At 37.1% G+C, this 111,340-nt stretch overlaps 1 protein-coding gene across 3 annotated transcripts; it reads left to right on the top strand.

The window, feature by feature from the left end:
• The first annotated feature begins 31,218 nt into the window (after window positions 1-31,218).
• CHD1 (chromodomain helicase DNA binding protein 1) lies at window positions 31,219-110,853 on the top strand. Of its 3 annotated transcripts, XM_047778360.1 has the most exons (37): window positions 31,219-31,353; window positions 33,416-33,615; window positions 58,427-58,628; window positions 59,602-59,706; window positions 60,949-61,013; window positions 64,419-64,562; window positions 64,687-64,958; window positions 66,603-66,828; window positions 67,890-67,990; window positions 68,200-68,378; window positions 69,228-69,355; window positions 70,047-70,263; window positions 70,938-71,027; window positions 71,913-72,103; window positions 72,642-72,830; window positions 74,527-74,689; window positions 75,537-75,689; window positions 78,439-78,510; window positions 78,964-79,113; window positions 81,931-82,079; window positions 82,454-82,550; window positions 82,675-82,770; window positions 87,906-88,082; window positions 91,982-92,142; window positions 93,669-93,710; window positions 94,414-94,544; window positions 95,347-95,485; window positions 95,684-95,834; window positions 96,979-97,101; window positions 98,134-98,262; window positions 98,715-98,978; window positions 99,332-99,472; window positions 103,617-103,795; window positions 106,241-106,337; window positions 107,185-107,236; window positions 107,964-108,174; window positions 109,326-110,853. In XM_047778360.1, the coding sequence occupies exons 2-37, from the start codon at window positions 33,563-33,565 to the stop codon at window positions 109,669-109,671; spliced, it is 5,385 nt and encodes a 1,794-aa protein (XP_047634316.1). In that variant the 5' UTR covers window positions 31,219-31,353; window positions 33,416-33,562; the 3' UTR covers window positions 109,672-110,853. The 3 variants fall into 3 exon arrangements, with proteins under 3 accessions (XP_047634316.1, XP_047634317.1, XP_047634318.1); XM_047778361.1 differs by lacking the exon at window positions 87,906-88,082; XM_047778362.1 differs by lacking the exon at window positions 98,715-98,978.
• Window positions 110,854-111,340: the final 487 nt, after the last annotated feature.

The following is a 111,340-nucleotide window of genomic DNA, read 5'->3' as shown; positions in this document are numbered from 1 at the left end:
TCAGAAAACAGATTGAGATTTTAAGATCTCTATGTAGGAGGCCTGTTACGGGGTGGGGAATACTCTTGGGAATAAGATTTGTGAGAGGAAATTAAGTAAGATTGGACAGAGGGAGCACTTGAACTGTGATAACAGAGGCAACAATAACAGCGGCCTCAGCTGACCCATGAGAGCTCTGAAGCACCTTCAGAGGAGTTCTGAATTAAGGCAAGAGGCCAAGCTTTTACACCCCCTCCTTGACAGAGGAGGTATAAATTTGAATGTAGCAGCTTCTTTAGGCCAAGGTCAGCTGCCAGAGAAGAATGTAGCTAACTGACTGGCTATACCTGCTGCTGCTGCCAAGGCTACTAGTAAGAACAATCTTCCAACTCATCCCAGAGGCAGGGGAACCATAAAGCTGGGTAGGAAAACCAAGGCTGAGGGAGAGCATCTATTTCCTGAGAGAAGCAGTCATACTATAGTGCAAAGCAAACCTAAGAGTTTTATGCTTTTTAAAAATATGTCTCCAGGTTTTCTCAAATCCTCTTTGTAAAGAATTCAAATGTTATAAATATTAACATATTTACATTTATAGTTAATGGAAAACTAAGTAATAGGATCAGTAAAAGGCATCAAATTCATTTGTGAATTCTGATAAGGTAAATTAATGGTTTTTAATTTTTTTAATTAAGTAATTCTGAGGGAGTAAACCTGATCATATTTAAGCATAAATTTATTCAGATCTCTTCTAAATCCAGTACAAAGTTCTTAGCTAGTTTCCAATTCAGGGACACAAATTAATGGGACAGGTAGGTGATGGAGGTAGTATTAATGACAAAATTAAACAAACTCTTGCCATCAAACGTCTAGGTAATCTTGTATACATCACATAAGCTATTTAGGTTTTTATTTTCTTACCTATAAAATGAGGGGGTTAAAATAAAAAATTGGCAGAAGATCTGAATAAACATTTCTTCAAAGAAGACATACTCATAGTTATCAGGGACCCTGGCCTTACTTAGTGAGTTAAGGGTCCAGCATTGCCATGAGCTGTGGTGTAGGTCACAGATGCAGCTCGGATCTGGCATTGCTGTGGCTGTGGTGTAGGCCGACAGCTATAGCTCCAATTCAGCCCTAGCCTGGGAACCTCCATATGCCATGGGTGTGGCCCTAAAACGACAAAAAAAAAAAAAAAGTCTACAAAGAATAAATTGTGGAGAATGTGTGCGGAAAAGGGAGCCCTACTAAACTGTTTGTGGGAATGTAAATTGGGACAGCCAATATGGAAAACAGTACAAAGTTTCCTTAAAAAACTAAACATAGAACTGCCATATGATCCAGCAATTCCACTCCTCAGCATATATCCAGAAAAGAAGAAAATTCTAATTTTTTTATATATAATGATTTTTTTAGATGATTGGATTAGTAAGATGTGGTATATATGTATGTGCGTGCGTGTGTGTGTGTGTGTGTGTGTGTGTGTGTATCGGAATACTACTCAACCATAAAAAAGAAAATTCTAATTTGAAAAGATGCGTATGCACCCCAATTTTCACAGCAGCATTATTCACAACAGCCCAAACATGGAAGCAGCCTAAACGTCCATCAACAGATGAATGGATAAAGAATATGTGGAACATATTTACAATGGAATATTACTTAGCCATAAAAAAGGAAATATTGCCAACTGTAGCAATACAGATGGACCTGGAGATTATCATACCGAGTGAGGTAAATCAAAAAGAGAAAGACAGATACTGCTGTGTGTCATCACTTATAAGTGTAATCTAAAAAATAATACAAAAAACTATTTACAAAACAGCAACAGACTCACAGGCATAGAAAACAAACTTATGGCTACAAAAGGGGGAAGTAGGGAGGAAGGAAAAATTATGAGTATAGGATTAATATATATATGCATATATTAGATAAATAAAAAGGATTTACTGTATAGCACAGGGAACTATATTCAGTGTCTTATAACTTGTAATAGAAAAGGATCTGAAAAAATATATATGATTGTGTATTTCTGAATTTCTTTGCCTACACTTGAAACTAACACAATATTATAAATCAACCATAATTTTTAAAAAATGAAGGGGTTAGAAAATTACTACGGAACTTTCATGCTCTAAGAAATACATTAGAAGTATCAATGATTCATCAGCAATGAGTTTAGATAGCATGGAGTACATGTAACTGAAAGAAGTATTTTTAAAGTAGAATTACAGAATTTTTGCTTCTAAAATATGTAAGCTATAGAATCTTTGAAAGTAGTCTATGACTGCCCTCTTCTGTTAATTATATGGTAAAGATAAGAAATAAACCAGATACACAGTGTTTTTATTTTAAACTACCTTATAAGATTCCTACCACCCCCCCACACACATATTAATTTACTTAGAAAGGAGGAAATACGTTAAAATACTACATTCATGTGGGTTTCATTGTAATATTTTACAGCAAATGAGCAAGCCTATGGCTATCACTGCATTAAGAAATTTCCCAAGAAGATAATATGCAACACATTAAGCATCAAGATTTTTTGTCATTAAATGTAAGTATAATATTACAAAGCATAAAAATATTTTTATGCTATAAAGGGAGGAGAGTTGATCTAGTCAAAATTTTGTCTTTGAAGAATTGGCGAAGTACTTTCTATAATAATATACATGCTTGGAGTTCCCATCGTGGCGCAGTGGTTAACAAATCCAACTAGGAACCATGAGGTTGCGGGTTCGGTCCCTGCCCTTGCTCAGTGGGTTAACGATCCGGCGTTGCCGTGAGCTGTGGTGTAGGTCTCAGACGCGGCTCAGATCCCGCGTTGCTATGGCTCTGGCGTAGGCTGGCAGCTACAGCTCCGATTAGACCCCTAGCCTGGGAACCTCCATATGCCGCAGGAGCGGCCCAAGAAATGGCAAAAAGACAAAATAATAATAAAAATAATAATAATAATAATATACACGCTTGCCAAAATCTCAAAGTTCAAGGATGTATCCCAAGTATCTTTAATGTTTCCTGACAACTATTTGTGCTATTTAGATGTTTAAGTTTCCTTTGCTTTTATCTTATTTTGTTTTGTTTGCTGCTGTTTCATCCCAAACATCAGAAATCAGCATTTTAAAATCACAACATGAATTCCCTTACTTCTACATTCAAAATACAGCTATTTTATTCATTTAACAACTTTTTAAAAATTGAGGTATACTCACATACCATAAAAACTTCATTCTTTAAAAGTGTACAATTCAGTGGTTTTTAGCCACAAGACACAGCAACTACATATTGAAAGCCCACTATGTACCAGGTTTTTGATTTGGTATCAATTTGACATTCATGTACTTATAGTCAGTTTTAAAATTACAACATGAACATTTCATAGCTCTGCCAGATAAAACAGGCCATGTTGGAATAATTATTGATTCCCGACCAGAGATAAATTTAACCAATGTGGAAAATGGAATGCTTCTAAAGTTAAAAACTGCAATATGCAGAGTTCAAAGGGTTTCCCCTTTGTATAGCTTGGCCTGCTCATGAACACAGATGAAGTCTTTGGTATTGGCTCAACAGATGAGGAATGATTTGTCTCCAGGTAGAACTGGAGATCATAGAATTTTAGAACTGGGAGTTCCAGCTGTGGCACCATGGGCTAAGAATCTGATTGCAGCAGCTCTAGTCTCTGCAGAGGCACAGGTTCAAACCCTGGCCCAATGCAGTGGGCATGGGTTGCTGCTGCAGCTCAGATTCAGTCCTTGTCCTGGGAACTTCCATATGCTATGGGTGCAGCCAAAAAATTTAAAAAAGAAAAAAAATAAAATAAAGAATTTGCAAACTGGGAGGTGCTTTAGAGATCATTTATAGCTTGTATATCCACTGTACATGTCAGGGAAGCAAAGACCAGAGTTAATGGACAGCTCAAAGTTACAAACGTAGAGCAAAGCTTTCAGATTTTTATCTAGTGTTTGTTCCTCAATAACAGTTTGCAAACTGTATTTCTTGAGGATGATGGAGGGGGTGACTGAGTAGAAGAGCCTCTGCATCTCTCCCTAACATCAACTTTAACATCTTGACTTCATAAAGTTCTGAGCACTTTTGTTTTTAAAATAACTTCACTGCTAAAAATTTAATACATTTAAAAATGTTGGAAACTGCAAAACTGCTCCACAGTGTCCAGAGGAGGTATGTGCATAGTACTGCACACAGTTTAAATATCCCATCTATAAAACTGCTCAATACCACCTAAACACTTAAATGGTCTCTTAGTATATGGTATATGTTTCTAGGAATTGCTCCTTTTTCTAGCTAGTAGAATTTTTTTTTAAATATTGTGCATGTTTGAAAGTCCCAAAAGAAAGCATTTTTCATTTACTGACCTCAAATTTAGGTATTAAAATTACAGCAAAACAACAACAAAAAACCCATTCACAGGGAGATGGCTATATTTACTGAGTACAAATCAATCTATACTCAAAAATATATTTTTGACTGTAGTTTCTGTAATATTAATATGAATGGAAAATAGCACCTTCCCTAGAATACTTAATTTTAAAAAATAAAGTACTCATAAAGGGTTTGAAGTCAAATTATGCCTAAAGGAGTGATAAAGATGCTTTGCCATAGAGTCTATTCAAATACATATTGTAGTTCTAATACAGTACTACTACTACTATAGCAAGTATTTATCTCCTAAGGGGACTGGCCTTCAAGGAGTATGAGTGGCTGACTTGGCATCTGGAGTGTCCAACAGGTTTTCTAAGTGTCACCAAAATGTGTTGGAATAAAAAGAGCAGGGTGTAGACACTTACTAAATGAAAGTACTTTGGAAGTCATTTCAATAAGTTTACTTCTCTCGGATCCTGCATTGCTGTGGCTGTGGTGTAGGCCAAGAGCTGTAGCTCCAATTCGACCCCTAGCCTAGGAATTTACATATGCCATGAGTGTGACCCTAAAAAGACAAATAAAAAAAAATTTACTTCTGAAGGAATTTTGATGCTTTCTTGGGTCACTTACTACATTCTAGGGCTGCCACTACAAAGTGCCACAGACTGGGTGGCTTAGACAAAAGAAATTTATTTTCTTAGAGTCTTATGATGATGGAAGCCTAAGATCCAGGTGTCAACAGGGTTGATTTGTTCCAAAGCCTTCCTCCTAGTATCGTTGATGACCATATTCTCCCTAAGTCTTCACATGCTCTTCTTTCTGTACCTGTTTCCAAATTTCTTCTCATAAGGACACCAGCTATGTTGGAGTAGGAAGCATCCTAATGATTTCATTTTAACTGAATTACCTCTTTAAAGATCTTATCTCAGAGTTCTTCTGAGGCACAGTGGGTTAAGGATCTATCTGGTATTGTCATTGCAACAGCTTGTGTTGCTACTGTGGCACAGTTTGATCCCTGGCCAAGGAACTTCTGTATGCCACAGTCAGAGCCAAAACAAAACAAAACAAAACAAAAAAACCCTTTATATCCAAATGCAGCCATATTCTGAATCCCTGGGGGTTACAACTTCAGTATATGAATTTCGGGAGGACACAATTCAGTCCACAGAGTTCACCAGGCAGTAATAAACACTGTTAGTAAGTGTTTAACAAGCACGTCTCCAAATGGAAAACGCCCTGAATTGTAACATTTACTTCTTTCTGTGGTAAAAAGTCTCCAGTCTCAACCAATGTTAAGCTACCAATGTGACTCCTCTGAACGCAGAGTTGAGATGAGATACGAAGCAGCACACCCTTTTATAGTATTTCTACCAAAGAAATACATGTATGTAAATAAACTTGAGAACAGAGGTCAGGAGTCAGCAAACTTTTCTGTATATGGCCAAGTAATAAATATTTTCGATTTGCTCCACTCTGTGTCACAGCAAGAAAGCAGCCATAAACAATATGTAAACAGATGGGTGTGGCTGTGTTCCAACAAAACTTCAGTTTGCAGTTGGCCTTTGCCTAGCGATAAGGAGTCTGGGAAAATAGTGTTCTAATTGCTTCTTCAGCAGCTTTCAACCAGCCCTTCATATTTCAGCATACTTCCCCAGACCCCCTGATGGAGTTCTGCTAGAGTTTCTGGCATCCCCAGCCTTCTCAGGCTAGATCAGTAGGGCAGCCATGAAAGTGCACTACGTAGATTTCCCTTCAAGATATAACTTGCCATTCAGCTTCAATGAATGCTAATAAGCTAACTGCCTCCCTCTGTAGCATGTTTAAGATCTGCTACAGATGGAGTTCCTATCATGGCACACTGGAAATAAATCCAACTAGGAACCATGGGTTTGTGGGTTCGATCCCTGGCCTTGCTCAGTGGGTTGAGGATCCAGCGTTGCTGTGAGCTGTGATGTAGGCCAGCAGCTACAGCTCCAGTTAGACCCCTAGCCTGGGAACCTCCATATGCCACGGGTATAGCTCTAAAAAAAAAAAAAGACAAAAGAGAAAAATAAAACATAAAAATGATCTGCTACAGCCTTCTAAGTTGAGGCAACCTCTTCCCTGGCAGCCTTCAGTTAACAACTTGAGCATGATGATGGTACTAGGGTCAAGCTACTTCTGCCCAGTGTAGATTTTCAGGACAGGCAATATTCACTCCAGAGCTCCACATTATTGTGTTAACTCTCAACTTTTTTCATATCTTTACCACAATCTGAAGCTTTTTTCCCCCACATTCTTGCTCCCCGCCCCCCTTTTTCTATTTTCCAGTAGACTTCTTGTAGTTCTGACTTCGTATCATCTACTGTCTCTCGGAACGCTCAAAGTGACACAGTGGGTAAAAGGAGTAGTCTGAGAAAGCAGGCAGAAAGGTGGGAGTTGGGCTAAGTCAGAACTATCCCACTATCAATGACCCTCATCCCATAGGTATTTGGGGTACAGGTGGTCCCTGGCAAAATGTGGTGGCCTGATTACTAAAACTCTCATCAGATATGACTTGGGAGATCATTCTGATACAGAGGAGTGCTTTGGCTGGGGAAAAACGCAGAAGTTTGTGTCTGTGTATAGAACAATGGATTCAAGCTATTACTCACTGGCCATTGTTGGCCTGCAGAAAGTTAATAGAAACCTCACAGCAGTTATCAAACAAGTGAAAACTCTCTGCTTCAGGAGGAGGGAAACTACTAGAGAAGGCCAGACAGCTTCTTTAGTCACTTCCAAAGAAGTCCTTATTTCCTTATCTCTGGGAAAACAGAAACAGCTTGAATATCAAATGCAGAATTTAATCATCAAGAAGCTTCAAAAAATTGAAGCCGGAGTTCCCGTCGTGGTGCAGTGGTTAATGAATCCGACTAGGAACCATGAGGTTGCGGGTTCGGTCCCTGCCCTTGCTCAGTGGGTTAACGATCCGGCGTTGCCGTGAGCTGTGGTGTAGGTTGCAGACGCGGCTCGGATCCTGCGTTGCTGTGGCTCTGGCGTAGGCCGGTGGCTACAGCTCCAATTAGAACCCTAGCCTGGGAACCTCCATATGCCGTGGGAGCAGCCCAAAGAAATAGCAAAAAAAAAAAAAAAAATTGAAGCCAAGGACAGATAAATTGTTGGAAAACTGACACATGGAATAAGGACAGCTGGGTGGATGCCCCTAAAGATTCTGGCTCCTGACACTTCTCTGAACACTCTGAGCCTGCAGAGGTTGCCCACCTTCCCTAGTAAAAGCTAGTACTCCCCCTAAGCAAAAAGCTACTGTAGTGAATGCTTCTGAGTAAAACAACAAAGGGCCCCTCAGAAACCTATCCAACCCTCTCTCAGGACTGCCTCTATTAGGGGCAAGTCACAGCATAATCCAGAAGGGAATGTGCTAGGCTTGATCTATACCCCTAAGAAGCTAGCTGCAAGAATTAGTTTTCATATGCAAGCAGGAAACAGGGGAACATTTGGGATTGGAGTTTGAGGGTGCTTGATGAAGAGAGCTAGAAGGTGAGATTGGATAAGGGTGAGTTTATTGGCATGGAGCCATTACTGGGATATAGGATATGGTGCCAACTCCCTTTAGGATGGTTTCTAGAAATCTGGAGAAAGTAATAGTCTGTGCTGAGGTGCTGAAATGCCTGAATTGCAGACAGTGGAGGGTAGGATTAAAAAGCTCAGGGAAGTGGGCAGGCAGGGCACACCATTCACTAAGGCCATCAGGAGTGTCCTCCAAGAGAGATACCACCCTCATGAAGAAGTTCAGAAGGCCAAGCCTCGCAGAAGGAGGTGCTATCACAGACTTGGGTTATTAAATTGCAATGGGAATGATGATGCCTAGAAGCACAATAGATCCAGGAGGCAGAACTTAATGCCAAAAATCAGGGTAGTCACACTTATCATAATGACTGGCAAAACCGGAGTAACAGCCAAGGGAGCTTGAGCTGGAAATAGTTGTGGAGATGTTTTATAGAACCCAGGGTCCCTAGGAGAAAAACAGATAGGCAGGCAACAAGGGTACTGCCTATCACACGTAACAAAGGAAGCAAGAGTGGATGAGGAGACTGAGGTGGTCATTATAACAAAAAGTCATGATCTCTTGCCCAGTTCCCAGATCTGAGCCAATTTTCAGACGCAGAACCTGTTGACTGTAGAGGTGGCCAGGGCCTGGAGGAAAGTACCCTACAACACCATGGCAACTACAGAATGTAATGATTCTTCTAGTCCTTCCCTAAAGGGACCTAGGCCATTTTCTCAGGTATCTGAACACTGAGAAAAGGGGAATATACAAATATTTCAGGGAAAAATCAATCACAGGATCTGAGCTGACTCAGATCAGGAGTGTCATCTTGGTCTCCCTATTAAGAATAGAAACATCTAGAGACCAGGTAGTAAATGTAGTTCTGGCCAAATTCTGGCTCACAGTGGGTACACTGGGTCCATGGAAACAGCTGGTGGTCATTTCCTCAGTCTCCGAAGATTACAATTCTGACTGACATACCTGGCAGTTGCGGTAATCACCACATTGGGTTTTATCCCCTGAAGTAAGAGTTAGTATAGAGGGAAAGGCCAAGGAGCAGTCTGGGAAACTTCACCCAACCCACTTCCAACAATAAACTGAAAGCAACATATTCTGAGTGAGGGTGACGGAGACTAGTGCCACTCTTAGGGATCACAAGGATTCTGGGTGGTGGTCTGTGATGATTAATTTTATGTGTCAACTTGACTGGGTGACAACAAGCCCAAACAGTTGGTTAAACATTCTGGGTGTGTCTGTGAGGATGTTTCTGGATGAGATTAACATTTCAGCTGTAGACTGAGCAAATGACTCTCCCCATTGTGGGTGAGCCTCACCTAATCTGTTGAAGAACTGAATAGAACACAAAGGCTGAGGAAGGGAGAATTTGTTTTCTCTGTTGGAACTGTCTTTGAGCTGGGACATCAGTTTTCTCCTGCCTTCACACTCAGACTTGACCTGGAACTTACACTAGCAGCCCTCCTGGTTTTCAGATCTTGGGACTTGGACTGGAACTATACCGTACTTGGCTCTTCTGGGTCTCCAGTTTGCCAAGTGCAGGTTGTGGGACTCCTCAGTCTCTGCAATTGCATGAGCCAATTCCTTATAATGAATCTCTGTTTATATATATCTTGATGGTTCTCTTTCCTCTGAAGAACTCTAATACATGGTCCCTATTACATCTCTATTTAATTCATGTGTCTACCTCCTGCAAAAACCGGATGAATCCTAGAGAATGACCATAGACTACCACAAGCCCAACGAAGCAGTAGCCCTAACTGCAGGTGCCAGACTCTAACTATCTCTTTACTAGAGCATATTAACATGGATTCTGGTACTTAGTATGTGATAAAACAAATTGAGCTCAGAACCTTCTGAACATCTATGCTATTTTCCTTTCACAGTTGTTTCATCCACAACTCACTTATTTGAATATTTTTGGTCAGTTGTCTTCAGTTTTTAAAAGCATTCCACAAAAATTTCATAGAAACAACTGTTTCCTTTCTTAGTTCATCATGAGTTTACATAATTTTTCCAATTACATAACTGCAATAGCAAGCATAGTTAGCATTAATAGACTTAAGAACAAACTCATAATCTCTTAAAATACACAATTCAACTTATATGAACAGAAATGTATACTGTACTAGAGTAGCTTACCACCTGTAAGCATTTAGGGATTCAGTATACCAATAAACAGCACTGTGTTTTACAGCTGGAATGGAGAAGGTTTAACTCCCAAGGACTTAAGAGTGGATTTAAAGATTAAGTGGAGCTCAGTTATGAGTGTGTTTACACTCAGAAAGGACATGATTCTCATCTCCTTCTCCCCTGCCCACTGTGTGGAAAGGGGCATAAAGGACAGTGGTAGGAAAATGTACTTTTGCTCTTTTTCAACACTAAACAGATCTGACCTTAACATCTGCCTGCCCCCAAACCACCCTCAGTCCCTACTGCCTTCAAAACAAATAATCTTCTTAAAAGTAGTGTATAAGGCCTATCACCAGCGCACACTGCCCATCATTTGCCATATTTCTACTTCATACCATTTCCCCCCACCAATCCCCTTGTCATGCCAAACCAGAGAAGGGCATGCTTTTTAACTTACTCATGACTTTGCCACTCAAGTCTAAAATGACTTTCTTTCATCTTTTTAGGGTGACTACAAAAGTTACTCTCCAAACTGGTACACATTCAGGAGTGAAAGGTGACATTAACCAAATGCGACAATGGGAAAACACATATGAACTGGGATAAACCTGCACAGACAGGTCTACGGTCTCCTTAACTCATTATGGATCTACTGGTTGCCTCATCACTGTGCTCTCAGCGTCAAACACTCAGTGGGTGTTCCAGAAAGCTTAGCTGAAATGGATTATAAGTTCTATGACCTTCTCCCATTGCTGTTTTTATTTCTGTCTCCAACTTTGGTCACCACTGACACATAAAGAAACTTCTGTGAGTGATAAAATGTGCCCTTTCTTCCTGGAAGCAAATTCCACACTACACAGTGAGTAGACACAAGCTGGATTTCAGCCACTGTTTTCCCCTCATGCAGACATTTCTACGTTACGAAAAAATTACTCAATGTGTCTTCAACTATTTAGTCTACATAAAAATTAAGTGGTTATGGGAGATAATGACACACTCCACTAAAATGCATGTAATATGATACTTTAAATTTGGATGAGAAAAGATGCAAAGTGAATTTGTAGTAAGAGGAGGAAAGTATCAAACATGATCTGAAATTTTATGCAGAGTTAACATGAGAACACTGTGAACATCTACTGAGAAGCAATAAATTGGCTTAACATACAAATAGAAAAGTATTTTACAAGGGAAACATGGCCCATAACATTATTTAGAGAAAGTGTATTATCAATATCACCCGAAGGAAGAGAAAGGTTGATATTCTAAACAATCAGAAACAGGCTGTGATAACCATATATATAAAATGCCCATTTCATTTTAAGAAATGTTTAATAAACAAACATTCAGTACTTTTTTGGTTGTTTAATACTCTCAAAGCATAGTGCATACATTTAAGAACGTGAAAAAAAACCTTCAAACTTCTTAGCCTTTCTACACCTAGAATACCGAATACTTTAAAATTTTAAGTTGCCTATATTAAAATAGTAACTACAGAAATGATTTTTTTTAAATGGATTCAATTTAAAGGTCTAAACTTCATGGGGTGTTTTTTTTTTTAAAAAAATCTAAACAAAGTGCATGTTTACAAAAACGAAGTTTTGAAAGACAAACAATGGGGAAAAAAAATAGCCTGCACCTCATCTCTTTTCCTTCCATCTCTAGTCCCTGTTTCCCAGAAGTAAACGCTTCAACTATTAAAGCTGTTTCTTACATTAGCAAGCTCCACCTGTCTAAATAATACATATTAACATATATATATATACACACACACATATCATTTACATTTTTTTAGATAATATCTCCTGAGTTGTTAAGCGAGTCAGTTAGGAGCCTCAACTTCTAGTCATCCCAATCCCACCTGGTTTAAAAAAACAAAAAATACATTGATTTGCACAACTGGAAGCCCAGAGTTTTGTAATGAGCCTGAGTTGGCTTCATTTAGTGGCTCTAGTTCCACTCCTCCGTGCTTCTCTCAATTCTCTTCTCCTCTGGCTGATGTCCCCATTCTTAGACTACTCTTCCTACAGGAAGACCTATAACAAACAGTTCCTGGATTCACACTGACCCTCCCAAAATCCAGAAGAAAAAAGAGATTCATTCTCTGATCTTCCGCATTGGAATAAGGAACTCTTTTTTTTTTTTTTTTTCCTTATAAGGGCCACACTTGTGGCATATGGAAGTTCCCAAGCTAGGGGTTGAATTGGAGCTACATCTGCTAGCCTATACCACAGCCACAGCAACTCCAGATCCAAACCGCATCTGCAAACTACCAGAGCTCACAGCAATGCCGGATCCTTAACCCACTGAGGGAGGCCAGGGATTGAATTTACATCCTCATGGATACTAGTCAAGTTCGTTAACCCACTGAGCCACAATGGGAACTCGCAGGAAATTTTTGTTTCCCTCAGTTCCTAGACAGCTTTATACTACAAACTGGGTCACAGCTTATTCCTGAACCATCCCCTACCTAGGGAATGTCATGAATTTATTGGCTTAGACTTGCCCTCCTATAAATTTATGAGAGAGGCAGAGGGAATCGGATTACACGAATCAATTAAGATTAACCAGGCCCATTTATGAAGCTGAAATACAAGGGCACTCTGCAATGGGGGAAAGGGGGAATGTATGTTGAATGACAATGCTGACTCCCCCTGTGGATGTTTAGCATTCACACATCACTTCCACCCCAGGCAGGGCAACAGAATGACCTCATCATATTTATTTAAAACAGTAACAGTGTTAACTTTATGATGACCATGGAAAAAATGACAATAGGGTACTAGGATTTTATTTCCTTTCTGTAGAACTTTTATGCTTTACCTGTAAATTTTTAGTTGCTTTAAAAAAATTCATAAAAAACTTATTTTCCACATACCCTTAACTTTTCCAAATGTCTCATCATAGCAGTTTTCCAGGGGGCATACCTTCTAGTAGGAGAGAAAGCAACAGACAAGTAAGACAAGTGACAAAGTAATTTTTTTTTTGAAGTGATTTTGAATCACATCATTACTAGGAAAAAATAAACAAAGTAACTAGCAAAATCACTAAGGAAGCCCTCTTTAGAGAATGCTGTTTAGAAGGCCTCTCTAAGGAAGTGACATCTGGCCTGGGACCTAATGGATGACGAATAGCCTGCATGAGAAGAGCTGAAAGAAGCATTCCAGGCCTAGAAACAGCCAGACCAAAAGCCTGTGAGCAGAAAAGAATTTGGCAGGCACAAGGATAGAAAAGGAGGCCAAGTGGCTGGAACATAATGAGTAGAGGGGAGAATGATGGGGATAAGACTTTGGAGAGCTAGCTTCAAGTGAGATCATGCAGGCTCTTGGAGGACCTGCATGATGGAAAGGAGACTGGCTTTTTCTGAAAGAATGTTCCAACAGTAGAGCAGTATGACCTGTTTTATGTTTTTAAAGACCCCTCTTGGTTTCTATGTTGAGAGTGGATGGAGGATGGGGGAAGGGGGGTGGTAAGGAAGAAGTGGAAGTATAAAAAACAGGCAGGTTCTTATTGCCACTTTCCTTCTCACAGCAATTCTACTGGATTGTACTTTTTGTCCCCTAAAGGTAGTTTTTAAAAAAGAGGTTTGAGGAGTTCCCCCTGTGGCTTAGTGGGTTAAGAACCCAACATAGTGTCCATGAGGATGAGGGTTTGAGCCCAGGCCTCACTCAGTGGGTTAAAGATCCAGCATTGATGTAAGCTGCGGGATAGGTCACAGATGTGGCTCAGATCCAGCATTGCTGTGGCTGTGGCAGAGGCCAGCAACTGTGGCTCTGATTTGCCCCCTAGCCTGGGAATTTCTACATGCCACAGGTGCAGCGTAAAAAGGAAAAGGAAAAAAAATGTTTGAACAGCTTGAAAGTGTCTAATCAGATTTATTAATTTATTGTCATTTAAAATCAGATGTTAATTTTAACTATTAAGACCTATAGGAAAACAAAGTACTTGCACTTATTTTTCCTTCCCCTCAAATATGCTTATTTCTCAGAGCCTCCTGGCTCAGCGGTTAAGGAACCTGACTAGGATCCATAAGGATGTGGGTTTGATCCCTGGCCTCACTCAGTGGGTTAAGGATCCGGCGTTGCTGTGAGCTGTGGTGTAGGTCGCAGACACGGCTCAGATCCCTGATTGCTGTGGCTGTGGCATAGGCCGGCAATTGCAGTTCTGATTTGATCCCTAGCCTGGGAACCTCCACATGCTGCGGTTGCGGCCCTGGAAAAAAAAAAATATATATATATATATATATATGTGTGTGTGTGTGTGTATATATACACACACACACACACACACGCTTATTTCTTTTGGGTAATTCTTTCAGATGAATCATATAGGCTCACTTCCTCTGGAAGTTTTGCTAGTGATACCTGTAAATAAAGAGTTTCATGTAATTTCTATTTACATTGCTCTAAGTGATATTAACTGGGCAGATGAAAAAACAGGTCACCCAAAGTAATAAATAATACTAAGAAACCATAAAATCAAATTGTTTTCTTCTTTCTCTTTCTTTTTCTTTCCTTCTTTCTTTCTTTCTTTCTTTTGTCTTTTGCCATTTCTTGGGGTGCTCCTGCGGCATATGGAGCTTCCCAGGTTAGGGGTCCAATCGGAGCTGTAGCTGCTGGCCTACACCACAGCCACAGCAACACAGGATCTGAGCCCTGTCTGCAACCTACACCACAGCTCACGGGAACGCTGGATTCTTAACCCACTGAGCAAGGCCAGGGATCGAACCTGCAACCTCATGGCTCCCAGTCGGATTTGTTAACCCCTGAGCCACGATGGGAACTCCTCAAATTGTTTTCTTTAAATAAAGCATTTTTGGAGTTCCCATCATGGCGAAGTGGAAACGAGTCTGACCAAGAACCACGAGGTTTCAGGTTCTATCCTTGGCCTCGATCAGTGTGTTGAGGATCCAGCATTGCCATGAGCTGCGGTGTAGATTGCTCGGATCCTGCGTTGCTCTGGCTCTGGTGTAGGCCAGCAGCTGTAGCTCCCATTTGACTCCTAGCCTGGGAATCTCCATATGCCACGGGTGTGGCCCTAAAAAGCAAAAACTAATAATAAATAAATAAATAAATAAATAAATAAATACAGCATTTATGTCTTATTATAACTGTAACACCAAGTCCCCAAATATCTCAAATTTTAGGTTGAAAACCTATGGAGAATTTAAAATATGAAAAGAGAGAAGCTTCTAGTAAATGAGCATCCTTACTTCCTCAAATGAGTGTTAACACGAAAATTAGTATAAGTGAACAATTTTTAAAAATTAATATGTGAGTACTCACTCTGCTGAAATCACACTACTCTTCCACGAACATCATAAGCACACTCTGGCCTTATGATTTTTCCCTCTCTCATTCCATGTGGTGGAGTGCCCCTACCCCTGCCTCTGAAATATACATTCAAGTCTCTCTTTTTCACTTTATTCAGGTGTTAGCTCACATGTTTATTACCTTATCAGAGAAGCTCTCTGTGACCCTGCTTAAAATACCATCCCCATCACCCTCTAACAACCCTCCCGCCCCCCCGCACTCGGCCCCATGTCTGTGTGTGTGTGTGTGTGTGTGTGTGTGCGCGCGCGCACACAGTATTATCTGGCTCCTCTCACAAGAATGTAAGCTACAAAAAATGTAAGGACTTTTCATTATTATTGTTGGTTGCTGTATCTCAAAAATGTAAAACAGATGGCACAATACACAGATGTTAGACATAAAGTTGTTAAATAATAGTGTCCATTTTGAATTAAGACCTATATTCTTAACATTAACTGAGTCTACTGTCTCAAACTCATAATGATGCAACTATATCTTATTCAAGTGAAGACGTTCCTTGCTTCTCTATTACGAATCTCAGGGTTCGGATCTGGGACCAGTGACCTCCTTGCCTCCAAGAATATAAAAGCTCCTGGAGTTCCCGTCGTGGCACAGTGGTTAACGAATCCGATTAGGAACCATGAGGTTGCGGGTTCGGTCCCTGCCCTTGCTCAGTGGGTTGACGATCCGGCGTTGCCGTGAGCTGTGGTGTAGGTTGCAGACGCGGCTCGGATCCCGCGTTGCTGTGGCTCTGGCGTAGGCCGGTGGCTACAGCTCCGATTCAACCCCTAGCCTGGGAACCTCCATATGCCGCGGGAGCGGCCCAAGAAATAGCAACAACAACAACAACAACAACAAAAAAAAAGAATATAAAAGCTCCTTAAGAGCTAATGTTATCAGCTTTACCACTGGTCAGGCCTCTATGGCCATCCACTTCTAGTTATTCTCTTATTACCATCCTTAGTTCCTGGTTTACTATCATATTTTCCCTTTCCAAGACTATATACAGTCATTCTCAGTGACTTGCAAAAATATATGTAGACAGCCCACCCAACAGCATAGTCTCTTCTATTTTGGTCAGGTTTTTCTGTTTATCTCTAGCACTTCTTTTTGTTTATTTCTTAGGATTCCCATCTTTCTGCTTACATTACCCATCTGTTGTTCCATAATGTCTACTTTATCCATTAGAGCCTTTTGTATACTAATCATAGTTGTTTTAAATTCCCAATCTGATAATTCCAACCTTCCTGCCATGTCTGGTTCTGATGCTTACGCTTTCTCTTCAAATTGTTTTTTGCTTCTTGATATAATGGGTAATTTTGTTACTGATTGCTGGATACACTGTACTGGGTAAGAGAAATTGGTGTAAATAGGTCTTTAGTAATGTGGTAGGGATGTGCTGGGGGAAGGGAAGCATTGTATGGTCTGATAGGTCTCAGGCTTTTAGTGGGCCTATGCCTCTGGACAGTGCACATCACAAGAGTTTCTCAGTTTTTCCGGCCCCCTTATGTGGAACAGGATGGCTAGAGTGGGCTGGAGTTGGGTATTTCCCTTCCCCCAGGTCAGTTAGGCTCTAAAAATACCCAGGCAAGTTAGGCCCCGGTTAACTAGTTTCCCATTACATTAGGCTCTTTCTTTAGAAAAACATAGTACTCTGAGATATTTCAAAATGGTTCTTCTTTGCTTCCTGCTGGAAAGAAGATTTTTGTCAAATATTTACTGTGGGAACCTAGTTGAATTCCTGGAGGTAAATCTTATAATATCGTGGGGTTCTCCCTTTATAACTGAGTCTCCTGAAGTTTTCAATTTTTTAACTCTTAGAGTTGTTTGCACTGAGCCTCCAGCAATTTACAATTATAGTTCAGATTTTCTTATCCTAGACTTGTTTCCACAGTGATTTCTGCTCACCTCTGCTTAGTAAACTGTGACATTTATTTTCCTGTCTCTCCAGTCTTGAGGAAAGAGGTTTGTCCTGTGTCCTCCCCTCTCTTATGGTTCCAAGAAAAGTTGTTTTCACTCTTTTGGGATGGAATGGAAACTTGCAAGCTCCTTATATGCAGAACTAGAAAAAAACTTAGTTCTTTAATTTAATTTCCAAAGACAATTACTCAACCTCAATTCACATCCTAGACTAACCCTGGACCATGTAAGCCCTGATAATTGTACTACCTGTGAAACATCAGTTTTGGACATTTTATTCAGTCCACTACCTCACTTTAGTTTGGCAGTAAGTCTTTTTTTTTTTTTTTTGTCTTTTTGCCATTTCTTGGGCTGCTCCCATGGCATATGGAGTTTCCCAGGCTAGGGGTTGATTCAGAGCTGCAGCTTCCGGTCTATGCCAGAGCCATGGCAACACGGGATCTGAGCTGCATCTGAAACCTACACCACAGCTCACGGCAAAGCCAGATCCTTAACCCACTGAGCAAGGCCAGGGATCAAACCCACCACCTCATGGTTCCTAGTCGGATTCATTAACCACTGAGCCACAACGGGAACTCTTGGCAATAAGTCTTTGGCCTCTTAAAGATGTCAGTCCATTGATCCTCCACCCTTCCACCCCCTAACACACATTACTTTTTACTTAGCTACATTCGGTCCCATGTTTAACCAGCTTGGATTTCATGGTTCATCATTATATTCATTCCTTTTCAAGCACAATTAGCTGCCTTGGCTCCCATCTCTCTCGGTTGAATTCACTTAACAAAATCCCAAACCTGCTTAAACTCAATTATTTGAGTCTTTGGTACAGAGAATCAAGTCATTTAATAAAGAAACAATACAAATAGCTGACTGATTTCTCTTTAAATTCATGACCACAGACCGCAAATGAGTGCTCAATCCAACCTGACAATCCTAAATGTTTCCCTGTTCATGTTCATATTCTCAGAGGTAAAAGTCCTATTTTTTCCTGTTATCTCAAACTCCTCCACTCTACCCATTTTTATTTTCTCTACCCATGATCTTATATCATAAGTCATTGTGAATACAGAAACCATCAGAGGGGATTTATTTTGTTTTCATTCCAACAAATATTCATACCTCTGAATCTATACTCACCTCAGCCTTCTTTTCTGTAAAAATTGAAAAGGTATCATTTTTCCTCTCACAGGCAATTCTAACTCTTTAACACCTATTGTTTCTCAATATTTTGCTTCTTCAGTTATTCCATTTGTCTACTGTGCATCATCAAATTTTCATTCTCTGCATACCAGTCTACCAACATACATTAGTATTTTCTACTTTAAAAAAAAATACTATGACTTCCTCTATCACCCCACCTCTGATCTTTTCATAGCAATTATGCATATACACATTAACACAGATACATAACTGTTTTTTATAAGAAAATGATATTGAATATTTACAATAAAAAAGCATTCCACTCCCCCACCCTCTCCATCCCAACTATCTTCAACATTTCTAGCTTTTTGATGTCTGTCTCCACATTTCTGAATAATATGTTTGTATTGCTACTTTCAAGTAACATGCTTAGATACTAATGAATGGTAAATGAGATCCTCTACTCATATGTTGTTACTTAACATTCCCAGTTCATCTTGATTTCATCTTATCTCCATCTCCAAAGCTACTCCTCTAATCCTAATGGCCATTATCTACTAAAATATCTAAGTGGATATAGTTAAGAGAGTAAAGGGCCACTCTTGCTACTACAACTATCCATGTTCAACATAGCAACTAGAACAACCTTGTAAAAAGCAAATCAGATTGTATTATTCTTTGGTATAAAAACTTCTAATGGTATCCTGCTTGGAATTAAACCCATATACTCTGTGTAGCCCACAAGGCTCTAGACTGAAAGATGTTCCTTGGCTGTCTTTTTAATCTAATATCAACCCAGCCTCTCACTATAATTCAGCTACAACTAAATTCAAATTTAGTACTTTACTAGTAACAAAACCTGTTTCACCTTAGGGCCTTTACACTCGTTCTCCTTCCTATTCTTCTCAAGTTCTTGCCACAGCAGACTCCCCTTCACTCTTCCAGTTGTAGCTCAAAGCCTTCTCTGACCACCCCACCGCCCTTTCCATCTAAGTATGTCTCTCTTATACTCTCTCTGACATTACCCTATCTTTCTTTTATAGAAACCATCCCAATTTATAAGTTTATTTCCTTATTCATCTGTCTCTTCTTCCCCTCCCACAAATAAGAATGTCAATTTCAAGTAAGAAAAACCTTTGTCCATGTTAACACTACTTTCCATGAATCTAGCCCTAGGCCTACAAGAAATACTTGAATTCTACAATCTGGGAACTAAATATAAATTTAACTAGCACACTAAAGTATATACACTATGCAGCAGGAGGGGGACAGTAAATAATAGTCCTTTGAAATCTCCTAAGGCATGTGTTAATTGACCCACTTTCTAGTCAGTGATCAGAAAATTTGGTTGTGACCAATTTGGATTCTCTTGTTCCGAATCCTCCAGAGCCACTCCCAACAAGGGACACCTAAAGTTCTTCATTAGGGCAAGGTGCAGATTCTTTTGTATTGGAAAACAGGAGGTGTGTGAGAGATTGATAGTCTGTGGTCTGAATCTATCTTGGAGTTTTTACGGCATGCAATTGCTCTACTGTGGAGGATTGCCTGCTAATTTTCTTTTAGGGAGATTCCTTTTGTATTTAGCTAATGCTGAAGACTTTAGTGGGTCTGGTTTTTCTGTAAGTTGTCAATTCCTCTGGACTTCTGTTTCTTAGCAACAGTTGGGACTCTATCCATGCCCATTGTTCTCTACTTTAGCCACAAAGAGAAAAAGTAGGCATCGCAGCTTGCAGTCTGCCATTTAGTAATATTCCCAGATACATAGTACATTGATAGTGTGAAGGATCATCACACTTTTGTGAAGCATGAGAGGGGATGGGCAAAGGAAAATGTTTTGGGGGGAGCTGAGGAATTGAAGTTCTCTGAAAACCATTTTTTCCTTGTATAAAATCCTATTCCAGTCATTAAAATTTCACTTTTTGTTATTCAATGTCAAAACTTTAGTGTAAGAAACTGGTGGAAAAAGATTATGTTGCAATTCAATGAACCCCTTGAGTAACTTCTTGATCTGATGGTACATTCTCAGACTGAAGGCAAACTGACTTGCAGTAATTGTTAAATTTGCCAAATTTGTCACAATTCACCCCAATCTACCATCATCTAGGAACTTTGTTTAGAATTCCTCTCTTTTCTAATGTTCTTTTCAAAACTCCACACACAGAATGCACTCAATACTTTTAATACCTGATTACCAGGAACTCTAGGTCCCACCTCAGTGACTACATTAGTCTGAATTCTAAGACAATGGTGGAGAAAACCTGAGTAAAAGATTCACTACTGCTAACGGGTTCCCATCTTAGGGCAGGAAAGTCTTTATTGCTTGCTAACAAACCTCGATTTAGCCAGTTTCATTTTCTCTGAGCTTTGTTATTTGCATCCCTATTCATAATCAAACTAGAGCAGGACTTCTTAGTTACAATTGGCTGACCCATTTAAGCAAAGATGAGAAATTTTATTATAAGGATAAATTATGATAATTCAAAGACAGGGAGCAGATACAACCTCCTCAAGGAACTGAGATCAGGAACTAAAAAACTATCTGGAGCCAAGGCAGTTATTATATGTGTCTGATATGTTAGCACTGCTTCATGAAAACACAAACTGGAGTCAAACTGCCTAGGGTTTGTATTTTAGCTGAAAGAAAGAAAGAAAGAGAGAGAGAGAGAGAGAGAAAGAAAGAAAGAAGAAAGAAAGAAAGAAAGAAAGAAAGAAAGAAGAAAGAAGAAAGAAAGAAAGAAAGAAAGAAAAAGATATTTTAGCTTTAGCATTCATTTACTTTAGTAAAGCTTCTCAGTTTCCTTATCTGTAAAGTAGGGTTAATAGTACCAACCTCATAGAGTTATAACATTTAGAACAGAGTGACACAGCAAGTAATGTGAAATTACTCTTGCATTACAAGGTAACTCTGACTCTCCTCGTGCTGCTCCTAAACAACGTAGCCCTGGCTTAACTTCATGTTTCTCAGAAAAAGATCCACTCTTTGACAAATCTTCTCAATCTCAGAGTTCTGGTTGTGGCTCAGTGGATAAAGAACCTGACATAGTGTCTGTGAAGATGTGGGTTTGATCCCTGGCCTCATTCAGTGGGTTAAAGGATCTGGCGTTGCTGCAAGCTGTGGGGTAGGTTGCAGATGCAGCTTGGATTGGGCATTGCTGTGGCACAGGCCTGCAGCTGCAGCTCGAAATCCACTCCTACCTTGTAACTTCCATATGCCACAGGTGCAGCTGTGAAAAGAAAAAAAAACAAAAGAGCAAAAAAACTTTCTCATTCCCAATTTTAAATTCACAGAACAATCCGATGGCCCAGATAAGGTTCAGTTGTTCACCCTAACTAAAGCTAGAGTAGTGTTCCTATGAAACATTTTGGAAATATAAATGGTGTAAAGCAGAGAAGCAATTATGTTAGGACACATCTTGTTAATGGATGAGCAAAAAATATGGAGACAAAGCACAGATGCTCACAGACATAGTTCAAAGCATGATGTCTTGATGCTGAGATGTTTAGTTCCCAGGGAAGGAGCTTGGATGTACTATTCTTGATGCTCCAGGTTCATGCCACCTGTATATCAGCTCACTGCAAAACAAATAACTGAATGCTATTTTCACTTTTGTCTTTTTGTTTGGTTGCACCTGAGTCATGTGTAACTTTCTGGGCCAGGGTTTGAACCTTCGCCATAGCAGTTACCCAAGCAGCTGCAATGACAACTCGGGATCTTAACCTGCTGCACCACAGGAGAGCTCCATGTCGTTTTTTTGTACAAGCAAAAATCCTCCTTGGATTTACTTCACTTAGTGAAAACAGATACTAAGGCAGTATTTTCATAAATGCAAAGTGGTATAAAGAGAACTTTGGAAAAGCAGGGGATACCTGTACATATAGAGCTGCTGAGACCCATGCCAAATGTCTGTGGCTATTTTTCAGTGGTGGGGAATCAAGAATCAAGGCTAAATTTTTAAAAATATTAAAATATTTTTATACTTTTTCCAATTCTCTGATCTTCTGTTCTTCCACAGTCACAAAAAGTGCTAATATAAATAACTTGACCAAAGTCATATAGCTAATAAAGAATAAAACTGTGGTTCAAAACTAGGTCTGACTCCAAATCCAAAATTTACTTTCATTGACCAACACACTAGAGTTGTTGATTTCTATCGAGAATGTATTAGGCAGCCGATCTTGCATTTAGCCAAGTATTTAAGATACAAGACTTCAAATGGTTCAAAACTAGGTTTCCTGATTTTTTTTCATAATTTTCATTTTTTAAAAATTGAGGTACAGGAACTCGTGTTGTAGCGCAGAGAAAACGAATCTGACTAGGAAACATGAGGTTGCAGGCTCAATTCCTGGCCTCACTCAGTGGGTTAAGGATCCAGTGCTGCTGTGAGCTGTGGTGTAGGTCATGGATGAGGCCCGGATCTGGCATTGCTGTGGCTATGGGGTAGGCTGGCAGCTGTAGCTCTGATTAGACCCCTAGCCTGGGAACCTCCATATGCCACAGATTTGGCCCTAAAGAGCAAAAAAAAAAAAAAAAAAGAAAGAAAAAAAAAGAGGTACAGCATATGTAAAGCTTACAAAATTTAAATGTTCAGCTTGAACTTTTTCATATGTACACATTCATATAACCACCACCAAAATCAAGATATATTTCCATCATTTCAAAAGACTCCTCTGTGCCCCAAGTCAATACCCAGGTCCACAGAGGTAACTATTATCCTGACTTCCATCATCATAAATTAATTTTGTTTGTTCTTGAATTTCCTATAAAAGGAATTATACAATATGAAGTGGTCTTCCTTCCTTCCTTTTCTTTCTTCCTCTCTCTTTCTCTCTTTGCTGCACCTGGGGCATATGGAAGTTCCCAGGCCAGGGGTTGAATTGGAGCTGCAGCTGCTAGCCTATGTCACAGCTGAACCAATGCCAGATCCAAGCTACATCTGCAACCTATGCCGCAGCTGGTTGCAACGCAGAATACATAACTCATTGAGGGAGGCCAGGGATTGCACCTATATCTTCATGGATATAAGCAGGTTCTCCACCTGGTGAGCCACAATGGAAACTGCAGCATTTGTCTATTTTATTCAACAAAATGCCTATAAAATCCACCCGTTACTGTGTGTAGTAATTTATTCTTTTTTATTGCTGGATAGTATTCCACTTCTTCATTTTGTTCCAGTTTGAGGATACAATGAATACTACTATGGATACTTGCATTTGAAACTTTTGGTAGACATTTTCTTGGATACATACTTAGGAGAGACATTGCTAAATTATATGCCATAAATTCAGCTGTAATGGATACTATCAATTATCTCCCAAAGTGACTGCAACCAAATTATGACCCCATCTGCACAATTTTTTTTAAACAAGGAAAATAATCTAATCAGTCTACTGTGCTAGTCACACTAATGACACATTAGAACACTTTAAAAGGTGAGCTTTTAAGAATGCACATGCCCAGGACCTTCCTCGGAACAATGAAATGGAATCCCTTGATTAGGGCTTGAGCGTTTTTGTTTTGGGGGGTTGGGGGTGATGGCATGCAAAAAAGTTCTAGGCCAGAGATCCAACCCAAGCCACAACAGTGACAATGACAGATCCTTAACCACTAGGCCACCAGGGAATTCTCAGGGCTTGAGTATTTTTATAATGAAGCCCCTCAGGTAATAGCACAGTTGAGAACTACCTTTTTAACAGATTACTTTTCCCATGAATATATGCTTTAAAATAGATTTCTACCAATGGCTTTTCAAACATTAGTAGAGCATGAAGCAGCTATTTGGGGAGAAGGCTCACAGAAACTCTCAAATCATAACAATTAAGTGACCACCTATAGCCCATAAATATAAAGTGGTACCCACTGTTTAGCTCCTGATTGAAGAAGAAAAAATCTATTTTTTCCCAAAAACTTAAAAAAATGCACGCATTTTCTTTTTGAATGATTACCATGTGGTAATCTTTCCAGCTAATTTTTTTTGGGGGGTCTTTCTTTTTCTAGAGCTGCTCCCATGGCACATGGAGGTTCCCAGTCTAGGAGTCCAATCCGAGCTGTAGCCACCGGCCTACACCAGAGCCACAGCAACTCGGGATCCAAGCCGCGTCTGCGACCTACACCACAGCTCACGGCAACGCCAGATTCTTAACCCACTGAGCAAGGCCAGGGACCGAACCCGCAACCTCATGGTTCCTAGTCGGATTCATTAACCACCGAGCCACGACAGGAACTCCACGGCTAATACTTGTAGCTAACCCATATATTCAACCTCTCAAAAGGACATTTCTCATTGTCTTTGTAATACTTTTTCACTTAAACAAAAACTTGCAAAAAAATTTTTCCTATTTCTTTCCAAGTCAGAGTCAAATTGCCTGAAAGAGAAAATTAGACTCACTGATTCTATTTTTTCATTTAAAATACTCCACTCCAATCTGCTTCTAGGAGTTCCCGTCATGGCGCAGTGGTTAACGAATATGACTAGGAATCATGAGGTTCCAGGTTCGATCACTGGCCTTGCTCAGCGGGTTAAGCATCCGGCGTTGCCGTGAGCTGTGGTGTAGGTCGCAGACGTGGCTCAGATCCCGCGTTGCTGTGGCTCTGGCATAGGCCGGTGGCTACAGCTCGGATTGGACCCCTAGCCTGGGAACCTCCATATGCCGCGGGAGCGGCCCTAGAAAAGGCAAAAAGACAAAAACAAAAACAAAAAACAAAAAAAATCTGGCTTCTAGCCCTATTATTCCAACAAAACAGTTCTTGCCAAGGTAACCAATGACCACCAAGTTACTAAAGCCAGTGGATATTATTCAGGCCTATCTCACCTGACTTCCCAACAGCACTCACTGGACATTATTCCCACTCCTCCTCCGAGGCACTTAGGCCTTTGTCTTCCATTGTGCAACATCCTTTTGACAGCTGCAACTCCTTATCCAGCTCATCTTCATCTACCTAGCCAAAAAATCAACTGAAGTTCCTCAGTGCATACTCCTAGACTGTCTTCCAAGCCTATTTCATGTAAAGATTTTAATTTCTCCCTACGTATTTTATTTTCAGTCTAGGTCTCCCTTCTCAGGTCCAGGCTATCAAAAAGCCTCTTGGATGACTCAAAGGCATCAGAAAACCAATAAATTCTAAACCAAATCTAGGATCTCCACATTTCCCCATCTTCAAACATACTACTATTCAGTTCTATTCCTTTCCATTGTATGTGCAGCTTCCTTCCTCCTCCTCACCCTGAAGCCAACTGTTATCAATAAATCCTAAGGACATCTGCTTCCAAATCTACTCTACTTCCTTACATTACCCTGGTCATTATTTCTAATCTTTTAGTCTCCTAATTCAAGAATATTGCATCTACCTGCCTCTAATCCTTTTCTGGAATATAGAGTTAATTTTTTTCAACTTGTAAATCCCATCATTACCACCCAGTTTAAAATTCTTCAAAGGTTTTCCCTTTGTTTCAAGGAAGGAACTTCTTTACCTGGCCATAGGACCCTATATGGCCTGGTCCCCATGTAGCTTCATCTTCCTCAGTTGTCTATTCCAGCAGTACTGTACTTCTTGTAGTCACTCAAAGAGTGATAATGTAATTTATCATCCAAACCAGGACATTTCTGAAAGTAAAAACAACAAAAAAGCCTACCCTTGGCAAACTGGAATGTAAGGTGACATCACCTCCCTGGCTGGAGAATTTTTGTCTTGTTTCCTTTTACCTGTTAAGCTCTTCACTTCTCTTTTATTTATCTAATCCACACTAAACTCTCAAATCATGTCACTTCCTTTAGGGAGATTTTCCTGACCAGGGTTCTGCATTATGAATTTTCACAGCACTTTATACTTCTCCATACCATTTTTTTCAGTTATGATTTCAAAGCATGATTGTTCCTTGCACTAGACTTTTAAACTATTTAAAGTGTATGTTCTTGCTCTATTATAACCCTCCCTCCCTTACCTCCACAGGATGTCTGATATGTAGTTCATACTGAATGAATGTCACTTTAATGTTAACAGGGACACAGACTCGGTGCTCAAGGAGCTCACAATGTAGTATAGTAATAAATGCTTTAATACAATGACATGCTGCACTTAAAATAGAATACAAAATTTGATGTCCTAAAAGGGATGTAAGAGAGCTGCCAGACATGTCTCGTAGAGTGTTGGTATAACTGTTGTCAGGGTACTCAAGAACTCTTGATTTACTTACATCTAACAAAACCTGATTCATAAGACTGATGGACAATATTTATTTACAATGGGATAGGTACCTTCTCAATGACCTGAAAAAATATACGGCTAATGTGTCAAGTGTCTGCTAGGAATGATGGAAAGCAATGCTGGAATGAGCCTGCAAACAGACTAAGTAATTAAAATATTATTTATGCAAATATATGTGGTATACTAAAACATTTGTATTTAAAGCAGGGGGTGATTTCATTAGATTTCAAGTCTGAAGGAAGCCTACAGGGTGAGCTGGAAAGATGTAGGGAAAATAGAACTTAAAGAAGTGGGGATTAAGAAGAAAGGCTGAAAATAACATATATGAGGCAAAATGTACAGTAAGTAAAGGATTTGGGGAGAGGAAGAAATGATACAGCATCAAGGCACCAATATATTTTGAGGTTAGCTACTTTATCATTGTCTGCACATTCGATTTGTAAGCAGCATCTTTGTATCCACTTAAATGCCTATTAGATTTTATACACAGCTGCTTCTTAACTTTAAAGTCACATTTGAAATTTAACTGTGATTTAAGAATTTATCAGTAAAAATCTCCAAATATAGTGGCTCAAAGTGGCTCTCCAAATCTCTCTCTCAAGGTGGATGAGCTGTTGGTGGTTATCAGAACAATCTATTAAGTTTTTTCAAATACCACTTAAAACCGTGAAATTGTGCATTTCAGAAACAGAGTGTCAGGCATGTGCAGTTAGGAAAAAGTTTCTAAGGTGCTAACTCCTGTCCCTGCTCAACACTGGGCACTGCAGTTCTCTCCTATAATTTTTATGATTAAGCAAACAGAAAATGTACAGTAAATGTTCACTATAAGGTGACTTGGGATTTCATAGGTTCTGTTTACAGAGGCTTTGTAAATTTATTTATTTAGCATTTTTTTAGGGCCGCACCTGTGGGCACATGGAGGTTCCCAGGCTAGGGGTCTAATTGGAGCTGTTGCTGCTGGCCTACATCAGAGCCATAGCAATGCCAGATCTGAGCTGCATCTTCAACCTACACCACAGCTCATGGCAACACCAGATCCTTAACCCACTGAGCAAGGCAGGGATTGAACCGGCAACCGCATGGTTCCTAGTTGGATTCATTTCTGCTGCGGCTTTGTAAATTTAAGTATCATACTTGGAGAGCTCATTCACTCTTTGGTAAGAACCTGGAGAATCTAGGGTATTACTATTATTTTTTTCTTTTGCTTTTTTTGGGGGGATGCACCCACGCATGTGGAAGTTCCCAGGCTAGGGGTGGAATCAAAGCTACAACTGCTGGCCTACACTACGGCCACAGCAACTCAGGATCTGAGCCTCCTCTGCGACCTACACAACAGCTCGCAACACTGGATCCTTAACCCACTGAGCAAGGCCAGGGATCAAACCTGAATCTTCATGGATTCTAGTTGGATTCATCTCCATTGCACCACAAAGGGAACTCCCAAGAATCTAGGATATTTTTAAAGCTGATGGTTTTAGCAGTTTTTGTATGTAAATCTTCTAGGAAACAAGAACAGACTTATGGAATTAAAATCTTATCTTGGCATCCAAAACATTAACAGAAAAACAAGAGCTGTCACTGTCATCTCACAATTCTGGGTAAGTGATTTTTCAATCTATTCCCACCTAAAGATAATCATTGGTAACTAGTGCTACTAGAGCATATCAGAATTAAGAAACCTGTCCTAGATTTTGTAAAAGTAATGTTCTTTCCAAAGAACATTAAATTTCCCAAATGGAAAATTAGATTGTAATAAAAACTTCCTGATTGATATTAATTTTCAGGAATTTTTGCTAGTCATATGTTGAGATTACCTACTGTTTCTCTATTGTTTTTAGTACCAAAATGATAGAAACACAGAATTTACTTAACCAAAATGAAACTTAGAATTTAACTGTGCAGATAAAATATTTATCAACTGACTTTTAAAAAAAAAGTGAACTGGGAGTTCTGGTCGTGGCTCAGCAGAAACCAATCTGACTAGCATCCATGAAGTCGTGAGTTTGATATCTGGTCTTGCTCAGTGAGATTCGGCATTGCTGTGAGCTGTGGTGTAGGTTGCAGATGTGGCTCGGATCCCAAGTTGCTGTGGCTGTGGTGTAGGCCAGCAGATGCAGCTCCAATTTGACCCCTAACCTGGGAACTTCTATATGCTGCAGGTGCAGCATTAAAAAGCAAAAAAAATTTAAAAGTGAACTGACAAGATTGTTACAATTTTCCACTTACCCTAGTATTTCTCCATAGTCTCAAGTCATTCTAAGTTCTGTGGAGTCATAAAGTATATTATAATCTTATCAGAAATATAAATCTCCAAGGCCCAACATTTTATTACAAACTTTCCAAGATTTTTTTCTTTTTTTTTGCCAAGAAAAGGTCTCGATTGTATGCAGATATCACATCTAAATGACAACTAAGTAGTTTAAAAACACCTGACAGGTGCTTTCAGAAAACATAAAACAGATTAACCCCATATAGTAATCCTTTTTGGTACACAAAGATAAAATGTAGTAGAGTTATAATTGAAGACTTTATTACCTGAGTCAGACTTCCGATTAAAAAATTTTTGTCCGCCATGTTTTTTTGTGGCTTTTATTTTTTTACTTACCACTCTAGTAATCCAAGAAAAAAAAATCAGTCCAAGGAACAGGAAATTCCTATTATTAAGAGTTTGTTATCATATTTTTAAAGCACAATATTAGAAGTTAGCACTTAAGTTCCTATTTACAGGGACTCCAGAGATGAGAGATTTCTATGATCTTATTATCCTTCACAACCCAACATTATGGTTATTTAAATAACTAGAAAAAAAGGGGGAGGGAGAAGCTGAGTACAGATTTTTGCAAACTATGGTGATGTTTCATTTTGTTTCACTGCTCCCTGACAACAAATATTTTCTCTCTTTTTTTTTTTTTGAGTAAACTACCGTGTACCTGTTTCTTTCCCTACCCCCAAGTGTGGTATACCCTTCCACATAACGAATACATATTTTGGGTTATGTTTGGGGATTTTTTTTTTTTCTTTTGAAGGCTTTGAACCAAAATGCCTAAACAGACAGTAAGCTAAAACATGAATATTTCTCATAGGTGAAAATAATTATTTGGGGAATGCTGATAAGCATTCGAACTCATCTGACTTGGAAGGTGGACCTTTACATCAGATCAAGTAACTGAAAAATGGGATTAGAAAGTTTCAAAAATTATTAACTTGGGACGACTCAAGACTGATCTGAGGACGAGAAAAATAATGAAGTGCAAAGGAATTTTTATTTTGAAAAAAGTTTTCAGAAGAGCGAAGCAGGACACCACCGTGAAAGATGTGTTTCCTTCCACAGATCTAAAAAGGTTGTTAACTAAGACCCGCAGCTACAGTTATGAAAGAAACCGTCAACTATATTGCAGTACGTTAAACTGAGACAGTTATTAACGTCCTTCGTGTTGCACTTTTGTTGCGATTAGGCACGCACTCTCCACCCCGCCCTCCAGGCGGGAACCTAGAAAGGTTGTAAAAGTTTTTTCTTTTTTTTTACTGAACCGGGCGTGCGCTATCCAGAAACGAATCAAAAAGCGTCACAGCGTGCCAACAACCCGGTCAGTATTTTCTCTCCGCCTCCTCAGGTATCCGGCTCTTACCGGACTTCAGGTCTCCGAGGGAGGCTTTGTCTAAAGTCGCCTAAGCGTAGGAAGCGGCGGGAGGTGACCACAGTTGCCCAACAGTTGGGTTCCCCGACTGCCTGGTGTGACGCATCAGCCTCCCCCCCCCCTCCCCCCGAGACAAGCGTTCAGACCCGGCGGGGGGCCCATAGGAGCCGCAGGCCAAGGCCAGGGCAACTAGACCCCACGCACGACCCCACTCTTGCGGCTCATCCAGCACAGCCCTTCCGCAGCTCCCCGAACCCCATTATAGTCTTCAAAATTTCCCCACCCCCGTTTCCCTAGTTCCTTCTCAGCCTCTCGGTCGCGACGTCCTTACGCAACCGTCCCGAGTGACAGGAGCGTCCATACCCGCATGGAGCGAGCTTGCAGCTCCCGCTTCCTGGATATTCAACTTGGGCCACTAAGGTAGGGAGCTGGAGCAAGGATCACCGACCCACCGCCGTAACCAGAGTCCGACAGCCTCTGCGCGGCCTGCGTGCGCGTTCCACCAGTGCCCCCACCACCCGCCACCCCACCAATCACTTTATTCCTACGCCCCACGACTCCAAAACGTAGCCCCACCCACCCACCGCGCGCCAGCTGGTGGAGTTCGGCGTGCGCGCGCCCGCTCGTCCGCCTCGCGTCCAGTGGGGAAGGGGAGTGAGCAGAGCTTACGTCGCGCGGGAGGCGGAGACGTCGGCGACCTCGGTGGCGGCGGCGGCGGAGGCGGCTACGACGGAGACGGTTGCGCTCGCTCTCTCGGCGTCATGGCGGCTGCCGGGAGCCGATAAGCGGCGGGAGCGAGAGCGCGCGCGTGGCCGCGGCGACGACGAAGGCTTGTTAGTTCTCGCTTTTGCTGCCCTCGCCGTTGGTGCTTCAATAATGAATTGATTATTGGATCCGCTCCACAGGGGATCACGCGTTGGAGCCGCGGGCCAGGGCTTCCCCTTCTCCTCCGCGTCTTTCCCCTCCCCCTTTCCCCTCACGGACTCCTGCTTACCCCGAAACGCCCGGAGCCCGAGGACTCACTCCGCGACAGAGACCGCGGGCCCGGGCGCGGGGGAGGCCGCCGATCCAGTCGGCTCCCTCCGCCCCGCGAAGCCTGAACGCCTGCCGGTAAGAAAGGGGGCGGCGGGCGGGTCAGGATGTGGCGAGAAGGACGGGAGCTGGCCAGGCGGAGGGCGGGGGCGGCGCGGTGCCCGGGCGGTGGCCCAGGGGCCGAACGCCGGTCATAGGCCGGGGCAGTCTGCGAGGGCCGTCGGCGGCAGACGAGCTCGGCGCGCAGGGGGCGTGTGAGGGGTGAGCGCCGGCCAGCGCGGCGGAGCGCATCCTCTCCCCGTGTAGCTGTGGAGCTGGCGGTCGAGCCCGGGCCTCCTCCGCGTAAGGCCGGTCGGGCCGCGAGGGGAGAGCTGCGAGACGCTAGCAGTGCGCTTGGCCGGTGCGTGGGTCTCTCAGCGACCCAGGCTCCCAACACGTGGGGAGCGGCGGGGAGGGGGAGGGGGCAGCGGCCCGGGCGAGCCCGGGAGGGCGCGGAGTGGATCTTTGGGAAGTTTGAGGCGGGAAGGGAGACTCTTGAGACCGGAATGGAGGCCCTGGGAGGGATTTGGGGGGCGGGGTGCGTCCGGGTGGGAGGCTGATTGGAGCGAAGCTGCGATGGACGGATGAGGGAGGAGGAAGGTTTCCAATCTACTTTCGAGTACAGCTTTGAAAACTTAGCAGGAGCAAAACAACTGTTAAAAAGACGGGGCAAAGAAGAGGCGGATTAAAGAGGTTTAACGATTTAGGGAAGAGTCATTGTTAAGACGCCTGAAAGGCCGGAGGGAGCTGCGGGGTCTTCGAGCTTCAGAATTTACGGTGTTAAGAAGGGTCTCAGAAAGAGGACTTAACTCTGAGAAGGAAGATGATGAGGAAAAAGGAAGTTACAAAGTACAGAGAAAGCCATTTTGAGGGGCGAAAGGAAGATGAAAAGGAAAAAACTAAAAGGAGTGAACTTTCTCAATGCAGAAAGACTTTCGGAAAGGAGGCAATTTGTTAGAGCACCTAAATTTTCAAGATTTAATTAATAGTAAAGTTCTTTTGACTAGTTTGAATTAATATGTAACATCAGGAATAAATGTTGCGTGAAGTAATTTTTGGATAATACTTCTTGCAGAGTCCAGTGAACTGTAGTCCCTGGAGAATTAAAATCCCAATCTAGATGCAGAGTTTGCTATGATTGAATTGGCAGCAGCCCATTTCCCCCCTTCTTTGTAGAATGGAAATAATCGTAGGAGTAAATTCTCTTTGCCGAGGTCGAAGACAGCTCTGCTTTCAGTCGTCTGTCTCGGTACTTTCTGGCTGGGGAAGGATCTGACGTCTCCTTCCCCCGCTTCTTCCTCTCCCTCCCCTGCCAGAGATCTCCTTTGTTTATTCGTGGATGGCTTGTAGGTGACTCTCCAGTGTTGTGCTGAAATCTTGAAACGTGGAAATGTATCTTGGTCCAATGAATTCTGCCCCAAACCTCTTACTTTAAAAACCAGAGTGTATACATTACCTCCCCTCCCCCGCCATTGGAATCTCTGCCCTTCCAAACTGGATATTTATTATTTAAATCTTAAAATTTCCCTATCGGTTTACCTGTGAAAAGAACGCATTTGTTTTGACCTGTACTTTTTTTTTGGCTAAGATTATATTTATGATAAACGTGTACTCTCCTTTTTTCGTGTGAGCACTTTCAAAACTTTCCCTTTAGTATATGAAGTTCTTGGTGATAGGAATTAATGTTTGAGCAAAGGTAATCCCCCCCTTCATTTGCTTGACGAAGTGTAAGACTCCATGTTCTATTTTTGGAATATATGTATATGTTATAGAAAACTACTTTGCTTTAGTTGTCTATTATGTATGGTATATACACACTCACTTGCAATTAGTCTGAAAGTTTTATCACTCCAAATATTTTAATTTTTCTGTCAAAAATAAGCAATGGTGAATAAGCTGACTTCTAGTAAGTAGTAAAGAATGTATTAGTAGAATACTAGGTATTTTGAGAAAAAGACTCCTATCCCTTTCTTGGCACCTCTAATATAATTGGCGAGGGTAGAGTTGAACAAGTTCTCTATAGACTTTTTATCTCTACAGGAGATTTTATGTTCTTTATATATATATATATACATATATATATATATATTTCTTTTTTTAGGTGAGTCAGAAAGGGTCCCAGGAAACCTGTGAATGTTGAAGAAAATTCGTCTGTGAATTTGTGGTATTCAAACAGGAGTCAGTATTTATATTCATCTTTTAAACTGGGAAGATTTATATTTTATTTTAAACCTTCTTGATATTTACAATGAATGGACACAGTGATGAAGAAAGTGTTAGAAACAGTAGTGGAGAATCAAGGTAAGAACTTTACTATCAAGCATTTATTATGAAAAGAATTGAAAAGTTATGTGACTCTTTAGTTCTGTAGGTGGTAAAGTTTTCAGATTCAGAATCACTCTTAGCGCTCCAAACAGTAAAAAGTTTCTAATATATGAAGCTTTGTTGAAAATACAGATTTTAATTATTTTTTGCATTGAAAGACACAAAGAAAAATTTTAATATAGAAGGTTTGGGTTACTTGAATCTCTTTGAAGGTTTATATTATTTGGGTTAATTGAAGTTGGAGAAAGAGAAATTGATTTAAATTGATTTGACTGTTACTCTGTTTTTCAAATAAAAGTAATAAGAATTTCTTCACTCTATTTTTTCTGGTGTTTTGTCTTCTGTACTAGTGCTGTCCAATATAATAGTAGCCACATGTGACTATTTAAATTTAAATTAATTAAAATGACAAAATATTAAAAATTCAATACTTAGCCACATTAGACACGTTTCAGGTACCATATAGTCACATAATGGCTAGGGGCTACCATTATGGATAGCACAGAACAGAACTGCAAATGGTTCTTTTGGACACTGCTATCTGGACATTTGTTAAAGTATTGCTGCAACCCCTCCCCCCAGTTTCATTTTTCTTTGTCTTTTTTTTTTTTTTCCTAGAAGTTCCCAGGGTAGGGGTCCAGTCAGAGCTATAGCTGCTGGCCTACTCCAGAGCCACAGCAACTCGCAATATGAGCTGCATTTGTGACCCACACTACAGCTCACAGCAACACAGGATCCTTAACCCACTGAGCAAGGCCAAGGATTAAACCCACATCCTCATGGATACTAGGCAGGTTCTTCTGAGCCACAATAGGAACTCCCACCTTTTCTTTTTAAATTTGGGTTTTAATTATATATGAATGAATTAAGAGCTCTTATTGGGCCATGTCTTTGCAAGAAGATATGATTTATGGGAATAAGCTATATTAAGCTATTTTAATGTGTAAGAAACCTCTTCAAATACAAAGACTTTTAATATTCTTCTGTGGCCCCCAAAATTTGTTACAGGGCGCATTCATAATGCAATCCGTGTGCATCATAGAGATCAAGTACTTATAGAGATCAATAATATGGATGTTCGAGTCAGATTGCCCGATTATTTATTCAGTTGTATTTTTTATTAACTATGAATTAGGGCAAATTATTTAATCTCTGAGGCTTTGATTTTTGTAATTTTAAAATTGGGGGTTATGCTCTTTTTTAAAATACCATTTTCAGTTGAGGACAAAGTGAGATGCTAATGTTGAAGTCTTAAGATAGACCCTAATATAATGAACACTCTATATTATTATAATTAGGGTCACGTTTTATGTAACATAGAATACTGTATAACTGAAACATTAATTACAGGGAGGGAGAAATGTGAAGGACAAGGGACAGGAAAGTTTTGGCAGATAAAGAGGACTTCAGAAAAAAATGTATGGAAGATGAAGCACTGGTACATGTATTTGACCTGAGGCTTTGGATTATCTGGTTATGCTAGGTATAATTTAGATTATCAGTTTAATAGGCAGACTATTTGGACAACAAGAACATCATAGGGGAAAAGTGGGCAACGGGGGCAGTTATAGAAAGCAGAATGATGTAATTGAACAAGTATTGGTCTAGGACTTGGAAAAAACCTGACTTGACCCTGTCCCTGCCTTAACTAGTTCTCTGAATGATTTCTGAACTTTAAAATAAGGAGAGTTGAATTATTTTTGTGTTATCCTACTATGTAACTTTAAAAGTATACTAAGATTTCAGAGAACAGAGTTGTGAGGCTACATTAGAAGACTTTTGAATCTCAGCTTTAATTCAAATTTCCACAGGTATATTGACTATAGAAAGCAAAGAGGAGAGTCACATTGTCCATGTTCTCTTAATCACTAGTGAGCAGTGATAGGTAGAAATATCTAGAGGGAAACACAGGAACCTAACTACCCACAAAATAGGAAATAAGAGTCTTGAAAGTAAAGCTTCTAGTTGAGTTTGTAAGAGAGATCACTTGCTGTTAATATTTGGATCCCTTACATGTTTTAATTATGTATTTTACTGCTATATGTAAAGCAAAGGTAGATATAGATTAAAAAACAAGCTCTGTGAAATCAGATTTAGAGTAATCTTTTATAATACATACTCATCTTAAATAACTTCAAGGTATATTCTCAGTTTTTCTGAATCATTATTCCTACCACATAGGTTTTTGTACTTCTGAGAAGTGTATATAGCTGTCAAGTTATCTAGTTCTTCCAGCTGCCTTGGTGTTTATCAGAAGGAGGGAAACCTACTTCTGATTCCCTTTCACTTTCTTCCATAGTGCTGTTACCCTGTCCTTTTCCTTTGCTCTACTGTTGTTACCAGGCCTCAGTCCCTCCCCCCAACCAAAAGCTTTCATTACAAGGCAGTACAGAGAAGGGAGGTTGTGCCTAGTTAAATGAGGAGATGAACTTTATAGATTCAAGGATTTTCTTGCAAGAAACCAGTTACTATAACTATAAATATTAAATAGACTGATGGGAGGAGAAATATGGTTTGCTTTTAAAATTGATACATAGATATATTTTCAGTAGTTTTTAAAGTAAAGTTTGATTGTTATTGGATAGAAGTTTTCAGTGTGTTTTTGCTTCGAATTTTCTTTTTTTCCTTTGTGGAAATTTATGAAATTAAGTAGAATTAAGCAGCAGTTATTTGGCATTTTTTTAGTTGGCGTAATTAGCTTTCTACTCAAAATTTTTTTTGGTTCTTGTCATGTGAAAACCTTTCTATAACCATTGCCAGAAAGGAAGAAGAATACAGAGGAGAATGTGTCTTTGGCTATGCTATAACTCGCAATTTTGAAACTTATTTACTAAGAAATGTGGGTCACGATGCACCTGCACATCAGTTTCAACTCAGCATAAGTTTTATTATATAACTGAAGCTTTCTAAAAATACTATTGGAAGATTTTAGAGCATCAATTCCCAGCTATATGGATTTGTGTTGTTATTTGTGTTGAAGTTTTTCAAATGCCGATTAGATATTTTTAATTTTAAAGTTACCGTAAGTGATGGTTTGCTCCAGAAGTATATTTATTGTAAAGACCAGAAAAGCATGGTTACATGTTTCTAATTTTTGGATGATTGATAAATGCTTAATTCTCAGAAGAATTTCTCTACTTGCCTGTAGATTAAATTTTTAATAATGTAAATTTGTCCAAGTAAATTTGGGAATTCATTTTAACCACTTCAGTTAGTCTGTATATTATGCTCTTGAAAAATTCTTATAAAGTGAAAGAAATTGTTGGTGATATGTTATAATGGTCTTAACTATATAGAATTGATTTAGAACTGGCAGTTGAGCTTTGTTGACCTGATTCTAAAAATATTCTTTTCCTTGCTATATATTATAGCTTTTTATAGTGTTAACAGTGCTTGACTTAATATACTTATATGTGTTTTTTTATATATATAATTTTATATTTACTTAGAGAAAGTCTGCTACAATTAAATTTCTTTGGCTTATTGAAAATGTTTTGTTTTATGCTTGACAAATCTTTGGATGTCAACTTTTAAAATATTTCAGGTAGGCGGTGTGTAGGAAATAATGATAATGGAAATATTCCAAATGAAAATCACATTTTTAGAAATTCAGTCTCTAAAAGACTTTTTAAAGGTTTTGAGAAAAAAGTCAGATAATCTAAATGACCTGTTAAATTTAAGGAACACCAAGTCAAAGTTAATTTGAATGCAGGTCCACATATTTCACCATGTATGTTAGTTTTCTGTTAAAGACTACTATGGTATACCATTTTGAAAACATTATTGTTATATAGACACATGCCAGAAAGATTTCTTGCCATCAAATTCAGTTTCTTTCAATAAATGGCACAGTTTTTAAAGGCAATAACAGTTAAAGTGATATTTGTACAGCTTGTTCTAAAGTTATCAGAGTTTTTTGTTTTGTTTGGGTTTTTTTTGTTTGTTTGTTTTTTGCACTTTTTAGGGCCACACCTGAGGCATGTGGAAGTTCCCAGGATAGAGGTTCAGTCGGAGCTGCAGCTGCCAGCCCATGCCATAGCCACAGCAATGCAGGATCTGAGCTACATCTGCGACCTACACCACAGATCATGGCAAGGATCCACCAAGCAAGGCCAGGGATTGAACCCCCATCCTCATAGATGCTAGTCAGTTTTATTATCACTGAGCCATGACAGCCACAGCGGTGTTTGCTTTTTTTGAGTCATTTTATTAAGTTTCAGAAGTTGTGCTAAGAAGCATTTTAAGGAAGATAGGAAAATGTGAAATCACAAAGCCAGAATGGCTAGAAATCAGTTAAGGAAACTGGTCTTTAAAATTTCCCATGATGTCATTAATTGCAGCAAAACATGACTCTTGTACATCTCATTTTTGTGTTAATCCCTATTTCTTGATTCGGTATGTACTTTTTTCATCTTTTCCTGCTAGTTTTTTCTCATATATCTTGTATATGCTACTGAATCTAAGATCATTCCTTATGCTTTGAAACCTCAATAAACTGTTGGGGAGTTCCCATTGTGGCTCAGTGGTAACAACCTAACCAGTATCCATGAGGATGCTGGTTTGATCCCTGGTCTCACTCACTGGGTTAAGGATCCAGCGTTGCCATGAGCTGTGGTGTAGGTCGCAGATGCGGCTTGGATCCCGAGTTGCTGTGGCTGGTGTAGACCGGCAGCTGTAGCTCTCATTCTACCCCTAGCCTGGGAACCTCCATATGCTGTAGGTTCAGCCCTAAAAAGCAACCCCCCCCCCACCAAAAAAAAACCCCTGTTAATCAGGAGCTTTAGTAATAGGTTTCTCTGTCTCTCTCCCAACAATTCACTGAATTAGAATTTTCGTGAAACTTCTTAGGGTTGTGGTTAATTTAGATGACTGTCTTATATTTAGACTAGTTTTTAACTGTTAAACATAATTGTATGTCATTTGATTTTCAGACATGTTATTTTTATCTTCATAAACATGAGATAATATGGGCAGGGTAAATATTGTGTAGTTGCCCCCCTTTTTTTTTTTTTGTCTTTTGTTGTTGTTGTTGTTGCTATTTCTTGGGCCGCTCCCGTGGCATATGGAGGTTCCCAGGCTAGGGGTTGAATCGGAGCTGTAGCCACCGGCCTACGCCAGAGCCACAGCAACGCGGGATCCGAGCCGCGTCTGCAACCTTCACCACAGCTCACGGCAACGCCGGATCATTAACCCACTGAGCAAGGGCAGGGAGCGAACCCGCAACCTCATGGTTCCTAGTCGGATTCGTTAACCATTGCGCCACGACGGGAACTCCTAGTTGCCCCTTTTTTATACTACTTAAGTCATTGCTTATTTAAGATCTTGATGATTTGTGGGTTATATCTGGTATTGTTTAAAAATGAATATTTGTGGGTGTTCCTACTGTGGCTCAGCAATAACAAACCTGACTAGTATCCATGAGGATGTAGGTTTGATTCCTGATGTTGCTCTGTGGGTTAAGGATCCGGCATTGCTGTGAGCTGTGGTGTAGATCACAGACAAGGCTTGGATCCCACGGCTGTGGCTGTGGCCATGGCTGGCAGCTACAGCTCTGATTCAGCCCCTAGCCTGGGACCTTAAGATATGCCTCTGGTGCAGCCTTAAAAAGACAAAAAAAAAACAAAAAAAAGAGAGAGAGAGAAAAGTTCCAATTCCAGTTGTGGTCCTTGGGCCAGCAGCATTGACATCTCCCAGGAGCTCCTTCATAATGTTCAACCTTGGGCCCCACCCCAGACCTACTGAATCAGAATCTTCTTTTTAACAACATTCCCAAGTGATTTCTATTGACATATATACATATGAAGCTGTTTGCATGGGGTCATTCACTTTGCCATTTTTTTTTATTATACTTCCTTTTTTCTGTGAACCCCCAGGGAACAGTGCCATAGGCCATGCCAGCAAGAGGCTGGGTACATTTCATTTCTTTAGAGACAATATTGATGGAAACCAATTTTGAGCTCTTTTTCTGAGCCACCGTGTACATGGTGCGTTATATGAATTTATCATAGCTCATCCTTACTCATGTGATGTATGTAGCACTTCTCTATGATTCCCACTCTTCAGAAGGGGAAACCAGATTTCTAGCCATTTTAAATGTCTTAAAAAAAAGAAAGAACTCCAAAATATTAACTAAATTCCAGCCTTGGCTTGGATTTTGTTAGTTTTTCTTTTTAATGTCCTCTTTCTGTTCCAGGATTCAGTCCAGGTACCATGTTACATGTAGTTAACTCTCTCCACTGTTCTGATCTGTGAAAGTTTCTAAGTCTTTCCTTAATTTCCTTAGCAGTCTTTTTTTTTTTTTTTTGGTCTTTTGTTTTTATAGGGCTGCCTTCACGGCATATGGAGGTTCCCAGGCTAGGGGTCTAATCAGAGCTTTTGCTGCCAGCCTACACCACAGCCATAGCAACGCCAGACCCAAGCCGAGTCTGCAACATACACCAGAGCTCATGGCAACGCCGGATCCTTTAACCGACTGAGTGAGGCCAGGAATTGAATCCCCAACCTCATGGTTCCTAGTCGGATTTGCTTGAACTCCGCCACGACAGGAACTCCAGAAGTCTTGAACTACTGGCCAGGTATCCTGTACAATGTCCCTCAATTTGGATTTGCAGTATATGGAGGTTCCCAGGCTAGGGGTCCAGTCGGAGCTACAGCTGCTGGCCTAGCCATAGCCACAGCAACGCAGGATCCGAGCCACGTGTGCAAACTATACCACAGCTCACGGCAGTGACAGATCCTTAACCCACTGGAGAGGCCAGGGATTGAACCTGCAATCTCATGGTTCCTAGTCGGATTTGTTTCCGCTGTGCCACGATGGGAACTCCAGATTTGTATGATTTTTTTGCTAGAATAAACTAGGGTTATTGGTTACCAGTTTTTGGAAAGAATATCACAGAGATGAAGTGCTCTACTGATCACATCATATGGGGAGCATAATATCCATTTGATGTTACTGATGATGTTGACCTTGATTACTTGGCCAGGATAGTATTTGCCAGGTTTTTCCACTGTAAAGTTAGTGTTTTTCCCTTCCTATACTGTATACTTTGGAAGGAAATCACTATGTCTAGCCCACTCTCAAGGGACGTGGTGAGTAGTGGGGTGGGAATTAAGTTCTTTCTCCTGCTGGGAGGGACTATCTACATAATATTAAATGGAATTCTTCTGTAAAGAAATAATTTCTCCTTCATTAATTCAGTCATTCACAAATACCTATGTGTATTTTTATACTTTGAGTTATAATCCAGTAAGTTAATTTTGTTGCTCAGATTGTTTTAGCCTTGCTCTTTGGGAACTTTATCCAGTTGGCTTCTGTATTCTTACACATTTCCGTTCTTTTGCCCTAGAATCAACCATTTCTCCAAAGAGCCCTTATTCCTTGTATTGAGAAAAGGGTATTAAGAAACCAAGATTTGAGTGCAGGGTTGCAACTCAGGTGTCACTACTTCTAGGCCGTCTCAGTGGACAGAGCAAACAGAGCTAGGTTATATCTATATGTGTTTATATGTACTAAACCATATGTATCTGTAGTTGTTTCTATATTTGTGTGCATATGAAGGTAAACATGAGTTAGTACTGTTGTCTTTACCTCTAATGCTATACTACAGGATTCGTCCTAACTTTACTTTCTTGCTTCTCCGTAACTTCTCTAATAGAGAGGAGCCTGACTCTCACCATCTACCATCTACCATCCACCATGCATGCACTTGAACCTCAGTATACAAGTAAAGTAGTCTCAAAAATTTTATACTGTACTCCCAAAAGAAATAAATTTACCAACTTAAATACAGTGTTTATGTACAATGTACAGTCCTTTTGTATTTAACTTTACAGTTTCTAGTCAAGACACTATTTTTCTTTTTTGTTCTTTTTAAAAAATTTTGTTGGAGTACAGTTGACTTAGAAAGTTGTGTTAGTTTCAGGTATACAGTAAAGTAAATCAGTTTTACATATATATATATATATCCATTCCTTTTCAGATTCTTCCCAACTAAGTTACTACACAGTATTAAGTAGATTTCCCCATACAGTAGGGGAAGGTCCTTGTTACTTACCTATTTTATATATAGTAGTATGTATATGTTAATCCCAACCTCCTAATTTATCTCCCTCACCCTTAACCCCACTCCCAGCACGCATTTCCCCTTTGGTGACCATAAGTTTGATTTTGAAATCTTTGAGTCTTTTTCTATTTTCTAAGTTCTTTTGTATCCTTTTTTTTTTTTTTTTTTAAATTAGATTCCGTATATTAGTGATCTTACGATATTTGCCTTTCTCTGGTCAGACCTACTTCCTTTAGTATGATAATTTCTAGGTCCATCTGTGTTGCTGTAAATAGCATTGGTTTGTTCTTTTTTTGTGGCTGAGTAATATTCCATTGTATATTTGTACCGCGTCTTTATCCATTCTTCTGTTGATGGACATTTAGGTTGTTTGCATGTCTCGGCTATTAAGACACTGTTTTTCAAAGTTACTCAAGTTAGCTTTCTTTTCTCTTATCCCTTTCAGGGTGACTATGTCATATTTGTAATAAAGTTAGATTTATTTGTTGGAGTTTGCATTCCATCCTGGGATCCTCAGTCACATGGGTAGATGTTTTAAGCTTGAATATATTACATATATTCTCTGATAACACGGTTTTATGGGTTTTGACAAATTCATAGAATCATTTATCCTTCACCCCAGTACTGTACAATATGATTCTTTCACCCTAAATTTCCCGTTTCTTAGATCTCCTGAATCAAAATTTTCGTTTTAACAAGATTCCCAAGGAGACATGTAGGCATATTCAGTTTATATGCATGTATATGAAGCTCTTCACGTGGAATCATTCACTATCTTTCCCTGTTTTGAAATTATAAGTTAAGTTGAAAAAAGATGATTTTTATAATGGAATAGCCAAGTTTAAATGTATAATCAGGTAAGCGTATATACTCAAATTCATGGGTTTGTATACAGTGAGGGGAAAGAAAATGGAATTGGGCAGATTACTGGAGTGAAGTAATGGCCTATATGGGAAGTTTCATGGAGCTCTTAAACCTTTGTAATCTTAACACTGTTGAGAAATAATGTGATTTGGAAAGAAAAGAACAAATGGTTTATTCAGAAAGATGATGGAAAGGAAGATTCTTACAGAGATTATATAGTCCCCCAGTAAAGAAGTGCAAGTTCCCTATTACAAAGAATGTGTTGGACATCTTAGCTTTGTAGTTCTTTACGCTGAGGTTTATTTAGTGTAATACTGACGGTTTTGTATGGTTTAGTCCCAGATGGAGGAAAGAGGAAAAAAAAAAAAAAAGGAAACATAGCTTAATAAACATTACATGTATTAGATTCCCATGGGGGGGGGGCGTGTATTACCCATGTGAATGAACTGGTCAGAACGCTTACTGATTTCAGAGGGAGACTGTACAAATCTCTTGTACCAGCATGTTGACTGAGCTAATTGTTGTTTATAATTAGGAGTATATTATCTATCACTGTGATATGAAATGACTGCTTAGAAGTCAATTTTAAATAAATGTTAAACTGAATTAGCAAGTTTCTTTGGTATGGATATCTCAGTTACTGAGATTAAAATACAAACACCTGCAAAGTCCTGGCTAAATACTACTGGCTTCTGGGATCTACTGTCTATGGAGCTAAAGCATAAGGCAGAAAAATAGTGGGGAGCTCTTTTCTTAATGAAAACCATTCCCATTAGCTATGTCACATCTCTCCCGTTACTGCTTCTGTTTATTTTTTTGTTTAAACAATTTTTTTTGTCTTTTTTTTTTTGCTATTTCTTGGGCCGCACCCGCGGCATATGGAGGTTCCCAGGCTAGGGGTCCAATCGGAGCTGTAGCCACCAGCCTATGCCAGAGCCACAGCAACTCGGGATCCGAGCCGCGTCTGCAACCTACACCACAGCTCACGGCAACGCCGGATCGTTAACCCACTGAGCAAGGGCAGGGAGCGAACCCGCAACCTCATGGTTCCTAGTCGGATTCGTTAACCACTGCGCCATGACGGGAACTCCTGTTTAAACAATTTTTAAGGGAGTGGCATGTAGTGGTTTGGTGTGGGATCTCAGTTCCCAGGCTACGGATTGAACCCAGGCCGGAGTGGGGAAAGCACCAAGTCTTAACCACTGGACCACCAGGGAACTCTGTTCTGTTACTCGTTGTAGAAATATAATTCTTTGTCTTAAAAAAACTTAGATGATTGAGCAACTACAATGTGGTGGATATTATTAGACGCTAAAATTTTGAGATTCTTCTCTAAAGCTTATAAGCAAGAAAAAAATACTAATGGGTAAAAAAAACCATTATTTTGCCTATTATAATTATAAATTATAAATTAGAGGTTCTTTTATAAACTATATAAAATTGGTTATAATTATGAATTTTTTTCATTATAACGAATTTTATATACTTTCTGAAACTACTTTTTAGTGACCTTCAAATGTAAGTACGCATAGTCCTTATTTCTCATCTATTTCCTGAATGCTTACTAGAGAAACTTCTGAGTTTACTGTCTTTACCTCAGATTCAACATGACTAAACCCAGTCATCTGAAATTAGTTATGCTGAATGTTTCCTTTCTTAGCATCGGTTTTTGACAGTTTTATTCTCATTTATTCAGAGACTTTAAGGTGAGAAAATAATACTGTACTTTAAGAGTTTATTTTATGATAGACTCTTGTGTTGGATTGGTAATTTAGAATGCTAAAAGGTATTTTTGCTGTTTAGTTCCTAACAGTGGTACTGTCTAGTTTTTAGAATCAGGCAAGTGGATACTTTCCAGATTTTCTCAAATTTTTGATAGCTATTTTATAGCTTGCAGTAAAAGATAAGGTGCATGACATTTTAATACAATGTAATTTTATAAAATTTAAAGGTGATCTTAGCTGTCATCTAGCTGAACCTTATTTTCTAAGTGAGTTTTTATTACATAAGTCATGGTCCAAAAAGTTTGAAAGCCATTGCCCTTGGACACTAATTCGTTGTTGTTTTTATTGTAATTTCTCAGTACTTCCTTATTTCCACTTTGTTTCTCTAGACCTGTTGAATTGGATAGTGGTCTATAAAAATAACTGAAGGCCCGAACCTAATGAATTCCAGGATGTAGTTATACATGCATAAGCATAATTATAACATTGTGAAGAAATTATTAGTAACATGAGGAAAGTGTTGTGAATGAATGGGCTGGAAAGATAGGATATTTTTGAGTAATTTTAGAGTGAGAAATTTTATCATTTGCTTCAGAAATGAAGTGTTTTCTAGACGGAAAAGTGTAGGGAATACACCAGTACCCAGCTCTGAAATCACTTTCTCTGTAAAGCTTTGTTCCTAATTTCATTTGTCCCACTTCTAGTTCCTCAATCAGGAATCAGCCCATCCTTACATCTTTGATTCTCATGTAAGTTTTACTTTTCCTGTGGCATTTTGTCTCTGCTAGAAACTGTTGCTCAGTACTTGTTAGTTGAGCAGATGAGCAAATGAATTCAAATAATGTGTATGCAAAACATTTCAAAAATGCTTGTTGCAGAAATATTATATAGTGTATCGATTAGAGAACCAATTAAGGTGCTGTATCTTCTAGAATCCTCAAAATACAGGGTCTTAAAATAGTTACTTCTTTTTCATTATCAGGTAAGGAGCTCTACTCCTTGAGGTTATCCAGGTACTCTGGCTAGTGGGACAGCTTTTTTGTCTTTAACACATAGCTTCTATTGCCCTGGTGGTATTTTCAGCCACCGGGGTGGGGGGGGGGGGGGGGGGGGGAAATGGAGAGGATTTAAGGCAAGCCAGATATTGTTTAAGGCTAAGATGGAAATTTCACATCACTTCTAGCATGTCATATTCCATTGGCTAAAACTTGTTCACATGGCCACATCTAGCTGAAAGACATGTAAGAAATCTAATCTTTAGCTGGCTGGACATGTGACATTTCAAACTGGCGTGCCAGTTATGTAATACCAAAGTTCCAACAAAAAGGATACTGGGTGATTGGGGAGGGGCAAGTAGACAACATAAAGAGATTTTACTTTTTTGTCTTTTTAGGGCTGCGCCTGCGACATATGGAGGTTCCCAGGCTAGGGGGTCAAATCGGAGCTGTAGCCACTGGCCTATGCCATAGCCACAGCAGTGTCAGGTCCAAGCTGTGTCTGTGACCTACACCACAGCTCATGGCAATGTTGGATCCTCAACCCACTGAGTGGGGCCAGGGATCGTCCTCATGGATGCTAGTCAGATTTGTTTCCACTGATCCACGACGGGAACTCCAAGGGATATTATTTTAAAATAAATCACTAATATCATCCTAGGAAATTAGTGGCTTTGATTTTTATGAATTTTCTTTCAATTCTTTGTAATATTAGTATTTGTTTTTTTAGCTTTCTCTGAGCTTCAGTTTGTTTATTGCTTTATTATATGAAGATGGAAGAATTAAATGAGTACCCAGTGTTTGGCACATAGCACCAGTTAGTAATCCCCATGTCTTCCTTTTCTTATTAAACAGTTTGTATTGAAAATGTTAGTATTCCTACAAGTTTTGTTCGTACACATTTTATGTACTTATGACAGTCCCAAGAACACCTGAAGCAAACATTGGAGTAATGCTTCTTCTTTTTCCTGTCTTTTTAGGGCTGTACCCATGGCACATGGAGGTTCCCAGGCTAGGGGTCGAATCAGAGCTGTAGCTGCCGTCCTGCGCCATAGCCACAGCAACTCAAGATCTGAGCCGAGTCTGCAACGTACACCACAGCTCGCAACAACGCCAGATCCTTAACCCACTGAGCGAGGCCAGGGATTGAACTCACATCCTCATGGATTCTAGTCGGGTTTGTTAATCACTGAGCCACAACAGGAACTCCCTGAAGTAATGATTCTGATCTTAAACTTGGGGGGGGGGAAACAATCAATTTTTTTTATTCCAATAACAATTTATATTGAGTTTCTAGTATATGTTAGGTAATATGCTTTATGTCTTTTTAAATCTTCACAGTAATCCTTAAATGTGTTTATTATTTCCACGAGGTAGAAACCTGAGTCTTATTTAATGGGTGTACATGTATAAATATAATGGAATGAAAGGGCTAGGAGCAAATACGACAGGATTAATTTCAGAAACTCACAAATGTCTGTCAAAAATTCTTCCCAAAACTCCCTCAAAGAAGTCCTTTTGAGAGCATTGACAATTAAGCATTAGTTGATGGGGAAGGGAGCAAGGCATAAAGTGAGAATTTAGTGCAGTATGCTTGTTCTTTAGAATAGTAAATACAGGGAGTTCCCGTCGTGGCGCAGTGGTTAACGAATCCGACTAGGAACCATGAGGTTGCGGGTTCAGTCCCTGCCCTTGCTCAGTGGGTTAAAGATCCGGCGTTGCCGTGAGCTGTGGTGTAGGTTGCAGACGCGGCTTGGATCCCGAGTTGCTGTGGCTCCCCCCCCAAGTCTAATTCATCTAAATTCTACCAGTTTGGGGAGGAAAATAGAATAAAAGTAGGGAAATAGAATATATTAGAAAGAAAATCTTTATGTACTTGGAGGGAAAGAAGTAAGTAAATGGATATGTTATTTAATGGAATTAATATGAAATCCTTGATCTAAGCCTTTGATACAGGTAGTCTAATTTACATATGATGTTGAAGTACACATAGTCTTTATTTCCTCTTCCCTAGTGTTCCTGTTTTGAGATGTCCTTTTCATTTCTCCTCAGTACTTCTGCAGCCACTTAAATATTAACCTTTTTTTTTTTCCATTTCTGATTGTGCCTGTAGCATGGGGGAGTTCCTGAATCAGGGATGGAACCCGTGCCACAGCAGCAACCCGAGCAGCAGCAGTGATAATGCCAGATCCTCACCTGCTGTGCTGCAAGGGAACTCTGGTATTACTTTCTTAGACTTTTTTTTATCTATTCCAAGATTTATCAACAACAGAAGGCTGTTGGTCATGATTTTTAAAAAGTATGTTTTCCCCTGTAATAGAGAAGAATCTTTGTTTATTCACTTGAGAATACATCATTCTTATGTACCTGATATAGGCATTAGTGTTTTCTTTAGTTCGAAGGACTAGTTAAAGTGGAGAATTGAGTACAGAGAAAGGAGATGTTGCTGGGCTAAGGTAGCATAGACTCTCACTCGAAGCACTTCCTACCCCCACACATGAGAATGCTAGATAATATAGAGCAAAGGGAATAAAAGGTAGATGGACAGCTGAACTTTAGAGAAAACTTCCATGTGCCAGGAACAGAAGGGAACTTAAAGTCAGAGCAGTAATAAACAGTAAGCTCTGAGCAAACATGGTAATACAAAGGATGTTTGGAAGGCCCTCCCAACAGGCTGCTGGGGTTGGGATTGGAATTTATTATTTGACTACAGAATTAAGTCCCCTTAAAGCCGGAACCTTAGAAGGGTTGCCTTCTCATAAAATGGTCTGTAAAAACTTCCTGTGTGTGCTTTCAAGGATTTTGTTGTTGGTTGTTGTTAAGAGGGTAAAATGGAGTTTAGTATCAAAATATTTTGAAAGCTAAAAATTTTGTCTTAATTGGAGTATAAATGAAAAAGTGGCCATAGGGGCCAAACAGTTAACATAAATGAATGAAACTGTCTAAGTATAAGACTTATTTAGAGGAGGGAACTGATGAACTAGAGATCATATCCTTCACAAAAAGAAACTGGTGCTACTTAGATATGGACATTTGTGACTGTGTGGAAAATGGCCTAGTGTTTTTAAAATTATTCCTCCCAAAACAATTTTAAATTAGATGACTTGGAAGAAAAATCCAAAAGAAGTAGAGATAGTGCAGTTTCCGTTATGGCTCAGTGGTTAACAAATCCTACCGGTATCTGTGAGGACGAGGGTTCCATCCATGGCCTGCGCAGTAGGTTAAAGATCCAGCATTGCCACAGGATCACTGCTGTGGCACAGTTTTGATCCCTGGCTTAGAACTTTTGTGTGCCATGGCACAGCCAAAAAACCACAAACAAAAACAAACAAAATCACTCCAACGCTTATACTAGCTCATGTTAAGCATGCGCTAAGTGCCAGATACTGAGCTAGGTGTCTGTTGTAATCTGGGGGAGGAGGTCTAGAACTAGGGAAGAGGGTGGGATAATGATTAACATGTTTTCCAGGGAAGGCAAACTGCTTTATACCAAGGCTTTGAATAAGAAAACATGGCAAATTCAAGGGCTAAAGGAAGTCAGTGAGGCTAGGGTCAGAAGAGAGAGGAGGGTGGTTTTAAGATAAATTGGAGAGGTAGGCAGAGATCAGATTTTGGGTCATTTTATCCCAAGAAAAAAGGTAAGCCATTAAACTGCTCAAAGTGCCAGCTTTCCAGAATATAGCAGATGAGGGTGTATAGTTGAAAAGTTGGAGAGGGATGGTCATTTTGATGTAGGTTAGAGTTTGCAAAGCATTTCTTTATGCTAATCATAGATACAGAATCATAACATTTAAGTTATTTGGAATTCATGGGGAAATAAACCATTGACGATAGTTGCACTAAAGCTTCTAAAAAACTTAACTTGAAAAAAAGTTTAAAAATGGATTTAGGAGTTCCCGTCATGGCGCAGTGGTTAACAAATCCAACTAGGAACCGTGAGGTTGCGGGTTCGATCCCTGCCCTTGCTCAGTGGGTTAAGGATCCGGCGTTGCCGTGAGCTGTGGTGTAGGTTGCAGATGCGGCTTGGATCCCGACTTGGATCCCGCATTGCTGTGGCTCTGGTGTAGGCTGGTGGCTACAGTTCCGATTAGACCCATAGCCTGGGAATTTCCATATGCCACCGAAGTGGCCCTAGAAAAAGGCAAAAAGACCAAAAAAAATAGATTTAATGTCTTTAGTTAATTCAGTGAATTTTATTATATTTATAGTTGTACAGCCATTATCACACAGATATATTATGTAAATATATAAATAACACAAAATAATATGTAAATAATATACAATCATATAAAATATATACATGATATATAGCATGTACATAAATGTATATGTAGTACATATTTATTTTTCTTGAGTTATTTGAGAGTAGGTTGCAGAAATCATGCCTCTTTCAGCATTAATACTTCAGTATATATTTTCTAAGAACAAAGAAATTCCCTTACACAAGACTTACATAGTTACTAAATTCAGGAATATTTACATTAATATAATACTTTAGTCTGTATTCCAGTTTGATCAATCAAAGCAATGTTTCAGTTTAGAGTTCAGTCTAAAATTACATCTTAGGTTTAGTTGTCATATCTTTTCAATCTCCTTTAATCTGGAGCAGTTCGTCTTTGTCTTTCATGAGGTAAGCATTTTAAAGCTTATAGGCTAGTTATTTTATAGAATGTATTTTTCAGTTTATGTTTGTGCTGTGTTTATTTATAATTCAGTCCAGGGTATTCATCGCCCAGAGTCTACATCCTTTGGCTGGAGGACTATGTGAGGGATTCCTTTTACCAAGGCTTCAAATCTGGAGACTCATAATGTTTCTGTCCCTGTTGGTGGTTTTAGTTTTAATCACCATGAGAAGGTTTTACACTGTAGTTTCTAATTTATCTATTAGAGCTAATAAGCAGTTTATGAGAAGATACTTTGAGACTATACAAATACCTCACTTGTCAAACTCTCCCACTAGATTTAGCATCTTGTGATGATTTTTGCCAAACCAGTGCTTTCTTTGATGATCGCAAAATGGTAATTTTGTAGCACCACCATTCTGTCTACATTTACCATTTGGCATTCAGAATTCTATCACTCTTCCTCTGCCATCTGCCTTTCTGTCTATTTTTGTGCCTACCTATCATCAGCATGGATTTGAGGATTCCTTTTTTTTAAAACTAAGTAATAATCCTTTATTATCTGTTTTGGTGCTTAAATCAGATTTGGCCAATGGAAACCCCTTTAACTTGGCTCCTATAGCCTGTATTTTTTTTTTTTTTAAGTATTTTGCTTTTTGGCATAGCAAGCTTATTTAGGCTCATCTTATACTATACTTTCCCTGACTCAGCCTTATAACGTAAGTGTGGATTTGTATCTAGGAATCAAGATTGGGGTAATTGGTGATTATAAAATTCAGGTGTCAAGGGGGATATGTTTACATTGGTTGACAAATAGTGAACCAAAAGATACCCTACCATAAATACCAAAGGTTATATGCAGAGGGCCACTTTCTGTATCGTTGTTTGTGATATCAAAAAACTGTTTCATTGGAGTTCCCTAGTGGCTCAGTGGGTTAAGGATCTGGCATTGTCACTGCTATGGGTTCGAACCCTGGCCCTGCTGTGGACAGGGCCCAAAAAAAAAGATTGGTTCATCTCTAAGGGATAGGTTGAAATTATAGTGTACCTATAAAATGGAGTATATGCAGTTGCATAAAGGAATGAGGACTATATCTATCCTTACATTGCTGTGAAATGATCTCCAGGATCTTTTACATAAGATTGTAAATATGTTAATAGTCACTTTTGAAAGGGGAATATAAAATTATATACTCTAAAAATTTGCTTACATTGAAAAAGGAGAATAAATGAAAACCTTAAAAAATCCTCACTGTAGGGAGAGAGAGGTCACGGTATAGAGATGACAAGGGTGGAACTTGAATTTTGACTTTTAACTTTTGTAGCTCTCAAGTTGGATGCAAGTAAATAATAAAGCAACATTAAATCAAGGTGAATAAAAAGCAGTCCCTAAAAATGAAAAAAGCAGGGAATTGCCGTCGTGGCTCAGTGGAAACGAATCTGACTAGGAACCATGAGGTTGTGGGTTCGATCCCTGCCCTTGCTCAGTGGGTTGAGGATCCAGAGTTGCCATGAGCTGTGGTGTAGGTCACAGACATGGCTCCGATCTGGCATCGGATCTGGCGTGGCTGTGGCTGTGGTGTAGGCCAGCAGCAACAGCTCCGATTGGACCCCTAGCCTGGGAACCTCCATATGCCACAGGTGCGGCCCTGAAAAAAAACAAGACAAAAGACAGAAAGAAAAAAGCTAATGACACTAATTAAGGCCAAATTGGTATGCATCAGAAATAAACTACTTTACTTGGCTTCAAAGCAATAACTTGGGGGTAAGTATCCCTGAAGGCCAAAAAGAATTGTGAAGAAGTCTTAACATTTAGTCATTATATAATAATGGTATTGTTATTTTGAAACCTTTAGATACAGTCTAAGATAAAGCAAATAAATTATTAGTGTCATTTGGAACCAAGAAACTCAACCCAAGTGGTAGCAATATATAAAATCAAAGAAGTAAAAAATCTGCAAATTTGAATTAGAAATACGAATATAAATTCTTAATGCATTATCTCTAAAAATACACATATCCTAGTTCATTCCATTTTTTAAAAAAAAAATGTTAAAAACAGTGACCAATCCAGTAGTATTATGCTCACCTAGTACTCATATTGTAATTTGATTTCCAACTTGAACAGAAGCAAGGCTTTTTAATGAAATGACTGAGTTATAGTCTGAGGCAAGAAATGTATACAAGATGAATATATATACAAGATCTTGTTAGACCAGAAGTTGAGGAAGCTATCAAAGATGACTTGAGGTCTTGTCAGGATTCAGGAAGTAATAAAGGGCTTTCTCTTTGTTACACTGAAGATGGGACGATTTGGGCACTAACAATGATAGTGGATTGTTAAAACTCATCAAATAATTTCAAATCCATGAGTTCATAATGAAACTTAGAAAAAATTACTGGTCTCTGGAGTTCCCATTGTGGCTCAGCAGGTTAAGAACCCAACTGATATCCATGAGGATTTGGGTTCCATCCCTGGCCTTGCTCAGTGGGTTAAGGATCTGGCATTGCCGCAAATTGTGGCATGAGTCACAGATATGGCTTGGATCTGGCATTGCTGTGGTTGTGGCGTAGGCCAGCAGCTGCAGCTCTGATTCAACCCCTAACCAGGGAACTTCCCATGCTGCAGGTGCAACTCTTAAAAGAAAAAAAAAGAAAATTACTGGTCTGCTCTGAAAGGATGCTAGCAAGTTAACTCATTTTGAAAGCTGGAAAAGAAATGAAAATGTCTTTCCTGTGTGAACTGTATTCAAGGTTTACAAATATGATGAGAGGTTTCTCATTATAGAAATATTCCACCTATTATTGAAGAAATGATCCAATAGGAAAATAAAGAATGATACAGTATCACCATTTTACTGCCTCTAAATAACAGTGAATGGAACCATTTGATTAGTGACTGCTTAAAAACATTACATGTAAGGCTTATGAGCAACTGTATAATAGATAAGGTTGAAAATTATCTGAACACATTGATAAAACCTTAACCTCACGCAAAAAGAGACAACCATTGTTTATTCTAATAGAAGTCCATAAAAACTCTTAAAAATGCATTCTTACTGAGAACTGAACTTAAATCTGAGGCTCTAGAATCTAATAGTTTACAAGAAATACAAGGGACAGAAAAATATGTTAAATAATACCACTGAGGTGCAGTCAGCAAAATCTGTAAAGCAAGGAAAGTCGGCAGGAAAAACTACTGAACTTCTTTCATAAAATAAATAAGCGGGTGGGGGGGGGAGGGAAAGGCAACTGTCAGATTAATGAAAGAAACTTAAAAATACGTGATTCAATTGCAGTGTTTAAAACCTTGTTTGGATTTTCAGTTAGTCAATTAAGAAACAAAGTTAGGAGTTCCCATCGTGGCACAGTGGTTAACAATCCGACTAGGAACCATGAGGTTGCGGGTTCGGTCCCTGCCCTTGCTCAGTGGGTTAACGATCCGGCGTTGCCGTGAGCTGTGGTGTAGGCTGCAGACGCGGCTCGGATCCTGCGTTGCTGTGGCTCTGGCGTAGGCCGGGGGCTACAGCTCCGATTAGACCCCTAGCCTGGGAACCTCCATATGTGCGGGAGCGGCCCTAGAAATGGCAAAAAGACAAAAAAAAGAGAAAGAAACAAAGTTAACTAAAGATATAAACAACTGAATACTTAATATTATTTAATAAGTGATTTTTTTAAAACTAGATTTGTGGATTTTTAAAGATAGTGGGTTTTTTGTTTTTACATAATACTGGAGTATTTATGGATGAAATTATAATATGTTTGAGATTGTAGAAAGCTAAATTATTTAAAACAATTGTGAAACATTCATTATATTGCTCTCTTGTTTAATTTGAAATTGAACACAAACAAGCTTGAAAATAAACTTTAAGTGGAATTGCGACTATATTTCTTAAATGTTGTATTTCTACTTAATTTACCCTAAGAAAACTACAGTTTTATCAAAGTAGCTATAAACATGATAATGGGCTTTCTTTTGTAAATTAAGAAAGATGAGGAAAATAATATAGATACTTACATTAAAAAAAAACAAAAAACAGGAGTTCCCATCGAGGCTCAGCAAGTTAAGAACCCGAAAGTATCCATGAGGTTTCGGGTTTGATCCCTGGCTTTGCTCAGTGGGTTAAGGATCTGACGTTGCTGTGAGCTTGTGGTGTAGGTTGCATTTGAGGCTTGGATCCCACATTGCTGTGGCTGTGGTATAGAGTGGCATCTGCAGCTCAGATTTGACCCCTAGCCTGGGAACTTCCATATGCTGCAGGTGCAGCCTAAAAAGAAAAAGAGAAAAAAAAAAAGATATTGGTGACTACCTAAATAAATAAAATATTAGTTGCAGCTTAGTGATTTTTTTTTATAACCAAACTGTATTTGTGAATTTTTGTAAGACTCTGTACCCATATATATCTTTGATTTGTTTTCTTATGTATACATACATCTAAGCATACAGAGAACAGTAAGTTAAAAATCCCAGCACTCTAGGAACATGGTAGAACTCCAAAGATAGGACACCAAAAAACCAAAACAGAACTACAGCGATTATTACATAATATGCTTACAGCCAAAATAGTAATAGGTACAGGATGTTGTGGGAATGGTGAAGTAAGTATACCTGATTTAATGTTGGGTTGATTTAATGTTAGAGTCAGGAGAGATTTGTTGAAGAAGTACCCATAAAGTGAGATTCAAGTAGAAATTATATGGTGGAAAAAAGAGAAGTAATTGTGCAAAAAAAGCAGGAAGTGGAAAGAAACTCGCTCTCAGAGAATTACAGGTAGTTTGCCATCACTGAAACTAAGGAAGGGTTTAAGTGGGAAACTGGCTGGAAATAGGTTGGCAGAGACAAATTCCTGAAAGACTTCAGAGGTGTTTGACATTACAGAAATATTGAAGACTTATAAATTTAGGCCATTACATTTTTATTCTAGAAAGAGCATATGCAGCAGTGGGCTGAAATAGAATTACTTCATTAGGGAGAAGCTTTTCACCTATCTTTGTTAAGAATTTTATGTCTGAATATAGATACTCCCCCACCCCGAACCTGTATATTTTTTCTCCCAATTTTTAGAAATTACTGTTGAAATAAACGTGTAAAACATTTGCATGGTTCAGGAATTGATGACTAACTTTAATCCTAGTTCACTCTGCTATCTTCCCTCTCCTCCCTTTGGTAGTTAACCATTTTATTTCTTGTTGGTTTATGCTACCACTGTTGCTTTTTTTTTTTTTTTAAGTATAAGCAAGTGTGTATAAATATTTTCCCCTTGTACAAAGGAAGCATACTATGTTGTTCTGATCCATGCCTTTTTGGGAGGAGGGGGTCTTTTTATGGCCGCACCTGAGGCATGTGGAAGTTCCCAGGCTAGGGGTCAGGTTGGAGCTACAGCTGCAGATCTAAACTACAGCCACAGCAATATCAGATCCTTAACCCACTGAGCAAGGCCTGTATTGAACCTGCATCCTCACAGAGACTGACAGGTTTTTAACTTGCTTAGCTACAGTAGGAACTCTAGTGCTCTTTTTACTTAATAACTAAATCTTGTAGTTAATTTTATGGCAGTGTGTAAAATATTCCTTACTAGTTCTTTATTTTTAATCCTGTGAACAACTAAATAAAATAAACACTTGATACTTTCTTCTTTTTTTTTTTTTTTGTCTTTTTTGGGGCTGCACCCACGGACATATGGAGGTTCCCAGGCTAGGGGTCAAATCAAAGCTGAAGCTGCTAGCTTACACCACAGCCACAGCACTGCCAGATTACAGCCATGTCTGTGACTTAAATCACAGCTCATGACAACGCCGGATCCTTAATCCACTTAGCAAGGCCAGGGATCGAACCTGTGTCCTCGTGTCTGCTAGTCAGATTTGTTTCTGCTGAGCCATGATGGGAACTCCAACTCTATACTTTTAATATCTAAAGAAAGTAAAGACATTCTAATGATAATCCTGTGCCATGGGAGTAGCCTGCACTCAGGCTGTTTGTTTTTATCTCCAGCCAGAACTACATCCGCCTAAAAGTATGAAAGGAAAAATTTCTGCATGTGATTGTAGGAATTTTGTTTTATTAACAAGGAATTTTGACTAGCTATTTATCTGAAATGACTAATCAAGGTAAAATTAAGAATATAGTTGTGGCTCAGTGGGTTACAGACTCAGCTAGTATCCCATTTGAACCCTGGCCTAACTCAATGGGTTAAGGATCCAGCATTGCTGTGAGCTGTGGTGTATGTATAGGTTGAAAATGTGGCTCAGATCCCAAGTTTCTGTGGTCATGGCCAGCAGCTGCAGCTCCAGTTTGATTCTATAGCCTGGGAACTTCCATATGCCACATGTGCAGCCTTAAAAAAAAAAACAGGCAAAAAAAAAGTATAGAGTCCCATGATAGCCCCCCAAATTCAGTCATTTTTCTCTTTTCAAGAATTTATTAAGCACCCACCTGTGTAAGTTAAGTTACTCTGGGAAAAATAAACAGTACCCTCAGGACGCTTATAAGCAATTAGAATGATACCCCTTCTACTTAATTCTTCTTTTGTGAAGGACTAGTTACCTTCACTTTCTTCTAAATGTTCCCTGACTACTATCTTCAGTGCTCCCCATTACCCTTCAATCATTTCTCTTAAACCTAGCACAGAGTGGTATTGGTTGACATGACATGACTGTCTCTCCATACCAGGTTAGTTTTTCAATGGTAAGGACTTAAGTCTCATCTCAGTCTTCCCTATGCCTAATGTGTGATAATTCTCAGTAAAGTTTGTTGACTGTAAAGTTTATGGAAAGATGTCTCAACTAGTGAGTTAAAGGAAAAATAAAATTGTGTGTCAGAAAAAATATCTTCTCTGATATTCTTGCTGAAGTTTCAAGGTAACCAAGAAAAATAGGGTAAATTTTGTTTTGTTTTTGGCTATACCTGTGACATGTGGAATTTCCTGAGCCAGGGATGGAACCCCTGCCACAGCAGTGACACCATACCCTTTACCCACTGAGCCAGCAAGGAACTCCCTGTTTTTGTTTTTCAATTAAAAGGCACTGTGCTGTTCTTGAATCATGTGACTAGAGAGTAGAAATTGTGGCATAAATGATCTTGAACATGATAGTCTTTTAAGAGGCTACTTTTTGTTTACTGTTTCATATATTCCACTGGATTCCCAGATTTTAAAAATAGGTATATGTTCAGACTTTAAGAATTTTAGTTTATATCTAACTTTTGGAATCACAGGTCTTCTTGCAAACTTTTATGTCCATGTTTCCATTTAGAAACTATTGACTCTGCTCTTGAAAAGGAGAAATTACTTTTAGAAAGTGGTTACTTTTTGATATTGTAATGTTTTCTTAGAGTAATACCTCCATCTGGTGGAATTTCTGAAAATTACAGCGGAAGAAGTAATGCTTGGGTTTTGATGTATATACATAAACTACATTACCTGCTATTTCTCATTAAAATCAGGTGAATTTACATCAAAAGCTGAGTCTGCCATGTATTTCAAAATTTTAATACCCTAGGTTTTCAATAATTCAAATGTAAATGCCATATGGGAATGATATTGTGGATAATAGTAATTTACACAATTACTTTTTTTTTTTTTTTTTTTTAAGGCCCAAACCCACAGCCTACAGAAGTTCCCAGGCTAGGAGTCGAGTTGGAGGTGTAGCTGCAGACCTATGCCTACAGCAACACCAGGCCCAAGCCGTTTCTCCGACCTACATATACCACAGCTGCTGGATCCTTAATCCACTGAGTGAGGCCAGGCATCAAACCTGTGTCCTCATGGTTACTAGTTGGGTTCCCTACCACTGAGCCACAACGGGAACTCCCACAATCACTTTTTTAGTTCAGACCATTTCTGGGCTACTTAGGATTGAAAATTACTACTGGCGAATGAGATCGTTTTTCATTGAAGTAGTAATTGCTTTCATATATGTGTATCTAGAAGCTAGGAAAGATTGTGGGCATTTGCTATTTTAGATTTATTACTGAGGAAACATAACAGATTCAGTGATTTTCACAGAGAAGCAATTTTTGATCTTATTTTTTAGTAAATTGTACTTTATCATAACTTAGTTGTAACAAATTACATTCCCCTTGGGTGGAAGAATAAACTTGAAAACAAGTTGAAACTACAACTGAATTTGTTTTCTATAGCTTTTACTATGAGAATTCCTAACATATTTAATCTTTTCACACAATTTCTTTCTACTTTATATTTACCACATCAAATAGCCTTTAAGGTTAGGGACTGTTGCTTAAACTTGTCCCAAGTTTCTAGCCTAGGGCTCTGTATTTGGTAAGTTTTGTTCATTATCTGGAGGAAAAGGTGATCTGATTGTTTTATCTAAACTGTACAAAATCTATCAAATATGTCAGTTATTATTATAGATGAACATTAATTCCTTTTTCTATTTGGTTATAGAAAGTTGAAACATGAAATAAACAAGCTTTAATGAATTGGGACTTTCTGCTGAGTTAATGAAAAACTAAATTTTTAATGAAATTTGTTTGAAATCTGTTTATTTTCAAATTGTAGCCAGTCAGATGATGATTCTGGGTCAGCTTCAGGTTCTGGATCTGGTTCGAGTTCTGGAAGCAGCAGTGATGGAAGCAGTAGCCAATCAGGTAGCAGTGACTCTGACTCTGGATCCGAATCAGGCAGTCAGTCAGAGTCTGAGTCGGACAATTCCCGAGAAAATAAAGTTCAAGCAAAACCACCAAAAGTTGATGGAGCTGAGGTAAAGTATCCAGTGAAAGGTAGATTTCTTGTATTACTTTGGAGAAATTTACAGCATTAGTTTAGAGCATCCTTAGCCTAGCTTTTAGAAAGCCGTTAATTTTAAACATTAAAATACACTTTAAGCGATTCTGAAGCTTGGGGTTAAATATCTGTAGACTAATTGGCGTGGGAGAGAAGCAGTCTATATAAAACAAATAAAAAACTTTCTCTTTTTGAGGCAGGAATTGTTTCATAAATTTCAGTGTCTTATTGATAAAAATTACAAGCTTTGTGAGTTTTTTGTTAATGGTACAGTGTCTGATCTCTGCTTTCAAGATCTTCGAAGGAGATACTTTATTGCTAATAGCAGGAGAATTTAATTGAACTCTGCTTCTTTGAAGATACATGGTAGAATAAGCTAAGGGCCATTCTCTTTAAAAGAAGCTACTAAAAGAGTTACTAAAATTTGTCTCTTCCTCGGAATAGCATACAGTAGAGTTGTTACAGTACCAGTCATAATGAGATGGTTGGCCGGAAGGTACACAAAGCTTCCTTCACGGAGGAATTCTTGGTACCAAAAACAAACAGAAAATCAGCTGACCTAAAACTGTGCTTAGTTGATTTGCATTCTGACTCAAGCTCCCCATCTTCACTTCACACCAATTAAAAAAATCTGGCAGCCACACTTTGAGTAGCACTAATGTCGCATATTAGCACATTGCTTTTGAAAATAATAGTCTTAAGCCCAAAGAGCATATTGGTTAATATTGTCTGTCTTTGAAATTCAACACATTGTAAATTGTTTATATATACAAGCTTAGCATTTTATTTTAACTTTATTGCAGTAATATTATATTACATATAATGTAAGGAAAACAGTCTTAATTCATTATTTGAAGGCAGTAAAAATGTTAGTATTGCTTTTCAATAAATTAACCTTTTTCCAGTTTTTGCAAAACTTTGTTCTTGACTTGTTTATATTTCTATTATAGTTCTGGAAATCTAGCCCTAGTATTCTGGCTGTTCAGAGGTCTGCAATGCTCAAGAAGCAGCAGCAGCAGCAGCATCAAGCTTCATCTAATAGTGGATCAGAAGAGGTGAGTTTTCATTATTAAAGCTCTTATCTTCAAAGTAGACATAATGCCCAGTCATTTAACTAGGTAGATATTTATGAAATTATTAAAAACAGTAAGGATTTGGAAAGAATAGAAAATAACTGCATTTAAGTGTGTATCAGTAGCCTTGAAATACAGACATTTTTATGCAAATTTCTGCTTGTTTCCAAAGTAAGCAACAGAAATTTGTGTTTACTCATCACAGCAAAACTAGCATAAACTGAAAATTAGCACTAGGGAAAAACACAAACACACACACATATGAATGAAGAAATATTAAACTCCTAAATCATATTTGTATAGAACATTAATAACAATTCTCAAAATGTTTTTAAAAGAGTAGGCTACAACTGTAAACAGTGCAGTTCCTATGTGAACATGAACACACGTGTATATTTGCACAGAAACATTTAGGAAGAACTATAGATTTTTTCCCAGCTATCCAAGAGCAATAAGAGTATATCTTTTCTAAGCCCAAATAGTGTAAAGCAAAGAAGCTATTATTTTAGGACGCATCTTGCTAACTGATGTACAAAATAAAAGGAGATAGAGCACAGACACAGCACAGTTCAAAATTATGGGCACTTGTGCTGAGATGCTGAGCATAATAGTTCTAGAGGAAGGAGTTTGGGAGTGCCCTTCTTTCTGCTCTGCATGTGTGCTCCCTCTGTAACACCTCATTGCAAAACAAATGCTGAAAGCTATTTTTGCTTTTTGCCTGTTTCTGTAAAAGAGAAAATTCTCTTGATTTTATTTTCAGTTAGTGAAAACAGATGCTAATATAGTTTTTTGTAAAAGTGAAGTGATGTAAATCAAACTTGCAAAAAGTGAGGACTATCTGTATATCACAAACTGCCCAATGAGGAATAAAAATATTGAATAAAAATTTGAAATACCGACAATTAGGATTCCCTTTTGAGGCCATACTAGAGGCCATATCAGGCAACAGTAATGATCCCCAGAGTTGTTAGATTAAGATTTTATACAAAATGCTGACATCGTGATGTTTACCTAATTTCACTACCTGTGTTATAAATTTGCAGTAAAACTGTTATTAATTACTTTGTTTATTAATGATATTAATATAATAACACGGAAAAAAGGGGCTTTATAGTTACTAGTTGCTGTTACTAGCAAAGTGGATGTTAAATAGTATGACAAAAAATTGTTATTTAGGTTAAGCTCTAATCATTAATAACAGTAACTTTATATTTTTCTTTACAGGATTCCTCCAGCAGTGAAGATTCTGATGACTCATCAAGTGAGGTCAAAAGGAAAAAGCATAAAGAGTATGCCATTTTGTCCAACTGATTACTTTTATAGCAAGAAAATCCTAATGATTTTTGTATTACGTTATGAACGATATGTTCCCAAAAGTGAACTTTTGTAAATTCTTGGTTCATGGCATTTTATTAGGTTAATTTAAACCTTTAATTCTTTGTGTGTGTGAGTCTCTTTTTTTTTTTTTAGTTTATTTTTCTGAAATATAGTTGATTTACAGTGTTTGATTAGTTTCTGCTATACAGCAGAGTATTTATACACACACACACACATTCTTTTTCATGTTCTTTTCCATTATGATTTATTACAGGGTATTGACTATAGTTCCCTATGCTATACAGTAGGACCTTGTTATTTATCCTCTCTATATATAATAGTTTGCATCTGCTAATCTGAAACTCCCAATCCATTTCTCCCCCATCACTCTTCTCCCTTGGCAACCACAAATCTATTCTCTGTGTCTGTGAGTTTTAAATTACTAATTTTTTTTTCTTATCCTAATTATCTGCATATGAAATTAACTTTCTTTGTAGAACTCATTTAGATAGTCACTATAATTTCCTAGAGATCTTGACCTAGTAAGTGTTAAGAGTACTTCTAATCTCAGTTCCGTTATTTATTTATTTATTTTTGTCTTTTTAGGGCCATACCCACGGCATATGGAGGTTCCCAGGCTAGGGGTTATATCCAAGCCATACTTGCTGGTCTACGCTACAGCCACAGCAATGCCAGATCCAAGCAGCATCTGCGACCTACGCCACAGCTCACGGCAGCACCAGATCCTTAACCCACTGAGGCCAGGGATAGAACCTGTGTCCTCATAGTTGCTAGTCAGATTCGTTTCCACTGAGCCACAATGGGAACTCCCTTAATTCCGACATTTAGATGTCTGAGCTTTTTTCTCTCTCATTGCTTTAAAAATATTGTTCTGTTGTTATCTCTTCTTTTTTTCTTTGTCGTGGATATTCTGTACATTCACTTTGGTATGTCCAGCTTTTGATTTGTTATTTATTTATACCACTATGCTCTTTATTTTATGCATCTTTTTTTGCCCTCCCCTTTTTTTTCTGCTGCCCTGTGGTGTACGGAGTTCCCAGGCCAGGGATCAGATCTGAGCCATAGTTGTGACCTAAGCCACAGTTGCAGCAACGCCAGGTCCTGAACCCACTGTGCTGGGCCGGGGATCAAACCTATGTCCCAGCGCTCCCAAAATGCCACCAATCCTGTTGCACTACAGCAGGAACTCCTATTTTATGCATCTTTAATGTGAAAATTCATGTTTTACTAGTTTCTGAAAATTGGGTCATTGTATTTCTAGGCATTTTCTCTTTCTCATTCTGTAGAGATATATATTGTAACTGTCTTGCTGGAACATATATAATGTATTTATCTGTTGGATCTCCCTTCCCATCATGTTTTTTATACTTTTATTGCTATGCTACAGTCTGGCTGATTTATTCAGTTCTGTCTTCTGGTTTACTAAGTGTATTTTCATTGCTGTGTCTCAACCTTTTAATTCACTGAGTTTGTAATTTCTAAACTTAGCATGAGTGCAAGCAAAGAATATTTTGAAAAACAAGAGTAGGAGGTCCTGTCATGGCTCAGCAGTAACAAACCTGCCTAGTATCCATGAGGACACAGGTTCAGTCCCTGGCCCCATTCAGTGGGTTAAGGATCCAGAATTGCCTCGAGGTGTGGTATAGGTCTCAGATGCTGCTCGGAATGGGCATTGCTGTGCTGTGGCATAGGCCAATGGCTACCTCTCTGATTTGACCCCTAGCTTGGGAACTTCTATTTGCTGTGGTTGCAGCCCTAAAAAACAAACAGGAGTAATCTGGGATGATGGATAGATTCGGTTGAATATAAAAACCATTATTTTTTATTAAAAAATATAAAATGGAGATTTTTTCATACGTTCTGCCTATTGCTACATCTAATGTGCAAACTCTTAACAAAAAGCTCAAGATAAAAAAATTTGCTTCTCAGAGTTCCCACTGTGGTGCAATGGGATCAGTGGCATCTTTGGAGCATTGGGACGCAGGTTCAGTCCCTCGCCTAGCACGTGCACAGTGGGTTAAGGATACAGTATTGCCACAGCTGCAGTGTCAGTGGCAACTGTGGATCAGGTCTGATCCCTGGCCTGGGAGCTCCATAGGCCGCAGGGCAGCCAAAAACGAAAAGAAAAAAATTGCTTCTGTAGTCTGTTTTTTCTCATAAGCCAGATTTTATCATATGTGCTTGCTTATGCAACCCTTAACCTAGTCATAATTGATGCAAGAGATGCAGACCAATGGAATAGAAATAGTGTGAGACAGGATGTAGTGTATATGTAAGAACTTAATCTATGTGTTTCATTTTATATTTATATTCAAGTTTATATTATAGCAGAGGAGTTGTTTTGCGGTGCAGCAGGATAAGGATCTAACGTTTTCACAGTCAGTAGAGCAAGTTAGATTGCTTCTGTGGTGCAAGGTTTTTTTTATTTTTATTTTTATTTTTTTTGCCTTTTTGCCTTTCTAGGGCCGCTCCCATGGCACATGGAGGTTCCCATGCTAGGGGTCCAATCGGAGCTTCAGCCGCCGGCTTATGCCACAGCCACAGCAACGCGCGATCCGAGCCGTGTCTGCAACCAACACCACAGCTCATGGCAGCGCCGGATCCTTAACCCACTGAGCAAGGCCAGGAACCGAACCTGCAACCTCATGGCTTCTGGTCAGATTCGTTAACCACTGAGCCACGACGGGAAATAACTTTCGAAGGGTGTATTTTTATTTTTATTAAAAAAAAACCACATTTTTTACGGTCACACCCACAGCACATGGAAATTCCCAGGCCAGGGAATGAATCTGAGCCACAGCTGTGACCTTCGCCACAGCTGCAGTATTGGTGGATCCTTTAACCCACTGTGCCAAGCTGGGGGTTGGACCTTGCGCCTCTGCAGCGACCCAAGCTACTGCAGTCAGATTCTTAACCCACTGCTCCACAATGGGAACTCCAAAGGGTGTATTTTTGAAAATCAGTCTCCAGAAAATTAAAATGGAAGGGATTAGAATCTCTCTGAAATGACAAGTGTAATAATTACACAGGATTTTCAAAATTAAGCCCTATAACTCTTTAAATTAGCATGCTATTTTTTTCATCCATAGTAATAATGAAAATAGTTTCACTTATTTGCCTTTTACTGAAGTATAAATGATTAATTTAAAAAGCTCTGGAGTTATAAGAGAAATCTGTAAAGAATATTTTTCAACATTTTTCGTATTCTGCAGACATTTTAATGTTTTTAGTATGGGTGAAAGCAGTATTTTTTATATTAACCAAAATATAGTTTATTTGATTATTTTTGTATTTTATCAGAGACAAAATTTGCTATATAAGTATAAACAAACATCCTTTATGTATTTTACATACAGTGAAGATTGGCAGATGTCTGGGTCGGGATCTCCATCTCAGTCTGGTTCAGATTCAGAATCTGAGGAAGAAAGAGAGAAAAGTAGTTGTGATGAAACAGAATCTGACTATGAGCCAAAAAACAAAAGTAGAAAACCTCAGAATAGGTACGTTTAGTATATTCTTGGCTTGATTCTGAAAATTTTTGGTATGTGTCCTTTTCCAATAGTTCTTCAGATATTCTTTTATGCCAGTGTTTCTATAAAATACCTCTCCCCTGGTCTTCCCTAGATCAAAGTCAAAAAATGGAAAAAAGATTATTGGACAAAAAAAGAGGCAGATTGATTCATCTGAGGAGGAGGAGGAGGATGAAGATTATGATAATGATAAAAGAAGTTCTCGTCGCCAAGCAACTGTCAATGTTAGTTATAAGGAAGATGAAGAAATGAAAACAGATTCTGATGACCTATTAGAAGTCTGTGGAGAGGATGTTCCTCAACCTGAGGAAGAGGAATTTGAAACAATAGAACGGTTTATGGATTGTCGGATTGGGAGAAAAGGAGGTATTTTAATTTAAAAACAATTTGTTGTTGTTGTTCCAGTGTTTGCTAGAATAAGATATTTCTTAAAGATATTTCACCTTTGAAAGCCAAGAGGGTAGGTTTTCTTCTTTTTACTTATTTGCTAATACTTTGCTCACCTGAGTACTTTGTTCCCAAGAAGTATACACTTGATATCACTCATATATTACAGATACTAGAAAAATTTTAACCCATGCATTTGAGTTTTTCTGTCACCACGCCTAAATAATTGCTATTTGGGTACTTTCAATATGACACATGGTTTGGTTTAAAACTTTTTTTCTTTTATCTCAAATATGTAGATTATTTTTTAGTTGTCTTGACATTTTTTCCTTTCAGTTTTATTGAGATATAATTGACAATGCAGCACTTTTATAACTTTTAAGGTGACAGTATAATGACTTGATTTACATATATTGTGAATAATTCCACAGTAAGTTTAACTTATGTTACCTGCACCCATTATCTCTATAGATGGAATTAAAAAATTTTTCCCTTGTAATGGGAAATTCCCGTGTAATTTAGAGTCTACTCTCTTAGCAGCTTTCAAATATACCATACAGCAGTGTTTATATAGCATTATGTTGTGCATTGCATCCCCAGTACTTATAACTGGAAGTTTGCACATTTTGACCACCTTCACTATATTTACCCTACTTCTAACAACAATGAATCTCTTGTTCTATGAATTCTTCCTTTCTTTCTTTCCCTACCTTCCTTCCCTTTTCCATATATTTGAGGTTATATGATGTATCTTTAACTTACTTCACTTAGTATGATGCCTTCAGGATTCATCCATGTTGTCACAAATAGCAGATTTCCTTCTTTTTATGGCTGAGTAGTATTCTGTTGTTATGTAAATGTGTATACCACATTTTCTTTTATCTAGTCATCTGTTGGTGGACACCTAGGCTCTTTCTATGTCTTAGCTATTACAATGCTGTAGTGAACATGGAGGTGCAGATATCTCTTCCATATAGTGACTTTCCAGATATGTAGTTTTTAAAGATGATTTTTAGTTATTTTAATTTCCAGTATTAGTGTTCCAGTTGTTACTTACTGTGTATTGATGTATGATCTTAATGTGTGCCACTGTCTTTTGACCTTTCTTCTAATTTTAAAACTGAGGGAATTAAATGAGATAATCTTTCCATTCTAGAATTGAGTTTCTTTTATAAATGTCTAATAAAATTTCTGATGAATTATTTCTTTTTCTTTTCTTTCCTTTTTTTTTTTGTTTGTCTTTTGTCTTTTCAGGGCCGCACCTGTAGCATATGGAGGTTCCCAGGCTAGGGGTTGAATCAGAGCTGTAGCTGCCAGCCTACACCACAGCCACAGCAACGCAGGTTCCGAGCCGTGTCTGCGACCTACACCACAGCTCATGGCAACGCTGGATCCTTAACCCACTGAGTGGGGCCAGGGATCGAACCCACAACCTCATGGTTCCCAGTCGGATTTGTTTCTGCTGTGCAATGACAGGAATTCCTGGATGAATTCTTATACCCTGTTACTTATTTTAAAACGTGTATATTTTTCTCTTTATATTCTTGAATTTTTCAGTTTAAAGGAGATAACTTCTATAACAGAATTATATGGAATGTATTGTCCTTTTTTTCCTCCCCCCAGCTACTGGTGCTACTACAACCATCTATGCAGTTGAAGCAGACGGTGACCCGAATGCAGGATTTGAAAAAAACAAGGAACCAGGAGAGATCCAGTATTTAATTAAATGGAAAGGATGGTCACATATCCACAATACTTGGGAGACAGAAGAAACCCTAAAGCAGCAGAATGTTAGAGGAATGAAAAAATTAGATAATTATAAGAAAAAAGATCAGGAAACAAAAAGATGGTATGTTTTATATTAGTATTGGAAATTAATGATGCTTGACTATTTCTTCTTCAGTTTTTTCATTATACAAACTGGCTCACATGACAAGTGGCAGAAAGAGATTTTTGTGTTACAGATGGTATTTGGGGATGGATTTTTTAGGGGAGATTTGTTTTTATTTTAAGTGTAGTTGATTTGCACTGTTGTGTTAATTTCTGCTGTATGTACAGCAGAGTGATTCAAATATGTACATATGTTTTGTTATATTCTTTTCCTATGGTTTGCCACAGAATATTGAATATAGTTCCCTATGCTATACAGTAGGACCTTGTTGTTTATCCATACTATATATATATATATATATATATATATGTATGTATTTTGTGTGTGTGTGTGTGTACGTATACAACATGAAATATACTGTATTTGCTAATCTCAAACCCCTAATCCTTTTCTCCCCCACCTCCCTTCCTCCTGGGCAATTACAAGTCTGTCCTCTAAGTCTGTGAGTCTGTTTGTTTCTTAGATAGGTTCACTAGGTCATATTTCAGATTCCACATGTAAGTGATATCATATGGTATTTGTGATTCACATGATGTGTCTCTCTCTCTATATATATATATATATAAAGAGAGAGAGATACACATACACACCACATCATCTTTATCCATTTATCTGTTGATGGACATTTAGGTTGTTTTCATGTCTTGGCTATTGTAAATAGTGCTGCCATGAATATAGAGGTTCATGTATCCTTTGGGATTTTGGGGGAGGGGGCAGGCTGTGGGTACAGTGTGTGGAAGTTCTGGGGCCAGGGATTGAACCTGTGCCACAGCAGTGACCTGTACCACCTTAGTGACAATGCTGAGTCTTTAACCTGCTGAGCCACCAGCAAACTCCTGTGTGTATCCTTTGAATTACAGTTTTGTCTGGATATGTGCTCAGGAGTGGAATTGCTAGATCATATGACAAATCTATTTTTAGTTTTTTGAGGAACCTCTATATTGTTTTCCGTAGTAGCTATTCCAGTTTACAATCTAGGGGAGATTTTTGAATCGCTTCTTGGATTAATAATCTTTCAGGTTGAAAAATGCTTCTCCAGAAGATGTGGAATATTATAATTGCCAGCAAGAACTTACAGATGATCTCCACAAGCAGTATCAAATAGTGGAGCGAATAATTGGTCAGTAATAAATGATTCTAATTAAACATTTATCTTTCCATGCTTGAAGTCATCTGAAAAAAAATTTTTAATTGACTGTTTACATATAAAATACAGTAGCTTGCTCTTACTATAATAAGAGTGTTTTAAACCAGATGACTTATTTTTACATGCATTCCTTGATAAGATTCAATATGAAAAATAAAATAAATACTTGTTTTATGTTATAGCTCATTCCAATCAAAAGTCAGCTGCTGGCTATCCTGATTATTACTGCAAATGGCAGGGCCTTCCATACTCAGAATGCAGCTGGGAAGATGGAGCTCTCATTTCAAAAAAGTTCCAAGCATGCATAGATGAGTATTTTAGCAGGAATCAATCAAAAACCACTCCTTTTAAAGATTGCAAAGTGAGTACTGTTTGCCATTTTTAATTATTAAAAATGTATTCATGCATCATAAATATTCCAAGCCTACATAGAGAGTTGGATCCGGATTTCACATAGTCTAAAGGAGAAAACTACTTGGTTGGTAGGTCTTATAGCAAATGATGTTCCTATAATTATTATGCCATCTTACATGTGGCACTGTCTTTTTAGCCTTGGTGAGTGAAACTGTGTCAGATGATAAATTGGTGGTGGTAATTGTACGGAGTGGGTTAGGGAGACCAAATAGGGAAAATTCCTTGGAAACTAGACATATATGCTTGATTTTAAAAGTAGTGAGTGTTTTCCTTGCATTAGGAAAGGGAAAGAGGGATGTCACCATAAGAAAGTATCCAGGATTTCCCTGCCTAATATAGTGTCTTTCTATTTAAAGTGTCTGTTGGTGCTAGCTTTGGAGTCTGTGTACCACTAGAATTTGTTTAGAAGTAAATTCATAATGATAATTTAGAAATAAAATGGTAAGTTAAACCAGTTTATGGTTTATTTCAAGGTCAGGGTGGAGCAATGGTTGAATGAATGAATTTCACATAGTTTTGGCTTGTGAAGTATGGAGACCCAAGTATTTGAACAAGAACTTACTTTTATCATTTTGTTCAAAAACGAGCAAAATATTTCACTGTACATTGTTATAGTAATAGTATAGCAACAGTCTTCTTTGACTGAGTCCTCAGCTAGATTTTGAATTGTGGAATTTCTGAGCTTTATGATTTGAAGTGAAATTTTAAAGTCTATAGTAAAAGATGAAGTCTTCATCTTTAAGTATGATCTCTTATGTTTAATAATTGTTCATATTAACATGTATTTCTACCAAAGGTATTAAAACAAAGGCCAAGATTTGTAGCCCTAAAGAAGCAGCCATCCTATATTGGAGGACATGAGGGTTTAGAATTAAGAGATTATCAACTGAATGGTTTAAATTGGCTTGCTCATTCTTGGTGCAAGTAAGTATATTGTCTGGGGGAATAAAAATTTTACACATACAGGATTTGGAAAAGATTCTGCTAATGTAAAAGATAAGACTCTTTGGTATTTATATGCATGTCTTTGAATTTTCTGTTGTACATAAACAATAATTATCACTAAGAAGAAAAGCTAGTGAGCGGAGTTTGAATTTAACCTTTTAATCATTGCAGTATTTAAATAGGTTTTGATCGAACTTAAAATCAGACTATACACACATTCTATTTCACAACTGGACTATTTCTCTTCCAGTTATTTCTAATGCCCATTTACACCTCTTTTTTTCTTTCCTCTCTGCTGTGTACCCTGCTCTGTTCTTTGCAGTATAGGTGACTAGGTGCAATTTATTATTTTATTTTATTTTTTTTAACTTTACCATAGCTGTAGTTTTATCTAGACTCTACTACTTGTTAGATAGATTGTGTTTCGTCATAGATTATAGGCAATACTATCAACCTTTAAGCTGCTTCTGGCCTAAAATGATAAACTCCCTCCTCTACTCTTAAACTATTAAGATATTTTTTATTTATAGTTAATAAAAATGACATTATAAATAATGCCTGTGATATTAATCTTATTTAACTGTTCGCATAAACTTGTACATGGGTTATATAAAAAGGTTTCTTATAAATTTGAATATTGCTTATATGATTTTTATTTTTAACTTTGCAGAGGAAATAGTTGCATACTTGCTGATGAGATGGGCCTTGGAAAAACAATACAGACTATCTCATTTTTAAATTATTTGTTTCATGAACACCAATTATATGGACCTTTTCTATTAGTAGTACCACTCTCTACTCTCACTTCCTGGCAAAGGGAGATTCAGACATGGGCTTCTCAAATGAATGCTGTGGTTTATTTAGGTGACATCAACAGCAGAAACATGGTAAGTTGTCTCTCCACAAATTTAGAAATTTAGACAAACTTGTCTTTGAGGACAAGTCTTTGATTTGTCTTTATAAGTTCTTAGTTTCTAGCATTAAACTTGCCACAAAGTAAGACTATACATATTTGATTGGCATAATAAAAATTAATTTTTATTTTAGTGTTACTGTATCATTGATCACTTTGTCTATGTTTTCCTGCCTTATTGAAAGTTCAAATATGAAAGCCGAAAGAGTATAATAAACTTCCATGTGTACCTCTCCAACTTCATAATTTTAGCCATTGCCAGTTTTGTTTCATCTGTATCTCTACATGGTACTTTTACTCCTCATGATTATGAAGCGAACCCCAGATGTAATATTTCATCCACAAAGATTATATTATTAAGTGAGTTAGTCACTTGTGTTTTGTCAAGTGAGAACTTTTCTTCAGTGAAAAGCACATATTAAAAATACATCTATTTTATTTTTTATAGGTTTTGATATGCTGGAATATTTACATTTTATTTATAAGTAAGATCAGTGTAGCTTGGGCTGCATAAAGAATAGTTAGAACTATTTCATTACATAGACATACACTTAGTTTATTGTCTATTTTGAATGGATTTTAATTTAGATATTCATGTAAAAGTATACTTAATATTTGTCTTAAAATTGTCCTTGAATTTCTTGATAGATAAGAACTCATGAATGGATGCATCCCCAGACTAAACGGTTAAAATTTAATATCCTGTTAACAACTTACGAAATCTTACTGAAGGATAAGGTATGTATTATCTATGTTTTTCTGTTTGGTGTGTGTCAGTTTTCGCTTTACCATATATTGTGGATAGGATGAGGAGAAAACTTAAATCATGGGTCAGCAAATTAAAGCCTGTGGGTCAAATCTGGCCTTTTTTTTTTTTTTTTAATGATCCTTGAAGTAAGAATGATTTTTATGTTTAAAATGTTAGAAAAGCAGACCAAAAAATATGGAGCTGGTTTAGTGTATGTTGATTTGTAAGATCTTTAAATAGGAGGAAGATACCTAACAGGATTAATCTACCATTGGCTAAAGAACTGTGGTAATAGCTGTTGTCTTACTTAATTCTTCATATTACTTTGTGAAATACTGCAATTCATACTGTAAAGAAAAGCCAAGTCTCAGATTAATGAACTTGCCTGGACTCATGCAGCTATTACATAGCAGAATCAGACCTGTCTCTATTAGGTCAGAGACCTATGTTGATATAATGGAGATACACAATTCTTAAAATCGATACAGTGAATTACAGCTACACTTGTACACTGTTCCAAATTTATATCATGTTTTCTGCAAATTGACATCAGTAGAGGCTTTTACTGGGCTTAGGCTAAAAATCTTGTAAAAATTTAAAATGATACTGTAGTTTTTCTTTATTTTCAATATTTAAACTAGTGAAAAAACTTTCACTTCATATCATACTCTGTTTTCCTAATGGTTAAAGTAGTCATGGAAGGAACTTGATTTTGCATGTTGAAGTACTTGATTAAAGATTTTAGTAAATCTTAGAGTAAAATGTAATTTTTATTTAAATTTTAGACATGTTTGTTTTTAAATTTACCTAATTTTAATGATTTGAATACTGTTTTTCTCTTGAAATATTAACTATGTTCTTCTGTTCATTTTAAGGCATTCCTTGGAGGTCTGAATTGGGCATTTATAGGCGTAGATGAAGCACATCGATTAAAGAATGATGACTCTCTTCTGTACAAAACTTTAATAGATTTTAAGTCCAATCACCGTCTCCTTATCACTGGAACTCCTCTACAAAACTCCCTCAAAGAGCTCTGGTCTTTGCTACATTTCATTATGCCAGAAAAGTAAGATAAATTGAGATAGACAATTTTAATGTTAGTTTTGTAGCTAAGTTTAGCAGGAAAGTAATTAGAGTTTCATAGGATGAGAAGGAAGTTTTATTGCCCAAACATTGGACCAGAGATTATTAAGCAGAAAAGAAATGGAAATGGGATGATATTTCATATTTAAATAATATTTTAGTTTTTCACTTTTGTAAATAAATAAGCTTGAGCCATGTATAATAAATTATAACAGTTGACTTTGTCTATATTCAAAATACCTTGCTTGAAAAATGGAAACATTATCTTAGTATTTGAGAATAGCAGTAACAACAGTAACAAGGAGCTGTTGGAAAATCCCATTTTGTAAATGAGGAAAAACAGACTATACCTCTATGTAGATACATAATAGATTGCTTGGAAAAAGAGTTGTAAGAAGTGACTCATTTTAGCTAAATTTTCCCCAAAAAATCTGTATTTTTTTTATATCTGACTCTATTAGAAAATCTCAAATGCAGTTTGACTTCTTTCAGTGATTTTTCCATTTGCTTAAATTTTTCAGGTTTTCTTCCTGGGAAGATTTTGAAGAAGAACATGGCAAAGGCAGAGAATATGGTTATGCAAGCCTCCACAAGGAGCTTGAGCCGTTTCTGTTACGCAGGGTTAAGAAAGATGTGGAAAAATCTCTTCCTGCCAAGGTTGAACAGATTTTAAGAATGGAAATGAGTGCTTTACAGAAACAATATTACAAGTAAGCAGTAAAGAGAGCACATGTTCTGAACATTTAACTTTACGTAAACCCCATCCTTGTCTCATCTAGGTGGCCCCCATCCTCATTTGCATCATAGAGCATTAGCAGTTCTTAAGTTTTATTTATTTATTTATTTTTTGAGGTTTGTTTGTTTGTTTGTTTTTGTCTTTTCTAGAGCCGTGTCCGTGGCATATGGAGGTTCCCAGGCTAGGGATCTAATTGGAGCTGTAGCTGCCAGCCTACACCACAGCCACAGCAATGCAGGATCCAAGCCACGTTTGTGACCTACACCATAGCTCACAGCAACACCGGACCCTTAACTCACTAATCGAGGCCAGGATAGAACCTGCAACCTCATGGTTCCTAGTAGGATTCATTAACCACTGAGCCACGCCGGGAACTCCAACAGTTTTTAAATATTAGAATAGGTTTACTCTATGGAATATGGAAGCAAAGAGAGATTTAATGGCATGTCCAAGATCATGGGTGACATAGAATAAACAATTGATTTTATAACCTACCATTAATTGCTTTTCTCTTTTTCATACTCTGTTATGTTGTAGTGGATTTTTTTTTAAGTGTTGGGATTTCCATGATACCAAGGCATTATTATGTGATTATGATAACTGTATAATTAACAAATAGAAGTCAGAAAAGGAAACTTAAAATTTTAGGCGCCCTTGCTTTTTGTTTTGTTTTGGCCATATACAGCAGTGACAACACTAGCTCCTTATCCACTTGGCCATCAGGGAACTCCAAGGCCCACTGCTTTCCGAAGAATGTTATTAAATCATATTTTTTATAAATTATGTATGTCAGATCTCTATAGTAACACTTTAAGAGAAATATCTGTCCTAATATCTATTTAAACATTTAATTACATAAAATGCACTGCTTCATGCATTTGATTTATTTGAATTCTCAGAAATATGTTTTATGATAATACCTGTAAGTGCCATCCACTTAAAAAATACATTTATATATAAATTTTACATTTTTATGATGGAAAATTGCAAACATATACAAAATAGGATAGTGTAATAAATTCCATCATTCAGCTTGATATTCAACTCATTTTATCTCTAACCACCTCCAGTTCCCTACTTTCTATTATCTTGGCACAAATCAGATATAATTGTTTCAAGTCCCTCTTAGGACTGACCAAAGAGAGAAAATCAAAAGTGTTAGTATAGATGATGGTGAGAAGAAATGTTTTGTATAGTTTGCAGTAATAAAATAACCACTTATAATTTTTCTCTAGGTTTTCATGAGTATTGTGTAATTGTAATCTAGAGAAGGCAGTGTGGCTAAACTAGGTATCCTCATGAACTTTTAGCTATCTGCATTAGCTGCCTAATATAGTAAAATTTATAGAAAGGTTAAGATAGGTAATGAAATTGACCATTTTAAAAATAAATTTTGGGGGAAAGGGTTTAATATGCTCTATTCACTATGTTACGTTAAGCCTTTACTGTGCGTAGATAATGGTTCTGATAACAAGTTTCATGTTCTCATAAGTCTTATGAATGAGTATAAATGTCTTGTGAACAAAGTTTGGTTCATTGCATATGCAGTTGAGCTTCATAATGGTGCACTTTTGCTTTGGTACTTGATTGATTTTTTTTTTTTTAATGATTTTAGAATTCATCCTGGTAAATGTTCTGCTACATCGTTTTCATAATTTTTTTTTGAACAGATGGATATTAACTAGGAATTACAAAGCCCTCAGCAAAGGTTCCAAGGGCAGTACCTCAGGCTTTTTGAATATTATGATGGAGCTAAAGAAATGTTGTAACCATTGCTACCTCATTAAACCACCAGATAATAATGAATTCTATAATAAACAGGAGGCCTTACAAGTAAGAATTTTAAAATTTTGTTACTTTGTGGTAAAGCAAAATTCTAGAAATGTTTACTTCAGTTGTAACTGAAAATGGCACAGTGCTTTAATATATTGGTTAGAAATTCTCTTTGGTTAATGGTATATTTAAGTAATGGTACTTGGGTTTTTTAGACTTTATAAAAAGGTTTAAAAATTATAATTTATCCAAGTAATCATTTTGATAATTCTTCTAAAAACAGATCTCTAACCATGAGCTGTCTCACACTTTATCTAGAAAAACCCTTAGCGTATTTGTATTCTTCATTTTCAGAAAAAATCAGTAATAGCAGTTGTGCTGAATTCATAACATGGGCAGTGGTAGTCTTAAGAAGACCATCTAGACCTTAGATCTTACCAGTCCTGTCACTTCTGGAAGATGAAGAGTGTGAAGAAGGCACAATTGCTATCCAGCCATAGTAGTGCTTTGAAGTGCTAGGATCGGTGACTGAGATAGATAAATTAGAGTACATTTTCTTATTCTTTCAAAAACTTTGGTTGCTTAATTGCTGCTTCTTTCAGTGTATTGTTTTTCAGCCAAGATTTTTGGAGAAATAAGCAAATAGAGTATAACAGTTCTGTTCTTTCCTCCAGAAAATACAACAAAAGCCTAGGTGCTAAATGGCAAGAAAAAAATGGTGTTCTTAAGCCATAGAATAAAGATAAAGGTTCTAAAAAATTTTGAAAGCTGAAATAAACTTTTAACACATTATGAAAATTTTAAATCTCAAAATAGTTAAAGAAACTGAAGTGTTGTGGGGCATTTGTTTCATTTGATTGGTTCTTTTAACATGTTATAATAGTTGTAATTTTTTGTTTCCTCATAGCACTTAATCCGTAGTAGCGGAAAATTAATTCTTCTTGACAAACTGTTAATTCGCCTAAGAGAGCGAGGCAATAGAGTTCTTATTTTTTCTCAAATGGTGCGGATGTTAGATATACTTGCAGAATATTTGAAATATCGTCAGTTCCCCTTTCAAGTAAGCATCTCATTTTTTGTCTTTTATTTTTTGCGATGTTTATTTTCTTTTAATGTTAAGTTTCTCTCATGTATTTCAAATCTAAAGAGGTAGCCATATGTAATAGGCTTTAGTCTGAGGAAGGACAAGAGAGAGCAATCCTTGTGAATGTTACCAGAACTGTTGCAGATTCTGAAAATTATATGATCATAATCTCATTCAAATGCATAGTTTGCTGAATTAAACTACATGATTTTAGGAAAGATGACCAAAATGGGCTTATATTCCATCTATTCAGTGTTGACTTTGAAATTCATTCAATATGATTATAGCTAATATGAATGAGCATTTAGAGTTGGGTTCTAGTCTTATATATAATATCTTATTTAAATCGTTATAGCAATTTTTTATACATTGCCTGGGATGTAGCAAACACTCAGCATATACAGCTAATAAATGATGTATATTTAGTGTAGGCAGTAAAATAGAAGTAGAATTATAATGATGAACCTCATCACACATAATCCCTGCTCTATTGGAGCTTACAACTTAATATGGGAGATAGACATTAAGCATGTAATTACAAATAAATGTAATGTTATAACTGTTAAAGAGCAGGTGTTGGGTGATATAAACATGATTGAGATACATGTAGGGAAAAATGTAAAGAATAAGAGTTTTTACTAATTGTAATTTTTAGTGAAAAAGAAACATAACACTTTAAATTTTTTTAATTTTGTTGTTTTGACATCTGTTATTTATCTAATGTGTAGTAAACACTTAATATATGTCAGACACTGTGGTAGGTGTTTTCCTGTGTTCTCTCACTGAATCCTCTATTTTATATAGAAAGTACTACTATTATGTTCATTTACTGAGGAGGAAACTGAGGTAGAGAAAAGGCAAGGTTCTTGCCCAGGGTACCCACAAAAATTCAGGATATTCAGATGTGGGCTGTTGAACCAGATTCCATGGTGTCCCAAATCAGTGACCCTCAAACTTTAAACCAGAGGGATTTTGCTGGATCCCTCTCTCATGATTTCATGGGTTTTTTTTTTTTTTTTGTCTTTTCTAGGGCCACTTCCCACAGCATATGGAGGTTCCCAGGCTAGGGGTCTAATCGGAGCTGTAGCCACCGGCCTATGCCAGAGCCACAGCAACTCTGGGTCCGAGCCGCATCTGCGACCTACTCTACAGCTCACGGCAATGTTGGGTCCTTAACCCACTGAGCAAGGCCAGGAATCGAACCCACAACCTCATGGTTCCTAGTCAGATTCGTTAATCACTGCACTGCGACGGGAACTTCTCTCTCACAATTTCTGATTCCATATGTTTAAATGAGTCTCCATAATTTTTTTTTTTGTCTTTTTGTCTTTTTTGTTGTTGTTGTTGTTGCTATTTCTTGGGCCGCTCCCGCGGCATATGGAGGTTCCCAGGCTAGGGGTTGAATCAGAGCTGTAGCCACCGGCCTACGCCAGAGCCACAGCAACGCAGGATCCGAGCCGCGTCTGCAACTACACCACAGCTCACGGCAACGCCGGATCGTTAACCCACTGAGCAAGGGCAGGGAGCGAACCTGCAACCTCATGGTTCCTAGTCGGATTCGTTAACCACTGCACCACAACGGGAACTCCGAGTCTCCATAATTTGTATTTCTGGGTTCTCGGGTGACATTGATGTGTTGGTCCATAACCACACTGTACTCAATCAGTGGGTTTTTATTTGTGTATTTCATTTTTGAAAGTTTTATTTTGAAGTATAGTTGATTTACAATGTTGTGATAATTTCTGTTCTACAACAAAATGATTCAGTTATATATGTACCCATCTCCATTCTTTCTCAGATTCTTTTCCCATATAGACCATCAGAATATTGAGTAGAGTTCCCTGTACTCTATACAGCAGGGCCCTCTTGGCCAATCATTCCATATATCACAGTGTCCATATGCCAATCCCAAACCCCTAGTCCATCCCCCCCTGCCCCCAACCTGTCCCCTTTGGTAACCATAAATTTGTTTCCAAAGTCTGTGAGTCTCTTTTGATTCTGTAAATTAATTTGTATCCTTTTTTTTAGATTCCACATAAAAGTGTTTTTAAACTGTGGGCTATAACCTGTTAATGCATCTGAGAAGCTGTTTAATGCATTGTACCAGTGTTTTTTTTTTTTTTTTTTTTTTTTTTTTTGATGGGGAGTTCTCCATCGTGGCACAGTGGAAGTGAATCTGACCTAGGAACCATGAGGTTGCAGGTTCGATTGCTGGCCTTGCTCAGTGGGTTAAGGATCCAGCATTGCCATGAGCTGTGTAGGTTATAGATGCTGCTCGGATCTGGTGTTACTGTGGCTGTGGTTTAGGCCTGCAACTGTAGCTACAATTAGACCCCTAGCCTGGGAATCCCCTTATGCCATGAGTGCGGCCCTAAAAAAAATAAAAGTTAAAAAAATAAAATAGATCATAACATACTGTGAATCCTCATATTTTATGTCATGAAACTTGGTTTGAGTGTATGGCTGTGAAATGTAAAGTGTATTCTTACATAAGTCTAAGTCATAATGACAGCTAGTACTATTATTTACTCTTAGGGAAAGGAGTGGTTAAGAGCACAGACTCTGGAGACAGGATGCCTGAGTATTGTTCCTAACTATAATAAGTACCTTGTAGTCTTAGCAAAAGCAGTGCTGCATTTTCATACTTATTTTCATAATTGATTTTAATTCCTTTTCAAAGTTTTGATTCTGTTACCATGCAGTATTTTAATGTGTTTTATTCCAGCGATTAGATGGATCAATAAAAGGGGAGCTGAGGAAACAAGCCCTAGATCATTTTAATGCTGAAGGATCAGAGGTATGAATGCTTTTAAAATTGTATTTAAGTTTTTTTAGTCATTATTCAAGTCATACTTCTGGTTAAAAAAACTTATTGGTGGTAACCGGTTTTGATTTGCAAGTGATGTTTCTAAATAAGTATCCTCTATTAAATCTGAAGAATTTTATCCATTTGTATCAATACTATTGCAATGTAGGATATTAAATTGCTTCAAAACAAATTAGCCCACTTTCATTTAGAATTCTTTTTGAATTGTTTATTATTCCCATGTATATGTTTGTATTTGGGATCTTATCGATAGGTTTTGCTAGAGGTTTATATATTTTATTAGTAATTTTAAAAACTACCTATCAGTTTTATCGGTAAAATATTTTTTAAATTCAAAAATTCAGTTGTAAAATTCTCACACTGCTTATTCTTGTTCGAAGTTTAGAAGAATTTAAAATAGTGCTTATTTATAATTCCTTACAGGATTTCTGCTTTTTGCTTTCCACAAGAGCTGGAGGTTTAGGAATTAACTTAGCCTCAGCTGACACTGTTGTTATATTTGATTCTGATTGGAATCCACAGAATGATCTTCAGGCACAGGCTAGAGCTCATCGAATTGGGCAAAAGAAGCAGGTATTTTTTATTCTCCTTATTTTATTCTTTTAGAATCTGTTTAGAAGTGATTTTGATTTATTCTCCTGGTAAGATCATTGGAACAGTCATATTGCTATTGAACAGAACAAAATCACCTGGAAATTTTGACAGAACTGAGTTAACTATGCCTGAATAGGATCATGCATTCTCCTTTGATCATATTCTCTTAACTGTAGAATACAGTGTTTCTTATTTAATATATAAACTTTAAAATGACTTCATATACTTATTTTACTGTTGAAAGAGACTTTGCTTATTAGTACATTGCTTCCTTTTTATTACCCTGTGCTTTCTCCACATACCCAAAGAGTCATCCTCATAGTTTTTGTACAACTCTCTGGCACAGTTGTAATAGCCCTTAAGAAAAACCATCTGTCATGTATTTTAATTCATTTACCTTTATCTAGAGTAGAGTTTCTCAAACTTCTTCAAAGTAGAGAATAGGGATAAGTAGCACACAGAGGCTTAGCACATTTTTTTGACTTTTTAAACTTCATATTTTCTATTGAAAAATAAATTCATAATCTAAAACTAAATAAATGTTTTACCCAGATAATTATAAAACAGATGGAAACTTGAAATAGGGATAACAACACACCAAGACAAATTATAGGCTGTCATATATGAGAGTGAGGAAAGAGGATAGTCTTACAGGTGATCTGGCCCTAAATGTATATGTGAAGAGTCAAAGTATTCCTCCTGTATTATGAATGAGATAGGGAACAGTGGTTAATTGTACTGAACATATACTTACAATATTGAAATGCTCAGCACATGGCTAGATTAAACACTCCATTTATACTACTTAAGGATCTTGGCCACTACATTTTCTAATATGGGATAGAAAATAGAGAATACATTAGGAAAAGAACAGTAAGACAAGATACTATAGAAAGCTGTGGTGGATCTTTGGAATGAATACCTGAGTAAAAACAAAATAATGCAATACAGGTTTTGTGTTAAAAGAGGTATAAATATGAAATATATTTTTATTAATGATTATTAGATACATTATTATTTCATTATTGGTGAAATACAAAATTCCTATGCTTCACGCCCTTGCTATTTTTAGTAGTAGATGGTTCTTAGTCTGACTGAAGGAGTCTAAGATCTCCTTTTAAATGTTTTCATGTAGCAGCTACAAAATAGTTTTAGGTTACTCGTACAGATGAATTTTATTGGTGATGCTGCTACTAAAAACATTTGTAAGTGATAACTTTTTATAAAGATCCAAACAATATAATATCCATTTATTTACTGACCTAAACAATAACTACATTCCTGAAAAAAATTGGTGTGTAATGTAACTCTAAAAACCTTTCATGTTTATATTAAAATAGTTATAATTTAGACTCAAGATAATTTAAAACAATGTTTTTTGCTCTTTTTTAGGGCCTTACCTGCAACATATGGAAGTTCCCAGGCTAAGGGTAGGATTGGAGCTGCAACTGCTGGCCTACCTCATAGCCACAGCAATTCGGGATCCAAGCCACGTCTGCAACCTACATCACAGCTCACAGTAACGCTGGATCCTTAACCCACTGAGTAAGGCCAGGGATTGAACCCTCATCCTCATGGATCATAGTCAGGTTTGTTAACCGCTGAGCCATGATGGGAACTCCTAAAACAGTTTTTAAAAATCATTTGAAAGATTTAGAGTTCCTTTTGTGGCTCAGCAGGTTAAGAACCTGACATAGTGTCTGTCCATGAGGATGCAGGTTCAATCCCTGGCATCACTCAGTGAATGGGTTAAGGATTCGGTGTTGCCTGTGGCTGAGGCATAGGCCTCCAGCTGCATCTCTGATTTGACCCTAGCCTAGGAACGTCCATATACTGCAAGGCGTGGCCCTAAAAAGAAAAGAAAAAAATCATTTGAAAGACTTGAAAAACATAGGTCCAATTTAATGAAGGATGCTGGGTATTCCAGGTCCCTATGCTGTAAATGCTCGTAAGTCCACCTAGTCACTGTGAAAACTAAAAATGTTCCCATAAATTTTCAGAGTATCCCTATATGGTGGTATTGTTTGATATAGAACCACTGACCTTGAGAAATAGGGCATATTTTTAACACATCACTTTTTGTCTGTTTTGGAGAGTTTCTTTTTTTTTTATGGCATGGCTTTATAAACATTAGCTTGAAAAGTGATTCATACAATTTTGGATTTTGTGGAATGATGAAATGATCAGAATCGAGGGAACTGAAATAAGATTGTCATAAATTTACTCCCCCCCCCAGCTAAAAGATAATTTAAAAATTACTGTCATTTCTCTAACAAAAGAAAAATAAGCAAATAAAATCTCTTAACCAAAATGTGAGAATGAAGGATATACTCTCAAAATAATAATTAAATTGAAGAAACTTAATTTTAAACATATTGCTTAAGTTTTTAAATTTTTATTTTTCTTTTGAGCAGTGAAAACTTCATGTTGAAGAAACTTCAGTCTGTGTACCAATATTGGGCATTTAACATGAGCAAAACAAATCCTTGTTACTTTAAGGTTTCATCGTGTGTATCTTTTTTTTTTTTTTTGGACTTTTTTCTAGGGCCGCACCCATGGCATATGGGGGTCCCAGGCTAGGGGTCTAATCGGAGCTGTAGCTGCCGGCCTATGCCAGAGCCACAGCAACGTGGGATCTGAGCTGCATCTGCGAACTACACCATAGCTCACGGCAACGCCAGATTCTTAACCCACTGAGCAAGGCCAGAAATCGAACCCACAACCTCATCGTTCCTAGTCGGATTCGTTAACCACTGAGCCACAGCAGGAACTCCTCACCATGTGTGTCTTTCACAGGTGAACATTTATCGTCTGGTTACAAAGGGATCAGTTGAAGAGGATATTCTTGAAAGGGCCAAAAAGAAGATGGTTTTAGATCATCTTGTGATTCAAAGAATGGACACCACTGGGAAGACAGTACTACACACAGGTTCTGCTCCCTCAAGGTAGTTACTTTACTAAAAAAAGTCCTCTTAGAATCATATTACACTCATTTTTATGAAATGTTACATACTGTAAGCAGATCACTGAATAGTGTGTCATTTTATTTTTTTGAAGCACTGAACTAATTTCTAGTTGGCAGCATACATTCAGTACATGGTTTCACTACTTTAGTTCTGTAATCTTGAGGGGAAACCCTTTAAGTTACAGGCTTCAAGTTCTTTGATTTTGAAATAAGTATACTAGTAATACCTCACCTATTTATCTCTGTCATATTAACTGTTGTAAAGGTGATTATGTCAATAATTCATAAAGGTGCTATATAAATATTGAATTAATGACTGTTAGTGTTAAGTGTTTTTGTTTTTCCTGATTTTAGTTCTACTCCTTTCAATAAAGAAGAGTTATCAGCCATTTTAAAGTTTGGTGCTGAGGAACTTTTTAAGGAGCCTGAAGGAGAAGAACAAGAGCCCCAGGTAAAAAAACAAAAAACAAAAAAACAAACTTGTCTTAAAATATGTCATTTTTTAAACTATAAATGTATATTTATTTTAAAATGTATTAATGTATTCTAAAATAAAGGTTTCTTTCTTATTTTAGGAAATGGATATAGATGAAATTTTGAAGAGGGCTGAAACCCATGAAAATGAACCAGGCCCTTTAACCGTTGGAGACGAATTACTTTCTCAGTTCAAGGTAGAGAGTTTCTCTTGATATTTTTCTTTATAATTATAAAAATTGAGAAGGAGTGACAATGTCTTATCATTTAGTGTTTTATTCATTTTTTTTTCTTTAAGCATGATCAGCAAGGTCATCTAAAAAAAATGTTTACCTGTGTCTTAAAATTTGCTGTGTGTATAAAAAATTTTTCTTTCTTATTCTTACAAACCAGCAGTGACCTGATTGGAAAGGGAGCAAATAACTTATGAACAGTTTTATTTCCACCACTGAAGACTTTTAGCTGATTTTGTATTGGAACAGTTTTTGACATTAGGTTACACATTATCACAACTAAGAAAACACAAGTAAATCAGTCAGAGTAAGCAAAGTAGGCAATAATACTGACAAATACTCCTGGTTAGGTGAGGGCTAAAAGGGTGCAAGGATTCCTAAAGCAAAAGAAGTCAACCAACCTTAGGTGTGTGCCATTTAGCCTTAAGAAGCGGGTTCCTCTATATCCTATTTTCCACAAGTTGAGGTTTTTAAGAAACAGTTCATGGCATTCATTCATTAAACAAATATTTATTGAACACCTGCAGTGTGCCACACACAGAGAAACAGCAGTAAATAAAAACTTTTATAATTTTAATGGGTCATTCTGGCTGTTAGGCAGAAGATTACTATAGTGGGCAAGAATTGAAGCAGGAAGATTATTTCAGCAATCCTGGTAAGAGGTGAAGGTTTCTGGAACTGCCATTCACTCTGGGTATAGTCTAATTCTTTTTTTCTTTTTCATTTTTTTTTTAAACACTGTTACACTGTTTGCTTTCATTTTTTTCCCCCCCCTCTTTTTGGGGCCTGCTGCATATGCAAGTTCCCAGGCCATGGGGTCGAATCAGCCATAGCTGCTGGCCTACACCACAGCCACAGCACTGCCAGATCTGAGCCGTGTCTGCAACCTACACCACAGCTCACGGTAACACCAGATCCTTAACCCACTGAGCAAGGCCAGGGATCAGACCTGCATCCTCATGGTTACTAATCAGATTCGTTTTCACTGAGCCACGACAGGAACTCCATCATTTCATTTATTTATTTAATTTGGGGTGGGGGTAGGGCGTCCCTGTGGCATATGGTAGTTCCCAGGCCAGGGATTCCCCACTGTGCTGGACTGGGGATTGAACCTGTTGCCTCAGCAGCAACCCCAGCTGTGGCAGGCACAATGCCAGATCCCTTAACCCCCTGTGCCACAATAGAAACTCCAACACTATTTATTTTCTTTTTAATTATTTCCCCAACACAATTTTTTGTGTGTGTGCTGTACAGCATGGTGACCCAGTTACACATACATGTATACATTCTTTTTTCTCACATTATCATGCTCCATCATAAGTGACTAGACGTAGTTCCCAGTGCTACACATCAGGATCTCATTGCTAATCCATTCCACAAGCAGTAGTTTGCATCTATTAACCCCAAGCTCCCCATCCACCCTCCTCCTTCCCCCTTGGCAATCACAAGTCTAGTCTCAAAGTCCATGATTTTCTTTTCTGTGGAAAGGTTCATTTGTGCCTTATATTAGATTTCAGATACAAGTGATATCATATGGTATTTGTCTCTCTCTTTCTGACTTACTTCACTCAGTATGAGAGTCTCTAGTTCCATCCATGTTGCTGCAAATGGCATTACTTTGTTCTTGTTTATGGCTGAGTAGTATTCCATTGTGTATGTATACCACATCTTCCTAATCCAGTCATTTGTCAGTGGACATAGGGGTTGTTTCTATGTCTTGAATATTGTGAATAGTGCTGCAATGAACATGTGGGTGCATGTATCTTTTTTAAGGAAAGTTTTGTCTGGATATATGCCCAAGAGTGGGATTGCTGGGTCATATGGTAGTTCTATGTAAAGATTTCTAAGGTACCTCCATACTGTTCTCCATAGTGGTTGTACCAGCTTACATTCCCACCAACAGTGCAGGAGGGTTCCCTTTTCTCCACACCCCCTTCAGCATTTTGTTATTTGTGAACTTATTAATGATAGTCATTCTGACTGGTGTGAGGTGGTATCTCATGGTAGTTTTGATTTGCATTTCTCTAATAATCAGTGATGTTGAGCATTTTTTCATGTGCTTATTGGCCATCTGTACATCTTCCTTGGGAAAATGTCTATTCAGGTCTTTTGCCCATTTTTCCATTGGGTTATTGGCTTTTTTGCTATTGAGTTTTGTAAGTTGCTTGTATATTCTAGATATTAAGCCCTTGTCAGCTGAATCATTTGAAACTATTTTCTCCCATTCTGTAAGTTGTCTTTTTGTTTTCTTTTTGGTTTCCTTTGCTGTGCAAAAGCTTGTCAATTTGATGAGGTCCCATTGGTTTATTTTTGCTTTTACTTCTGCTGCATTGGGAGACTGACCTGAGAAAACATTTGTAAGGTTGATGTCAGAGAATGTTTTGCCTATGTTGTCTTTCAGGAGTTTGATGGTGTCTTGTCTTATATTAAGTCTTTCAGCCATTTTGAGTTTATTTTTGTGCGTTGTGGGAGGGTGTGTTCTAGTTTCATTGATTTGCATGCAGCTGTCTAGGTTTCCCAGCAATGCTTGCTGAAGACTCTTTTTCCCATTTTATGTTCTTGCCTCCTTTGTCAAAGGTTAATTGACTGTATTGTCTGGGATTATTTCTGGGTTCTCCGTTCTGTTTCACTGGTCTGTCAATCTGTTTTGGTACCAGTACCACACTGTCTTGATAACTGTGGCTTTGTAATATTGCCTGAAGTCTGGGAGAGTTGTGCCTCCTGCTTGGTTTTTGTTCCTCAGAATTGCTTTGGCAATTCTGGATCTTTTGTGGTTCCACATAAATTTTTGAATTGTTTGTTCTAGTTCTGTGAAAAATGTCATGGGTAATTTGATAGGGATTGTATTAAATCTGTAGATTGTTTTGGGTAGTATGGCCGTTTTTAAGATATTAATTTTTCCAACCCACAAGGAATATCTTTCCATTTTTTTTGCTTCTTTAATTTCCTTTATTAATGTTTTATAGTTCTCAGCACGTAAGTCCTTTACCTCCTTGGTCAGGTGTATTCCCAGGTATTTAATTTTTTGGGGTGAAATTTTAAAAGGTAATGTATTTTTGTATCCCTTTTCTAATATTTCATTATTAGTATACAGAAATGCTACTGATTTATGAATGTTAATCTTATATCCTGCTACTTTGCTGAATTTGTTGATCAGTTTGAGTAGTTTTTGGGTTGAGTCCTGGAGTTTTCTGTATATAGTATCATGTCATCTGCGTACAGTGACAGTTTTACCTCTTCTCTTCCTATTCGGATGCCTTTTATTTCTTTTGTTTGTCTGATTGCTGTGGCTAGTACTTCCAGTACTATGTTGAATAACAGAGGTGAGAGTGGACAACTTTCTAGAGACCTACAGCCTGCAAAACTGAATCAAGAAGAAATAGATCAACTGAACAGACCGATCACTAGAAATGAAATTGAATGTGTCATAAAAACACTCCCTGCAAATAAAAGCTCAGGGCCAGATGGCTTCACAGGTGAATTCTACCAAACATACAAAGAGGAACTTACACCCACCCTCCTTAAAGGTTGAAGAAGGAACACTCCCAAAGACATTCTATGACACCACCATCACCATAATTCCAAAACCAGACAAAGATACCACCAAAAAAGAAAACTATAGGCCTATATCTTTGATGAATATAGACACAAAAATTCTCAACAAAATTTTAGCCATCCGAATCCAACAACATATCAAAAAGGTCATACACCACAACCAGGTTGGATTCATCCCATGTGCACAAGGATGGTTCAACATATGCAAATCAATCAACATCATATACCACATTAACAAAGGAAAAGTCAAAAATCACATGATCGTCTCAATAGATGCAGAGAAAGCATTTGACAAAGTCCAACATCCATTCATGATCAAAACTCTTACCAAAGTGGGTATAGAGGGAACATACCTTAACATAATCAAAGCCATTTATGACAAGCCCATAGCAATAATCAGTGGAGAAAAGCTGAAAGCTTCCCACTAAAATCTGGAACTATTTGCTTTTAATTGACTAATTGGCAGTTTGGAAAAAGTCAGTGCTAAGTCAACTTGAATAAATACAGATTATTTTTATACTAGTGAGTTGCTACTCATACACAGCTGGCTGTAAGGCTATCATCACATTTAGATAGTATACATGAGAAGAAAAAGCTCTATATTTTCAGACTCATCCTTACAGAGCATAAGCATAGTTTTCTTGTCTTTCCATCTGTCTGTAAGCTTTAATATACTAATAATGGCAGTTAGCTTTAGTGAGTGCTTTCTGTATACCATTTACTGTACAATTCCTTAAATGTATTATCTTGCTTAATCCTCACAAAAGTTAGTGTGCTGTTTCTATCCCTCTTTTTTTATTTTATTTATTTATTTATTTATTTATTTATTTAGTCTTTTTGCCATTTCTTGGGCCGCTCCCATGGCATATGGAGGTTCCCAGGCTAGGGGTCAAATCGGAGCTGTAGCTGCCAGCCTATGCCACAGCCACAGCAATGCAGGATCCGAGCCGCGTCTACGACCTACACCACAGCTCACGGCAACGCCGGTTCGTTAACCCACTGAGCAAGGCCAGGGATCGAACCCACAACCTCATGGGGTTGTGGCCACGACGGGAACTCCCCTCTTTTTTTAGAGATGAAGAAACTAGGGTTTAGGAAACCTAAATAAATATATCCATGGTCTCAGTGTTTCTTGTATCTTGTAATTAGCTTCTTTGGTGCTATTTTAATGATCATAAAAATAGGACTGTTGGATTGTTTTATAGCAATTGTAGTTGATGGACTGGTGTGGTGATTACTACAGAAGGTAACTTAGCGTATTACTACTGTAAATTACTTCATTGTTATTCTGTTAACTTCCTCTGTTTCTATTATAATAGTAGTTTTGTTGATCAGCAGGGCAAAGGAGAATCATTGCTGGAAGAGAATTCTTACAAGTCATTTCATTTGACCTTCTTTGACCTAGTGAGGAAATAAACTTAGTTTAGCAGTCATACTTGGATTAACCCATAGTCATATTCATTATCCTGAGGATATTTAAGTTTTATTGTCTTATTCTGGTATGCCTCTTCCTCCCTGCTTAAAAAAATTCTGGAATTTATCAGGTTGCCAACTTTTCAAATATGGATGAGGATGACATTGAGTTGGAACCTGAAAGAAATTCAAAGAATTGGGAAGAAATCATTCCTGAAGATCAAAGAAGACGATTAGAAGAAGAAGAAAGACAAAAGGAACTTGAAGAAATCTATATGCTCCCAAGAATGAGAAATTGTGCAAAACAGGTGACTTTAATTTAGAAGATATCTCTGTATTATAAGAATACTTACACCTGAATTTTTATGAGAAATACTGGTCCTTAAGTTTTTTCTTTTTTTAATTATAATGACTTCATCTGATTTGATAAAATCAGTTGGAAGGTGTTCTCTCTGTTTTTGGGAAGAGTTTGTATAGAATATATATTATTTCCTCATTAATGTTTGGCAGTGTTTGTCAGCAAAACTTAGGCTTGGAGTTTTGTTAAGGTTTTTTTGTTGTTAAGGTTTTTTTTTAACTATAACCTAATTTCTTTTATAGATATATAACTATTCAGATTATCTATTTCTTGAATGATTTTGGTTGTTTCAAAGAATTTGTTCATTTTATCCAAGTTGTTGAGCTTATTGGCATAAAATTATTCATGATACCCCTTAGCCTTTTGGTGACTATAAGATAATGAGTGATTTCCCTCTTTGCATTCCTAATGTTGGTAGTTTCTTGATCGTTCTAGCTAGTGGTTAATTTTATCCATCTTTTCAAAGAACCACGTTTTGGTTTCATTGATTTTCTGTTTTAAATTTCAGTGATTACAGCTTTTTATTATTTTTCCCTTTTAGTTTTGCTTTCTTTTTTTCTTTTGGGTCTAAAGGTGTAAACTTAGATTATTAAATCAAGACCTTCCTTTTCTAATATTAGCATTTAATGGTGCAAGTTTCCCACTAAGCCCTCCCTTTTCCAAATACCCTAAATTTTGATACCTGTCATGTTCTCATTTTCATTTTTTTCAAAATATAGTCTAACTTCTTTTGTGACTTCCTTTGTGACCCCTAGGGTTTTTTCAGAAGTGTGTTTGATTTTCAAATATTTGGGAGATTTTTCAAGTATCTTTGTTATTGATTTCTTATTTAATCCTTTAATGGTCATAGAGCATACCTTGTGTGATTAGAATTTTTAGAAATTTGTTGGTGTTTATTTTATGGTCCAGATGAACAAAATGTTATATTTTGAAATAATAGCAACTGTGCCATGCCAAGCTACATTGAGTCCTGTGGCAAAACGAAAAACTTAATGTTAGAACTCTTGGCATTAACTTCCATTTTTTAGAATACTATTGCTTTGCAAGATTATTTGTCTTGATTATTGTGGTTTTTTTAATATTTCCTTAAAAATGCCCCACCCTAGTCTAGTTTTTTTTTCTTTTGCTACAACCATACTAGGTCTTCTGTGTTGTCAGTTCAGTAGGTGAGGAGAATTTGATGAGGTTTCCTGCCTGTCCCCTCAGAGGTGACTGCTCTCTTTTTCCAGGCCTTTCTCTAATCTCCAGCCATGCTTCCAGTCTTGCTCATAAGCTCCTGGTGGAGGCTGATGGAGGTTGTGGTAAAGCATCTGAGAGTGGGTGCAGGTTCTCCGTGTGTCTTTGGTTCCCAGGGATCCTCTGCTCTCATGGGAGTCAACTCTTAGTCTTTAGCAAATATTAGCTGACTTTCCCCTTAACTGCTTTTATCTACTGTTCATGTTCTTCACAAGCAAGCCAGTGTTTGAGTCCCTTCTCTTCTTGTAATCTGCTGTATTTTCTTATATTTTAAACTAATAGATAGCCTTGTGATTTTTATGTGTTTAATGAAAGTTATAGTTTTGTATGTTAGGTTTGTTAGGGTGGGAGCAACCTACCAACTTTCTTCACCCCAGGCAGAAATGGAGCCAGGTAATTTGTGTTTGGCCTGAGATTGACAGTATACTTAGTTTCTTATTTGTGTTTATTTCTGCAAACCCATAAGGGTTTCTTTTTATAATGCCTGAGAAGCACACATTATATTATTAGATCTAGTGAGAGGCTAAAGGAAAGTTAGAATGAGTAAGAATGTTGTCATTGAGGATGTTCCTGTTGTGACTCGGAGGGTTAAGAGCCTGACACAGTGTTCTTGTTGGTGTTGAGGTTGTCTTGTTAGTGTTGCAGCAAGCTGCCATGTGGGTTGCAGACACAGTTCAGGATCCTGCATTGCTATGGTGTGTAGGCAGGCAGCTGCAGCTCCAATTTGACCCCTAGCCTGGGAACTTCCATAAGCCTCGGGTTAGGCTCTAAAAACAACAGAAAAATCCGTCATTGATTTTCCATTAGCTCTCAGCATATTAGGCTTTTAGAACTTTGGAAGAACTTCAAAGACTTGCAGAAAAATATTTTGAAATGTCTGTTAAAGAATTAATGAATATTACAAATGTGTTTTTATATGTATTCACTTGGTACTTTTTTCTTTTAAAAAGTCTTACCAACCTAATTAGTAGCTTTTAGAAGAAGAGGAAAAAAAATGACATCTGTTTACTCAGATATGTCATAGTAATAATATTATTGTGGTGTATAGGGATTTATGTACATATTCCCAATTTTTTAAAATACTTATCATTTGCCAGGTTTAACTGGAATCATACTAATTTAGAAATTGCTTCCTTTTTGACATTATATATTGTTAATTATTCTACAAAATTGTTAATGGCATCTCAGCTTTCTATTGTATAGGTTATTTGTCTAGTATTTTTTAAAATATATTATCTAATTTATTCATTGCCAGGAGGTCCTGTTATGGCTCAGTGCTAATGAACCTGACTAATTTCCATGAGGATTGTAGGTTTGATCCTTGGCCTCTCTCAGTGGGTTAAGGATCAGGCATTGCCATGGCTGTGGTGTAAGCTGGCAGCTGCAACTCCAAGTTGACCCCTGGCCTGGGAACTTCCATATGCCACAGGTGCAGCCCTAAAAAGACAAGATAATAAAAATAGTAATTTATTCATTGCCAGAATTTTCTTGCCAAGTTTTTTTTTTCTTTTTACTGCCGTACCTGCAGCATATAGAAGTTCCCAGGCTAGAGGTCGAATTGGAGCTACAGCTGCTGGTCTGCGTCACAGCAACACCAGTACTGAGCCACATCTGTAACCTACAACACAGCTCCTGGCAATGCTGAATCCTTAACCCACTAAATGAGGCCAGGGTTCAAACCTGCATCCTCAAGGACAATATGTTGGGTGAATATTTAGGTTGTTTGCAACTTTATGTGTTTTTACTTTTTTGATAAAAATGACTTTATTGGTCAGAGTTAGTTTACATTTCATTTTTTTTTGTCTTTTTTTTTGTCTTTTTGCTATTTCTTGCGCTGCTCCCGCGGCATATGGAGGTTTCCAGGCTAGGGGTCCAATCAGAGCTGTAGCCGCCACCTACACCAGAGCCACAGCAATGCCAGATCCGAGCCACGTCTGTGACCTACGCCACAGCCCACGGCAACGCCAGATCCTTAACCCACTGAGCAAGGCCAGGGATTGAACCCCGCAATCTCATGTTCCTAGTTGGATTTGTTAACCACTGAGCCACAACAGGAACTCCCTGTTTACATTTCTGATACCAGGAAAAATGCTTAGGAATTATGTTTCTGGGTGGGCAGAATGATAATTTTTAAGGTTTTTGATATAATACTGCCAAATTGCCCTTTTCCTTTTTAAATAGCCACTAGAGAAATTGGAACGTTTTTCTATACCATTACCAATATTGGCTATTATTGCTTGGTTATTGGTCAAGTTGATGAATTAGAAAAAGAATTGCATTGCATTGTTACTTTAATTTACATTTTAAGAAACTTATACCAGTGAGGTTTTATAATTTGCTGTTTGTTATTTGAGTAATTACTTGTTAATTACCTTTTACATATCTTTACAAAAGGACAATGGGTATTTTCCTGATGATTTATGATAGTGATTTAAGTCTTAAGGCTATTAATAACTCTTTGTCCTTAACATGCTGTATTTTCTCTTTAGTTTGGTTTTTATTTATAATGTTTTTTATACATGTTAATTTTGTCAATCTTTTATAAATTTTTTTTTTTGCTCTTAAAATAGAAGCCTATTTTAGCTTAGGAAGAATTTTGTTTTCAAATTCCAGATTAGCTTCAACGGAAGTGAAGGGAGGCGCAGCAGAAATAGGAGATACTCTGGATCTGATAGTGATTCGATCTCAGAAAGGAAAAGGCCAAAGAAACGTGGAAGACCACGAACTATCCCTCGGGAAAATATTAAAGGATTTAGTGATGCAGAAATTCGGCGGTAAGATGACATAAGACCATTTTACTTGCTTTTAGTAGAGGGTGAAATTAAAATATAGAAATTTTGTAATTTTTAAAGATTAAGATAGAAGTTTTAGAGAAGTGAAATATATAATTGTGTAGGGACTGGGTGGTTCTGCTTTTGGTTGTTCATTATAACTGAGGAAAAACATGTTTAGCATCTAATCTTTATGTGTTATTTATTTATTGTTACTCTATTTAGACTGCTAAATTATTTTGGTTTTATTAACCTGATTCAGAATAGTGGCCTTTTTGAATAATGAATGTATATTTCAATATATCAAATTATTTATTAAAAATTCTCACTGCATTCATGACTCCCAACATTACGCTGTTTTTATGTGAGAGTAACTTAGTTCCATATTTTTCTAGTTTTTTTACACTGAGGTGATTGACTTTTTGAAAATAAGTGTTAGAAGTATTTCTTGTATGTCCAAATAGTAAATAAGTAAGATTGGCCATGCAGGATAAATTTTAGTTTCCTTTCAAAATATTTAGGAGTTACTGTCATGGCTCAGAAATGAATTCGACTAGTATCCATGAGGATGCGGGTTCAATCCCTGGCCTTATTGAGTTGGTTAAGGATCCGGTGTTGCCATGAGCTGTGGTGTAGGTCACAGACAGACTCAGATCTTGCATTCCTGTGGCTGTGGTGTAGGCCAGCAGCTGTAGCTCCATTTTAACCCCTAGCCTGGGAACTTCCATATGCCACAGGTGTGGCCCTAAAAAGAAAAAAAAAAAAAGGAAAAGTGTTTATATATGCAGATAATTTATTTAAGGGGAATGAGATAACAGCTTACTTTGTTTATGTATTATTTTTGCTTATGAAATTTGTGAAAGGTTGTTACTGTATTTTGAGTTTTTTTCTTTCAAGCTATTGTAACTCTTATAAATCATAGACCTGACTGATTAAAGTTCTTATTTTTCCTACCAGAAAACTAAATATATTGTTAGATTTCATTTAGGTTACTTTTATGACCACTTGATTTGCTGGACTTTCTGCCTTTAGTTGAAGAGGCATTTCATCTTCTACTTTTCCTGGATATTTTCTCTCATCCATCAACCACTTGGGTAGCTTTGTTCTTAAGCAATAAGTATTTTTCCATTGTTGGTATAATACCATCATCTGAATCAAAACTATATTCAGTAAACTTTTATCAACACTGAAGTGTAAGGAGGTGTAATATGAATAATAATTCTGGAGACACTTCTTCTGGTAGCCTTGAACCTTTTTTGTTTTGTGAAAATAATAAAGTAATTTGTAAAATAAAATTTAGCTTCTATTGTTTTATTTATATTGGTTTCTAAACATCATCCTGGTGTTAAAATGTGTCTTACTTGGTGTATCTTAATGTTTTAATATTATTGATTCTAGCATAGTTTATTCATTCTGTTAGTAATAGTGCCTTGAATTAATTTTTACACTAGCAAGTATAAGCTTATTCTGTGTATTTTTTAACGACTAGTGAAGCCCACATTTAAATCAAAACAATTATTTTCTGTTAGGTTTATCAAGAGTTATAAGAAATTTGGTGGCCCTCTGGAAAGGTAAATACATTTGTCATTCTCAATAGAATTACAGAATGTGTGTTACATGCTGTCAGCTTTATTTACACTAATATTCAGTTTAGCTACATTAAATTTGCTGTAACAGGTATTTATAAAGAAAGCAAAGTATTATGTAGAAAGCAAATTTTAAATAGAATTTTTTAAAAAAGTATTTTGGTACTTTAGTCTCTAAAACTTTACAAATGAAGTTTTTTATAAACTGCATGGTCTGTAAAATACTTGCATTTTTATATTGTAAGGTATATTTCTAATGTTTTTTTCTTAGCTTTTCTTCACAAACTTATAAAATAGCATAAAATACTAGATTCATCCTTAGAGAAGTTGAGTTGGTAAATAAGTCTCTGCCTTTAAGACTGGTATTATTTAAGTTATCAATTATCCTAAATAATGTTATTGTTTGAATGTTATTTGGTGATTTGAATGTTATTTGTCCTTTGTTATGGCAAAATTCTGCTAGAGTGGTATAATTCTACTTTTCTCCCCAAAATTTTTGAGATGTTTTATATGAAGCTACAATAAAATAAGTACATAATTATTTTAGATGACAAAATATTTTAATATTAATCTTGTTCACATTATCTACTCTGTATAGTAATAAAAAATTATAGAACTTTGCTCTTACAATAAAATGGCTCCACTTTATTCTGCATATTTGCCTAAAGATTGTATTATTTTATTACAGATTAGATGCAATTGCTCGAGATGCTGAATTAGTTGATAAGTCAGAGACAGATCTCAGACGACTAGGAGAATTGGTACATAATGGTTGCATTAAAGCTTTAAAGGACAATTCTTCAGGAACAGAACGAACAGGTAATATTAAAATGAAAGTTATTTAGAGAGAAGTAAATGTAAGTTTCAAAATATGCTTTTACTGAGATAGGTATTATATCTTAAGTTATCTTTTCATCAGTATTAAAAGATGCTTTATAGAACAAATCAATGCCATTTCTGGGTAATAGGAGATGGAGAACAGAATTGAATTATTGAAGGCAGTATAATCAGTCTGTCTGGTATATTTCTGTCTGAGAGGTAACATCAGGAAGTATTGTTAGTTATACTGTATTTTTAGTATAGATGAAATATTGTAAGTATTCATTTGTGTTATTGCTCGGGGCATTGTTACTTCATTATACTTATTGCAAGTCATTTACCTAAATAAAAATATTTAGGAGTTCCAGGATGCCTCAGCAGGTTAAGGATCCAGTGTTATCACTGCTGTGGTGTAGGTTCGATCCCTGGCCTGGGAACTTCAGTATGCCGTGGGCATGGCCAAGAAAAAAAATATTGAGATAGTATTCAATAATTTTATGTACTGAAAAAAATCATACTAGAACTCTTATAGAAAGCCCCACAGTATTAAAAGATTGATGTATCTAGTGCATTTGATAAGTATGTGAAATGCTTTTTGTGAATTCTGTTAATCACTATTATGTATTGAAAAATCCGAGAGTGAAATTGAAGGTTTACCAGCAGGCCTCCCCTTAACAATAAATAAGTAATACTTATAAGTACACAAGTAATACTTACTAATGTAAGTAATAGCATATATTGCTTTGTATTTTGTAGAATTACATTTTTATACTTTTTAATACACCTTTTCAATTAAATTAAGGTGGCAGACTTGGAAAAGTTAAGGGTCCAACATTCCGAATATCAGGCGTACAGGTGAATGCCAAGCTAGTCATCTCCCATGAAGAAGAATTAATACCATTGCACAAATCCATTCCTTCAGATCCAGAAGAAAGAAAACAGTGAGTTGTTTACTTTTTCCATTGCAAAATATTTGTTATTCAATAATTCAGATATGAATTATACTATTTTTATGCCATTGGCCACTTTGAATCAAATGTTTTTTTAAAGTATAGTACTTTGAAGATCTAATGACTCAAATGTTTTTCAAAATTAATTTTTAACATAAATTTGACAGTGGTTATCAACTTTAATGCTAGGTATACCATCCCATGCCACACAAAGGCAGCTCATTTTGATATAGACTGGGGCAAAGAAGATGATTCCAATTTGTTAATTGGTATCTACGAATATGGCTATGGAAGCTGGGAAATGATAAAAATGGATCCTGACCTCAGTCTAACACACAAGGTACTTAAGTATTTCTTGATTCTGTTGACCATTGATGTTAAATTGAATTTTTGCTTTTAAATTATATTACAAATAAACTCAACTGGAAGTCAGGAAACCGCGGCTCTAGCTGTGTGTCCTTGGCTTCTTTGGAATCTGGTTTTCATGAAGGGATTGAATTTAAATGGTCTCTAAGATTTTTCCTTTACTCTGAAATTAGATTTTTGTTATTAAGACATAGGTATATTTTTCTTCATAGTATCAAGTTAAAAGTAAACCTCTTATTTAGTCATAAACTATTATTCAAGAGCAAAAAAGGAAGAGTTCCCGCTGTGGCACAGCGAGTTAAGGATCTAGCCTTGTCTCTCTGGTGGCACAAGTTCAATCCCTGACCCAGTGCAGTGGGTTAAGGATCTGGTATTGATGCAACTGTGCCTTGGATTTGATCCCTGGCCCGGCAACTTCCTTATGCTGTGGTTGTAGCCAAAAAAAAAAAAATGGGATTGTAAAATCATATATATCATGTTTACAATTTTTGGTGATGTGATGCTATCACACTACCTATAATCATTTCTTTGCTTAGAATGGAAAACATCGAAAGCATGGCCCTCTTTTTATCATTTAAGTTATACTTTGCTTCTTCATGGAAGAAGGTTCCCATTTAGATATTTGTAATTTGCAACCAACTGTAAGGCAAAATTTAAGTAGTTCATATTTTCACTGTAAAAGTTTCCTCACAGTGCATTCTTTGAATCATCTTCTGGATAGATGATTCTTTATATTCTGAGAATTTTTGTATACTTTATAATTATACTATTGAGAAAAGAAGGAAATCTAAGAATACTATAATGTTTAATAACACTGGATGCTAATACATCATTATAATATATTTGAAAGAAATTTCTAACCTCATACTTTGTAGTCTCATTTTGAATAAAGAGGGTTATTTTTCTCATGTATTTAGAATTCATTCCCAGGGAAGTTAAATCTTTGTCTCCAGCAGAGGTATAAAAAAATGTATTTTGCATTCTAAGTTGTTTATTCCCACAAATTTCAAGACTTGTAATTGTTAGTGAATTATGAATATTTTTAAAATAAGTACTTCCTAGATAATTATTATTTTTCATGTTATTTGTTAAAGACAGAATGAAAAATTGCTTTTCAGATTCTTCCAGATGATCCTGATAAAAAACCACAAGCAAAACAGTTACAGACACGTGCAGACTACCTCATCAAATTACTTAGTAAAGATCTTGCAAGAAAAGAAGCTCAGAGACTTTCTGGTGCAGTAAGTTAAATAAAATACAGTGCTTAGGAGCAGTTTACTTTTGATTAAGAAGTTTATTTTAGTAATCATCCTTGACACCTGTGGTTAACATGGGCTTATAAGTGTATTTTTCTGTAACTTAGTAGCTTTATTTGAATATGTTAATATTTTGCCTTAAACGATTTGAGCATTCATATTAAACTCTAGTGAGTCACATTTTCAGAAGTGGAATCTGTTGTTTTCTAGTATTTAGAGAGAATGAGCACAACTTATTTGGAGTGGAGTACTTTTTAAGAGGTCAGGCCTTCATTACTGTTTTGTGGGGCGGGGGTGAGGTTAGGTTTTTTTACTTCCTAGGGCTGCACCTGCAACATATGGAAGTTCCCAGGCTAGGGGTTGAATTGGAGCTGCAGCCACTGGCCTATGCCACAGCCACAGCCATGTAGGATACAAGCTATGTGTGCAGCCTACACCACAGCTCACAGCAGTGCCTGATCCTTAACCCACTGAGCCATGGCGGGAACTCCCCCGCCATTACTGCTTTATTTGAAGACATTGGGCACCTTAAGGAATAGCACTAAAGATCACTGAGCGTTTTTATTAGGGTAGGGTCTCCAAGTAGGAAAAAAGACAATAAAAGAGAGATAATTGGATACTTAGGCAACTTTTAAAAGTTTACTTATGACCACAGTGTCAGTAGCTACCTGTGTACTCTTAGAAATAATTTCTAATGCTATCTCTGGCAGTATCAAATTTAATTGACCATAATAATAATTTAGGAAGGTGAACAAAACTTTTTTCTATTTCTATTCGATTTTTAAAGGAGTCATTAACTGTAGTTGGTTAGCATTTATTCACATTAATTTGAATTTGATTCATTAAGTTATATTACTTTTGTTGATACAACTTTCTAAGATTGGTATAGCTTATTGCCAATAGATAAAGGATTGGCTAGGAATATGTTATTTTAGCTTTATAATTTAATGTTTAGGAATTTGGGGTTTTTTAAATGGAATCTATGGGGTTGGTTAGAATAAAAATAATTATTTTTAGGGAGGTTCAAAGAGGCGAAAAGCAAGAGCTAAGAAGAATAAAGCAATGAAGTCTATAAAAGTAAAAGAGGAAATAAAAAGTGATTCTTCTCCCTTGCCCTCAGAAAAGTCTGACGAAGATGATGATAAGGTAAGACTATGTTTTTGAAAAGCAACCTGTTATATAGAAAGGGAATATGGCATGTTTTTAGTATGCTTTACATTTAAAATATGTATTAAGGCTTGAAATTTTAGATACTGAAGTTCTTTTTTATAGTTCATTTCATCGTCTCATTTACAGAACAGAATTCTACCCATCCAGTAGAATATTATATATCACTAGAGGAATAGAGCAAAGGTCCTTCCTTTTCAAACATTTGCCATTGAATGACATTCTGTCTCCTTTAATTTTATTATGAATTTTGAGTGGGACTGGCTTACCTTATTTATAGGAAGGTAAATATTGCGTGTATCATTACTAATGGGATTCTGGGTTATTTCTCTCAGAATCTGCATACATGCAGTCCATAGTCATCAAAGAAAAGAAACTAGTCTTTGTCAAGAATTGGTTAGTAATACATTGGCCATACTTGCACTTTTCAGGATGAGATCACTTCTGTGAAACATCCAAATAAAAAAATTAAAACAGAAAGAGACAGTGAAGAGAAACCTGAGCCAGATGTTTGTATAAAGAAGGAACCAGAAGAAAAGAGGGAAGCAAAAGAAAAGGAAAATAAAAGAGAACTTAAAAGGGAGATAAAAGAAAAAGAGGATAAGAAAGATATAAAGGAAAAAGATTTTAAAGAGAAAAGAGAAAACAAAGTAAAAGAAGCTATACAAAAAGAAAAAGACATAAAGGAAGAAAAGGTATGCAAATAATAATATAAAATTTAGGAAGTGACACAATTAGCATATTTACATTTTAGGAAAATAAATTGCCCAATTAGTCACAATAACAGTTCTTTAAAAATACATATGGGTCTCTAGTAGAGGAAAAAAACAGGTTTGAATTCTGTTAGATTACTTACCTAATGAGCAGTGTTACCAAGTAGCTGTATTTTTGGTTCCCTCAAATAATATTGGGGGAAAGAAAAAATAGCTAAGAATCCTAAGTGTAAATAAACTTTATGGAGTAAAATGAGACAGTAATTGTCTTCTGGAAGTGTTAATCATTTTGCCTTTGTTGTTGGGTTTTTGTTTTATTTTCTCTGCTTCATCAGTTGAACGAATCTAAATCTGAGAGCAAGGAAAGGTCTAAGAAATCTTCATTGTCAGATGCTCCAGTTCATATCACTGCAAGTGGTGAACCGGTTCCCATATCTGAAGAATCTGAAGAGCTGGATCAGAAAACATTCAGCATTGTAAGTAGTAGAGTTTTGGTTATTGGTAACAATCCATATAACATTTATCTTCTTTTAAAGCTTTAAATTTAGGAATGTGTTTGAATTTGATGGTACTATATAGTTAAAACTGACAAAAGCAATAGATTTAAATTTTGAAAGGTATCTTTAATTTAAAATAAAACTGGAGGAGTTCCTGTCATGGCTCTGTGGTAATAAACCTGACTAGTATCCATGAGGATGCAGGTTTGATCCCTGGCCTCGCTCAGTGGGTTAAGGATCAGGCATTGCTATTGTGTAGGTTGCAGAAGTGGCTTGGATCCCGTGTTGCTGTGGCTTTGGCATAGGCTGGCAGCTGCAGGTCCAGTATGATCCTTAATATGAGACCTTCCATGTGCTGTGGGTACGTCACAAAAAGACAAAATAAATAAATTAATTAAATAAGTCTGTAAAAACTTATTCATAAATTAGACTTTAAGAAGAGGTGTTTAGGGAATACTTTAAGTGAACTTTTTTCTTCCACCTTTAGAATTTTAAACTTTTCGATTCCTAATCCTCTTATCCATGTAACAGTGCTTCTTATTTACAGTGAAGCACTCCCTTCTTTTCTAATCTTTTACAGAAAATAAAATAGGAAATAAAAATTAAAATAAGGAAAAAAAGGAATACAAAATATAAGCCCCGGTGTAGTATTATAATATTCAGTAGGTATAAATTTGCACTGTCAAATTGATATAAAGGTTTCTAAATTTACTCTATCTTGTAGACTGACACAGGTTCATAGGCCATACTTTGAGTAACACTGGTCTAAAATATACTGGTTTAACATGCTACCATGCTTTTATGTTCATCAAAGTCAGGGAGTCCTTATCGTGGCCTTTCTCCAAAGGGTTTATTTACTGGATCCATTGCATCTTATGGATGTAATCTTAAATCAGTTTTATCACTGATAATAATCAAATGCTATACCTGAAAGGTGGAAATTTTCACCTTCTAAAATTATATTTGTGTTTGACCTATTATATTCTCCTTGATCCCAGCTCACCTTTTTATCCCATTTTCTGCTGTTGTATACTGGCTAGAGAAAATTGAATAAGGTTGAAAATTCATTTATTCATTTCCTACTGATTCCATGACATGCCCTAATATAGTTTCAGATGTTTTTCATGCTCTTTCTTAAATAAAGTAATTGCTACCACAGTTTTCTTGTCCTCACTTTTGACCGTTGGCATCCCTCAGATATCTGAATATTGGGGACATTCCAAAGTTCGCTGCTCCAGCTCCTGTCTTCCATCTTACTTACTTGAGCACACATTTATCTTACTTCTTGACTTTTCATTTTTATCTTTTTTCCAGGTTCACATGTTGCAGTTCTTTAGCAACATTTAAGGCTAACCTTTCTGTTTATGGCCTAGATCTTAATCTAGCCTCTCCCTATTCCATTTTTTTTTTTTTAACCTACTCTTTGTTGGGCGGAAGTAGTGGGGAGGTGATGAGGGGAAACACTGAACTTTTCAAAACTGCCTCCCCTACATTACTTACTCCATAACTGAGTTAGGTGAAATTATACCTCTTCCTATTCTATGCCCACATTTCCTCCTTAGCCATCTGACTTGTTCATATAACCAGTGAAATGGAAAATTTTCTCTGTGCCCAGTGCATGAATTTCTTTTCCATTAACCTTCATAAATGATTTTAAAGTCCCTTGTATTATAGAAATGAATAATAGAATCATTTTAAACATGAACTCCAGAGCCCGATTTTCTGAGCTTATATGATTAGGATTTTCTTCATATGTAAACTTTATTATGGAATAGCTTTATTAAGAAATTTACTAGTCTTTTCTCCATCATCATTTTCCTTGACATGTTTGCCTCATTTAGCTAAGTCTCTTAGTTTTCTTGTGTCTTAATAATTTGTCTTCTTAAATAGCAGTATAATTTAGAAGTCAAGAAAGAGTATAGTGTTTGAGGTCAAAGCTGAGTTTCACAGATGTTCATTCTAAGCTTCAATTTATTTTTCTATAAAATAGAGTGAATAATATTGTGAAGGTTTATTGTCAGAATCAGATCAGGTGCATTTAAAGAAGTCTCTAGTACCTAGTAAGTGCTTTATAAATATTAGTTATCAGTGCTCCAATTCCCATCTTCAGGCCTTGACCTTAACATAGATATTAGTTATCAGTTCCTTTTCCTCCAGTCACATTCAGTGAACAGTCATACTGGCTCTAACACACTGGTTCCAGTCACAGTCATCTCTTTCCTAGATTATGTCAATAGTTTCATAGCTGTTCTCACTGCTTCTGTCCTTGCCATCTCACCCTGTACCCTTTCATACCTCAGTTTGTACTCCACACAGCAACCAGAGCATGATTATTATAGGGATAAAGTCACCCCATGTTACTTTTCCGTTTAAACCCCTCAGATTTCCCTCATTTTGGATAAAAGATTCATTAAGAGTAGCCTAAAAGATGCTACATCTGGTTTACTCTCATCATCTCTGCTGCTTGCTTCACTTACTTGGTTCCAGCCACACTGAAATTCATACTGTTCATTGAACATGTCAAACAAGTATAGGACAGTTTTACTTGCTCTTCCTTACACTCAAAATGGTTTATGCCTTTATTTTTTTGAATACCTGCTCGAACATCACCCTTCTCTGAAATCTTAAATAAGGTAGAACGTTCCATGCTTTTTCTTTCATATGACTATTGCTACTCCCACTTTTCTGTGATGTATTATTATTCTTTTACCATAGTTGTCCCTATCTAATACACACTATGTTTTGTTTATTTATTGGTTCTATTCTCCTTCTAGAATACAGGTTCCATAAAAGCAAGGTCTCCGTTTTATTTACTGCTCCGTTTGTTGTTGTCTAGAACTACACCTAGAATATAGTATATGCTCAGCATATATGTTGACTAAATTGTTTTCTAGCAGAATGTAAACTACCAAAATTGAATAAGGAATTGTAGAGAACAGATGTAAGTTACACTAAAAGTTAGGAAGGAAATTAAAGGCTTCCCCTTTAAAAAAGGACATTAAGGAGTTCCCATGTGGCTCAGGTAAAAGGATCTGGCCATGTCACTGCTATGGCTCAGGTGACTGTTGTGTCATAGGTTCTGTCCCTGGCCCAGGAACTTCCAGTGTTATTTAAATTATTCCTGATAAAAGATGGAAAGTATCCTAACTGATTTGAACAAATAGGTCAATAAAACAGAATAAAGTACTCAAATTCACACATTAGAATATAGATATGTACGTAATTGATAATAAGAAGGCTCTTCATGGCAGTGATGTGAGGATTTCCTTTTTCATATAGTGGTGTAGGATTAAATAAATGTATTTATTGTCTGTAGTTGATCTATCCTTAAATTCCTGAAACTTAACCCAACTTGTTACTCATGGATATAATTACTGTAAATTTTAAAGTTGGTTTTTGCATTTATATACAGTAAAAGTTATCTGCAGTTTGCTTTTTCAGTAATATTTTTATTTTGGTTTGGTGTAAGATTATAGTTTTTAATTATACAAATTGGACATTAGTTGAGTGTGGTACAGGCTTTGGTATGAGTTCCTATTATTAGCATTCCAGTGATATGTAGGCCAAGGAGAAGATTGCCTCCTGTCAACCACCCTCACCTCCCCAACTACTCAAAATGTGGGAGTAGCCAATTCATCATTAGCTACTTTGTTTTGTCCCAGAGATTTAAAAGAATAGGCAATTTATGGTTGTAGCTATATCAATTTTAATGACTTTGTTAGTATGTATTGCTTTTATATATTTAAAAATAGCTTTGCCATTATATATATATTTTTATTCTATATTCTAGTCAATACAGGATAAGTTATACTCTGAAATATTTTAACAGTCTGTGTTTAAGACTGCTCAGAATGGTGAGGATTAATGTAAAAATAACCTTTTTTATAAGAAGTAAAATCCAAGGCTTTTACTATACAAAGACTGCTGTTAAATGGTAATGGAAAGCTGTGCTTTCTGAATAAAATCTGAGGGACAAATCCTTGATATTTAAGAGATATGGGTAAGATTTAATGCTTATTTGAGCATCAAATGAATGTATATAAGTATTATTGAAAGATGTAGATCTTTGTTGAATTCATGTTTTTAACACATGTGTTTATGTTCTCATTTTCCCATTTTAAAGTGTAAAGAAAGAATGAGACCTGTCAAAGCAGCTTTGAAGCAACTTGATAGGCCTGAGAAAGGCCTTTCAGAAAGAGAACAACTGGAACATACTAGACAGTGCTTAATAAAAATTGGAGACCATATCACTGAATGTCTGAAAGAGTATACAAATCCTGAACAGATCAAGCAGTGGAGGAAGTAAGTGATGTGTTTTTCAGGAAGTGTTAGATTTGTAATTTTTGTAACCATTTATTTGTCTACTTCTGCATTGAGGAGGTAACCTGATGATGATTTTCACTTTTTTTTCTTCTGACATTAAAGCTTTTTAAATATTAAGTGTGCATCATGATAAATTACAAGTGGCGTGCCTGCCTTTAAATAGTGAAAGCTGATTATAATTCAGATTGCATTTTATTTTTAAAAATCTCTACAGTTCACCAAATTATTCTCAATAATATCTCCAGAGGTTGGTATACCAATTGTTACATAAATTTACCAATTTGTCTTCTACATATAATGGTAAAACCTTGTAAAAATTCGATATCCTCAAGCAGTGTAAAATGCAGACTTCTCTCTTCCCCTTCATTTTAGAAGAGCAACACAACCGATCTTAAAATTATATATCTGAGCTACCTCCTACTATACTAATCACTTAAGGATTGCCAAATCCAGATCACTGTTAATCCAGACTACTAGACAAGGTTAGGAAAAAAATAAAATGAGCACAACTCAGTCACTGATACCAGTTTATTAGCTTATTGATTTGCTCTATGCAGTACAGCTGGTTATGAAAACAAATAACTTTAATGACATTTCTGAAGGAGACACGATTACACTAAAGTTAAAAAATCTTTCCTTGGGAGTTTCCATTGTGGCTCAGCAGTAACAAACCTGACTAGTATCCATCAGAACAGTGTTCGATCCCTGGCTTCGCTCAGTGGGTTAAGGATCCGGCGTTGCTGTGGTGTAGGTCACAGACAAAGCTCAGATCCTTCATTGCTATGGCTGTTGTGTAGGCCGGAAGCCATAGCTCCGATTTGACCCCTAGCCAGGGAACTTCCATATGCCATGGTGCAGCCCTAAAAAGACCATAAAGAAAAATCTATCCTTGTCTCCTTTCTTCTTAAACTGAACCAGGACCTGTTTTAGAAAGAGGAGATAAGAAGTTGATCATGATCACTAGGTTTTTGAAAAAAATTGAAACTAAGCTCTTAAAATGTCAAAAGAAACTAAGTCATGAATGTCTAAGAAGAGCCTGAAGTCACGTGCCTATAATGACATGCAGTGTTGACTGGAGTTGCATCATAAGACATGCTTAGTTCCCATGTTGGCTAGGATTTGGCATTGTGACCTTGAACAATCACCAATATCTATGAGCCCCCAGTACAATCATCTATAAACAAAGACCTTTAAGTCCTTTATAAGTTTTTTTTTTTTTTTTTTGCGGTGGGGGAAGGGTTCTTTTTTGGCTGCCCCATGGCATATGAAGTACCTGGGCCAGGGATTGAATCCGAGCCACAGCTGTGGATCCTTTGACCCACTGCACCAGGCCAAGATCTAACCTGTACGTCGGCTGCGACTGAAGCCACTGAAGTTGGATTCTTAACACACGGCACCACAGCAGGAACTCCCAAATTAAGTGCTTCTATATATTTCTGCCTGAAAAAAAGTTATTTTCTAGCTAAGAATTTTTGCTTTCTTAGACCTTCTTACTTCCATTAATAACACTGAAAGATGGCTTTCTTTTGGGAAGTCATTCACAGTTTTGCTAAAAAATTTTTTAAATCTTTTAAAATCTATTTCTTGACTCAGTAAAGATGTTGATGTTACATGGTTCACTTCCATCATTGACTAATTAGTAATTTCTTTACTCTGTTTACATAAGCAAGATTCAAAATCTTACTTTAACATACCTACTGAAAAGCTAGTGGTTCAAGAAAAATTCGTAAATATATGAAGCTGTTACTATTTCAGTGATGGCAGGTAGATTTCAACTCAAGTGTCGGTGATTTTTAGTATCTTCTGAGGTAGCTGTGTTGAGAAGGATTCAGAGGCTTCATTTGAATTTATCATGAAGCATTACTGTGATCAATTACTAATCACAACCCTGAGATGGGAAAAGAAGCCTAAAGACACAATGCTGTCCTTGGTTTATAGTGTCTAATCATGTTACTCTCATGATCATTACATTACAGTTATTAAATGACACTTGCTTTTTAATGTGTTACTCAGGACAGTTCTTTCACAAGCTTAACCCACGTTATCTGATGGTATCTTTACTCAGACTACTAAAATGCTTTATTCCTTTTATATCTAATCTGAACCATAATATGAGGCCTTTCCTGATTTGTAAGTTTACTCTCCTTGGTTTCGAATTAGGGTTGATTACTACTTTTCACTCCAAAAATTATGAAGAAAAGGCGTTTGGAAGAGAAGTAAAAGTTTATAGTTTTATTTGAAATCTTATGCATATGTTTCTTCATAACCATGAAGTTTAAAAAAAAAATGCTAGAAATGATTTCCTTAGACTGTTCTGTGGAGGGCTAAGATGTGTGTGTGTGTGTTTCTAGTCTAGGGAGGAAATGGATTCCATTAAAAGCTCAATATATTTTTCCCACCAAATTAATTTGCCTTGTCTTCTAGAAACCTGTGGATTTTTGTATCGAAGTTTACTGAGTTTGATGCAAGAAAATTACATAAATTATATAAGCATGCTATTAAAAAACGGCAGGAATCTCAGGTAAATTAATTCATCTTTTTAAAAATTTATGTTATTAAAATAGTTTTCCATACAGAAGAATTCAGTTAATAAATGTAGAAGGAATGAGGGAAATAGAAAATCACCATTAAATTACCACAGTAAAAATTATTATAGGTAAGGAAGGAAATAGAAAATCACCATTAAATTACCACAGTAAAAATTATTATAGGTAAGGAAGCTAAAAAAATTAATGGGCAGGAAAACAAGATCGTGGCATAAGTATCTCCTCCAAGATGATTATTGATTACAAAGAAAAACAATCACTTTGTAGAGCAGCGATTTTAGAGGCTGCTTCACACCACTTAAACAAGCAGTCAAGGTTAATAACACCAGTAATAAGACCCTCTGATACTATATGGTGTAAAAAAGATACATTAGTTCAAAGTCTAATTATTTGAAAAGCCATGGGATAAATAGTTCATTATTTTTAAAAATATCTGCAAATGGTACATTTATACATTCTATTTTTTTTGGGGGGGGGGTTGTCTTTTTAGGGCTGCACCTGTGGTAAATGGAGGTTCCCAGGTTAGGGGTTGAATCAGAGCTGTAGCCGCTCACCCACGCCACGGCAACGCAGGATCCAAGCCACATCTACAACCTACACCACAGCTGACAGCAACCCCATATCCTTAACTGAGTGAGTGAGGTGAGGCCAGGGATCGAACCTGTGTCCTCTTGGATGCTGGTCAGGATCGTTTCTGCTGAGCCACGATGGGAATTCCACATACATTTTCATTTCTTATCAGCATCAAGGTTTTCTTTTTCCTATTTTATAAGGGGTTTTGAAGCCATTTAAAAGATTCTTATATATGTGCATTTATTTTAGCAAAATAATGACCAGAACAGCAACTTGAATACTCAAGTCATTAGAAATCCAGGTAAGTCAGTCTTACTAAATTGTTTTGTAAATTAAGTTTGAAAATTGGGCTGTTTTGAGGGAGGTTGTTTTAGAAGATGCCACATTACTAAATCAAGTATCTTAATCCTTTTTAGCTTATTTAGGTGCTTTTCCATAAATCAACTTGTTACCAGTTTCTAGAAATTATAGGATAATTATTGAATATATTTTTAAAAAATATTATTTGGAATAATAATGTATTCTTTCTGTTCAAGAATCAAAAAGCATAGTTTGAGAAGGAAATAATAGGCCTTAACTTTATTTTTTTTGTCTTTTCTAGGGCCACACCGTGGCATATGGAGGTTCCCAGGCTAGGGGTCTAATCGGAGCTGTAGTCGCCACCCTACGCCACAGCCCCAGCAACGCCAGATCCCAGCCTCGGCAACGCCAGATCCTTAACCCACTGAGCAAGGCCAGGGATTGAACCCTCAAATCTCATGGTTCTTCGTCAAATTCGTTAACCACTGAGCCAAAAGAGAACTCCAGAAACAGGCCTTAACTTTAAAGTGACTGGTTTGTAAGCCTTAGTCTGGCATTTATAGACCATTTCTAAATGCTTAAACTGTATTTGGGAACTGATTTTGCTGGTTGGAGTTAAAACAGGAGTTCTTATAATCTAGCAGTGACATTACCTTGGTTTACCATGGGTTTTTGTTTGTTTTTTTTTTTTAAGTCATTAACAAAAGTTGGATCCTTTTATCTAACAGATGTGGAAAGATTAAAAGACAATACAAATCATGATGATAGCAGCAGGGACAGTTATTCATCCGATCGACACTTATCTCAGTATCATGATCACCATAAAGACCGACATCAGGGAGATTCTTATAAAAAGAGTGACTCTAGGAAAAGACCCTATTCTTCCTTTAGTAATGGTAAAGATCATCGTGATTGGGATCACTACAAGCAAGACAGCAGGTATACTTAACAGTTTTGTAATTTTGCTTATTCGTGTCTTTTAAAATTTTTGTTGTATTTGACTTTATCAGCCAGTTCAGCATTCAAGTAATCAAAACAAGTCTTTTGTAAAAGAAAGGTTTTGTTTATAACTAAAGAAAATAAAATGAGAATATTGGCGAATATTGGCTTAGATACTCTTCAAAATAGAATAGGAAAAATAAAAGCTTGATGGACTATGGCTGAAATGTGGTGGTCAGGAATTCTGCATTCCATGCCAAACAAAAGTACTGAGAAGAGTATAGTAAAAAAAATTTTTTTTATTTTAGTTGTACTCATTGCAGTAATTGTTTTTGAGAAGCACTGCAACACTATAAACATATCATTTGTAGAATGACTCTTAAAATTAGAAGAGGGCATGCAATGAAAAGGAACGGCCCATATCTATAGTGATAAATATTTATAATTTCACCAACTTATGTAACATAGTTTATATTGTTTATAATAAGGACCTTTTGTGAACCAAAACCCATTAAATTATGTTTGGTTTATTTTATTTGAAAATGCACATGTTTTAGAGATTATTTTTCATTAAGCTACCATAAATATTTTTTAGCAAACTGCAACATTTATGTATAGAGTAAGTTTCACAATAATGATTTGTATATAAAGTATTACTATTTAACCAATCAAATTAAGGAAGCTTTTAATAGGCATCACCAACCAATGAAAAGTCTTTTATAAATTATTTCATAGACTGTCTTAGAGGTTTTTATTTTTTCCTACTTACAGTCTCATAAAAGGCTCTTATTTCAAGGATATTCTAGGTGGATGTAGTTATCTTAATTCCAAGTTTCAGATAGTTAGTTGCATTAATAGAAATGATGCATAGAATAAACAGTAGCAACCAATCTAAAATGGGGATGTGACATTAGATGCTATTTGAACTGCTTTGTATGGTTCACTTTAGTTTTATGAGTAGTTTTTCCAAGGGCATGCAAAGATGTTTCTAGTGATTTTTAAGCTCACTTATGAATTTTTGTGATGAAATACTGAATTTGTATACAATTAATTTTGTTTGCTTTAAAGTATTTTATTTTTAGTAAGATTTTGTTTGGAAACATTTATTTTGCACTATTAATTTAAAATTTCTAATTTCTCTCTTCTATTAGATATTACAGTGATAGAGAGAAACACAGAAAACTGGATGATCACAGGAGTAGAGACCACAGGTCCAGTTTGGAAGGAAGTTTAAAAGACAGAACTCATTCTGATCATCGTTCTCATTCAGATCATCGGTTACATTCAGACCATCGGTCAAGTTCTGAATATACACACCATAAATCTTCCAGGGATTATAGGTATCATTCAGATTGGCAAATGGACCACAGAGCTTCCAGTAGTGGCCCTAGATCACCACTAGATCAGAGGTCTCCTTATGGCTCCAGATCTCCCTTTGAACACTCAATTGAACACAAAAATACACCTGAGCATACCTGGAGTAGTCGGAAAACATAACAAAAACTGATACTGTCTTTCTGGATTTTTCTTTTAGCCATATATCATAAACCAACACAGTAATTGCCTTACATGACTTGAAAGATATAAACAGATCTTCTATCAGTAGCAGTATTGTTACTTCTTTCCAGGATGCAAGGTCTATTATCCAAACAGAAGAGAAAATATTTTTATATTTAAGGATTATGCTGCACTGTACTACAAATATTGTAGTACTTTTTTTTTTCTTTTTTAAAGAAATGGAAAATGTTTACTATTACAGGGACCTCAACACTGCCCTTCCATATAGGCTGGATAAAAACTGTTTTTAAGTCAGTGATTTTAGACTGACCTCCATTTAAATTATGTTTGTATATGAACTTTACTCTGACCTGTGATCATGTTTCAGGAAGGAATGAAAGAGAGTCTTTTCTTAATAAAGAAAACACACTCAAGGACTTTGTTCACTTTCCAAAGCTACTTGTTTACATTGTACACTGCGACCACCTTGCCGCTTTTCATCACAAGCTTGAATATTTAAATTCTGTACTTATTATATCTGTAAAATAGCCAGGAATTTCCTGTTTGTGATTATTATGCCTTTTTACACACACAAACAATGGCTGTAAATTATTGTAAATGGATTAAATGAGCTTTCCTTATTTCCTTCCCCTTCTCAGGCTTTTTTTGACTGTTCCTTTCCCTACCAACTCAGGCCTTCTTATCATTTAAAAAATATATATCAGTGTAATAACACTTTTTAATGATTTGTCTTGATGGAATCATTATTTAGAATGTAAAAAATGGGGAAAGGGGCCACTTAATTCCATTAGTCCTTTTTATATTGACTTTTATTAGATACATGTTATTTCTTTCCTTTTTCTCCCTTTTTTAAGTCAAAATATTGTGTATGTAGTGACAAAATGGTGAGATATGTAAAAATCTAAACTGCATGCTCTGGAAACCTTTTCAGATGCATTTGGTTTAAAAGGGTAGGTGTATGAACACTTTCAGAATCCAAACGGCCAAAAGTTATTGTAAATCCATTTGTTTTCCTTTTCATGTGGGCAATAATGTCAAATGTGCTATGCAGCCAGGTAACATTTTAGATAAACTTGATTGACTTTTAATAAAAACTGTTACAGTGCACACTGATTGTATATAAAAACCTTATATATGACAAATTAAATTTAAGAAAAAGGATATGTGGGCTCCTGTAATTTTCTGCTGCATTCTTATTCCCTCAAGCACTTAGCTTTTTTTTTTTTTAAGTAGTAACATTTAGTTTCCAGAAAAGGATATTTTGGTAAGCAGTTGGAGAGCTAATGTGTAGCACTACCACTAAATCTATTTTGAAGACCATTTGAATCTATGAAGTAAAATTTAGATCATAGAAATCTTTGTTGGATTCTTTTTTTTTCCCTGCAGATATTATTTTAGAATGCCTTATATTTATTTACAGATTTTTATTTTGATATACTCAGTGGGAATTTTTTAATCATGCGGCATACATATGTTTTCTGTAATGTAACAAATTTGAACCTTAACTTTGATATATATAAGAGTGTATTGATATATTCCTATAATATTCTTAAATGTCTGTTGAGCTATGGGAGTGATGTACAGAAATTTGTCCATAGATGTATTTTTTAATATTTTCCTTTTATCCAGTTAGGTCTAAAATTTACAC

The sequence above is a fragment of the Phacochoerus africanus genome, chromosome 4, assembly GCF_016906955.1.
Source record: "Phacochoerus africanus isolate WHEZ1 chromosome 4, ROS_Pafr_v1, whole genome shotgun sequence".
Classification (NCBI taxonomy): domain Eukaryota; kingdom Metazoa; phylum Chordata; class Mammalia; order Artiodactyla; family Suidae; genus Phacochoerus; species Phacochoerus africanus.
Note: the sequence above shows the minus strand (reverse complement) of the source record. Positions and strands in the feature narration are given on the sequence as shown.

What these genes read in the sequence shown, in the direction of transcription:
- CHD1 (XM_047778360.1), top strand. Translation starts at nt 33,563, where the DNA reads ATGAATGGACACAGTGATGAAGAAAGTGTTAGAAACAGTAGTGGAGAA. An exon ending in CTCCTTTTAAAGATTGCAAA is followed by an intron (nt 68,379 to 69,227) that starts GTGAGTACTGTT and finishes TTTCTACCAAAG; the next exon opens with GTATTAAAACAAAGGCCAAG. An exon ending in TCAAGTCATTAGAAATCCAG is followed by an intron (nt 107,237 to 107,963) that starts GTAAGTCAGTCT and finishes TTTATCTAACAG; the next exon opens with ATGTGGAAAGATTAAAAGAC.